This window comes from Scyliorhinus torazame, chromosome 13 (genome assembly GCF_047496885.1).
Source record: "Scyliorhinus torazame isolate Kashiwa2021f chromosome 13, sScyTor2.1, whole genome shotgun sequence".
Classification (NCBI taxonomy): Eukaryota; Metazoa; Chordata; class Chondrichthyes; order Carcharhiniformes; family Scyliorhinidae; genus Scyliorhinus; species Scyliorhinus torazame.
This window is the reverse complement of record NC_092719.1, coordinates 53,709,584-53,853,762: the sequence shown is the minus strand read 5'-3', so window position 1 is coordinate 53,853,762 and position 144,179 is coordinate 53,709,584. Positions and strand designations below refer to the sequence as shown.

Genomic DNA, 144,179 nt, shown 5'->3' with positions numbered 1-144,179 from the left:
ATCTTGGGGTGTTGCTGCGGTACATCTTGTTGATGGTACATATTGTTGTTAATGTGCATTGGTGGTGGAGGGAGTGAATGTTTAAGGTGGCAGATGAGATACCAATTAAGCAGGCTGTTTTGCACAGCTGCCTCATGGCGCCGAGCACCCGGGTTCGATCCCGGCTCCAGGTCACTGTCCGTGTGGAACTTGCACATTCTCCCAGAGTTTGCGCGAGTCTCACCCCCACAACCAAAAGATGTGCAGAGGAGGTGGATTGGCCACACTAAAATGCCCCTTTTTTGGGGAAAAAAATAATTGGGTACTCTAAATTTTAAAAAATACATTGTTACTCACTCACTGCAGAATTTCTAGTCTCCCAATTGTTATGGGCCAGGGTTTAGAGAACCCCAAAGTGTATCATGGAGTTCACCTGACCCACAACTTATACTAGATTGTGGTATGGGGAGCACACGGCCCACTCTACAGGTGTGGTACAGCAGAAATGGAGAAGTATTTTTTAAAGCAAAACAATGTTTATTCTATGAACTCAAGTTAACCTTTTTAAAACATACAGTGAACATCTTAGCAACCATTAATTCAACTACATCCCCCAAAGAGTACAGCACTAAGTAATCCTTTAAGCTTTCCTTTTAACATCCATACGACTTAAAACACCTTTTACCAGAAGCACATCAGGTTAAAGTCACTATTGGTATTAGTTTTAAATCACCAGGATCGATTTACAGTCTTTAGATTACAGAGAGAAATTCATACACCTTCTGGCTGTGACTGCAGCTATCCAGCTCTGAAAACGAAACTAAAACACACCCTGCAGCAAACAGCCTAAAATTAAAGTAAAAAGCTGACAGACAGCCCAGCTCCACCCACTCTTTGCGTCACTGCAGTAATAAACACCCATTTCTTAAAGGTACTCTCACAACAGATACTTCTATACACACCCATTTATAGACACCCATTTCTTAAAGGTACTCTCACATGACACAATACTGACCCTGTGGACTCTGCCACTTGGTCAGCTATTATTTAAAATTTTCATTCTGTACACCCACAAACCGCTCCACCCCAACACACAAGTATCATGTTGATTATCGCTTTGGATATCTTTGTTCTCCCGCAGTCTCCACACTGAGCAACTTCCCACCCTTAGTGATTTCAATCTCCATCTGAACTCATCATGCTTTCTCTCCACTGAGTTTGCTGCACGTCTATCATCTCTTAACCTGTCCCAACATGCAAACTTGCCATCCCATCTTCGTGGCCACCTCCTTGACCAAGCCTCTCACCTGGCTTTACTGTCAATAACAGAGAAGACCAACTCTGATCACTTCTTTATATTAGTCTCTACTCTCACCCCTTTTCTACCTCCCAACCCTATCCCCTTCTGTGTCCACCTTTGGGAAAAGCTCTCTCCCAATTTACTTAAAATTGCACTTTAAAATTCTAAGGCCGCCTAGCCTTTGGCCTTTCATTCACCAGGGCATTTCAGTTGCTACCAATCTACTCAACCGGAACCTCACCTCCACCTTTGATCGCCTAATCCCCATTAAAATCAGTATTGTCTGTAACTTGAGTTGTCCCTGTGTATGACCCTCACGTCAATTCTCTTAAGTCCAATGGATGCAGATTTGGATGTTTATGGCAGAGAACTCAACAAGTCTCTTCGGAAAATGTAAAATTTGACAAAATATGTGGCAAAACTACATTGCACAAATATATTTTCCTTTCATGCAGCTTATTTGGACAGTGTGCTATTGTTTCCATGACATTGAAACTATTCATAGATCCCAAAGTTCGCCATGTAAAAAGTTCAATGCAGCTATAATTTGACTGCCACCTGTAGAAATGTTGGACTGATCAAATCAGTGTCCAGATCTACAGTAAACAAGTCACAGGCCTCAGTATGTCTGCCTGCTGACTCAGCACTATTTAAATCACACGATCATTATGGATGAGGAAGATCATTTGATCCATATTAACGTTTCTAAAGTTCCCCCATTGCAGTATTCAGTTATTTTATAAATTATCCTCGGGAGTTTGCCTCCACTCTGCTTTTTTTTGGAAGAACAATTGGTTAATTAAAGGATTAAGTGCATTTTGCCAGTATGAACTTCTGTTCCCTTAGCGTAATCTCACAATTTGGTTTCAAATAATTTTCTGAATTTACCTTTGTCATACCATTTATTATTTTACCTGCGCAAGATTACCTCTCAGATCACCTTTCAACACTGAAAAGCCCAAGTACATCCAGTTTTATTTTTGTCAAATCTCCAGGCCTATGAGACTAACACACATTTTATGGTTCTCTGAATATCTGAATGGTTCTCTGGCATCTTGGTGTCCAGAATTGGGAATTGTACTGTACTCAAGTGCAGTATACCAGAACACATTGTGGTCTGTCTCCAGTGGTCAATTCTTATTGTGTCCAGATCCAAATAACGAAGAACAAAATTTCCCAAGGCTTTCCAGCCATGGAACCCTTTTGATCTCCCAAGAGTACTGAGAAACATTCTTATTGTGATGGAAGAGTTCAACCACAAAAATTGATTGTTTTTGTGCAATAGATACAAAATGCAAAAACAAAACTTATACAAGTCTTTGCAATTTCTTATATGTACATGTTTATTACAATTAAAAAGTTCTCATTAAAAAAAGTACTTGTGTCTTGCCTATGTCATTTTTAATTGGAGGAGTGAGGCTGCAAAGTTGGATTCTCATATTGGACATACACACATGCATTCACCTCTCTCTCTCCCTCACACATGGACACACTCTCACCCTGCCCTCACACACACACTCACTCACCTCTCTCTCCCTCACAAACACACACACACACTCAACCCTCTCACACATATTTTCACCACTCTCACACACTCAGCTCTCTCTCATTCCGAAGCCCACTCAAAGTTCTGCTTCGAGGCTTGCTCTAAGGTCTGCTCCAAGGTGCACTCCGATTTCTGTTCTAATCTCACTTGTGCTCTTAGGCCTGCTCTCCCCATCACTCCGCTGTCCATGCTCACCCTGATATGGAGATTTGAGTTTTGTGCAGTTCTCAGCTTGTCCAATGGAGAAGCCAGTCTCTACTTGGACCAGCAACTCTATGACATTTAAAATGTTTTAAAATATGTGCCTGGCCTGCTACATATCCCCTGAGAGCCTCCCGCAAAACCCAGTTTGGGAAACGCAAAAGTAGAAGATCAAATTCTGCCATTGCGAGCTGACATGGGAGAATGGAACTGTCATCAGAGAGTGAAAAGTAAAATGTTACCTTCAGTCTAAGTAGCTCATCAAAACCTCAAAGAACAGAGTGCAAGTGCAAATGCTCAAATGTTTTCCTAATAGTTTATGACGCGCCTAAAACAATTTCCGGTGGCGGCCATGGTGTGAGTGGTCGCACATTTGGCAGCTCCCGCTCGAGGCTGTTTTTTTGGATCTTTTCTCTGTTTGTAGGGTGGATGTTTTGTGGAACAAGGGTGGAGGGCTGACTGGAGAAAAGTTTGACTCCACTGGGGCTGGTAGATGGATCCCGTTGCTCTTTTGACACCGGAGACGCCAATAATGTTGCTCTTTTTAATGAGTGGAATACTATCCCACCAATCGGCACCAATAATGTTGCCAAATTAACTAGATATGGCAGTTATTAATGACAATATTGCTTTTCAGAGTCGCCAGGTATCAAATGATACCACCACAAGGCTTTACCGGATATCGATCAACGACCAAACAACCAGTTAGTCAGTTCAAGTTCAAAGATAGTTTATTTACACACAAGGATTACTTCGACATGCAACATAAAACGCTGCAAGTTAAACTACACCTAACAACTACAATAACCTATACTTAACATCAGGGCAACCGGCTCTTTGCAAATGAACAAGGCTTTGTTCGGATCTTGCGTGGCTGAGTAGAAGAAGTGGCTTCATTTCTGCTGGGCTCATCCGTTTGGTAGTGATCGTTGGTCTTGAAATTATCTTCTGGTCGTAATGCTACACTTGGTTTTAGGCGTAGGCCGGGGCCAAGAGAGACCGAACACATGGCTGTATCTCCTTTTATCCCTCTGGGATTTCACGCTCTTTGGGGCGACCCTTAGCTTTGGACCCAATAATTCGACAGGCTTCGATCACTGCCTAATATTTTGGCCAATAAAGGGGCGGGTGCCTTGATAGTTGGGCGTGTCCTGAGCGGTCATTGACCTTGGCTGTTTGGGCTTTCTTAGCAAAGGGAGTGGCGCCGGTTAATCTGCATCTGTATTGGTTACCTGAGTACAGTCCTTTTGTTCTAGGGACATGGGCCATTAGAATGCAGACGAGCTGGGGGTTTCGATCGCGTCTAGCTATCTGAGTTGCAAATACACACACAAGCTCTGAGTGTGTCTCAGTCCTGGATTGGCCATAATTCCCATGGTCCTTTGCAGGTGGCCATCTGAGATGGCTATATCCCGTCCTCTTGATCCTGAATGCGAAGCGTGGTGGATCACACTGTTGATCCCTCATCCGTCCTTGGTGTGCCGGTTACCCTTGGTCAAGGACAGGTTCTACACTACTCTGTCCTATGTTTGAGACATTTACCTAACATTCATTAATACATCATACATTCATAATCTCTAAGGGGTCACTATAAAACATTCAACTTTTACACATTTAACTTATTCGCACAAGGGAATATCTAACTATCACTATCTAAGCTACTCTCATGCTGCTGGCAAATATAAAAAGGAACTTATGTACAATACAAAAATTTTTAAACCAACGACAGCATCACATTTCTACTTAACTTATCAATGTGACAGGTGTACAATCTTTATTGTTATCAGCGATTACAGTGTGTGTTGAGTTGGGTGAGTTCCAAAGAAGGGGGCTCGGAGTGTATCGGGAAGCGGGAGGCTCTTTTTCGCCATTTGCGGAGTCTAAGTGTCTGGATGACACCGCAGATTATCGCTATCACCAGAAGGGCCTCTACTATGTAGGAAAGGGAATACCATTTAACAATGTTTTCGCACCAAGTGGGGGTATCAGTGCTTATCTCTATGTGTGGTGTGGTGTCCGGGGTAGGGGTATTATTCTGTGGTCATGTTCGGGGCTGGTGTGGTGTAGGGTACAAAAGCTTGTAATGCGCGCAGTTGTAGGAGTCCAGCGATGATCGCAATGGAGGTCATCAGTCCTGTCTTCAACTTGTCTTCTGTTCTTCGTTCTTCGTATAATCCTGGGGGTGCAAGCATAATATCTGTTTTTATCGTTGGTTAACGTCTCGTTTTGTTTGTCTTTCTCTCCTTAACTTCAATTACCCATTAGAATCGTCACCATGTGTGACTCCCTCATTTTTTTTTTAATACCATTTTGGAGAGACAAGAAATGCAAATTTGTAAAGCACAGAGACTCTCGCAGCTTGTGGTCGATGCTTGGAGTGGGCAGACAATTTCTTTGACCCGTCTTTCTTAAATCACAGCCATGGGAGGTTGAGGCTTATCTTAACTAACCGAATTTTAGGGCAGCCGGTTTTATAAAGTTTCTTCGTCCCAGGGTCCAGAGGTAGTTCGCGTATAGCAGCATATATACATAGAACATACATAGAAAATACAGCACAGAACAGGCCCTTCGGCCCACGATGTTGTGCCGAACCTTTGTCCTAGATTAATCATAGATTATCATTGAATTTACAGTGCAGAAGGAGGCCATTCGGCCCCCCGAGTCTGCACCAGCTCTTGGAAAGAGCACCCTACCCAAACTCAACACCTCCACCCAACACCAAGGGCAATTTGGACATTAAGGGCAATTTATCATTGGCCAATTCACCTAACCCGCACATCTTTGGACTGTGGGAGGAAACCGGAGCACCCGGAGGAAACCCACGCAGATACGGGGAGGACGTGCAGACTCCGCACAGACAATGACCCAAGCCGGAATCGAACCTGGGACCATGGATCTGTGAAGCAATTGTGCTATCCACAATGCTACCGTGCTGCCCTTAAGAACAAATAAATCTACACTATATCATTTTCCCGTAATCCATGTACCTATCCAACAGCTGCTTGAAGGTCCCTAATGTTTCCGACTCAACTACTTCCACAGGCAGTGCATTCCATGCCCCCACTACTCTCTGGGTAAAGAACCTACCTCTGATATCCCTCCTATATCTTCCACCTTTCACCTTAAATTTATGTCCCCTTGTAATGGTGTGTTCCACCTGGGGAAAAAGTCTCTGACTGTCTACTCTATCTATTCCCCTGATCATCTTATAAACCTCTATCAAGTCGCCCCTCATCCTTCTCCGCTCTAATGAGAAAACGCCTAGCACCCTCAACCTTTCCTCGTAAGACCTACTCTCCATTCCAGGCAACATCCTGGTAAATCTTCTTTGCACCTTTTCCAGAGCTTCCACATCCTTCCTAAAATGAGGCGACCAGAACTGTACACAGTACTCCAAATGTGGCCTTACCAAAGTTTTGTACAGCTGCATCATCACCTCACGGCTCTTAAATTCAATCCCTCTGTTAATGAACGCGAGCACACCATAGGCCTTCTTCACAGCTCTATCCACTTGAGTGGCAACTTTCAAAGATGTATGAACATAGACCCCAAGGTCTCTCTGCTCCTCCACAATGCCAAGAACTCTACCGTTAACCCTGTATTCCGCATTCATATTTGTCCTTCCAAAATGGACAACCTCACACTTTTCAGGGTTAAACTCCATCTGCCACTTCTCAGCCCAGCTCTGCATCCTATCTATGTCTCTTTGCAGCCGACAACAGCCCTCCTTACTATCCACAACTCCACCAATCTTTGTATCGTCTGCAAATTTACTGACCCACCCTTCAACTCCCTCATCCAAGTCATTAATGAAAATCACAAACAGCAGAGGACCCAGAACTGATCCCTGCGGTACACCACTGGTAACTGGGATCCAGGCTGAATATTTGCCATCCACCACCACTCTCTGACTTCTATCGGTTAGCCAGTTCGTTATCCAACTGGCCAAATTTCCCACTATCCCATGCCTCCTTACTTTGTGCAGAAGCCTACCATGGGGAACTTTATCAAATGCCTTACTAAAATCCATGTACACTACATCCACTGCTTTACCTTCATCCACATGCTTGGTCACCTCCTCAAAGAATTCAATAAGATTTGTAAGGCAAGACCTACCCCTCACAAATCCGTGCTGACTATCCCTAATCAAGCAGTGTCTTTCCAGATGCTCAGAAATCCTATCCTTCAGTACCCTTTCCATTACTTTGCCTACCACCGAAGTAAGACTAACTGGCCTGTAATTCCCAGGGTTATCCCTAGTTCCTTTTTTGAACAGGGGCACGACATTCGCCACTCTCCAATCCCCTGGTACCACCCCTGTTGACAGTGAGGACGAAAAGATAATTGCCAACGGCTCTGCAATTTCATCTCTTGCTTCCCATAGAATCCTTGGATATATCCCGTCAGGCCCGGGGGACTTGTCTATCCTCAAGTTTTTCAAAATGCCCAACACATCTTCCTTCCTAACAAGTATTTCCTCGAGCTTACCAATCTGTTTCACACTGTCCTCTCCAACAATATCGCCCCTCTCATTTGTAAATACAGAAGAAAAGTACTCATTCAAGACCTCTCCTATCTCTTCAGACTCAATACACAATCTCCCGCTGCTGTCCTTGATCGGACCTACCCTCGCTCTAGTCATTCTCATATTTCTCACATATGTGTAAAAGGCCTTGGGGTTTTCCTTGATCCTACCCGCCAAAGATTGTTCATGCCCTCTCTTAGCTCTCCTAATCCCTTTCTTCAGTTCCCTCCTGGCTATCTTGTATCCCTCCAATGCCCTGTCTGAACCTTGTTTCCTCAGCCTTACATAAGTCACCTTTTTCCTCTTAACAAGACATTCAACCTCTCTTGTCAACCATGGTTCCCTCACTCGACCATCTCTTCCCTGCCTGACAGGGACATACATATCAAGGACACGTAGCACCTGTTCCTTGAACAAGTTCCACATTTCACTTGTGTCCTTCCCTGCCAGCCTATGTTCCCAACTTATGCACTTCAATTCTTGTCTGACAACATCGTATTTACCCTTCCCCCAATTGTAAACCTTGCCCTGTTGCACGTACCTATCCCTCTCCATTACTAAAGTGAAAGTCACAGAATTGTGGTCACTATCTCCAAAATGCTCCCCCACTAACAAATCTATCACTTGCCCTGGTTCATTACCCAGTACTAAATCTAATATTGCCCCTCCTCTGGTTGGACAATCTACATACTGTGTTAGAAAAGCTTCCTGGACACACTGCACAAACACCACCCCATCCAAACTATTTGATCTAAAGAGTTTCCACTCAATATTTGGGAAGTTAAAGTCGCCCATGACTACTACCCTATGACTTCTGCACCTTTCCAAAATCTGTTTCCCAATCTGTTCCTCCACATCTCTGCTACTATTGGGGGGCCTATAGAAAACTCCTAACAAGGTGACTGCTCCTTTCCTATTTCTGACTTCAACCCATACTACCTCAATAGGGTGATACTCCTCGAACTGCCTTTCTGCAGCTGTTATACTATCTCTAATTAATAATGCCACCCCCCCACCTCTTTTACCACCCTCCTGTGGCAACCAAGTGTGTCAAACATGTAAATAGCAGGTGGGGAAGCGACCAAAGAGTCGGGGAAGGTAAAGAGTTGAGTGTACAGACTGTGGCAAAGGGCATTCTTTAAACCACAATAAGAGCAGAGAAAGGAAAACTAAAACCTGCCAAAGACAGTGAAAAGTGTAAAGAACCATTCCGGAGTACTCAAAGTAACTGGAACATGAGGTGCGTGTGGGCCGTGGTAGGGCAAGCATGGGTGGGATTCCCGGGTAGGGCGGTGATCAGTGCCGTTGCTCCACTACCCGAGCTTAACTGACCGGATGCATTTGGGGTCCTCAGGCAAGGCGGGGATCAGTGCCGTTACTCCACTACCTGGGTGACCGAAACGAGCGGAAAGAATTTGTAACACATGAGATCCAACAATTGTTCTTTTCACGCCCATTGGTCAGTAAATGGCGTCAGAAGAGTAGCTATGATTGTATCAAGAAATTGGGTGTCAGGCCGACATTAATTAAAACCATGTAGCAATAAGAAAGAAAGAAGGAAAGAAGGCGGGCAGGCTCCATCAGTAAATAGGACACTGTAAATCTAGGGGATATTGGGGGCCAAACATGTCCTGGTCATGGTTCCAGGGGCTGGAGTGACTGGGGCCGGGGAGGTTGTACCAGTGGTCAGCGATCATGGTCAATTCGGGGAGGCTGGCGCTATCGTCTGAATCAAGCTCAAGGTGGAAAGTCGTACTTGTGGGCGGAGACAAGGTCGGGTCTGTGGGCGTGGACATGCTGTCATGGCTGGGGGAGAGTTGGACTAGGTTGTCGATGGACGGGGTGGAATCATCTGCTATTGCCAGGGAGATGTGGCGGGAGTGGCTACATTGGGTTCCATAAACTTTGAGCTGGTTGATGTGGAACCAACCAGTTTTACCGTTGGGGTACGTTATCTTGTACACAGAGGGGCTCACTTTGTCTGAAATGGAGTAGGGTCCTGCAAATTTAGGGGAGAGGAATGAACTGGGATTGTACAGGGCAACCATTACTTGTTGACCAACTGTATACTCTACGAGGTGGACTGTTTTATCAAAGCAGGCCTTACTCTGCGTTTTCCTAGCGCCTAGTTGGACAGCTGCAGTGAGCTGTGCTGCTTTAATATTTTCCGTGACTTGTTGGACTGCTTTTTCATGGGTGAGGGCGGTGACTGTGGGCCTAATAAATATTCAGTTCCTTTCATGGGCCGTCCGGTCATGAGAGGGGGTGAAACCTGTTGAACTGGATACTGTTTTCCTAATAAACATAAGGGTGAATGGGAGGACTGTGTCCCATGTGGTGCTGCTGTTGCACCATTTTTCTAATGGTCGCTTTCAAGGTGTGATTCATTCGTTCAACAATGCCGCTGGATTGGGGGTGATGCGCTATGTGAAATTTTTGCTTGATTCCAAAAATCGTTAGGACATTTTGCATGACTCTGCCGGTGAAATGGGAACCTTTGTCTGACTCAATGCTGACCCCAGCGTGTAAATATCTGTTGGGTCAAAATCTTAGCTGCGGCTTTCGCTATGTTCGTCCGGGAGGGAAATGCTTCTACCCATTTTGCAACGGTGTTGATTACTACTAATACATATTTAAAACCATTTCTGCAGGGGGGAGGGGACCAATGTAGTTGAGCTGTAAATTTGTCCATGGGCCATTAACAGGTCGGGTGTGTCTCAATTGTCCTTTCTTGGTGTACCTTTCAGGATTGTTCTGTGCACAGATTAAACAATTCTCAACATAATGCATGACGTCTGCTTTTAAATTGGGCCACCAGCACAAAAGTCTTAAATGGGCAATGGTATTGTCTATCCCCTGATGTCCGTGTACGTCATGAAACTGGTAAATTATCTGGTTTCTGTCCTGGGTGGGGACCACATAAATTCCATTTTTCAAAACTATACCGTCCTGTATCGTCAGTGAGTCCTTGAATTTGTCGTAGGGGACTGGGAAGTTACCGTCTAAAACTTGCTTAAGAGTGTCGTCTGCCTTTTGGGCCTGGGTTAAATCTTCGATATTGGTCTGTGAAACCTGGACTGCGTGTATCGGTTCACTTTCGTGGGGTTGCCAAAAGTGTCCGTGGCGTGACCCTGACTTGGCTAAGGCGACTGCCTTTACGTTACCGGGTGTGGAGGAACGATGATGGCTTCTCACTTTGATTATGCCATATGTGCGGTCTTTTGCTGTCTTAAGGATATGCTTCAACAATGGGGCTGAGGGTAGGGGTTTACCATCAGCGGATACGAATCCTCGAGATTCCCACAGGGGCAGGAATTCTGTCAAACTATTTCAGACATATAAACTGTCCGAATGTATGTCCGCTGGGGTCGGAAAGGAATCTGGGTGCTGCACTACATGAAATGAAAAATGAAATGAAATGAAAATCGCTTATTGTCACAAGTAGGCTTCAAATGAAGTTACTGTGAAAAGCCCCTAGTCGCCACATTCCGGCGCCTGTTCGGGGAGGCTGGTACAGGAATTGAACCCGAGCTACTGGCATGCCTTGGTCTGCTTTCAAAGCCAGCGATTTAGTCCTGTGCTAAACATAGCTGCTAATTCGGCTGCTTGTGATCCTAGGTGGCCGGGCAACTTTCAAGATATTTCCTCTAATGCGCGTCCCTGTGCGTCTTCCACATAAATTCCACAACCAGTTATTCTCTATCCATTCTCAATGGTGGAGGAACCATCTACATAAATTTTTAAAGCCTTGTCCGTGGTCTGGGCATTCTGTGTTCTGATGCCTGCTCGTGTGTGTAGTGACTTCGGAATAAAGGGTCCTGTGTGGTGTTTGGCTGCAATGATCTGGCACTCATGTGGGGTTCCTGCATACTGAAGGTTGTCTGCTAAAAATATGTGGGTCTTTGTGCATTTAACTGTAATGTCCCTTCCTTGTAACAACAGTGTTCAGCGAGCTGCTCTAATCTGGCTGACTGAACCGTCCTTTAACCTACCATCTAACAATTGCTGCGTTGGGGTGTGCTCAGTTAAAATCGTTACTGGGTTAAGGCCTGTGATATATGCAAAATACTGCACTGCCCAAAAGACTGCGAGCAAGTGCTGTTTGCAGGCTGAAAATCCTTGCTCTATGGGATCCAAAATGCGTGAGGCATAGGCTACGGGTCCTAATCGGTCATGTCTTTCTGTAGGAGTGCTGCTGATAGGGTTTGGTCGATGTTTGCTACTTCTATGGTGTAGGGAAAGTGTGGGTCTGGAACTTGCAAAGCGGGGGCTGTGCCTCGGGCACGTTTTAATTCATCGATGGCGTCCGTGTGCTGAGGAAGCCATTCCCATGGGGCGTTCTTTTTTAGGAGCTCTGAGAGTGGGGCTGCTTTTGTGGCAAAACCACCTATGCGGTTCCTCCAATATCCAACTAATCCTAAGAATGACCGGAGTGCAGTGACATTGTGGGGCAGGGGCAATTTAGCTATTGACTCAATTTGTTTGTGTTCAATCTCTCTCTTCCCATGGGTGATAATGGTGCCTAAATAAAGGACCTTTTCTTTTAGGATCTGGGCTTTTTTCGGGTTAACCTTGCATCCAATTGATTGTAAGAGACCTAACAATTCTGAAAAAAGCTTAACATGCTCTTCCTTTGTGTCCGTCTGTAGGAGTAAGTCGTCCACATACTGAATAAAGCATTCGGGGCGGGAAAATTTGGAAAGTCCGTTGGCCAGTTGTTGGTGAAAAATGGAGGGGGAGTTGTGGAAACCTTGCGGGAGGCATGTCCACGTATACTGCTGCCCTTGAAATGTGAACGCGAACTTGTATTGACAGGCCTTATCTAGCGGAATGGACCAGAAGCCATTGCTAATGTCCAGCACTGTAAAGTACTTTGCGTGTACTCCCTGCTTGAGCATGGTTTCAGGACTCGTGCTAATGGGGTGACCTTGTTGAGCTCTCGGTAGTCAATGGTTAAATCTCCATGAACCGTCGGGTTTCTTTACGGGCCAAATTGAGGCATTGTTTGTTGAGGCTACGGGCCGAATTATTCCTTGATCTAGTAAGCTATTGATTACTTTTGAGATCTCACCCTCGGCTTGCTGTGGGAAACCGTATTGCTTCTGGGGCTTGGGATCGGGACCTGAAATTGTGACCATGCCTGGGATCTTCCCACAATCGTGTTTGTGTTTGGGCGAAGGCTGCTTTATGTTTTCTGAGGACCTCTCTAATTGTCTGGTCTGTACTAATTGTTTGCGGATCAAACCAATAGCCTCCTACTGAGCAAATCCTATGTTCGTAGTCCCCTACTGTGAGTGTGGCGGGGGCTCTCACTGTTTTGGCCATTTTCCATACACACCTATTCACGGGGTCAAAGGAAAGGTTGTTGGCGCTCATAAAGTCGATTCCTAGAATGTGCTCGGTTGTTTAGGTAAGTCGACTAAAACAACGGGTGTCTGGTGCTTATGGTTCCTATCTGAATATTTACGGAGGCTGTAATGTACCCTGCTGTACATGTCCTATAAATCCACTAAGGGTGATGGTGTCTGTGGTGGGCCATTTGTCGCGCTGAAATATTGTGGAGGAGTGGTGCGGGACCCTCCTGTGTCCCAAAGGAACTCGACTGGATGTCCCCGGACTGTGCCTGTGACTACTGGTCTGCCTGATTTGTCCCAGAGTGTGTCGCAGACCCAAGTTGGGGAGTCAGAACATTGTCAATCTGTGGTGTTAATTACTGCATTATCTGTTTGGACACTAATGCTATGTGTGGGCCTAACATTGTTCCTAGGTGGGGCGTTCGATTGCTGGTGCCGTTGCTAGTTTGGGGGGTTTTGTCTGCATTCGCGGGCGTAATGTCCCATGTGTCCACAATTATAGCAACCTCGTGGTGCCTGTGCTCTGGAGTGTTGTCCTTCAGGTCTGCCCTCATTTACCCATGCTGGGTCCTGATTAGTCCTGACTGGGTGCATATTCGCCTCTGCCTTTTCCTGACCTGCCTTCCTATGTTGGGATTGTTCCCAAGCTCTGGAGAGTCGCTTTAAAACCCAAACTTCATTATGTGTGGCGTCTGCGGGTCGTAATTTACACAAGCCTTTTGACCTGCTTCTGTGGCGTGGGAGACTAAAGTGCGGGCCCATTTAGCTGTGTTGTCTTAATTTAAGTGTGCACTATTCAAATCCCCAAATACTGCTTTAAAATGGATCCAAAGGCTACCTGCAAATGCAGTCGGATGCTCTCCCTTCTTTTGCCTACAACGGTTCAAACCTTCTACGGGGTCTCCTTGTTATACCGGATCGCATCTAAAATGGCCGTTTTCATTTCTTGTAGGCTTCCTCCTCCTACATTCTGGGGTTCTGGTAAAGCTGAGCTAAAGGATGGGTCAAGGCTCATGACTATAAGCTTAACTTCCTTTGGTTCGTCTAGATTGGATTGGATTGGATTGGATTTGTTTATTGTCACGTGTACCGAGATACAGTGAAAAGATTTTTCTGCGAGCAGCTCAACAGATCATTAAATACATGAAAAGGAAATAAAAGAAAATACATAATAGGGCAACACAACATATACAATGTAATTACATAAGCACTGGCATCGGATGAAGCATACAGGGTGTAGTGTTAATAAGGTCAGTCCATAAGAGGGTCATTTAGGAGTCTGGTGACAGTGGGGAAGAAGCTGTTTTTGAGCCTGTTCGTGCGTGTTCTCAGACTTCGGTATCTCCTGCCTGATGGAAGAAGTTGGAAGAGTGAGTAAGCCGGGTGGGAGGGATCTTTGATTATGCTGCCCGCTTTCCCCAGGCAGCGGGAGGTGTAGATGGAGTCAATGGATGGGAGGCAGGTTCGTGTGATGGACTGGGCGGTGTTCACGACTCTCTGAAGTTTCTTGCGGTCCTGGGCCGAGCAGTTGCCATACCAGGCTGTGATGCAGCCCGATAGGATGCTTTCTATGGTGCATCTGTAAACGTTGGTAAGGGTTAATGTGGACATGCCGAATTTCCTTAGTTTCCTGAGGAAGTATAGGCGCTGTTGTGCTTTCTTGGTGGTAGCGTTGATGTGGGTGGACCAGGACAGATTTCTGGAGATGAGCACCCCTAGGAATTTGAAACTGCTAACCATCTCCACTTCGTTGGTGCTGACAGGGGTATGTACAGTACTTTGTTTCCTGAAGTCAATGACCAGCTCTTTAGTTTTGCTGGCATTGAGGGAGAGATTGTTGTTGCTACACCACTCCACTAGGTTTTCTATCTCCCACCTGTATTCTGATTCGTCGTTATTCGAGATCTGGCCCACTATGGTCGTATCGTCAGCAAACTTGGAGATGGAGTTGGAACCAAATTTTGCCATGCAGTCGGGTGTGAACAGGGAGTAGAGTAGGGGGTTAAGTACACAGCCTTGCGGGGCCCCGGTGTTGAGGACTATTGTGGAGGACGTGTTGTTGTTCATTCTTACTGATTGTGGTCTGTTGGTCAGAAAATCGAGGATCCAGTTGCAGAATGGGGAGCCAAGTCCTAGGTTTTGGAGTTTTGATATGAGCTTGGCTGGGATTATGGTGTTGAAGGCAGAGCTGTAGTCAATAAATAGGAGTCTGATGTCGGAGTCCTTGTTTTCGAGATGCTCTAGGGATGAGTGTAGGGCCAGGGAAATGGCGTCTGATGTGGACCATACATAACCATTTGCTGTCGTACTCTCTCAAAGAAATTATGTAGGTCTGCAGTGGGTTCGAATGGTTCAATTTTGGCACAGGCATCTCTCAATTGGGTGATGGTTAGTGGGGTGGTGTAAACGAAATCAGGCTCATCCCGATCCGATGACTTGCGCTGTGTGGTGACTGGATTCATGGGGGTTTGTGCTGCCTGTGCAGTCGGTGGTGCGGGTGCTTTCCTTTCGGGGCCTGGGGGGCTCTATTGTGATTTCCGGTATCCTCCACATATCTATGGGCGGTTTCATTTAGTTCTTGCCAATTGGGGCCATTCTCCTCATCTAAACCTTGTCCAAAGGTATCTCTGAATCCGTTTTGCACTGACAGCAGTGACTGCAACTTCTCTATTTGTTGTCTACATTTTGCGTGATCTACTGTGCTCTGGCTTTGTTCTGTAGTGGAACTATGGAGCGCTTGTAAAGCTGCCTTTAAATCTGTGCATTGTCTTGTTAACTGTGCTACCTGCTGTTCTGTCTCTTCTCGTACCAAAATTACACGCTGTGTATCTTGGTAGGCTTTATCGTACTGGGTCTGAAAGCTGCTAAGGTGAACTAAACAAGATTGGTGTGCCCGTTTGGCATCAGTCATCTCTTTATCTTTAGCTGCCAACTGTTCCTGGAGTTGCTCATTAATCTTTTCACATTCACGATAGTTTCTCTAATTTTTCTCCTCTTTCTCAGCTAGCTGTCTGCGGAGCGTCCTCATGACCTCCTCTGTGCCTCGCAACTGTGCCAAACAGGACACTAATGCCATCGGCTTACAAACTTTCGCTGCATTCTTCTTATGTACCTCGGTTAGGTTGGCCCACCAGATTTGAACAAAACTCGGACCAAAGGTGCCATCCTTTCCCCTTCAAATACTTCCTCAATTCCTCTTCCCATATGGGGCATTGCTCTGCTCTGTTGGTCGCTGCGACCTCGGGTTCCTGCGGGTTCATTAGGTGTTCCATCGCTTTTGTGGCCATTGCTACTATTATCTCGTTTTTCCTACCTCTAAGTTCTCTTTTGCTCTGCTTCTAACTTCTCTTTTCCTACCGTCAACTTGGGACAGGGGGAATAAGGCGGTGATTCGAACAGCGGGTATGGCCTAAACTTTTTTCCCGTTCAGAATACTCCCGATGGTTTAACGAGTTTACCTTGTATCCCTGTTAGTACACATGCAGGTTAATACACACTTCCGAATCTTGGTGATTTGACCGATACAGGCCTTACACTTGTGGTTTCTTTCACTTTTCCTCAATTGGATTTCTAATGCAAAGTTTTGTGGGTTCTCTCAGAGTGACAAAATCACTTCTAGGTCGAGTCCTGACAGATGTCGCCAATAATGTTGATCTTTTGGCACCGGAGATGCCAATAATGTTGCTCTTTTTAATGAGTGGAATACTATCCCACCAATCGGCACCAATAATGTTGCCAAATTAACTAGATATGGCAGTTATTAATGACAATATTGCTTTTCAGAATCGCCTGGTGTCAAATGATACCACCACAAGGCTTTACCGGATATCGATCAAAGACCAAACAACCAGTTAGTCAGTTCAAGTTCAAAGATAGTTTATTTACACACAAGGATTACTTTGACATGCAACATAAAACACTACAAGTTAAACTACACCTAACAACTACAATAACCTATACTTAACTTCAGGGCAACCGGCTCTTTGCACATGAACAAGGCCTTTGGTTGGATCTTGCGTGGCTGGGTAGAAGAAGTGGCTTCGTTTCTGCTGGGCTCATCCGTCTGGTAGCGATCGTTGGTCTTGAACTTGTCTTCCGGTTGTAATGCTACACTTGGTTTTAGGCGTAGGCCGGGGCCAAGAGAGACCGAACACATGGCTGTGTCTCTTTTCATCCCTCTGGGATTTCACGCTCTTTGGGGCGGTCCTTAGCTTTGGACCCAATAATTCGACAGGCTTCGATCACTGCCTTCGATTTTGGCCAATAAAGTGGCGGGTGCCTTGGCTGTTTGGGCTTTCTTAGCAAAGGGAGTGGCGCCGGTTAGTCTGCATCTGTATTGGTAACCTGAGTACAGTCCTTTTGTTCTGGGGAAATGGGCCGTTAGAATGCAAACGAGCGGGGGTTTCGATCGCGTCTAGCTATCTGGGTTGCAAATACACACACAAGCTCTGAGTGTGTCTGAGTCCTGGGTTGGCCATAATTCCCATGGTCCTTTGCAGGTGGCCATATGAGATGGCTACAATCCACAGACTAGAAGTGGGGCGAGAAGAAGGGAGCAGTTGGAGCAAGAGAATCTTCATGTGCCACAGGTCAAGATGGCGGAGGGTAAAGGGTCTGCATTGCCTGCTCAATGGTCGACGAAGCAACTGCTTCGGATTTTGCTGGTCCAGGCGAGGGGCACATGTTCCTGGTCATTGCAGATGCACACTCAAAGTGGCCTGAGGTGGTTGTAATTAAGTCGACCATGGCAGACTATTGAGATATTCAATGAAATCTTTGCAGATCGTGAGCAACAATGAGCCATAGTTTACAGCCCAATCGTTCGAAGACTACTTGAAGATGTGTGGAGTTCAAAGTATTTAGTGAGCACCTTACCACCCATCTACAAAGGGTTTGTCCAGTCTTTGAAACACAAGCTGAAGGCCTCAAAAGACCAAGGTTCACTTCAGCGTTGTGTGAACATGAGACTTCCGGTTGCGGCTATGCCTAGTTAGATCGCACGTTCGGCAGCTCCCGCCAGGAACGGACTTTTTGGCTCACTAGAGGGGCCCCAATGGCAATTGTTCAACGGCTTCCAGTGTGGGAAGGTGACAGCAAGGTCCCCTCGACATTATATGGATTGGACCAGGAGTGGAGCGGTGAAAAAAGTGATCTTGGAGCAGTGAAAAGTGAGAGGGAGAAAAAACAAGATGGCGGCGGGTGGAGACCAAGCAGCATGGGCACAGTGGTCGCAGGAGCTGCAGGGGTTTCTTAAACGCTGCTTTGAGGAGCTGAAAACCGAAATGCTGGCCCCAATGAAGGCGGCGATTGAGAAGCTAGTGGAGACCCAGAAGGCCCAAGGGGTGGCGATCCAGGAGGTGCGGCAAAAAGCCTCGGAGAACGAGGACGAGATCTTGGGCTTGGCAGTGAAGGTGGAGGCGCACGAGGCGCTGCACAAGAGGTGGGCGGAAAGATTTGAGGACCTGGAGAATAGGTCGAGGAGGAAGAATCTTCGGATTCTGGGTCTCCCCGAAGGAGTGGAGGGGCCCGATGCTGAGGCATATGTGAGCACAATGCTCAATTCGCTGATGGACGCGGGAGCCTTCCCAAGGCAACTGGAGCTAGATGGGGCTCACCGGGTCCTAGCAAGGAGACCCAAGGCCAACGAGCCGCCAAGGGCTGTAGTGGTGAGGTTTCACCGCTTTATGGACAGTGAGTGTGTCCTGAGATGGGCCAAGAAAGAGCGGAGCAGCAGGTGGGAGAACACGGAGATCCGAATCTACCAGGACTGGAGTGCAGAGGTGGCTAAGAAGAGAGCTGATTTCAATCAGGCTAAGGCGGTGCTCCATCGAAAGGGGGTGAAGTTCGGTATGCTGCAGCCAGCGCGATTGTGGGTCACGTTCCAGGATCGGCACCACTATTTCGAAACGCCTGATGAGGCATGGAGCTTTATACGTACTGAAAAGTTGGACTCAAATTGAGGGTTTGTTGTGGGGGGATGTTTACTGTGTATATGGTGTTTATTACGTTTAGGGAATGTTCCTCTGGTTTGGGTGCTGGATGGGGATGGGTGAAGGGATTTGATGGGGAGACTGTGGGAGAGCGTGGGCGTCGGTGAGGGAGGGGCAGACCCCCCGAAGGAAGAGGGGGAGTGGAGGCCCGGGGATGGGGAATTGGGGTAAGGCCGCAGAAGGAGCTGCGCCAGAGGGGGCGGGGCCGGCTCAGGAAAGCGCGGGCTTTTTCCCGCGCTAGCGAAGGACGGGGTGGGGGCCGGGGGGGGATGGGCGGTGCTGGAGAGGAGTGCACACTGACTGCCAGGGAGGGGGAGGGGGGATTCTCACACTGGAGGGGGTCGATGGAATGGCGGGACAGGCTGGGGTCAGCAGGAGTCAGCTGACTTACGGGAGTGTTATGGGGGGGAGCAAAAGAGCTAGATATGGATCTAGCGGGGGAAGTGGGGGGGGGGTATAGGGTTGCTGCTGCATTGGCCAAAGGGGAGCTGGAAGTAGGAGAGGTGGTCGGGGCGGGGGTCCGCCGTCTGGAGGACTGGAGGGCGCGGGAGGTGCGGGCACGTGGCTGGCCTAGAAAAGGAGATGGCCTAGTCAGCGGGGAGGGGGGGGGGGGGGTGAGCAGCCCCCCAATCCGGCTGATAACTTGGAATGTGAGGGGCCTGAATGGGCCGGTCAAGAGGGCCCGGGTGTTTGTGCACTTAAAGGGACTGAAGGCAGACCTGGTTATGCTCCAGGAGACTGGAGACAGGTGGCAGATCACGTTAGGCTGAGAAAGGGATGGGTAGGACAGGTATTCCATTCAGGGCTGGATACGAAGAACAGAGGGGTTGCAATACTGGTGGGGAAGCGGGTGTCGTTTGAGGCAATGAATATTGTAGTGGATAATGGAGGTCGATATATGATGGTGAGCGGTAGGTTGCAGGCGGTGCGGGTGGTACTGGTAAACGTATATGCCCCGAACTGGGATGATGCCGGATTTATGAAACGCATGCTGGGTCGGATTCCGGACCTGGAGGTAGGAAGCTTGATAATGGGGGGGGGGGATTTCAACACGGTGCTGGACCCAGCACTGGATCGCTCTAGGTCCAGGACGGGTAAGAGGCCGGCTGCGGCCAAGGTGCTTAGGGGGTTTATGGATCAGATGGGGGGAGTGGATCCATGGAGGTTTGTCAGGCCCCAGGCCAGGGAATTTTCATTCTTTTCCCACGTCCATAGAGCCTACTCCCAGATAGATTTTTTAATTTTGAGTAGGGCGCATATCACAAAAGTGGAGGGAACGGAGTGTTCGGCCACAGCCATCTCAGACCACGGCCCCCACTGGGTGGAGCTGGAGTTAGGAGAGGAGAGGGACCAGCGCCCGCTGTGGCGTCTAGATGTGGGATTATTGGCGGATGAGGAGGTGTGCGGGCGGGTGCGACGGTGCATTGAAAGATATTTGGAGGCCAATGACAACAGGGAGGTGCAGGTGGGGGTAGTCTGGGAGGCACTGAAGGCGGTGGTCAGGGGAGAGTTAATCTCCATCAGGGCCCATAGGAAGAAGAGAGAGAGCAGGGAGAGGGAGAGGTTGGTGGGGGAGATCTTAAGGGTGGACAGGAGATATGTAGAGGCCCCCGAGGAGGGACTACTCAGGGAGCGGCGGAACCTCCAGACGGAGTTCGACCTGTTGACCACAGGAAAAGCAGAGGCACAGTGGAGGAAAGCGCAAGGGGCGACGTATGAGTATGGGGAGAAGGCGAGTCGGATGCTGGCACACCAACTTCGTAAGAGGGAAGCAGCGAGGGGGATAGGTGGAGTTAAGGACAGCGGGGGGAATGCGGTACGGAGTGCGGTGAGAATAAACAAGGTATTTAGGGACTTCTATGGGGATCTGTACAGATCTGAGCCCCCAGCGGGGGAAGTGGGGATGCGACGATTTTTGGATCAGCTGAGGATCCCGAGGGTGGAGGAGTAGGAGGTGGCTGGTTTAGGGGCGCCAATTGGGCTGGAGGAACTGGTTAAAGGATTGGGGAGCATGCAGGCGGGGAAGGCCCCGGGCCAGATGGGTTCCCAGTCGAGTTTTACAGGAAATACGTGGACCTGCTAGGCCCGTTGTTAGTGAGGACTTTCAGTAAGGCAAGGGAGGGGGGACCATTGCCCCCGACAATGTCCGGGGCGCTGATCTCTCTGATCCTGAAGTGGGACAAGGACCCACTGCAGTGTGGGTCGTGTAGACCGATCTCGTTCCTCAATGTGGATGCTAAGTTGCTGGCAAAAGTGCTGGCTACGAGAATTGAGGACTGTGTCCCGGGGGTGATTCATGAGGACCAGACGGGATTTGTAAAGGGCAGGCAGCTAAACACTAATGTGCGGAGGCTCCTCAATGTGATTATGATGCCCTCGGTGGAGGGAGAAGCGGAGGTAGTGGCAGCTATGGACGCGGAGAAGGCCTTCGACCGGGTGGAGTGGGAGTATCTTTGGGAAGTGCTGCGGAGGTTTGGGTTCGGGGAGGGGTTCATCAGCGGGGTCAGATTGTTAGAGAGACCCGGTGGCGAGTGTGGCTACGAATCGGCGGAGGTCGGAGTACTTTCGGCTGTACCGAGGGACGAGGCAGGGATGCCCCCTGTCCCCCTTGCTGTTTGCATTGGCAATTGAGCCTCTGGCCATGGCACTAAGGGAGTCCAGGAAATGGAGGGGACTGGTCCGAGGGGAAGAGGAACATTGGGTGTCGCTGTATGCGGACGACCTGATGCTGTATGTGGCAGATCCAGTGGAGGGGATGGCGGAGGTCATGCAAATCCTAAGGGAGTTTGGGGACTTCTCGGGGTATAAGCTCAATGTAGGGAAAAGTGAGCTCTTTGTGGTGCATCCAGGGGACCAGGGAAAGGGGATAGACGACCTGCTGTTGAAGAGGGCGGAAAGGAGCTTTCGGTACTTAGGGATCCAGGTGGCAGGGAGTTGGGGGGCCCTGCACAAACTCAATTTGACGCGGTTGGTGGAGCAGATGGAGGAGGATTTCAAAAGATGGGATGTGCTGCCACTCTCGTAAGCGGGCAGGGTGCAGTCGGTTAAAATGATGGTCCTCCCGAGGTTTCTCTTTGTCTTCCAGTGCCTTCCCATTATGATTCCCAAGGCCTTTTTCAAACGGGTAGGTAGGAGTATCATGAGTTTTGTGTGGGCAAATAAGACCCCGAGGGTAAAGAGGGTGTTTCTGGAGCGTAGTAGGGACAGGGGAGGGCTGGCTCTGCCGAATTTGTGCGTCTATTATTGGGCTGCCAATGTGGTGATGATCCGTAAGTGGGTAATGGAGGGAGAGGGGGCGGCGTGGAAGAGGTTGGAGATGGCGTCCTGTGTGGGCTCACGCCTGAAGGCGCTGGCGACGGCACCGCTGCCGCTCTCGCCGACAAGGTACACCACGAATCCGGTGGCGGCGGCGACGTTGAAGATCTGGGGGCAGTGGAGACGACACAGGGGCGAGGGGGGAGCCTCGGTTTGGTCCCCGATTCGGGAGAACCATCGGTTCGTCCCGGGAAGGATGGATGGGGGATTTCGGAGCTGGCATCGGGCAGGGATTAGAAGAATGGGGGACCTGTTTATAGATGGGACGTTTGCGAGCCTAGGGGCGCTGGAGAAGAAGTTTGGCTTACCACCGGGAAATGCTTTCACGTATATGTAAGTGAGGGCGTTTGTGAGGCGGCAGGTGAGGGAATTCCCGCTGCTCCCGGCACAGGGGACTCAGGACCGGGTGATTTTGGGTGTATGGGTTGGAGAAGGCAGGGTTTCGGCGATCTACCAGGAGCTGAAAGACGAGGAGGCCTCGGTAGAGGAGTTAAAGGGCAAGTGGGAGGAGGAGCTTGGGGAGGAGATAGATGAGGGTCTGTGGGCTGATGCCCTGAGTAGGGTTAATTCTTCCTCCTTTTGCGCCAGGCTCAGCCTAATACAATTCAAGGTTATTCACAGAGCGCATATGACAGGGGCGAGGTTGAGTAGGTTCTTTGGGGTGGAGGATAGATGTGGGAGGTGCTCGGGAAGCCCGGCGAATCACATCCACCTGTTCTGGTCGTGCCCGGCACTGGATGGGTTTTGGAGGGGTTTCGCGAGGACTATGTCCAAGGTGGTGAAAGTCCAGGTCAAGCCGAGTTGGGGGTTGGCACTATTTGGGGTAACGGACGAGCCGGGAGTGCAGGAGGCAAAAGAGGCCGGTATCCTGGCCTTTGCGTCCCTGGTAGCCCGGCGGAGGATCTTGCTATTATGGAAGGACGCGAAACCCCCCAGTGTGGAAGCCTGGATAAATGACATGGCAGGGTTCATTAAGCTGGAGAGGATAAAGTTTGCCTTACGAGGGTCTGTGCAGGGGTTCTTCAGGCGGTGGCAACCATTCCTAGACTATCTCGCGGAGGGTTAGGAGGAGGTCAGCAGCAGCAGCAACCCAAGGGTGGGGGGGGGGGGGGAGGGGGGGTCTCTTTCGGGGGGGGGGGGAATTCGGGTGGGTGGGTGGGGGGGGGCTTCCCTACGGGTACCTTTGAATGTCATATGGGGGGGTTACTGTATATGGGGAAACACAATGTAAAAGTTTTGTATAATTTTTGACTGTTGGGTTTGTGTTTCTTTCTTTTTGTTATTTGGGGGGGGGGGGAGTTTGTTAAGAATTTTGTTGGAAAATTTGAATAAACATTTTTTTAAAAAAAAGCGTTGTGTGAACATGTTTTTTGCAACATGCCAAAATACGACACATGCAATATTCTTATTGCAATACACAAAGCTCACCAGCTTTGCTATTGATGAAATGGAAGTTGAGGACTACCTTTGATTTACTCTTGCCAGAGGAGACATCTGACACAGTAGAGTGAAACCAACAATCACAGATCTTGAGAAAGTAACTCAAAAAAGTGTTAGTTTTAACAGGAGAACCAGTGTTAGAACGCAGGTCCAGGACTACGTGCTGAGGGACGCACTCAAGCTTGGGGCAGATGCCGCCAAGGCGCAATGGGGAAAGACCACTGTGTAAGGTCTTTCCAGCAAATGTACACCGAGGGGCGGGTAACAGTGTAAACCCCCCTCGGTCTGGGCCACCAACACTCCAATTTATAAAACAAACATGACAATGTAAATATTTAAGAAGGAATTGTAATGTAAAGAGTGATATGTGTATAATATTATCAAAATTGAATCGAATGGAAGAAAGTCAAGGCAATGTGTAACTCTGATGGAAATGCACAGTCAAGACAATTCGAAATGCTCTGTAATGCTTATGATAAATTTTATGAATAAAGTATATTTTTTGAATTTAAAAAAAAGTGTTAGCACGCAGCTACACCACGAATGAGAAGTGAATCCCTGTGATGGTTTTGGCTCAGACTGGTCCAATATCCTACATGGTTGAAACAACAGACAAACTAATGTGGAGATGCCATATGGATCAATTATTGCCAATACGTGTTTGTGAACCAGTGCCAGAACCAACTCAAGAGTAACTGTAACTGCCCTTTCGATCTGACTGTGTAACTTCTCATTCATCTACAGTTAGAACATAGAACATACAGTGCAGAAGGAGGCCATTCGGCCCATCGAGTCTGCACCGACCCACTTAAGCCCTCACTTCCACCTTATCCCCATAACCCAATAATCCCTCCTAACCTTTTTGGACATTAAGGGCAATTTAGCATGGCCAATCCACCTAACCTGCACGTCTTTGGACTGTGGGAGGAAACCGGAGCACCCGGAGGAAACCCACGCAGACACGGGGAGAACGTGCAGACTCCACACAGACAGTGACCCAGCGAGGAATTGAACCTGGGACCCTGGCGCTGTGAAGCCACAATGCTATCCACTGTGCTACCGTGCTGCCCTTGAAGAGATTGCATCGGAAGTACATATGTGGGTTATTGCAGTTGTGACATGCGTAACATCATCGGCTACTTCGCAGGTTCTGGGGAGTCTGGTGCTCAACCTTGAACAGTGAAGACGTATTTAATAAACCTCTGATAATCTTGCATCAAACCCATGTGCTTCTGCAATCATATTTCATTTGTACTGTTAGTCTAAAGATACAACCATCACCATCTTCTAACTCAGGGATGGGCAATAAATTCTGGTTTCAGTGTTGTTTATATTGCATGAACAAATTAAACTAATGCCAGATTGATCCTTGATTACCAGAATAGGCAAACGGGATACCGGCTTGGGGTAGGTCAACCAGTAAGACAATTAACTTGAGGCTAATATACTCTCTTCAATTAAAAGAGGCAGACCACTTTTGGAGAACAAATTCATTCAAGATTTTCCTTCTTGATTGCAAAAAAAAAAAAGAATTAGCCTGCAAAATTTAGACTGGGCATCAGAAACAGTCTTTGGGGAGACTTCCGGGTGCGGCGGTGACCAGCTAAGTCGCACGTTTCGGCAGCTCCCGGTGGAACGGACTTTTGGGCTCTTAATAAGAGCCCCAACGGCAATTTTAACGGCTAAAAGCACTGTGCGGTAAACCAGAAGGGAATCCCCCCTGGATACGGATGGAAAAAGGAGAGGAAAGTGGCCGGATTGCGGTGGATCCTTTAGAGCAGCGGCAAGGAAGGCAAGCAAAAACCAAGATGGCGTCGGAAGGTGGCAGTTTAATATGGGGCCCTGAACAACACGAGTTTTTGAAACGCTGCGAGGAAGAGCTTAAAAAGGAGATGAAGGAGCTGTTGGCCCCGATATTATAGGCGATCGAAGGGCTAAAGGATGAGCAAAAGACCCAGGAGCGGGAGCTTCGGGTCGTGAAGGCAAAGGCTGCCGAGAACGAGGACGATATACAGGGCCTGGTGGTGAAGACGGAGATGCACGAGGCACACCATAAACGATGTGTGGAAAGATTGGAGGTGCTGGAGAATAACGCGAGGAGGAATAATTTAAGGATTCTTGGTCTTCCTGAAGGTGCAGAAGGAGCAGACGTCGGGGCATATGTGAGCACGATGCTGCACTCGTTAATGGGAGCGGAGGCCCCGGCGGGTCCGCTGGAGGTGGAGGGAGCATACCGAGTGATGGCGCGAGGACCGAGAGCAGGAGAAATTCCTAGAGCCATAGTGGTGAGATTCCTCCGTTTTAAGGACAAAGAGATGGTCCTTAGATGGGCAAAGAAAACTCGGAGCAGTAGGTGGGAGAACGCGGTGATCCGCGTATATCAAGACTGGAGTGCGGAGGTGGCGAGAAGGAGGGAGAGCTTTAATCGGGCCAAGGCGGTGCTTCACAAAAAGAAGATAAAATTTGGAATGCTACAACCGGCAAGACTGTGGGTCACATATCAAGGGAGGCACCACTACTTTGAGACGGCGGATGAGGCGTGGACTTTTATTGTGGAAGAAAAACTGGAATAAGCGGGTTACTAAAAAAGAACGTTTGAAACAAAGTGGTGGGGCGAGTATGGGGGGGGCGAAGAGGGGGGAAAAAGGGGGGGAAAGATGAGTTTTATGTTATTAATCCTGCAATGCGGTAACTTTTCTCTCTTCCACAGGTGGTGGTGGAGGGAGGAAGGGAGGTGGAGGAGATGGGGCGTTGGCCATGGGGGGCGGGGCCAAAAGGGAAACGCGGGTTTTGTTCCCGCGCTATGATAATCATGGCGGGAATAGGGAAGCAGGAAGGAGGGGGCGTCGCGCGGTGCGAGCCGAGGTCACGGGGGGAAGCCGAGATCGGCCAGGGTTTGCTGACTTCTGGGAGCAACATGGGGGGTGTAACTACACTAGTGGGGGATTTGGCGGGGGGGGTGGGAGGGGGGAGTTACTGGGTTGCTGCTGCTGGGGAGAGGGGGGAGCCAGAATGGGGTGGGGTGGGTGGGGGGGCGCCGCCTGGGGGGGACACAGCTGCGTGGGAACCGGGTGAGGAGCTGGAAAAAGGGGATGGCTAATCGACAAGGGGGGGGGGGGGAAAGCCCCCCAACCCGGTTGATCACGTGGAATGTGAGAGGGCTGAACGGGCCGATAAAGAGGGCACGAGTACTCGCACACCTTAAGAAACTTAAGGCAGACGTGGTTATGTTACAAGAGACGCACTTAAAACTTATAGACCAGGTTAGACTACGCAAAGGATGGGTGGGGCAGGTGTTTCATTCGGGGCTAGATGCGAAAAACAGGGGGGTGGCTATACTAGTGGGGAAGCGGGTTATGTTTGAGGCAAAGACCATAGTGGCGGATAGCGGGGGCAGATACGTGATGGTGAGTGGCAAATTAGAGGGGGAGGCGGTGGTCTTGGTAAACATATATGCCCCGAACTGGGATGATGCCAATTTTATGAGGCGCATGCTAGGACGCATCCCGGACCGAGAGGTGGGAAAGTTGGTAATGGGAGATTTTAATACGGTGCTGGAGCCAGGGCTGGACAGGTCGAGATCCAGGACTGGAAGGAGGCCGGCTGCAGCCAAGGTGCTTAAAGATTTTATGGAGCAGATGGGAGGAGTAGACCCGTGGAGATTTAGCAGACCTAGGAGTAAGGAGTTTTCGTTTTTCTCCTATGTCCACAAAGTTATTTGCGAATAGACTTTTTTGTCTTGGGAAGGGCGTTGATCCCGAAGGTGAGGGGGACGGAGTATACGGCTATAGCCATTTCGGATCACGCTCCACATTGGGTAGACTTGGAGATAGGGGAGAAAACAGAAGGGCGTCCGCCCTGGAGAATGGACATGGGACTAATGGCAGATGAAGGGGTGTGTCTAAGGGTGAGGGGGTGCATTGAAAAATACTTGGAACTCAATGATAACGTGGAGGTCCAGGTGGGAGTGGTCTGGGAGGCGCTGCAATGCGGGTCCTATAGACCTATTTCCCTCCTAAATGTAGACGCTAAGATTCTGGCCAAGGTAATGGCAATGAGGATCGAGGATTGTGTCCCGGGGGTAGTCCATGAGGCCCAAACTGGGTTTGTGAAGGGGAGACAGCTGAATACGAATATACGGAGGCTGCTAGGGGTAATGATGATGCCCCCACCAGAGGGGGAAGCGGAGATAGTGGTGGCGATGGATGCAGAGAAAGCATTTGATAGAGTGGAGTGGGATTATTTGTGGGAGGTGTTGAGGAGATTTGGCTTTGGAGATGAGTATATTAGATGGGTACAGCTGCTGTATAGGGCCCCGATGGCGAGCGTGGTCACGAATGGACGGGGGTCTGCGTATTTTCGGCTCCATAGAGGGACGAGGCAGGGATGTCCTCTGTCCCCATTATTGTTTGCACTGGCGATTGAGCCCCTGGCAATAGCATTGAGGGGTTCCAGGAAGTGGAGGGGAGTACTCAGGGAGGAGAGGAACACCGGGTATCTCTTTACGCGGACGATTTATTGGTGTATGTGGCGGACCCGGCGGAGGGGATGCCAGAGATAATGCGGATACTTGGGGAGTTTGGAGAATTTTCAGGATATAAGCTGAACATGGGGAAAAGTGAGCTGTTTGTGGTGCATCCAGGGGAGCAGAGCAGAGAAATAGAGGACTTACCGCTGAGGAAGGTAACAAGGGACTTTCGCTACTTGGGGATCCAGATAGCCAAGAATTGGGGTACATTGCATAGGCTAAACTTAACGCGGTTGGTGGAACAGATGGAGGAGGACTTCAAGAGATGGGACATGGTATCCCTGTCACTGGCAGGGAGGATACAAGCGGTTAAAATGGTGGTCCTCCCGAGATTCCTCTTTGTGTTTCAGTGCCTCCCGGTGGTGATCACGAAGGCTTTTTTCAAAAGGATTGAGAAGAGTATCATGAGTTTCGTGTGGGCCGGGAAGACCCCGAGAGTGAGGAAGGGATTTTTGCAGCGTAGTAGGGATAGGGGGGGGCTGGCGCTACCGAGCCTGAGTGAGTACTACTGGGCCGCCAACATCTAAATGGTATGCAAGTGGATGGGAGAAGAGGAAGGAGCGGCGTGGAAGAGATTGGAGAAGGCGTCCTGTAGGGGGACTTGCCTACAAGCCATGGTGACGGCGCCGTTGCCGTTCTCACCGAAGAAGTACAGCACAAGCCCGGTGGTGGTGGCTATTCTGAAACTTTTGGGGGCAATGGAGACGGCATAGGGGAAAGACGGGAGCCTCGGTGTGGTCCCCGATAAGAAATAATCATAGGTTTGCTCCGGGGAGAATGGATGGGGGATTTGGAACATGGCAAAGAGCAGGAGTAACACAATTGAGAGATCTGTTTGTAGATGGGACGTTTGCAAGTCTGGGAGCGCTGGCCGAAAAATATGGGTTGCCCCAAGGGAATGCATTCCGGTATATGCAACTGAGGGCTTTTGCGAGGCAACAGGTGAGGAAATTCCCGCAGCTCCCGACGCAGGACAGAGTGATCTCAAAGAAATGGGTGGGGGACGGTAAGGTATCAGACATATATAGGGAAATGAGGGACGAGGGGGAGATTATGGTAGACGAGCTGAAAGGGAAATGGGAAGAGGAGCTGGGGGAGGAGATTGAGGAGGGGCTGTGGGCTGATGCCCTAAGTAGGGTAAACTCATCGTACTCGTGTGCCAGGCTAAGCCTGATACAATTTAAGGTGTTACACAGGGCGCATATGACTGGAGCACGGCTCAGTAAATTTTTTGGAGTAGAGGATAGGTGTGCGAGATGCTCGAGAAGCCCAGCGAATCACACCCACATGTTCTGGTCATGTCCGGCACTACAGGGGTTTTGGGTGGGGGTGACAAAGGTGCTTTCGAAGGTGGTGGGGGTCCAGGTCGAACCAAGCTGGGGGTTGGCTATATTCGGGGTTGCAGAAGAGCCGGGAGTGCAGGAGGCGAAAGAGGCTGATGTTTTGGCCTTTGCGTCCCTAGTAGCCCGGCGCAGGATACTGTTGATGTGGAAGGAAGCCAAGCCCCCGGGTGTGGAGACCTGGATAAATGACATGGCAGGGTTTATAAAGCTGGAACGGATTAAGTTCGTCCTAAGGGGATCGGCTCAAGGGTTCACCAGGCGGTGGCAACCGTTCATCGAATACCTCACAAAGAGAGAAGGAATGGAAAAGAAGAAGACAGCAGCAGCAACCCGGAGAGGGAGGGGGGGGGGGGGGGGGGGGGGGGGGTGGGATGGGGGAAGGAACCAGAGGGATTCTCAGGGATGTTAATATATAAGTATAATATGTATAGGTTGTTGTTATAGATAATTGTATATTGGACGGTTAAAACATTCTTGGAGAATATTTATTTGGGACAAGGCAGTTGCCATTTAGTTTTGTTTATATATTATTTATTTCTTGTTTATAAAACTGGCCATTGTTATTTATATTGTGATATTACTGTGTAAAGGATACACACTGTACTGTGATGGTTGGCCAAAATTTTTCAATAAAATATTTTAAAAAAAGAAAGTCTTTGGAAACTTGTGGGCTTTATCCATAAGAAATGAACTGATTCTTCTTGTTCATCATCATTAGCAAGCATAATGCATCAAATAGATTTGTTAACTATGGCATTATTCAAACCTGCCTACTAACGATCTATTTTTACCCATCCATGTATTGAGGTGAAAGACAAAAGAAAGATCTCATAATAGAAGAGTTCAATGATAAATAAGGTTCAAACCAAAGAATGTTGTTGAACCAGTTTAGGATATAGCAACTGCACCAGTGGAATTCCTACCCACCCTCTTCTTGAAAAAGTAAGATTCTGTTGTCTTCCTCAACTTTACAAAGATATAGCATTACGAGCTCCTTATTCTTCTCACTGGTCTTGCTGAAGGAAAAGTTGGAGTAGATGAGCAACCCTGGGCACCTGGATTGACCCTGGAACAACTGAACTCAGTAAACCGAACATCAGTTTTAGGTACAAAACTCTACATTTTTATAACTCGGTTCCCTCCCCTCTGCTTCCATTGTACGAAGTCTTACAACACCAGGTTAAAGTCACCTGAGGCAGGAGCAGCGCTCCGAAAGCTATTGACATCGAAACAAACCTGTTGGACTTTAACCTGGTGTTGTAAGACTTCGTACTGTGCTCACCCCAGTCCAACGCCGGCATCTCCACATCTCTGCTTCCATGGTTGACTAAAGAGCATCATTAAACATCAAAACTGAAATTTGAGTACAGTGTATGTGTACATATATATATCGTATATATATGGAGGGCACACATCTATGCATAGCTGTACAGGTCTCTGTTGCACTATTGATTTGCAGTGAGGTAGGTTATGAGTGGAAACAACCTGTGTGCTGCAAATCAGTAAACTCCGTATGTTTCTGCTAAATCTTATTCTATTCATTATTTAATTTCAGAGCAAATAAATACTCTGAAATTTATATGGACCAGATAGATGCTGCATTACATTACGGTGACTCCACAGATAGTCAAGGTACAGTCATGTTATTTATATGGTTTGACAAAGCGGGGGGGGGGGGGGGGTATTGTTACTTCACCTGCCATGCAACTGAAATAGAAGTGACACTAATCTTTTAATATCTAAATATTGTGCTGAAAATTAATTTAATGTAAATAAGAAATTGATAGACAATTTTAGAATTATTTTATTGATTTCCTGTTAAAAAAAAGCACATTAGAGATAGTGCACACATATAGAAATGTACTCTTCAATTGTTTTGATACGTTACTTGCACAGTAATGCTTAATGCTGTAAACTAAGACATTGAGAATATTTGATCCTGTAAATTAAGAATGTTTTAATGTTTTGTACTGGAAGGTAAATTGTTAAGACAATAAATACAGTATGTGTCTCCAACTGTAAAACAAAAACATGATTTTTTTTAAACTTTAGTTTTCCAAACTTCTTCTTTCTACTACCAGTAATGCTAATTCTTGGTTAAATAACTCCCAATATGTCACCATAGCCATTTGAGTTTAAACAGTAAATTGGATATGCAAGTTGAGCGATCCTGGTTTCGCCTGATAACCACACTTTTTGGTAAAGGTTACTGAATTGCGATCAGGATTGGGAAATTGCTGTTTAACGTTCTTCTCTTCCCTAGCCTATTGTCACTGCATGGGGCAACTTGTTTCCACCCAATTGCTGCCCCTGCAAGCTGAAATCATTAAATGCAGCTTGTGACAAGGATTCACGTTTGGAGCTTCTCAATTGAGCTAATGCTACATGTGAAATAGTGAAAGGCTGATTGAGGCAAGCAACTATGCTTAGTCTGCTTAATTTTAATCAGAATATTGAGATATGCTTTGTTTTATTATTAATGCAGTGCATAATCATTCTAGTGGCCTACTCGTGCATTTTACTGTACGTTTATTTTTCCATGGGTTGGCAGAGAGGTTTGTTTGGGAGCATGTGGGAGGGCCTCAAATATTCTTTCTGCCCAGGATGCCCAAGAATTCTTTATCTGGCTCTAAAAGCACTCTTGCCTACTAGCTGATCGGGGAGCTTGTTTTATTTTAACTTCTGATTATTCATGGTAATTAGTATTGCACCCAACCAGGGTCAAAACAGCTACACCTTCAAGATGCAAACACACAAATTATTAGCATATTGTAAGATTTATAGCATGGAATTTAAAACATACAATCATACAGCAACAGTGCATATTTATAGCACACTTCATTTATGCAGAGGTTCACAGAGTGCTTTACAATAAGTCATGAGAGGTGGCACAGTGGTTAGCACTGCTGCCTCACAGCGCTAGGGACCCGGGTTCGATTCCAACGTCGGGGGACTGTCTGTGTGGAGTTTGTACATTCTTCCCGTGTTTGCGTGGGTTTCCTCCGTGTGCTCCGGTTTCCTCTCTCAGTCCAAAGGTGTGCAGGTTAGGTAGATTGGCTATGCAAAATTGCCCCTTAGGGTGGGGTTGTAGGAATAGGGCGGGGAATTGGACCTACGTGGGGTGGTCTTTCGAAGGGTCGATGCAGACTCGATGGGCCAAATGGCCTCCTTCTGCACTGTAGTGATTCTATGATTTACTTTAGAAATTAGAAGGAAATAGCAAGAAAACTTGGATAGGGGCTGGTTTAGCACACTGGGCTAAATCGCTGGCTTCTAAAGCAGACCAAGGCAGGCCAGCAGCACGGTTCAATTCCCGTACCAGCCTCCCCGAACAGGCGCCGGAATGTGGTGACTAGGGGCTTTTCACAGTAACTTCATTGAAGCCTACTTGTGACAATAAGCGGTTTTCATTTCATTTCATATCTGGAGCACCAAGAAAACTGAAGCCCTACTAGAGGACTGGAGATTAGTGACTATTAACTTGATGTTCAGGAAAAAAAGGAGATATATAACTGCTTGATTTATATGACATGACTATAATGCCATAAGGAATAGTCTGCTTGGATTTAGAAGGATAGTTAATTCCTCACAACTTGAGTCCTGGCACAGACACAATGGCTAAATGGCATCCTTCTGTGCCAATCATGTTTCTATGACAGTTATCCAGTAAGCATAATTTACTTGAGATTTCAGGCTACATGGATAACAATTACATATTACAAACGTTACGGTTCCTAAATTAATTGGTTAAATTGGAACTTCCTCTGGTAATAGAAAATGGAGAAAGCTCTGACTGACTGGCATGTGGACTTGCTCAAGAGTTTGGTTATGACAACTGCATCAGTGTTGAGCAGAGTACTTCTAATTGTATAACCTTCATCAGTGACGGCCAGCTATGTAACTAGGTGACAAACATAAAGGAAGTAAGCAGCAACAAAATGATCTTGTACTTCAGAATTTGACAGAGTCTAATCTTCACTTATTAAGGGCTTGATTGGGGATCATTAATAAGGATGGTGCTTATTGTGAAATTCTGCAGTTTTCATTCCTAGTCTTCCCGTGAATTACCCAATTTAGTAATTTTTACCCAGTTTTATGCAAAACACTGGACATGATAAGATGAGAGAAAACAAGGTTATTTGTGAAAAGGAAAAGATTAAATGACACCATACAGGATGTAGTGGCAGGCAAAACTTATTAAAAACACATCAAATAAAGACATTTTACCATAATTGTGAACTGCATAATTCTCCTACTGTTAAAACAAAAAATCTTTGGCATTCCAACAGTTTGAAATATATGTTTTTAGGAGTCTTGTGATCTGGCTTTGGATTAGGATCCTCTGCACTGCCCATGAAATGCACAGGGCATATTTTGGACATGTGCAAGCATGCATCATGGTGTAATCTCACAAGCATACATACAGACATTGGTATGTCCGCTACGACCCTCACCAACTTCTACAGATGCACCATAGAAAACATTCTTTCTGGCTGTATCACAGCTTGGTATGGAGCCTGCTCTGCCCAAGACTGCAGGAAACTACAAAAGGTCATGAATGTAGCCCAGTCCATCACACAATCTGGCCTCCCATCTATTGATTCTATCTATAATTCCCGCTGCCTCAGAAAGGCAGCCAGCATAATTAAGGACCCCATGCACCCCGGACATACTCTCTTCCACCTTCTTCCGTCAGGAAAAAGATACCAAAGTTTGAGGTCACGTACCAACCGACTCAAGAACAGCTTCTTGCCTACTGTCATCAGACTTTTGAATGGACCTACCTCGTATTAAGTTGATCTTTTCTCTACACCTTGCTGTAACTGTAACATTATATTCTGCAGTCTCACCTTCCTTCCCTATGTACGGTTTGCATTGTTTGTACAGCATGCAAGAAACAATATTTTTCACTGCATACTAATACATGTGACAATAATAAATCAAATCAAAGACAAAACCAGTTTCACATGATGATTCAAGAGCCAGCGACCTTGTGAAATGCAAATTTTGGGCACGTATGAGTGTGCATCATGGTGTAATCTCACAAGCATACATTTTTTAAAAAAATATATTTTATTGAAGATTTTCAAACAAAGATTTTCCGTTTTTACAACTTAATAAAGGAATATACATTAAACGTTATTTAAATAATATATTAAACTAACAACAGGTGGGAAAAGAAATAAACAAAAAGCAAATATCAACAACTAACTAAGAAAACCAAGAACACGGAATAATCCTCCCCCCCCCCCCCCCCCCACCGGGTTGCTGCTGCTGTCTTTTCTGTTTTTCCATTATCGTTCCGCGAGATAGTCAAGGAACGGTTGCCACCGCCTGGTGAACCCCTGAGCCGATTCCTCTTAACGCATATTTTATTTGTTCCAGTCTTATGAACCCTGCCATGTCGTTTATCCAGGCCTCCACGCCCGGGGGCTTCGCTTCTTTCCACATAAGTAGAATCCTTCGCCGGGCTACTAGGGACGCAAAGGCCAAAACGTCGGCCTCTTTCGCCTCCTGCACTCCTGGTTCTTCCGCAACCCCAAATATAGCCAACCCCCAGCTTGGTTTGACCCGGACCCCCACCACCTTTGAGATCACTCTTGTCACACCCTCCCAGAACTCATGCAGTGCCAGACATGACCAGAACATGTGAGTGTGGTTCGCCGAGCTTCCCGATCACCTCCCACACCGGTCCTCCACCCCAAAAAACCTGCTCAGTCTTGCTCCCGTCATATGCGCTCTATGTAGAACCTTAAATTGAATCAGGCCAAGCCTTGCACACGAGGACGAGGAATTTACCCTACTTAGGGCATCTGCCCACAGCCCCTCCTCAATCTCTTCCCCCAGCTCCTCTTCCCATTTTCCCTTCAGCTCCTCTACCATCGCCTCCCCCTCGTCTCTCATCTCCCTGTATATTTCGGACACTTTACCTTCTCCAACCCATGCCCCCGAAACCACTCTATCCTGGACCCCTTGTGTCGGGAGCCGCGGAAATTCCCTCACCTGTTGCCTCGTAAATGCCCTCACTTGCATGTATCGGAACCATTCCCTGGTGGCAACTTATATTTTTCTTCCAATTCTCCCAAACTCGCAAACGTCCCGTCCACAAACAGGTCCTTCAGCTTCCTAATTCCTGCTCGCTGCCAACATTGAAATCCCCCATCTATCCTCCCCGGGACGAACCTGTGGTTATTCCTTATCGGGGACCACACCGAGGCACTCGTCACTCCCCTATGTCGTCTCCACTGCCCCCAGATCTTCAAGGTCGCCACCGCCACTGGGTTTGTGGTGTACCTTTTCAGGGAGAATGGTAGCGGCGCCGTCGCCAGCGCTTTTAGGCTCGTTCCCTTACAGGACGCCATCTCCAACCTTTTCCACGCCGCACCTTCTTCTTCCCTCATCCACTTACAGACCATCGACACATTGGCGGCCCAATAGTAGTCACTCAGACTCGGCAGTGCCAATCCCCCTCTGTCCCTACTGCGCTGCAGGAACCCCCTCTTTAACCTCGGGGTCTTTCCCGCCCACACAAAGCTCATAATGCTCCTGTCTATTTTTTTGAAGAAGGCCTTTGTAATCAGGATGGGGAGGCACAGAAACACGAAAAGAAACCTCGGGAGGACCACAATTTTAACCGCCTGTACTCTGCCCGCCAATGACAGGGGCACCATATCCCACCTCTTAAAGTCCTCCTCCATCTGCTCTACCAATCGCGTCAGGTTAAGTTTATGTAGGGTTCCCCAGTTCCTGGCCACCTGCATCCCCAGGTATCCAAAATTCCTTGCTACTCTCCTCAGCGGCAGAGCATCTATCCCCCTGCCCTGTTCCCCGGGGTGCATCACAAAAAGTTCGCTCTTTCCCATATTTAATTTGTATCCCGAGAACTCTCCAAACTCCCTGAGTATCTGCATTACCTCTGGCATCCCCTCTACCGGGTCCGCCACATATAGCAGCAAATCGTCTGCATATAGTGATACTCGATGTTCCTCTCTCCCTCTAAGCACCCCCCTCCACTTCTTAGAGTCCCTCAGCGCTATGGCCAATGGTTCAATTGCCAACGCGAACAGTAACGGGGACAGGGGGCACCCTTGTATTGTACCCGTGTAGTCAAAAGTATCCCGATCTTTGCCTGTTTGTAACGACGCTTGCCACCGGGGCCGCGTACAAGAGTCTAACCCATCTAATGAACACCTCCCCGAACCCAAATCTCTTCAGCACCTCCCACAAATAGACCCACCTCACCCTATCGAATGCCTTCTCTGCATCCATCGCCACCACTATCTCTGCCTCCCCCTCCGCTGGGGGCATCATCATCACCCCCAGCAACCTTCGTACATTGGCATTCAATTGTCTCCCCTTAACAAACCCTGCCTGGTCGTCATGTACCACCCCTGGGACACAATCCTCTATCCTTGTCGCCATCACTTTGGCCAGCAGTTTGGCGTCTACGTTTAGGAGGGAGATGGGCCTGTATGACCCGCACTGCAGCGGGTCTTTGTCTCGTTTCAGAATTAGCGATATTGTCGCCTCCGACATTGTCGGGGGTAATGTCCCCCTTTCCTTAGCCTCATTAAAGGTTCTCGCCAAAAGCGGGGCCAACAGGTCCATATACTTCCTATAAAATTCCACCGGGAACCCATCTGGTCCCGGGGCCTTCCCCGCTTTCATGTTCCCAATTCCTTTGATCACCTCATCCACTCAATCTGCGCCCCCAGACCTGCCACCTCCTGCCCCTCCACCCTCGGGAACTCTAGCTGGTCCAAAAAGTGTATCATTCCCTCTTTCCCCTCCGGGGGTTGGGACTTGTACAGCCTCTCATAGAATGTCTTGAACACCTCGTTCACTTTCCCTACTCTTTGCTCCATCTTTCCCGTTTCGTCCCTAACTCCTCCAATCTCTCTCGCCGCCCCCCTCTTCCGAAGTTGTTGGGCCAGCAGCCGGCTCGCCTTTTCCCCATATTCATATTGCATCCCCTGTGCCTTCCTCCACTGTGTCTCTGCCTTTCCCGTGGTCAGCAGGTCAAACTCTGTCTGTAATCTTCGTCTTTCCCTGTATAGCCCTTCGTCTGGGGCCTCCGCATACTTCCTATCCACCCTCAAAATTTCCCCTACTAATCTCTCTCTTTCTTTACCCTCTTGTTTCCCCTTGTGGGCCCTGATGGAAATCAGCTCTCCTCTAACCACTGCCTTCAGCGCTTCCCATACTACTCCCACTTGGACCTCCCCATCGTCATTGACCTCCAGGTATCTTTCGATACCCTCACCCTTCCGCATACCCCCTCGTCCCCCAGTAGTCCCATGTCTAATCGCCAGAGTGGGCGCTGCTCCCTTTCCTCTCCCAGTTCCAGATCCACCCAATGCGGGGTGTGACACGGCTATAGCCGAGTACTCCGTTCCTGCCACTCTCGGGATCAGTGCCCTTCCCAAAACAAAACAGTCTATATACCTTGTGGACGTGGGAGAAAAAGGAAAACTCTTTACCCATCGGTCTGGCAAATCTCCACGGATCTACTCCCCCCATTTGCTCCATGAATCCCTTAAGCACCTTGGCCGCTGCCGGCCTTCCCCCGGTCCTGGATCTGGACCGGTCCAGCCCTGGGTCAAGCACTGTGTTAAAGTCCCCCCCCCATTAACAAGTTTCCCACCTCCAGGTCCGGGATACGTCCCAGCATTCGCTTCATGAATCCCACGTCATCCCAGTTCGGGGCATATACGTTCACCAGCACAACTGCCTCACCCTGCAATCTGCCACTCACCATCACATACCTGCCCCCACTATCCACCACTATGGTCTTAGCCTCGAACGATACACGTTTCCCCACCAGTACTGCCACCCCTCTGTTTTTCGTGTCCAACGCTGAGTGGAATACCTGTCCCACCCATCCTTTCCTTAGTCTAACCTGATCCGCCAACTTCAGGTGCGTCTCCTGGAGCATAACTACATCCGCCTTCAGTCTCTTTAAGTGCGCAAACACCCTTGCCCTCTTAATCGGCCCATTTAAACCTCTCACATTCCACGTGATCAGCCAGGTTGGGGGGCCATTTACCCCCCACCCCACCCTCGTCGACTAGCCATCCCCTTTTTTAAACGATCTCCTTACCCAGGTCTCACGCACCCGTCTGTCCCCCAGAAGGCGCCCTCCCGTCCCGACCACCTCGTCTCGTATCAGCTCCCCCTTACTCTCAGCAGCAGCAACCCAGTTAGTCCCCCCCCCTCCCCCCTCCCCCTAGATCCCCCTCTAGCTTGATTATTCCCCCCATATTGCTTCCAGACGTCAGCTAACTCTGGCTGACCTTGGCTTCCCCCGTTCATCCTTTGACCTCCCTGCGTGTGAGGGCCTTCCTGCGCCCTTTTTTCCCGCCATAGTTTCCATCGCACGGGAAAATACCCGCACCTTCCTCTCGGCCCCGCCCCTAATGGCGCAGTTCCCTCATTCCCCTTCCCTGTCCCCTTTTCCACAGGTGCCCACATTTCTTCACGTCCCCCACATCGGGGGGAGAAAAAAAAATTCCCCGTCCAACATTATTACACATTAGCCCTCCCCTCTCCCCACTTTATATTTCTGTGCCACCACCTCGCTACCCCTCTCCGGGCATCAATTTCTCAAGTCTAGTCCAATTTCTCTTCCTGAATGAATGTCCATGCCTCCTCCGCCGTCTCGAAGTAGTGGTGTTTGCCCTGATGTGTGACCCACAATCTCGCCGGCTGCAGCATCCCAAACTTGACTTTCTTCCTATGGAGCACCGCCTTGGCCCGGTTGAAACTCGCCCTCCTTCTCGCCACCTCCGCACTGCAGTCTTGATACACGCGCATCACCGCGTTCTCCGACTTGCTACTCCGTGTCTTCTTAGCCCAGTTCAGGACCGTCTCCCTGTCCCTATAGCGATGGAACTTCACCACTATTGCTCTTGGTGTTTCCCCTGCCTTTGGTCTTCTCACGAGGACCCGGTATACTCCCTCCACTTCCAGAGGGCCCGTTGGGGCCTCAGCTCCCATTAGAGTATGGAGTATCGTACTCACATACGCCCCAGCATCCGCTCCCTCTGTTCCTTGGGGGAGACCTAAAATCCGTAGGTTCTTCCACCTCGAGCTGTTCTCCAGGGCTTCCAGCCTATCTATGCACCTCTAGTGTAGTGCCTCGTGCGTCTCCGTTTTTACCACCAGGCCCTGTATCTCGTCTTCGTTCTCGGCTGCCTTTGCCTTCACTCCACAGAGTTCCATCGCCTGGACCTTTTGTGTTTCCTTTAGTCCCTCGATTGCCAGTAACATCGGCGCCAGCACCTCTTTCTTGAGCTCCTCCACACATCGTCGGAGGAACTCCTGCTGCTCCGGGCCCCATACCACCTGGGCTCCCTCGGCCACCATCTTGCTTCTCCCTTCTCTTCTCTGCCGCTGCTCCAAAGGATCCTCCGCAATCCGGCCACTACTGTCGCTCCTTTCCATCCACCTCACTTGAGGTGACAAAGGACTCCTTGTCACACTGGGTTTGGCCGCAAAAAATTTCCGTTGGGGCTCCCGATAAGAGCCCAAAAGTCCGTTGAAACGGGAGGTGCCGAAACGCGCGGCTTAGCTGGTCATCGCCGCAACCGGAAGTCCCTCACAAGCATACATACAGACAAAACCAGTTTTGCATCGATTCAAGAGCCAGCGGCCTTACAATTGTGATGACATGGTTCACAATTACTTCATGGTGCCACATTTCTCTCCATATGTCATCTGCAGAGAGACAGCTTCTCCATTAGAAGGAAACCTGGTCATAATACAAATTGTTGCGGCAGCACGGTAGCATTGTGGATAGCACAATTGCTTCACAGCTCCAGGGTCCCAGGTTCGATTCCGGCTTGGGTCACTGTCTGTGCGGAGTCTGCACATCCTCCCCGTGTGTGCGTGGGTTTCCTCCGGGTGCTCCGGTTTCATCCCACAGTCCAAAGATGTGCGGGTTAGGTGGATTGGTCATGATAAATTGCCCTTAGTGTCCAAAATTGCCCTTAGTGTAGGGTGGGGTTACTGGGTTATGGGGATAGGGTGGAGGTGCTGAACTTGGGTAGGGTGCTCTTTCCAAGAGCCGGTGCAGACTCGATGGGCTGAATGGCCTCCTTCGGCACTGTAAATTCTATGATAATCTATGAAGCAAGGAGAATCACTTGATTAGTGCTCCTCACACACCTCATCAACAAGGTAAAAAGGTTTTAAAATCTACATGTAATGGTTTGATCGCTTAAAAAACAAATCCTATTATAAGGGAAGTAACAGAAATTTTCAAATCACAGTGACAACAGCTGAGAAGACCCGTTTTGAACTGTCCCTACTATATTTATATATGCTGTATGCGGATAATTGTGTTTTTCAAAATTATCGTCAAATTTCTTAATTCTAGGAATAAAAAGTGAGTGGTGGCAAAGTGTTTGATTCAAACTGAACCTACACAGATTACAAAGAACGCAAATGGAATATAAACTAATTTTGTTATTCACTCAGTGAAAGAATTTCCTTCCTTGTAACCTTGTGATCTTTTATTTATAGAGGCTTTTCATCGTGCTTCTAAAACGTAACCCCTAGTTAGTGGAGAGAAATGTAGCCCTCTCCAGATTGAAATTCAGTGCAATCTCTTCAGGAATGTAAAATAAATAACTTTGATCTCTTTTTTGAGCAAATTATGATGTTGAAAATTGTTCTTTTTGAGTGGAATTTATTTTGGGGGAGATGGAAAAACACAAGAACAAAATATCATCAAGGGTTTGCAGTTGGAGCAGTTGTTCTTTTTTAATAATCTTTATTATTGTCACAAGTAGGTTTACATTAACACTGCAATGAAGTTACTGTGAAAATTCCCGAGTCGCCACACCATTGTGCCTGTTTGGGTACACGGAGGGAGAATTCAGAATGTCCAATTCACCCAATTCTTGTATAGAAGAATGGAAGTTAATTAACCATTGGTCGATTGGTAGGATCTTCCTGGAATTTTGGGCTGTGGGGAGGTTCACAGGCCACTAAGGCAGCACATCAAGAAGGCCATGCTCTGCAAGCAAGGACAGTGAATTCTAGTAACAGCAAAGACCTGAAGATACTACCCGAACAGCCAAGGCTGATTCAGTGAAGACACTTCCTCAAATATCTAAATCAAATTGGGCAAAGATATTTTCACATGTCAACTAGTGCAGATTCTACCTACAATACCAACAATCTTAAATTTGGAACAATGAACTCAAGATGTTTTGAAAGCAGTTTAAGGGGCTTGTTTAGCACACTGGGCTAAATAGCTGGCTTTTAAAGCAGACCAAGGCAGGCCAGCAGCACGGTTCAATTTCTGTACCAGCCTCCCCGAACAGGTGCCGGAATGTGGCGACTAGGGGCTTTTCACAGTAACTTCATTGAAGCCTATTTGTGACAATAAGTGATTTTCATTTCATTCACTATCACCATCTCCAACGTTCCATTATCACCTATAATTTAAAATGACTACTAAAAGTAAAATCTGATATAGCAGCAGAAAATCCTGGGATTAACTCAGCAGGTCTGGCAGCATCTGTGGAGAGAGAAACTAAGTTAACGTTTCAAGTCTGTATCACCCTTCTGCAGAACTGGATGGCATTGCTGCTTCACAGCTCCAGGGACCCGGATTCAATTACAGCCTTGCGTGACTGTGTAAAGGACTTTGCACATTCTTCCTGTGTCTGCGTGGGTTTCCTTCGGGTGCTCGGGTTTCCTCCCACAGTCCAATGATGTGCAGGTTAGGTGGATTGGCTATGCTACGTTGCCCCTTAGTGCCCAAAAGGTTAGGTGGGATTATGGGGATAGGATAGGGGTGTGGGCCTAGGTAGACCCTCTTTCAGAGGGTTGGTGCAGATTTGATGGACCGAATGGCCTCCTTTCGCACTGTAGTGATTGAAACTCATAATAAACTCTGTACAAGGGTCATGTGGACTCAAAATGCTAACCGTTTCTCTCTTCACAGATGCTGCCAGACCTGCTGAGTTTATCCAGCACCCCAAGGTGTTTTTAAAAAAGTATCTATACCAACCGTCAACGTTATATCTATAACCCTGTTATATTTTCGTAATTGAAGAATTTTACCAGTGCCTCTCCTTTCCCATATGTCCACAATTGCCTGTGTAATCTTCTCAAACTCCAAGTACTAGGCGTGTCACCCGTGAGGATGTTTAAACCTTTCGGGGGTGGTAAAAACTGAAGATGGTAGATCTGATGAAAGGTCATCGACCTGAAACGTTGACCACGTTTCCCCTCACTGCAGGTGCTACCTGACCTGCCGAGTATTTCCGGCTTTTTTTTTGTTGTGGCTTTTATTTGAGCTTTTCTGGCATCTATGGTTGGTTGTGGTTTAAGAATGTCTTTCTCTTTTGGGGGGAGGGGTTGTGGTTCAATAGTTTCTTTTTGAGGTGGCGGGGGGGGGAGCTCCGGATTTAAGAAAGCAACACAAGGTTCCTCATTCTAAAACAAGTTAAAATGCAATTTGACTTCAGCCAGCGGTTGGGAGTAACTATCTGCTGACCGCCAACCTTTTCGTTTATTTGCGAGCGAGTTTCGGTCCTGAGACACTCTCTCCCGTTCCGGAGCAGGCTGCCCTGTGTGTGTGTGTGCACAACATAAACAAAACGCAGAATATATAAACAGCGGAAAACTCGACCCTCTCAATGAAAGCTCGCAACACCACGGGAAGGTTCAAGACCGCACCGGTAAAGTTGTTCAGTTTTGTAATCTCGCAAACGAATGTCGATTTTCAACACCGACCGATAAAACACATTGGGATATATACCGCGAGTTTCCAAGTACGATGTCAAAAGAGTTGAGACGATTTCTCTTCATGTACGCGGTGGGCTTTCAACCGGAATGTTTTATTTGATTGACATTCTCGCATATCGTTTGCTCGGATGTTGAGGTTTTAAAAAAAAAATCATTAACTACATTTTTTTTTAAACCCGTATAACCTCGGGAGTGAATTGGGTCGATGATCAGGAAAAAAAAACTTTGCAAACGTAGAGAGAGAAAAATCTATTCAGAATTTTTTAAAAAGTAAGTGCCCTGGAGGGGAAACTTTAACTATTTAAAAAGGGGCTGATCTTTCGCTGGGGGGTGGGGGTCACCGGGTGAGGGGAGGACATCCACGTGTCCATTTTTTGGGAAGGTTAGATAGTGTTTTTTTTTTAAAAGCCTAAATCTTATACTTTTTTTTTCTAAAACGTATTTATGGGTTTCACACACCAGGAGCAGCAGTTTCTACAGAGGGACGCGTGGACAATCCTGCAGAGTGTCAAGACAGTTAATTGTGGACGAGTTGGTTCTGTTTGATTATCTAGGAGCGGAATTGTGAAAAGTCCTCACAAACCTCCCACTCTTACGCGCTCTCTCGGGTTATTGCACATTTTCAGATCGGGCATTTTTTTTTCTCCGCGTGTTATTTTATCCGGAAGAGCCGCTTTTATTTAAAAAAAACTGCTGGAGAGAAGTTAGCCCTTGCGTTTACAATCGCCGCCTCTTCTCCCTCTCCGGTGAACATAGACGATGCCCGAAGTGAATGTAGTCTGGCGGGACATTTCTTGGTTTTTTTTTTGGGGGGGGCGGGGGCTTTACAATTGAGCAAGTCGGGGTATATCTTTGAGTGAAAGGAGAAGAACAAGAATCCGAATTGGGGAAAAAAATCCCCCGAGGTATTGCCGTGGAGTGAGAAGTGTTGAGTGGTATCTCCTTGGGACGGACGGCCGCGCTCATGGTTTGTTTTAACCAGACCGGGGTCACATTCTCTTTCAGTGTCCAGCCACCTGTTCGCCGAACAGGACAACCTTGGGGTGACCGAAATGCCGACGGCGGAAAATGTCACCCACAACTACTTTGTGGCCCGTTCGGTTTACTCGGAAAACAGCTTCCTCGAGGAAAACGAGAAAAAGGAGAAAGTGCCCAAAACCATTCGTGACCGACTGGCCAAGAGGTGCAGGTGAGTGAAGGTTTCCCGGCTCTCCAGACATACATACATACATACATACATACCCAGTAAGTGGCCTCCTTTGCAAATCTCTCTCTCTCTCTCTCTGAACCGCTTGTTATTGTGATGTGTTTAAAACATAGCGGTTTCCTGCTTCCTTTCAATTCAGCAACAGTGCTGGCACGTCATCAATATTTGTTAGCCATGAGGCGAAACCGTTCAAAAATATGTATCGATGTCAATTTTAAAAATATCCCTTTTAAGGGACCATTTCTTTGAGAGGCCACGCTTCCAACTGTCCAACATTACAAATGACATAAAACTCTTAAGGAAACAGGCTTTGAGATAGATACAAAGTACTAATTTTGAATCTCCGCCATCTCCTTTGCCTCCACAGGGTCTCCTTTTAATTTTCTTAATTGATCCCACCTGTCCTTTGACTGCTGCCTCATTATTTATGTTTATAAAATGACTTTATTAATCTATTTTCATACACTCTCCTTGATTCTTTTGTTTCCTTTCAGCCCCTCTCTACTTTCAGTATTCCACTTGCTTCATTACTGTATTGTGAGCCTGACATGTATTTCAGCCTCTTTTATTTCCTGTTTCATTTTTAATCTATATACCCAGTCATCATCTTTTGGTTTCCCTCCTTTCTCCCTCTTGGAAATGTGCTTAACTTGTATCTGAACCAACTCCTCTTTGCCGCTTATTGTTCATCTGCTGGCTCGACCTGGGGAAAATCCTCTTTCCACTCAAGTGAAATTAGCACTCCTTCAGTTGAGTGTTTTTACGTTTGAATGCAGCTTGTAATCTTCCAAAACGACTTCAAACCTGTGACCAGTTTCCCAAATGCTTTCCGTTGGAGCCTGCTCTACTTGCCCCAGTTCAATACCTGGAACTATATTCTGCACTGCTTCCTTCCTCCATTGGGCTGAAACACAGTGATGAAGGAAGTTCTTTTTTTTTTACACGCATTTCAGGAATTCCTCCCCCTCTGGTTTGCTAACAGATTCACCAAGAAATGTAACATCATCTTGAACATTGGCTAACTGATAATGGTGATATGGTAGTGAGTGCACTCCAAAACAGATTCATGGTGTTGCACATAATTCAGGAGAGAATCTTGAAGATCTTGATTAGAAAATACAAGGGGCATCTGTCCCAACTCTTGATTATCATTTAGTACTTGTAGGTCCTGATAGATGCCAGCTTCCAGCTGAGACTATGTTGATAATAGACAAAGATCGCTTTGGTCCCCCTTTCCTTGTTATAAGGACAACAAAATCACCATGTAGCCTAACCTGGTGACAAAAAATACTTAGTTCATGTGAAAAAACTCTACCAGATTGAGATAGATGTGTGGTGAAGCAGTTGGCAAAGCTCTAGCCTGCACTGATTTGTCACTGAATCTCTCATAAAGTCCCTACAGTACAGAAGGAGGCTATTCATCGAGTCTGCATTGACTTTCTGCAAGAGCCTAGGTCTACTGCCTCACCCGCCTGTGGGGTGTGGGGCCCAAAATTGCTCACAGTATTCTAAATGGGGCCTAACTAATGCTTTATAAAGCTTCAGAAGTACATCCCTGCTTTTATATTCCAAGCCTCTTGAGATGAATGACAACATTGCATTTGCTTTCTTAATTACGGACTCAACCTGCAAGTTTACCTTTAGAGAATCCTGGACTAGGACTCCCAAGTCCCTTTGCACTTCAGCATTATGAATTTTGTCACCGTTTAGAAAATAGTCCATGCCTCTATTCTTTCTTCCTGAGACTGTGGGCTCTTGTTCAAGACCCCCTTGCTCAGAGAAACATCCTTCCAGCACCCATCCTGTCCAGTTTCTTAAGAATGATGCATGCTTCAATTAGATCACCCATTCGAACGCCTCATACGAAAATCCACTCCATCCAAGGAATCCGCCTAGTGAACTTTCATTTGTGCTCCCTCCAAGGCAAGAATATTTTTCCTTGAGTAAGGCAAAAACTGTGCATAACACTTCAGATATGGTTTCACTAAGACTAATTGGAGTAAGAGTTATTTACTCTTGTATTTCAATTTCTTTGTAATGAAGAAGAATATACAGGAAGGGCATCTGTATGTTAACAGGGCACCCACATTCCTCTGAATACCAACATTAGCAGCCTCATCTTTTTAAAAACCATACTGTTTTCCTATTTCTTTTCTGCATAGTCTGTCCATATCCCTTCGAGGCCTCTATGTATCCTCCTCACAGTTTACTTTTCCACTGAACTTTGAGTAATCAGCTTACTTAGATACATTACACTCAATCCCTTCATCTAAGCCATTGATATAGATTCTAAATAGCTAAGATCCAAGTATTGATCCTTGCATTACTGCACTAGTTAAAACCTGTCCACTCAAAATTTACATTTTATTCCTACTGTTTTCTGTCTATTAACCACTCCTCAATCCAATATTACCCCAGTCCCGTCAGCCAAAATTTGATGTTCAAATCGCTTTTGTGACACCTTATCAAATTTTTGAAAATCCAATTTCACTATTTAAAAAAAAAAATCATTTATTGGTTGTGGGTGCTGCTGTTTAGGCCAGCTATTATTGCCCACCCCTAGTAGCCCTTCAGAAGGTGTTGCTGAGTTGCCTTCTTGAACCGCTCAGTCCCTGAGGTGTAGGTACATCCACAGTGCTGTTAGGAAGGGAGTTCCAGGATTTTGACCCAGTGAAGTGAAGGAATGGCAATGCATTTCCAAGTCTGGGTAGTAAGTGACTTGGAGAGGAACCTCCAGATGGTGGGGTTCCCAGGGTTTGGAAGGTGCTGCTTAAGGAACCGTGACTAATTCTTGCAGTGCACCTTGTAGAGGGTAAACACTGTTCATCTGTGGTGGAGAGATTAAATGTTTGTGGAAGGGGTAGCAATCAAGTGGAATGCTGACCTGGATGATGTTGAGCTTCTTGAATGTTGCACCCATCCAGGCAATTCCATTACACTCCTGACTTGTTCCTTGCAAATGGTAGACGGGCTCTGGGAGGGTCAGGGGGTGAGTTACTCACCGTAGGATTCCTAGCCTTTGACATGCTCTGGTAGCCACAGTATTAATATGGCTAGTCCAGTTCAATTTCAGATCAACGGTAACCCAGGATTGTTGGGGATTCAGCGATGGTAATGCCATTGAATTTCAAGGGGGATGGTTAGATCCTCTCTCGTCGGAGATGGTCATGCTTGGCACTTGAGTGGCGTGAATGTAACTTGCCACTTGCCAGCCAAAGCCTGGATATGGTCCAGGTCTTGCTGCATTTGGACATGGGCTGCTTCATTATGTGTGGAGTTGCGAAACATCATGAACATTGTGCAGTCATCTGCGAACATCCCCACTTCTGATGGAAGGGAGGTCATTGATGAAGCAGCTGAAGGTGGTTGGCCGTACGACAGTCCCCTGTGGACCTCCTGCAGTGATGTCCTGGAGTCGAGCTGATTAACCTCCAACCACCGTAACCATCTTCCTTTGTGCCAGGTGTGTCTCCAACTAGCGGATTGACCCCAGTTTTGCAAGGGCTCCTTGATGCGTCAAATGCTGCCTTGATGTCAAGGGCAGTCACTCACCCCTGGCAATTAGCTTGTGTTTGAACGAAGGGTGGGTGTAATGAGGTCAGGAGCTGAGTGACCCTGGCGGAAAAAACTGAACATCCGTGAGCAGGTTATTGCTGAGTAAGTGCCACTTGATAGCACTGTTGACTCCTTCCATCACATTGCTGATGATGGGGAGTAGACTGATAGGGTGGTAACTGGCTGGGTTGAATTTGTCCTGTTTCTTGTGTACACCTTGGCAAATTTCCACATTGCCGGGTAGATGCCAGTGTTGAAGCTGTATTGGAACAGCTTTGCTGGGGTGCACTAATCTTCAGTTCTATTGCGGGGATATTGGCAGGGCCCATGGCCTTTGCAGTATCCAGTGCCTCCAGGTGTTTCTTGATATCGTGTCGAGTAAATCGTATTAGCTGAAGACTGACATCTGTGATGCTGGGGACCTCCGGGGGGGTACTGAGATAGATCATTCACTCAGCACTTCTGATGAAGATTGTTGCAAATGCTTTAGCCATATCTTTTGCACTGATATGCTAGGTTCCTCCATCACTGACGATGGGGATATGTGTGGAGCCACCTCCAGAGTGTGTTTAATTGTCCACCACCATTCATGGCTGGATTTTGCAGAACTGCATAGCTTAGCCTCTCTATTACTTGTTGCTTATGGTGTTTGGCACACAAGTAGTCCTGTGTTGGAGCTTCACCAGGATGGCACCTCATTTTTCGGTATGCCTGTTGTTGCTCCTGGCATGCTCTACTGCATTCTTCGTTGAACCAGGGTTGATCCCTGGCTTGGTGGTAATGGTAGAGTGGGGGATATGCCAGGCCATGAGGCTGCAGATTGTGGTTGAGTACAATTCTGCTGCTGCTGATGGCCCACAGCCCAATGCTGAGTTGTAGATCTGTTCTGTCCCATTTTGACCACTGGTAGTGCCATACAACATGATGCATGGTATCCTGAATGTGAAGATGGGCCCTTGTCTCCAAAAGGACTGTGCGTTGACCATTTCAACTGATACTGTCATGGACAGATGCATCTACAGCTGCAGGCACATTGGTGAGGAAGAGGTCAAGTATGTTTCTCCTCTAGTTGCCTCCCCACCTGCTGCAGACCCAGTATAGCAGCTATGTAATTTAGGATCCGACCAACTCGGTTTGTGGTGATACTACCGAGCCACTCTTGGTGTTGGACATTGAAGTCCCCCACCCAGAGTATATTCTGTGCCCTTGCCACCCTCAGTGCTTCCTCCAAGTGGTGTTCAACATAGAGTACTAATTCATCAGCTGATGGGGGATGGTACATGATAATCAGCAGGAAGTTCCTTGCCCATATTTAAACTTGAAGTTCTGAGTCCTCATAGGGTCCAGAGTCTATGTTGAGGACTCCCTCCCGACTGTATACCACTGTGCTGGCATCTCTGCTGGGTCTGTCTTGCTGGTGAGACAGGACATACCCAGGAATGGTGGTAGTGGTGCCTGGGACATTGTCTGTGTGGTAAGATTCTGTGAGTGTGACTATGTCAGGCTGTTGCTTCACTAGTCTGTAAGACAGCTCTCTCAACTTTGGCACAAACCCCAGATGTTAGTAAGGAGGACTTTCCAAGGTCAACAGGGCTGGGTTTGCCGTTGTCATTATCGGTGCCTCTGTCGATGCCGGGTGGTCCAAATCACATTATGCTTTTCTCAGTGCCCTATAGCTACATTCCTAATAACAGATTTTCCCTAATATTGATGTCAGACTGACATTAGATCTATAATCCCGTTTACACTCTCCATCCTTTCTTGAATGGCAGGGTTATATTTTCTACCTTGCAATCTGCAGTTATCATTCTGAATTCTGAAAGATCAAAAACATTGCATCCACTGTCTCCACTACTAGCTCTTTTGTAAAATCCAAGGATTTAGGCTATCAGGACCAGGCGATTCGTCAGATTTTAGCCCCATTGATTTCTCCAGCAATTTTTCTTTATTAATATTAATTTCCTTAAGTTCCTCATTCTTGCTAGTACCTTGGTTCCCCAATATTCCCAGAATTTCCTTTTGTACTGAAGATATAATGTATTTGTTTAATATTTCTCTGCCATTTCCTTTATTCTGTGTTTTAATTCCTCTGCATATAAGACCTATAGAAGCTTTTATAAACTAATTTGATATCTTTTGCTACTTTTATTCTCATTGTGTTTAATAATTTCTTGATCATTGTTTGCTGAATTTTAAAACTCCGAATCCTCAGACTTACTACTTTTTTTAGGAGCATTATAGGCGTCTAATGCTAGTACACGCCTCTTGTTAACCATGGTTGGACTGCTGATCCCATGGGGCTTTGATTCTGTAAGGGAATGTTTTTTCTGTGTGAATTCTGGATTAATTCCTTAAATGTTTACCATTGTTTTGTTATGCCATCCTGAGCTATTGCGCTGTCAATTCCAGCCTCATTTGTTTGCACATTCTCCCGTACACAAGATGTGCAGGTTAGGTGGATTGGCCACGCTAAATTGCCCCTTAATTGGGAAAAAAATAATTGGGTACTCATAAATTTTTTATTTTTTAAACTTTGATTTGTTGTAATAATAAACTCCAATTAAATAATCTTGTGTTCTGGGTTTTAAATTTTTCAATAAACACAAGCAGAATATGGACCGTATAAACTAAGCTTTGTTGTCATGCCGGACGTATACATCATACGGCTCAAGGGATAATACAATGCTAAGGCTTCCTTTTCAATGGTGGAATACTTCCTTTAGCACAGACTTAGTTTATTTGGAAAAATATCCTACCGGCCTCTCAATTCCTGCATCGTCGTCTTGTAGTAACACTGCCCCCACCCCCAGGTCATTCTCATCCATGGCCATTTTAAAAGGTCTGGAAAAATCCTGGATGATGAGCACTGGTTCAGCTGCCAACATGGCCCTCCATCTCCCAAACTCTACTTGCCTTTTTGTGGACCACACCGTTTTTGCTTGTTCCGCAACATATCCAATATGCACTGGATTTCCTCCTCTAATTGAGTCAATCTGCATGGGTTTAGTTGAGACAGATGTGACTTTATTCGTTCAGAGTTTCCTATGTCCACATCATGACCCTAGTGTGTCCATTCAAATCTGCCCATATTTTCTCAGTATCTTTATTACACTTTTCCGTTGTCCTAAATAAGCAAATCTGGCCTTTAATTGCCCTCAGGCGACCTGACAAGCTCCTGTGAGTCTTTCCAGAAACATGAATATGTAATCCAACACTGAGGATTTGTCCTGTTGTTTTAGAAACTTCTCTTTCATCAATTTTAATGGACCCTATATTTCATGGCCATAAAATAATTCAAATGGACTAAACTCAGTAGATTAGTTCGGAGAATCTCTGCTGGCAAATAGTAAGAAATCCAATCGCTTGTCCCAGTTTCATGGATAGTCATGGCATTTGGCCCGAATCAAGTTTTCTGAGTCTGGTGATAGCTCTCCAAAGCTCTCTGAGTTTGTGGATGATAGGTAGTTTATTTTGAGTGTTTGATACCCAAATGTAAAGGTTAAAAGTCCGTTTCAGATGGATGCCTTCCAGCACTTCTTTCTTCAGTCTAGGCCTTCAGGTGGAGGTTTTTGCTTCCAGTCTGTAATGGAATTTTACTGTAAATTTATCCAGGACTCAAGCACCTCCTCAGCAGGTTCAGAATAGAGCAGCTCGGCAGCATTTCTGGAGAAAGGGAGACATCAGGCAGCAGCTCCGAGCTTCTCCAGGATCCAATTATCCCTTCCTGGGTTCTCTGAAAACCATCCCACACGGTTAGGACCCAATCACCACTGCCTGTCGCCGGGCAGAATACGGCCGTTGTCCAATTCATTGGCCACCAGCCAACCAATCAAACTGAATTCCTCTGATCTCTCGGGTGCCAGAAAGTCCAGCTGTTCAAAAGCTAAATCTCCAATAGCACAATGTACATTTGAGCTCCTCAAATCCTCTGCTCGACTTAAAGGTCCATTACTTAGGGCGGCATGGTGGCACAGTGGTTAGCACTGTTGCCTCACAGCACCAGGGACTCGGGTTCAATGCTAACCTTGGGTGACTGTGTGGAGTTTGCACGTTATCCCTGTGGCTGCGAGGGTTTCCCTTGTATGCTTCGGTTTCCTCCCACAGTCCAAAGATGTGTAGGTGGATTGGTCATTTAAATTGTCCCGTAGTGTCCAACGGTTAGGTGGGGTTATGGGTTACTGGGATAGCTTGGGGGCTTTGGCCTACTAGGGTGATTTTTCAGAGGGTCGGTGTAGACTCGATGGGCTGAATGGCCTCCTTGTGCACTGTAGAGTTTCTATAATTTTATGATTCATTAAATATCTATGGACCAAAATGATAACCACAAAGTAAAAGTAATGGGAAATAAGAGAATCAACAGGGCCTTGCACATCATATGTATATTCTCGTCTCGTTTTCCAACCTACCTTCTGAGTATTTCCAGCTTTTTCTGGTTTTGTTTTGAACTGTCCTATGTGTGTGTTAACTTAACTGTTGGAAGGAAAATATTATCTGTAAAAATAAATCTGTATAACAGGAAATTAATTTTGGAATTCCTATAAGAAATCAAGGACACTGCCACAGACACCTCCCTACATGCCATAATTACCGCCCCATTGCCCTTCTCCTTGAACCGTGGGCTGACTTCATCCCTCAGGATTTGGAAGCAGTTTCGGCAGCACTTCAATCTCCTCTCACTATCCTCACTTGACTCTTCATGCCTTTGAGCTTGGATCCATCGTTGAGGTCCTGGAGAACAGGAGGTCTGGTGCACTTTGGTCCTATTTGATTCCTAGATGGAAGCTTTGCCAAACTCTCAGGCAGGTACAATCTGTCTGGTCCAAACCTTTTCGTGGTTTCTCCCTGCTGGAAGAGGTACTGGCCTTGGTACAACAGGGGAGAGGGTCAATTTCAAATCTGTACAGCCTCCTTCTATCTTCGGATCCTGCCCCTTTGAATAGAATATGTGAGAAATGGGTGGAGGTGGAGGAGCTCAGCTCTGCTTACTGAGGAGGTTTGGAGAGACGCCCTCTACAGGGTGAATTCCACATCATCCTGTGCCAGACTGAGTTTGGTACAGTTCAAAGTGCCACGTAGAGCACATTGGACAAAGGCAAGGGTAAGTGGATTTTTTTTCAAGACGTGGAGAACAAGTGTGGCCGCTGTTCACTTACACCGGCTATCCACACACACGTGTTTTGGTCTTGTCCTAAGCTTGCTGGATTCTGGACTTCCTTTTTTTTTTTGGAAACAATATCCAAGGTTTTGCAGACAACCATAAGACCATGCCCGCTGGTTGCAATATTTGGGGTTTCAGATTCCCCGTCTTTCTAGTCGATAGTGAGGGTGGATGTTCTTGCCTTCACTTCCTTAATAGCCAGGAGGCATATATTGTTCAACTGGAGATCTCCCTCTCCACCCAAGGCATCGGCCTGGATGGAAGACTTGACATCAGTCTTGCATCAGGAGAAAGTCACGTATACCATCAGAGGCTCAGTGGGGAGGTTCTACCAGAGATGGCAGTCATTCATTTATTTCTTTGAGGACCTGGACACGTTAAGGGAGTAGGGGGGGTGGGTTAATATTTGGTTGTTGATGAATGTTATATTGTGTGTATATTTTTGGCTACATGTATATTGTTTATATTCGATAACTCAATGAAATATTTATTTGGAAAATAAAAAAATCAAGGACACTCTATTGGATCTAATCAACTTTTCAAAACCATTTAGAGGATCATTTTGAATATTAAACTATGAAACAATGTTATAATTATTCTCATTGGATGCAAGAGGAGTTTGGGGAGCAAAGTGCAAGTTTTCAGAATAATAAATATGCCAAGGAGCCAATTGTGTGGATAGGGGTGGCATTTTGTGAAAGAGTGGGTTTATAGAGCCAGCTAAAGAAGCCAAAATCTAAGCCTATTCTTGTGGAGTAGATTGCTTGCTGGTTCATTTGCAGCGTTCAAAATTGGGTCAGGTCAATCTCTGGTTTAACAATGCAAGAATATACATTTTGAGCAGGGCACACAAATGGAAAAAGCATCAGGTTTGCCTCAACCCAAACTGTTGTTGCCGTTTGACTTTTTTGGGAAAATTCAAAGGAACTGAAGAGTGATGTTTTATGACCCTCCCCTATGATGTTATGTCCTTGAGGCCTCTCCATTTTGTGTTATTTGTTATAATCTACACCCTTAGATTTTATTGTTTATTTTTGGTCTGACTTTTATTATGAAAGACACTGCATGATTTGACTACACATTGAGATTGCCCCATCTGACCCCTGGGAAATGCCTTTAGATATATGCAGGTGAGGGCTTTTGTGAGGCGACAGGTGAGGGAATTCCCGTTGCTCCCGGCACAAGAAGTTCAAGATAGGGTGATCTCGGGTGTATGGGTCGGGGAGGACAAGGTGTCGGAAATACACCAGGAGTTGAAAGAAGAGGGGGAAGCGCTGGTAGAAGAGTTGAAGGGTAAATGGGAGGAGGAGCTGGGGGAGGAGATCGAGGAAGGCCTGTGGGCTGATGCCCTAGGTAGGGTTAACTCCTCCTCCTCGTGTGCCAGGCTCAGCCTGATACAATTTAAGGTGGTCCACAGAGCGCACTTGACGGGGGCGAGGTTGAGTAGGTTCTTTGGGGTAGAGGACAGATGTGGAAGGTGCTCAGGGAGCCCGGCGAACCATGTCCATATGTTTTGGTCATGCCCGGCACTGGAGGGGTTCTGGAGAGGAGTGGCGGGCGCAATATCTCAGGTGGTGAAAGTCCGGGTCAAGCCAAGCTGGGGGCTAGCAATATTTGGAGTAGTGGACGAACTGGGAGTGCAGGAGGCGAAAGAGGCCGGCACTCTGGCCTTTGCGTCCCTAGTAGCCCGGCGAAGGATCTTGCTAATGTGGAAGGAGGCGAAGCCCCCCAGCCTGGAGGCCTGGATAAATGATATGGCTGGGTTCATAAAGTTGGAGAGGATTAACTTTGCCTTGAGAGGGTCTGCGCAGGGGTTCTACAGGCGATGGCAACCGTTCCTAGACTATCTCGCGGAGCGTTAGAGGAAGGTCGGTCAGCAGCAGCAGCAACCTTGGGGGGTGGAGGGGACGTCCTGGGAGGGGGGGGGGGGGGAAGGGGGGACTGCCTGGGAGGGTGGATGAGCAAGAGATGACATGAAGGGTTGGGGAAACTGGCACGTACGGGTGAGGGCCAGTGTACAAAGCTGTGTAAATATATCATTTTGCCATGTATATATCTTGCTCTGCGCGATTTCTCGTTTTTTTTTTTTGTTACGGGGGTGGTTATTGTTTGTAAGGGAGAAAAATTGTGTTAAAAAACTTTAATAAATATATTTTAAAAAAAAAAAGAGATTGCCCCATCTGAATTGAATTGAAACGATATTGATTTTGCTGCGTGTATCAAAACAAGTTATAAATTGTGATTTTGTTCCTCCTCAGTTGCTCAGCTAAAAGGGTTCTGGGTATAATTAAAGGCTTTTTTCCTGTATTGGATTGGTTGCCCAAGTACAGACTGAAGGAATGGTTGCCTGGAGACATTATTTCTGGACTGAGCACTGGCCTGGTAGCAACATTACAAGGTACGTTTCTTTGCAGAACACACATTTTCTATTTAACTTTATGCTTTTCTGATTTTAAAATCCAAAGGAAATAATAGCTCTCATGGTCTATGCAGTTGTAGCTTCTGCGATCACTGATTGTTCTTCATTTGACTGTAGAACTATGCTCCTCTTCACTATATAAGAATATCGATAATTTCAAATTTGTGAATAAGACCAAATTCCATGACCGTACTCTCTTTAATTGAACCTTGGCTATTGTTCCATTCAGCACGTGACGCAGTTAATTACGCTTAGTCGTGTAATAATGACCTTTACCCATAATTCAAAAATGTATTTATTTTTCTGTCCTGGGTCTATTATCTGCTACTGAAGAGCAGGATCAACATTTATACATTGCATCAATCATTACTAGTGCCATTACTAATCGTTTGCCAAGGACCACTTTTCAGCCAATAAACAAAGCTGCTGGTCTTCTGTGGTCTCCAAATCATTAGAATCATAGAATTTACAGTGCAGAAGGAGGCCATTCGGCCCATCGAGTCTGCACCGGCTCTTTGAAAGAGCACCCAACCCAAGCCCACATCTCCACCCTATCCCCATAACCCAGTAACCCCACCCAACACAAAGGGCAATTTTGAACACTTAAGAACAATTTAGCATGGCCAGTCCACCTAACCTGCACATCTTTGGACTGTGGGAGGAAACCGGAGCAGCCGGAGGAAACCCACGCGCACACTGGGAGAACGTGCAGACTCCGCACAGACAGTGAACCAAGCCGGGAATCGAACATGGGACCCTGGATCTGTGAAGCAATTGTGCTAACCACCATGCTGCCCTAATTAGTGTAAAGCCCATTCACACCAAGTGACTGGTGTGACTCCTTGGAGTACCTTTCTATACTTCTTACTTAAAATTCTGCAATGAAAGGTGACAGTTTTTTTAATAGACCTCTTTGGTGAATTTAAAACCCTACTGAGAACTTGTTGACATTTTGGTCTAAATCACAGACTCGAGTCTCCTAGTTAATAAAAGCATATGAATAAAATGAGATCAGATTTTGGGAACACATTTGTGTTTGAATGGTTTATATACTGCATTGTGATCAAAATAGCCTTTCTTCATTAACTGTCTGGTCTAATAAAGCCACACACCTTGAATGCAGTGCAGCTTCTGATAGCATCACAGGAGATGGAAAGAGGAACCCATGCTCTAAGCCCTGGTGCAGATAAGGAATTAGATGTTCTTCACCGTAGGCTGCTCCTGAACAATTGCCTGCTAGTTAGACTAGTTATAGAGCTGTATTTGTATAATCTGCAATTGGGTCTCGTGGGGGAATTAGAAGGAGAATGCTGTATGCAGTTGTAAAATATGGGAAGTTGATCTCTCTCTCCTTTATTTTCTCTCTTTTTCTCTTTCACTTTCTCTTCTCTCCTTTTTGTCTTTTTTCTCTTTCTCTCCTTTTTCTCTTTCTCCCTCTTTTTTCTCTCTTTTCTCTTTCCCTTTTTCTCTGCTTTTTCTATCTGTCTATATCTCTCTTTCTCTCCTTTTGCACTCACCCCACTTCCCCTCTCCCTTTCTTTCTCGCTCGCCCTCTTTTGCTCTCGCTCGCCCTCTTTTGCTCTCGCTCGCCCTCTTTTGCTCTCGCTCGCCCTCTTTTGCTCTCGCTCGCCCTCTTTTGCTCTCGCTCGCCCTCTTTTGCTCTCGCTCGCCCTCTTTTGCTCTCGCTCGCCCTCTTTTGCTCTCGCCCTCGCCCTCTTTTGCTCTCGCCCTCGCCCTCTTTTGCTCTCGCCCTCGCCCTCTTTTGCTCTCGCCCTCGCCCTCTTTTGCTCTCGCCCTCGCCCTCTTTTGCTCTCGCCCTCGCCCTCTTTTGCTCTCGCCCTCGCCCTCTTTTGCTCTCGCCCTCGCCCTCTTTTGCTCTGTCTCGCCCTCTTTTGCTCTCGCCCTCGCCCTCTTTTGCTCTCGCCCTCGCCCTCTTTTGCTCTCGCCCTCGCCCTCTTTTGCTCTCGCCCTCGCCCTCTTTTGCTCTCGCCCTCGCCCTCTTTTGCTCTCGCCCTCGCCCTCTTTTGCTCTCGCCCTCGCCCTCTTTTGCTCTCGCCCTCGCCCTCTTTTGCTCTCGCCCTCGCCCTCTTTTGCTCTCGCCCTCGCCCTCTTTTGCTCTCGCCCTCGCCCTCTTTTGCTCTCGCCCTCGCCCTCTTTTGCTCTCGCCCTCGCCCTCTTTTGCTCTCGCCCTCGCCCTCTTTTGCTCTCGCCCTCGCCCTCTTTTGCTCTCGCCCTCGCCCTCTTTTGCTCTCGCCCTCTTTTGCTCTCGCCCTCTTTTGCTCTCGCCCTCTTTTGCTCTCGCCCTCTTTTGCTCTCGCCCTCTTTTGCTCTCGCCCTCTTTTGCTCTCGCCCTCTTTTGCTCTCGCCCTCTTTTGCTCTCGCCCTCTTTTGCTCTCGCCCTCTTTTGCTCTCGCCCTCTTTTGCTCTCGCCCTCTTTTGCTCTCGCCCTCTTTTGCTCTCGCCCTCTTTTGCTCTCGCCCTCGCCCTCTTTTGCTCTCGCCCTCGCCCTCTTTTGCTCTCGCCCTCGCCCTCTTTTGCTCTCGCCCTCGCCCTCTTTTGCTCTCGCCCTCGCCCTCTTTTGCTCTCGCCCTCGCCCTCTTTTGCTCTCGCCCTCGCCCTCTTTTGCTCTCGCCCTCGCCCTCTTTTGCTCTCGCCCTCGCCCTCTTTTGCTCTCGCCCTCGCCCTCTTTTGCTCTCGCCCTCGCCCTCTTTTGCTCTCGCCCTCGCCCTCTTTTGCTCTCGCCCTCGCCCTCTTTTGCTCTCGCCCTCGCCCTCTTTTGCTCTCGCCCTCGCCCTCTTTTGCTCTCGCCCTCGCCCTCTTTTGCTCTCGCCCTCGCCCTCTTTTGCTCTCGCCCTCGCCCTCTTTTGCTCTCGCCCTCGCCCTCTTTTGCTCTCGCCCTCGCCCTCTTTTGCTCTCGCCCTCGCCCTCTTTTGCTCTCGCCCTCGCCCTCTTTTGCTCTCGCCCTCGCCCTCTTTTGCTCTCGCCCTCGCCCTCTTTTGCTCTCGCCCTCGCCCTCTTTTGCTCTCGCCCTCGCCCTCTTTTGCTCTCGCCCTCGCCCTCTTTTGCTCTCGCCCTCGCCCTCTTTTGCTCTCGCCCTCGCCCTCTTTTGCTCTCGCCCTCGCCCTCTTTTGCTCTCGCCCTCGCCCTCTTTTGCTCTCGCCCTCGCCCTCTTTTGCTCTCGCCCTCGCCCTCTTTTGCTCTCGCCCTCGCCCTCTTTTGCTCTCGCCCTCGCCCTCTTTTGCTCTCGCCCTCGCCCTCTTTTGCTCTCGCCCTCGCCCTCTTTTGCTCTCGCCCTCGCCCTCTTTTGCTCTCGCCCTCGCCCTCTTTTGCTCTCGCCCTCGCCCTCTTTTGCTCTCGCCCTCGCCCTCTTTTGCTCTCGCCCTCGCCCTCTTTTGCTCTCGCCCTCGCCCTCTTTTGCTCTCGCCCTCGCCCTCTTTTGCTCTCGCCCTCGCCCTCTTTTGCCCTCGCCCTCGCCCTCTTTTGCCCTCGCCCTCGCCCTCTTTTGCCCTCGCCCTCGCCCTCTTTTGCTCTCGCCCTCGCCCTCTTTTGCTCTCGCCCTCGCCCTCTTTTGCTCTCGCCCTCGCCCTCTTTTGCTCTCGCCCTCGCCCTCTTTTGCTCTCGCCCTCGCCCTCTTTTGCTCTCGCCCTCGCCCTCTTTTGCTCTCGCCCTCGCCCTCTTTTGCTCTCGCCCTCGCCCTCTTTTGCTCTCGCCCTCGCCCTCTCTCGCCCTCGCCCTCTTTTGCTCTCGCCCTCTTTTGCCCTCGCCCCTCTTTTGCCCTCGCCCCTCTTTTGCCCTCGCCCCTCTTTTGCCCTCGCCCCTCTTTTGCCCTCGCCCCTCTTTTGCCCTCGCCCCTCTTTTGCCCTCGCCCCTCTTTTGCCCTCGCCCCTCTTTTGCCCTCGCCCCTCTTTTGCCCTCGCCCCCCCTCTTGCCCTCGCCCCCCCTCTTGCCCTCGCCCCCCCTCTTGCCCTCGCCCCCCCTCTTGCCCTCGCCCCCCCTCTTGCCCTCGCCCCCCCTCTTGCCCTCGCCCCCCCTCTTGCCCTCGCCCCCCCTCTTGCCCTCGCCCCCCCTCTTGCCCTCGCCCCCCCTCTTGCCCTCGCCCCCCCTCTTGCCCTCGCCCCCCCTCTTGCCCTCGCCCCCCCTCTTGCCCTCGCCCCCCTCTTGCCCTCGCCCCCCCTCTTGCCCTCGCCCCCCCTCTTGCCCTCGCCCCCCCTCTTGCCCTCGCCCCCCCTCTTGCCCTCGCCCCCCCTCTTGCCCTCGCCCCCCCTCTTGCCCTCGCCCCCCCTCTTGCCCTCGCCCCCCCTCTTGCCCTCGCCCCCCCTCTTGCCCTCGCCCCCCCTCTTGCCCTCGCCCCCCCTCTTGCCCTCGCCCCCCCTCTTGCCCTCGCCCCCCCTCTTGCCCTCGCCCCCCCTCTTGCCCTCGCCCCCCCTCTTGCCCTCGCCCCCCCTCTTGCCCTCGCCCCCCCTCTTGCCCTCGCCCCCCCTCTTGCCCTCGCCCCCCCTCTTGCCCTCGCCCCCCCTCTTGCCCTCGCCCCCCCCTCTTGCCCTCGCCCCCCCTCTTGCCCTCGCCCCCCCTCTTGCCCTCGCCCCCCCTCTTGCCCTCGCCCCCCCTCTTGCCCTCGCCCCCCCTCTTGCCCTCGCCCCCCCTCTTGCCCTCGCCCCCCCTCTTGCCCTCGCCCCCCCTCTTGCCCTCGCCCCCCCTCTTGCCCTCGCCCCCCCTCTTGCCCTCGCCCCCCCTCTTGCCCTCGCCCCCCCTCTTGCCCTCGCCCCCCCTCTTGCCCTCGCCCCCCCTCTCGCCCTCGCCCCCCCTCTCGCCCTCGCCCCCCCTCTCGCCCTCGCCCCCCCTCTCGCCCTCGCCCCCCCTCTCGCCCTCGCCCCCCCTCTCGCCCTCGCCCCCCCTCTCGCCCTCGCCCCCCCTCTCGCCCTCGCCCCCCCTCTCGCCCTCGCCCCCCCCTCTCGCCCTCGCCCCCCCTCTCGCCCTCGCCCCCCCTCTCGCCCTCGCCCCCCCTCTCGCCCTCGCCCCCCCTCTCGCCCTCGCCCCCCCTCTCGCCCTCGCCCCCCCTCTCGCCCTCGCCCCCCCTCTCGCCCTCGCCCCCCCTCTCGCCCTCGCCCCCCCTCTCGCCCTCGCCCCCCCTCTCGCCCTCGCCCCCCCTCTCGCCCTCGCCCCCCCTCTCGCCCTCGCCCCCCCTCTCGCCCTCGCCCCCCCTCTCGCCCTCGCCCCCCCTCTCGCCCTCGCCCCCCCTCTCGCCCTCGCCCCCCCTCTCGCCCTCGCCCCCCCTCTCGCCCTCGCCCCCCCTCTCGCCCTCGCCCCCCCTCTCGCCCTCGCCCCCCCTCTCGCCCTCGCCCCCCCTCTCGCCCTCGCCCCCCCCTCTCGCCCTCGCCCCCCTCTCGCCCTCGCCCCCCTCTCGCCCTCGCCCCCCCTCTCGCCCTCGCCCCCCCTCTCGCCCTCGCCCCCCCTCTCGCCCTCGCCCCCCCTCTCGCCCTCGCCCCCCCTCTCCTCGCCCCCTCGCCTCGCCCCCCCTCTCGCCCTCGCCCCCCCTCTCGCCCTCGCCCCCCCTCTCGCCCTCGCCCCCCCTCTCGCCCTCGCCCCCCCTCTCGCCCTCGCCCCCCCTCTCGCCCTCGCCCCCCCTCTCGCCCTCGCCCCCCCTCTCGCCCTCGCCCCCCCTCTCGCCCTCGCCCCCCCTCTCGCCCTCGCCCCCCCTCTCGCCCTCGCCCCCCCTCTCGCCCTCGCCCCCCCTCTCGCCCTCGCCCCCCCTCTCGCCCTCGCCCCCCCTCTCGCCCTCGCCCCCCCTCTCGCCCTCGCCCCCCCCTCTCGCCCTCGGCCCCCCCTCTCGCCCTCGCCCCCCCTCTCGCCCTCGCCCCCCCTCTCGCCCTCGCCCCCCCTCTCGCCCTCGCCCCCCCTCTCGCCCTCGCCCCCCTCTCGCCCTCGCCCCCCTCTCGCCCTCGCCCCCCTCTCGCCCTCGCCCCCCCTCTCGCCCTCGCCCCCCCCTCTCGCCCTCGCCCCCCCTCTCGCCCTCGCCCCCCCTCTCGCCCTCGCCCCCCCTCTCGCCCTCGCCCCCCCCCTCTCGCCCTCGCCCCCCCTCTCGCCCTCGCCCCCCCCTCTCGCCCTCGCCCCCCCTCTCGCCTCCGCCCCCCCTCTCGCCCTCGCCCCCCCTCTCGCCCTCGCCCCCCCTCTCGCCCTCGCCCCCCCTCTCGCCCTCGCCCCCCCTCTCGCCCTCGCCCCCCCTCTCGCCCTCGCCCCCCCTCTCGCCCTCGCCCCCCCTCTCGCCCTCGCCCCCCCTCTCGCCCTCGCCCCCCCTCTCGCCCTCGCCCCCCCTCTCGCCCTCGCCCCCCCTCTCGCCCTCGCCCCCCCCTCTCGCCCTCGCCCCCCCTCTCGCCCTCGCCCCCCCTCTCGCCCTCGCCCCCCCCTCTCGCCCTCGCCCCCCCTCTCGCCCTCGCCCCCCCCTCTCGCCCTCGCCCCCCCTCTCGCCCTCGCCCCCCCTCTCGCCTCGCCCCCCTCTCGCCCTCGCCCCCCCTCTCGCCCTCGCCCCCCCTCTCGCCCTCGCCCCCCCTCTCGCCCTCGCCCCCCCTCTCGCCCTCGGCCCCCCCTCTCGCCCTCGCCCCCCCTCTCGCCCTCGCCCCCCCTCTCGCCCTCGCCCCCCCTCTCGCCCTCGCCCCCCCTCTCCGCCCCTCTCGCCCGCCCCCCTCTCGCCCTCGCCCCCCTCTCGCCCTCGCCCCCCCTCTCGCCTCGCCCCCCCTCTCGCCCTCGCCCCCCCTCTCGCCCTCGCCCCCCCTCTCGCCCTCGCCCCCCCTCTCGCCCTCGCCCCCCCTCTCGCCTCGCCCCCCCTCTCGCCCCTCGCCCCCCCTCTCGCCCTCGCCCCCCCTCTCGCCCTCGCCCCCCTCTCGCCCTCGCCCCCCCTCTCGCCCTCGCCCCCCCTCTCGCCCTCGCCCCCCCTCTCGCCTCGCCCCCCTCTCGCCCTCGCCCCCCCTCTCGCCCTCGCCCCCCCTCTCGCCCTCGCCCCCCCTCTCGCCCTCGCCCCCCCTCTCGCCCTCGCCCCCCCTCTCGCCCTCGCCCCCCTCTCGCCTCGCCCCCCCTCTCGCCCTCGCCCCCCCTCTCGCCCTCGCCCCCCCTCTCGCCCTCGCCCCCCCTCTCGCCCTCGCCCCCCCTCTCGCCCTCGCCCCCCCTCTCGCCCTCGCCCCCCCTCTCGCCCTCGCCCCCCCTCTCGCCCTCGCCCCCCCCTCTCGCCCTCGCCCCCCTCTCGCCCTCGCCCCCCCTCTCGCCCTCGCCCCCCCTCTCGCCCTCGCCCCCCCTCTCGCCCTCGCCCCCCCTCTCGCCCTCGCCCCCCCTCTCGCCCTCGCCCCCCCTCTCGCCCTCGCCCCCCCCTCTCGCCCTCGCCCCCCCTCTCGCCCTCGCCCCCCCTCTCGCCCTCGCCCCCCCCTCTCGCCCTCGCCCCCCCTCTCGCCCTCGCCCCCCCTCTCGCCCTCGCCCCCCCTCTCGCCCTCGCCCCCCCTCTCGCCCTCGCCCCCCCTCTCGCCCTCGCCCCCCCTCTCGCCCTCGCCCCCCCTCTCGCCCTCGCCCCCCCTCTCGCCCTCGCCCCCCCTCTCGCCCTCGCCCCCCCTCTCGCCCCGCCCCCCCTCTCGCCCTCGCCCCCCCTCTCGCCCCTCGCCCCCCCCTCTCGCCCTCGCCCCCCCTCTCGCCCTCGCCCCCCCTCTCGCCCTCGCCCCCCCTCTCGCCCTCGCCCCCCCCTCTCGCCCTCGCCCCCCCTCTCGCCCTCGCCCCCCCTCTCGCCCTCGCCCCCCCTCTCGCCCTCGCCCCCCCTCTCGCCCTCGCCCCCCCTCTCGCCCTCGCCCCCCCTCTCGCCCCTCGCCCCCCCTCTCGCCCTCGCCCCCCCTCTCGCCCTCGCCCCCCCCCCTCTCGCCCCTCGCCCCCCCTCTCGCCCTCGCCCCCCTCTCGCCCTCGCCCCCCCTCTCGCCCTCGCCCCCCCTCTCGCCCTCGCCCCCCCTCTCGCCCTCGCCCCCCCTCTCGCCCTCGCCCCCCCTCTCGCCCTCGCCCCCCCCTCTCGCCCTCGCCCCCCCTCTCGCCCTCGCCCCCCCTCTCGCCCTCGCCCCCCCTCTCGCCCTCGCCCCCCCTCTCGCCCTCGCCCCCCCTCTCGCCCTCGCCCCCCCTCTCGCCCTCGCCCCCCCTCTCGCCCTCGCCCCCCTCTCGCCCTCGCCCCCCCTCTCGCCCTCGCCCCCCCTCTCGCCCTCGCCCCCCCTCTCGCCCTCGCCCCCCCTCTCGCCCTCGCCCCCCCTCTCGCCCTCGCCCCCCCTCTCGCCCTCGCCCCCCCTCTCGCCCTCGCCCCCCCCTCTCGCCCTCGCCCCCCCTCTCGCCCTCGCCCCCCCTCTCGCCTCGCCCCCCCCTCTCGCCCTCGCCCCCCCTCTCGCCCTCGCCCCCCCTCTCGCCCTCGCCCCCCCTCTCGCCCTCGCCCCCCCTCTCGCCCCTCGCCCCCCCTCTCGCCCTCGCCCCCCCTCTCGCCCTCGCCCCCCCTCTCGCCCTCGCCCCCCCTCTCGCCCTCGCCCCCCCTCTCCCCTCGCCCCCCCTCTCGCCCTCGCCCCCCCTCTCGCCCTCGCCCCCCCTCTCGCCCTCGCCCCCCCCTCTCGCCCTCGCCCCCCCTCTCGCCCCTCGCCCCCCCTCTCGCCCTCGCCCCCCCTCTCGCCCTCGCCCCCCCTCTCGCCCTCGCCCCCCCTCTCGCCCTCCGCCCCCCCCTCTCGCCCTCGCCCCCCCTCTCGCCCTCGCCCCCCCCTCTCGCCCTCGCCCCCCCTCTCGCCCTCGCCCCCCTCTCGCCCTCGCCCCCCCTCTCGCCCTCGCCCCCCCTCTCGCCCTCGCCCCCCCCTCTCGCCCTCGCCCCCCCTCTCGCCCTCGCCCCCCCTCTCGCCCTCGCCCCCCCTCTCGCCCTCGCCCCCCCTCTCGCCCTCGCCCCCCCCTCTCGCCCTCGCCCCCCCTCTCGCCCTCGCCCCCCCTCTCGCCCTCGCCCCCCCTCTCGCCCTCGCCCCCCCTCTCCGCCCTCGCCCCCCCTCTCGCCCTCGCCCCCCCTCTCGCCCTCGCCCCCCCTCTCGCCCTCGCCCCCCCTCTCGCCCTCGCCCCCCTCTCGCCCTCGCCCCCCCTCTCGCCCTCGCCCCCCCCTCCTCGCCCTCGCCCCCCCTCTCGCCCTCGCCCCCCCTCTCGCCCTCGCCCCCCCCTCTCGCCCTCGCCCCCCCTCTCGCCCTCGCCCCCCCTCTCGCCCTCGCCCCCCCTCTCGCCCTCGCCCCCCTCTCGCCCTCGCCCCCCCTCTCGCCCTCGCCCCCCCCTCTCGCCCTCGCCCCCCCTCTCGCCCTCGCCCCCCCTCTCGCCCTCGCCCCCCCCTCTCGCCCTCGCCCCCCCCTCTCGCCCTCGCCCCCCCTCTCGCCCTCGCCCCCCCTCTCGCCCTCGCCCCCCCTCTCGCCCTCGCCCCCCCTCTCGCCCTCGCCCCCCCTCTCGCCCTCGCCCCCCCTCTCGCCCTCGCCCCCCCTCTCGCCCTCGCCCCCCCCTCTCGCCCTCGCCCCCCCTCTCGCCCTCGCCCCCCCTCTCGCCCTCGCCCCCCCTCTCGCCCTCGCCCCCCCTCTCGCCCTCGCCCCCCCTCTCGCCCTCGCCCCCCCTCTCGCCCTCGCCCCCCCTCTCGCCCTCGCCCCCCCTCTCGCCCTCGCCCCCCCTCTCGCCCTCGCCCCCCCCTCTCGCCCTCGCCCTCCCCCTCTCGCCCTCGCCCCCCCTCTCGCCCTCGCCCCCCCTCTCGCCCTCTGCCCCCCCTCTCGCCCTCGCCCCCCCTCTCGCCCTCGCCCCCCCTCTCGCCCTCGCCCCCCCTCTCGCCCTCGCCCCCCCTCTCGCCCTCGCCCCCCCTCTCGCCCTCGCCCCCCCTCTCGCCCTCGCCCCCCCTCTCGCCCTCGCCCCCCCTCTCGCCCTCGCCCCCCCTCTCTCGCCCCTCGGCCCCCCCTCTCGCCTCGCCCCCCCTCTCGCCCTCGCCCCCCCTCTCGCCCTCGCCCCCCCTCTCGCCCTCGCCCCCCCCTCTCGCCCTCGCCCCCCCTCTCGCCCTCGCCCCCCCTCTCGCCCTCGCCCCCCCTCTCGCCCTCGCCCCCCCTCTCGCCCTCGGCCCCCCCTCTCGCCCTCGCCCCCCTCTCGCCCTCGCCCCCCTCTCGCCCTCGCCCCCCCTCTCGCCCCTCGCCCCCCCTCTCGCCCTCGCCCCCCCCTCTCGCCCCTCGCCCCCCCCCTCTCGCCCTCGCCCCCCCTCTCGCCCTCGCCCCCCCTCTCGCCCTCGCCCCCCCCTCTCGCCCTCGCCCCCCCTCTCGCCCTCGCCCCCCCTCTCGCCCTCGCCCCCCCTCTCGCCCTCGCCCCCCCCTCTCGCCCTCGCCCCCCCTCTCGCCCTCGCCCCCCCTCTCGCCCTCGCCCCCCCTCTCGCCCTCGCCCCCCCCCTCTCGCCCTCGCCCCCCCTCTCGCCCTCCGCCCCCCCTCTCGCCCTCGCCCCCCCTCTCGCCCTCGCCCCCCCTCTCGCCCTCGCCCCCCCTCTCGCCCTCGCCCCCCCCTCTCGCCCTCGCCCCCCCCTCTCGCCCTCGCCCCCCCTCTCGCCCTCGCCCCCCCTCTCGCCCTCGCCCCCCCTCTCGCCCTCGCCCCCCTCTCGCCCTCGCCCCCCCTCTCGCCCTCGCCCCCCCTCTCGCCCTCGCCCCCCCTCTCGCCCTCGCCCCCCCTCTCGCCCTCGCCCCCCCCTCTCGCCCTCGCCCCCCCCTCTCGCCCTCGCCCCCCCCCTCTCGCCCTCGCCCCCCCCCTCTCGCCCTCGCCCCCCCCTCTCGCCCTCGCCCCCCCCTCTCGCCCTCGCCCCCCCCCTCTCGCCCTCGCCCCCCCCCTCTCGCCCTCGCCCCCCCCCTCTCGCCCTCGCCCCCCCTCTCGCCCCTCTGCCCCCCCCTCTCGCCCTCGCCCCCCCTCTCGCCCTCGCCCCCCCTCTCGCCCTCGCCCCCCCTCTCGCCCTCGCCCCCCCCCTCGCCCTCGCCCCCCCCTCTCGCCCCTCGCCCCCCCCCTCGCCCTCGCCCCCCCCCCCTCGCCCCCCCCCCTCGCCCCCCCTCCAAGCTCACTCAGCTCCTGACCTCATGACAGCCTTGGTTCAAACATGGACAAAATGCCAGAGGTGAGGTGCGAGTGACTGCCCTTGATATCTAGGCAGCATTTGACCGGTATGGCATCAAAGATTCTTAGCTCAACTGTAGTCAATGGGTAACAGGGAGAAAACTCTCTGCTGGTTGGAGTCATACCCAGCATAAAGGAAGGTGGTTGTGGTGATTGGAGGTCAATCATCTCAACTTCAGGACATCACTGCAGTAGTTCCTCAGGGTAGTGTCCTCGGCCCAATAATCTTCAGCTGCTTCATCAATGAGTTCCCTTCCATCATAAGGTCAGACGTTGGTCATGTTCAGCACCATTCGTGACTCCTCAGATAATGAAGTGCTCCATGTCCAAATGCAGCAAGACCTGGACAATACCCAGGCCTGGGCTGACAAATGGCAAGTTACATTCCCGCCACACGAGAGGATCTAACCCCTGCCCCATGACATTACCATTGCCAAATCCCCCACAATCAACATGCCGGGGGTTACCATTGATCAGAACTGAACTGGACTAGCCGCATTAATATTGTTACCAGCCAGGTCAAAGACAACAATCCTACGGCGAGTAACTCACCTCTTTAACCTTCCAAATCCTGTTCACCGTCTACACGGCACAAGTGATTGGTGTAATGGAATACTCTCCACTTGCCTGGATGAGTACAGCGCCGATGACACTCCAGAAGCTCGACACGATCCAGGACAAAGCAGCCCGCTTGATTGCTCCCCTTACACAAACACTCAAATCCTCAATCACCGACACACTGTGGCAGCCGTGTGTATCATCTACAAGATGCACTGCAGCAACTCATCAAGGTTCCTCAGACAGCACCTTACAAACCTACGACCACTACCATCCAGAAGGACAAGAGCAACAGATATCTGGTAACCCCACCACCTGAAAGTCTCTCACCACCCTGACATGTAAATCATATTGCGGCTCCTTCACTGTCGCTGGGGCAACTTCCTGGAATACCCTCCCTAACAGGACAATGAGTGTGCCTACCCTCAAGGACTGCAGTGGTTCAAAACCACCACTTTCTCATGGGCAATTAGAGATGGGCAATAAATGCTATTCTCACCGGTGATGCTCACATCCCATGAACTAATAAATAAAAAGCACCTGCCTGCCTTCCACCTATCAGACTTTCCCTTTTGTTCTTTCTTTTGCTCAAAGAAAGGTCAGCAACCCGAAACGGTAACTTAAATGTCTTTTTCCAAAGCTGCTGCAGGACCTGCTGAGTAATTCCAACATTTAAAAAAAATTAAAATAGTGACAAATGGAAAAACTAGACAGGAATGTCATATTATCTTTACTTTTGGTTATAAGATAAGAACTGAAAAATAAAAAATTGCTGCAGATGTTGAAATCTGAAACAAAAACAGAAAATACTGCACAATCTCTGCAGGTCTGTTTGCATCTGTGGAGAAAGAAGGGAGCTTGAGTCTGGGTGACTCTTCATCAAAACGTCAACTCAAAACGTTAGCTCCCTCCTTTCTCCACAGATGTGGTCAGAACTGAAAAATGGCGTCCGGTGGATTCATGTGATCTGGTAGCCTTGCAAAAACCCAACCAATCACCTGGGAAGGAAATAGTTTTTTGCGATGCTCCTCGGTCACATACTATCAATTTTTCACTGGTTGTACCAGCAACTAAAATTTATCAATTAAGGGAGAGACTAGTAAAAGAGATGCTAAACATTTGCTGTGAAATAGCCAAAAAGAAATAAACTAAATATTTTTAAAATATATTTGAAATACTCAATTAATTTTTTTCCAATTGAAGGGGCAATTTAGCGTGGTCAATCCACATAACCTACACATTTTTGGGTTGTGGGGGTGAAACTCATGCTGACAGAAGGAGAATGTGCAAACTCCACACTGACAGTGACCCAGGGTTGGGATTCAAACCCGGGTCCTCAGCGCCATAGGCAGCAGTGCTAAACACTGTGCCAAGTGTCGCCCCTGAAATAAACTAAATGAGTTGTATGCATTTGTCTAGATGTTTACTAGTCCAGGAGTCAGATAATCGTACAAGATATCATCACTCTCTTCCATAACAGACTTTCTTTTCACTAGTCCGTTCAAGAATGTCATGAAGCTGGAGTCGACCTCAAACAACATGTCAAAGAGATGAATTTTTGATCCTCTGTTGCTTGCTGTGAGATTTATAACAATATTCCATAGTTAAGATGGTGAAAGCTAGTATCATAAGTAAACATTTCATTTTTCTTTACTTTAGGTTTTGCATTTGCTCTGTTGGCTGAAGTCCCTGTTGGCTATGGTCTCTACTCAGCATTTTTCCCTATTCTGCCTTATTTCTTCTTGGGAACTTCAAAGCATTTGGCCGTAGGTAAGTACACTTCTGAATCTTTGAGCTCTTTTATTTTTATTCATACCTCAGTAGTATGGTTATGTTGAAAATAACATGTAATTGTTTTCCTACATTTTCTGAACTGGGAAATTATTTTTTTTATTAAATATTTTATTGAAAATTTTTGGTCAACCAACACAGTACATTGTGCATCCTTTACACAATATTATAACAACACAAATAACAATGACCTATTTTATAAACAAAAAATGAATAAATAATAAATAACAAAAATGAAAACTAGCCCTAATTGGCAACTGCCTTGTCACAAGTAACACTCTCCAAAAATATAATTTAACAGTCCAATATATAATTATCTGTAGCAACGACCTATACATACTATACAGTATATATTAACAACCCTGAGAGTCCTTCTGGTTCCTCCTCTTCCCCCTCCCCCCGATCCTGGGCTGCTGCTGCTGCTGCCTTTTTCCCATTCCGTCTATCTTTCTGCGAGGTATTCGACGAACGGTTGCCACCGCCTGGTGAACCCTTGAGCCGACCCCCTTAGGACGAACTTAATCCGCTCTAGCTTTATAAACCCCGCCATGTCATTTATCCAGGTCTCCACCCCCGGGGGCTTGGCTTCTTTCCACATTAGCAATATCCTGCGCCGGGCTACTAGGGACGCAAAGGCCAAAACATCGGCCTCCCTCGCCTCCTGCACTCCCGGCTCTTGTGCAACCCCAAATATAGCCAACCCCCAGCTTGGTTCGACCCGGACTCCTACTACTTTTGAAAGCACCTTTGTCACCCCCATCCAAAACCTCTGTAGTGCCGGGCATGACCAAAACATATGGGTATGATTCGCTGGGCTTCTCGAGCACCTCGCACACCTATCCTCCATCCCAAAAAATTTACTGAGCCGTGCTCCAGTCATATGTGCCCTGTGTAATACCTTAAACTGAATCAGGCTTAGCCTGGCACACGAGGACGACGAGTTTACCCTGCTTAGGGCATCTGCCCACAGCCCCTCCTCGATCTCCCCCAGCTCTTCTTCCCATTTCCCTTTTAGTTCATCTACCATAGTCTCCCCTTCGTCCCTCATTTCCCTATATATATCTGACACCTTACCATCCCCCACCCATGTCTTTGAGATCACTCTGTCCTGCACCTCTTGTGTCGGGAGCTGCGGGAATTCCCTCACCTGTTGCCTCGCAAAAGCCCTCAGTTGCATATACCTGAATGCATTCCCTTGGGGCAACCCATATTTCTCGGTCAGCGCTCCCAGACTCGCGAACTTCCCATCCACAAACAGATCTTTCAGTTGCGTTATTCCTGCTCTTTGCCACATTCCATATCCCCCATCCATTCCCCCCGGGACAAACCTATGGTTGTTTCTTATCGGGGACCCCCCCAAGGCTCCAGTCTTTCCCCTATGCCGTCTCCACTGTCCCCAAATCTTCAGTGTAGCCACCACCACCGGGCTTGTGGTGTAGTTCCTCGGTGAGAACGGCAATGGGGCTGTCACCATAGCCTGTAGGCTAGTCCCCCTACAGGACGCCCTCTCTAATCTCTTCCACGCCGCTCCCTCCTCCTCTCCCATCCACTTACTCACCATTGAAATATTAGCGGCCCAATAATACTCACTTAGGCTCGGTAGTGCCAGCCCCCCCCCCCCCCCCCCTATCCCTGCTACGCTGTAAGAATCCCTTCCTCACTCTCGGGGTCTTCCCGGCCCACACAAAACCCATGATGCTCTTTTCAATCCTTTTTTAAAAAAAAGCCTTCGTGATCACCACCGGGAGGCACTGAAATACAAAGAGGAATCTCGGGAGGACCACCATCTTAACCGCCTGCACCCTCCCTGCCATTGACAGGGATACCATATCCCATCTCTTGAAATCCTCCTCCATCTGTTCCACCAACCGCGTTAAATTTAACCTATGCAATGTGCCCCAATTCTTAGCTATCTGGATCCCCAGGTAACGAAAGTCCCTTGTTACCTTCCTCAACGGTAGGTCCTCTATTTCTCTACTCTGCTCCCCTGGATGCACCACAAACAACTCACTTTTCCCCATGTTCAATTTATACCCTGAAAAATCCCCAAACTCCCCAAGTATCCGCATTATTTCTGGCATCCCCTCCGCCGGGTCCGCCACGTATAGTAGCAAATCGTCCGCATACAAAGATACCCGGTGCTCTTCTCCTCCCCTAAGTACTCCCCTCCACTTCTTGGAACCCCTCAACGCTATCGCCAGGGGCTCAATCGCCAGTGCAAACAATAATGGGGACAGAGGGCATCCCTGCCTTGTCCCTCTATGGAGCCGAAATATGCAGATCCCCGTCCATTCGTGACCACGCTCGCCACTGGGGCCCTATACAACAGCTGCACCCATCTAACATACCCCTCTCCAAAACCAAATCTCCTCAACACCTCCCACAAATAATCCCACTCCACTCTATCAAATGCTTTCTCGGCATCCATCGCCACTACTATCTCCGTTTCTCCCTCTGGTGGGGCCATCATCATTACCCCTAACAACCTCCGTATATTCGTGTTCAGCTGTCTCCCCTTCACAAACCCAGTTTGGTCCTCGTGGACCACCCCCGGGACACATTCCTCTATTCTCATTGCCATTACCTTGGCCAGGACCTTGGCATCTACATTTAGGAGGGAAATAGGTCTATAGGACCCGCATTGAAGCGGGTCCTTTTCCTTCTTTAAGAGAAGCGATATCGTTGCTTCAGACATAGTCGGGGGCAGTTGTCCCCTTTCCTTTGCCTCATTAAAGGTCCTCGTCAGTACCGGGGCGAGCAAGTCCACATATTTTCTATAGAATTCGACTGGGAATCCATCCGGTCCCGGGGCCTTTCCCGCCTGCATGCTCCTAATTCCTTTCACCACTTCTTCTACCTCGATCTGTGCTCCCAGTCCCACCCTTTCCTGCTCTTCCACCTTGGGAAATTCCAGCCGATCCAAGAAGCCCATCATTCTCTCCCTCCCATCCGGGGGTTGAGCTTCATATAATTTTTTATAAAATGTCTTGAACACTCCATTCACTCTCTCTGCTCCCCGCTCCATCTCTCCTTCCTCATCCCTCACTCCCCCTATTTCCCTCGCTGCTCCCCTTTTCCTCAATTGGTGTGCCAGCAACCTGCTCGCCTTCTCCCCATATTCGTACTGTACACCCTGTGCCTTCCTCCATTGTGCCTCTGCAGTGCCTGTAGTCAGCAAGTCAAATTCTACATGTAGCCTTTGCCTTTCCCTGTACAGTCCCTCCTCCGGTGCTTCCGCATATTGTCTGTCCACCCTCAAAAGTTCTTGCAGCAACCGCTCCCGTTCCTTACTCTCCTGCTTCCCTTTATGTGCCCTTATTGATATCAGCTCCCCTCTAACCACCGCCTTCAACGCCTCCCAGACCACTCCCACCTGGACCTCCCCATTATCATTGAGTTCCAAGTACTTTTCAATGCACCCCCTCACCCTTAGACACACCCCCTCATCTGCCATTCGTCCCATGTCCATTCTCCAGGGTGGGCGCCCTCCTGTTTCCTCCCCTATCTCCAAGTCCACCCAGTGTGGAGCGTGATCCGAAATGGCTATAGCCGTATACTCTGTTCCCCTCACCTTCGGGATCAATGCCCTACCCAGCACAAAAAAGTCTATTCGCGAGTAGACTTTATGGACATAGGAGAAAAACGAGAACTCCTTACTCCTAGGTCTGCTAAATCTCCACGGGTCTACACCTCCCATCTGCTCCATAAAATCTTTAAGCACCTTGGCTGCTGCCGGCCTCCTTCCAGTCCTGGACTTCGACCTATCCAGCCCTGGTTCCAACACCGTATTAAAATCTCCCCCCATTATCAGCTTTCCCATCTCTAGGACGGAATGCGTCCTAGCATCCGCCTCATAAAATTGGCATCATCCCAGTTCGGGGCATATACGTTTACCAAAACCACCGTCTTCCCCTGTAGTTTGCCACTCACCATCACGTATCTGCCCCCGTTATCCGCCACTATAGTCTTTGCCTCGAACATTACCCGCTTCCCCACTAATATAGCCACCCCCCTGTTTTTCACATCTAGCCCCGAATGGAACACCTGCCCCACCCATCCTTTGCGTAGCCTAACCTGGTCTATCAGTTTCAGGTGCGTTTCCTGTAACATAACCACATCTGCCTTAAGTTTCTTAAGGTGTGCGAGTACCCGTGCCATCTTTATCGGCCCGTTCAGCCCTCTCACGTTCCACGTGATCAGCCGAGTTGGGGGGCTTCCTACCTCTTCCCCCCCCCCCCCCCCCTTGTCGATTAGCCATCACCTTTTTCCAGCTCCTCACCCAGTTCCCACGCAGCTGTATCTCCCCCAGGCGGTGCCCCCCCCCCCCGCCCATCCTCTCCTCCCATACCAGCTCCCCCCTCTCCCCAGCAGCAGCAACCCAGTAATTCCCCCCTCCCACCCCCCCCGCTAGATCCCCCGCTAGCGTAATTACTCCCCCCATGTTGCTCCCAGAAGTCAGCAAACTCTGGCTGACCTCGGCTTCCCCCCGTGACCTCGGCTCGCACCGTGCGACGCCCCCTCCTTCCTGCTTCTCTATTCCCGCCATGATTATCATAGCGCGGGAACCAAGCCCGCGCTTCTCCCTTGGCCCCGCCCCCAATGGCCAACGCCCCATCTCCTCCACCTCCCCTCCTCCACCCATCACCACCTGTGGGAGAGAGAAAAGTTACCACATCGCAGGATTAGTACATAAAACCCCTCTTTGCCCCCCACATTCGCCCCACCACTTTGTTCGAACGTTCTTTTTAATAACCCGCTCATTCCAGTTTTTCTTCCATGATAAAAGTCCACGCTTCATCCGTCGTCTCAAAGTAGTGGTGCCTCCCTCGATATGTGACCCACAGTCTTGCCGGTTGCAGCATTCCAAATTTGATCATCTTTTTATGAAGCACCGCCTTGGCCCGATTAAAGCTCTCCCTCCTTCTCGCCACCTCCGCACTCCAGTCTTGATAAACGCGGATCACCGCGTTCTCCCATTTACTGCTCCGAGTTTTCTTCGCCCATCTAAGGACCATTTCTCTATCCTTAAAACTGAGGAATCCCACCACTATGGCTCTGGGAATTTCTCCTGCTCTCGGTCCTCGCGCCATCACTCGGTATGCTCCCTCCACCTCCAACGGACCCGCCGGGGCCTCCGCTCCCATTAACGAGTGCAGCATCGTGCTCACATATGCCCCGACGTCCGCTCCCTCCACACCTTCAGGAAGACCAAGAATCCTCAGGTTGTTCCTCCTTGCGTTGTTTTCCAGTGCCTCCAACCTTTCCACACATCGTTTCTGATGTGCCTCCTGCGTCTCCGTCTTCACCACCAGGCCCTGTATATCGTCCTCATTCTCGGCTGCCTTTGCCTTCACGACCCGAAGCTCCCGCTCCTGGGTCTTTTGTTCCTCCTTTAGCCCTTCGATCGCCTGTAGTATCGGGGCCAACAGCTCTTTCTTCATTTCCTTTTTGATCTCTTCCACACAGCATTTCAAGAACTCTTGTTGTTCAGGGCCCCATGTTAAACTGCCACCTTCCGACGCCATCTTGGTTTTTGCTTGCCTTCCTTGCCGCTGTTCTAAAGGATCCACTGCAATCTGGCCACTCTCTCCTCCTTTTTCCATCCGTATCCAGGGGGGATTCCCTTCTGGTTTACTGCACAGTGTTTTTAGCCGTCAAAATTGCCGTTGGGGCTCCTATCAAGAGCCCAAAAGTCCGTTTCACAGGGAGCTGCCGAAACGTGCGACTCAGCTGGTCATCGCCGCACCCGGAAGCCGAACTGGGAAATTATTAATAGACGCTCTCAATAAGAATATTTGATGTAACCTGCTGCGTTTTGGGTGTAGCCGTTGCTTTCCGCTAAAGCAGAAATATATTTTGTAGGCAATACTACAACTGAGCATTTTTTTGGAATTGCAAAAGTATTTTGATTTTGTTTGATCACTTGGAACTTGGCAGGTCAGTTTTAGACTCGTATAGCATTAGTCCATCCCTAACACAAACCTACCTTTTAGAGTTCGATGAATCACTGAGTGTAAGTGGACTTGCAGAAATATTGTTAATGGAATCAACACATTTCACTTACAAATATAGAAACTGTAATTTGAAAATTGGGATAAGAATTGGATGACATTCCATTGTGAAGTCCTTAAACCTATGTATGAAGAATGACCATGTAGATAAGCCAAGGGATGGCACCTGGCATTTGTGAGATCGTATTCCAGCATTTTGCTGCTTAAGAGGAAAGTAGAGACAATTATATGGGGGGAAAGGACTGTCTTGTAAATTATGGGAACATTCCTATTTGAAAGTTCCCATTGTACTTTATCAGCCACCATGATGTGTGATGGTTGAGATCTGCTTCTGCCATTAATATATTTATTTGCTTGATTTTGCATAGGACCCTTTCCAATCACCAGTTTGATGATAGGGGCTACAATTCTACAACTGGCACCTGATGAACATTTCCTGATTTCAAGTAACATGACAAGTCTCAATGATTCAGTTGTGGACATAGTTGCCAGAGATGGCCAGAGAGTCATGATTGCATCCTCAGTCACTGTTCTTGCTGGCATTATTCAGGTAATAAACCTTTTTAATTGTGTTGCTTTTTCTGTTCATCAATCAAAATCATGAGGCGTCTGGACAGAGTGGATTGGGAGACAAGGTTCCTACTGGCAGAACCAGAGAATTTGAGATGATAGGCAAATGAGAAAAATTGTTTTACGCAGCATTTAGTTAGGAACTGGAATATGTTGCCCGAGATTATTACCTGAGCCACGTGCAAATTGGCATAGTGTACATAAAAGTAGAGAGATGAATATACGACTCAAAGACTGGTGTGGGAGAGGTGGGCTTTGATTTGTGAGATCAGTACTGGGGAAAGTAGGGCCTGCACCATTGGGATGACCTACATCTGAATTTTTCTGGGACCAGTGTTCTTACAAACCGCATAATTAGAGAAGTAGAGAGGGATTTAAACTAAGTGGGGTTTGGAGATTCTGTAGAGAGTATAAGTAGGCTTACAAAGCAAAAGGATATGATAGCATTACAAGGCAGCTATTTAGGTAATGATATCAAGAGTGTGATGGAAGGAAAGGGACAGAGTGTGCAAACATTTAACAAAATAAAGAAAAAATTATAAGGCAAAATGTAATGGTTCTTAATTTATTTATTTTGTGCCAAATGCTACATACAATTCACAGCATGAGTTAAGGTTAATGGGTATAATCTTACAGGGATATCAAAACTGGGAACTAAATATTTAGGGATATTGCCACTTTTCGGACAGGCAGGTAGAAATCTGTGGTGGGATGGCTTTATTAGTACAAGATGGAATAAGTACAATAGCAAGAAATTATCTTGGATCGGAAGATGTAGAATCCATATGGGAGGAGGTAAGCAATAAGAAGAGGAAGTAGTCCATAGGCTCCCAAACAGTAGCTATACTGTAGGACGGAGAATTACTAAGGCATGTAAAAAGGCAGTACTTTAATCATGGGTGACTTTAATCGTCATTTAGATTGCGAAAATCAAATTGGCGGAGGTAGACATGAGGAAGAATTCATAGTACATTTGGGACAGTTTCTAAAAACAATATGTTGCGGATCCAACCAGGGATCTGGCTATTTTGGATTTTGTAATGTGTAATGAAGCAGGTTTAATAAACAAATCTGTAAAATGTACCCTAGAAAGCAGTGACCATAACAAGGTAGAGTTTAGCAGTCGATTTTAGAGTGCGAAACATGGATCAGAAAGAACTTTGCTACACCTAAATAAGGATAATTATAAAGGAATGAGGGCAGAGTTGGCTGGAGTGGACTGGGACAGGGGTTTAGCAGAAAAGACCGCAATGGGGCGGCGCAGTGGTTAGCACTGCTGTCTCACAGCACTGGGGACCCAGGTTCGATCCCGGCCCTGGGTCACTATCCATGTGGAGTTTGCACATTCTCTCCGTGTCTGCATGGGTCCCGCCCCACATCCCAACAATGTGCAGGGTAGGTGAATTTGCCACGCTAAATTGCCCCTTTAAATTAGAATAAATAATAATGACTTGGCACCAGTGCATTCACTTTCCTTGTCCAAGTTTGTGGATGACACAAAAATAGGTGGGATGGCAAGTAATCAGGATAACAGCTACAGAAGGATAGACCATACAGTGCAGAAGGAGTCCATTCGGCCCATCGAGTCTGCACCGACCCACTTAAGCCCTCACTTCAACCCTATCCCCTTACTCCAATAACCCCTCCTCACCTTTTTTGGATACTAAGGGCAATTTAGCATGGCCAATCCACTTAACCTGCACGTCTTTGGACTGTGGGAGGAAACCGGACCACCCGGAGGAAACCCACGCAGACACTGGGAGAACGTGCAGACTCCGCACAGACGGTGACCCAGCAGGGAATCGAACCTGGGACCCTGGCGCTGTGAAGCCACAATGCTAACCACTATGCTACCGTGCTGCCCGGATATCGACCGGATGGGTGAGTGGGGGGAAAAACTTGACAGATGGAATATGATGTAGGAATATGTGAAATTTGGCACTTTGGTAGGAAGAATAATGGAGCTGAATATTATTTAAATGGAGAAAGACTGCAGAAAACTGCAGCACAGAGGGTTATGGGGATCCTCTTGCCTAAATCACAAAAAGCTGATATGCAAATTCAGCAGAAAATTGGGAAGCCATATGGAACAATGGCCTTTATTCAAAGTGAATGGTGTATAAAAGTTGAGACTTCTTGCTAAAACTGTACAATGCACTAGTTAGACCACTGAAATACTGTGAACAATTTTGGTTCCATTATCTAAGGAAAGATGGACTGGCATTGGAGGCAGTCCAAAGAAAGTTTACTAGGTTGATCCCGGATATGGAGGGATTTTCTTATGAGGAGAGGTTGAGTAGATTGGGGCTGTAGTCGTTGGAGTTTAGGAGAATATGAGATGACCTTATTGAGATGTATAGGATTACGCGGGAGCTTGACCGGGTGGATGCTTCCTCTTGTGGAAGAGACTAGGACTAGAGGTCATAATCACAGTAAAGGGTCATCCATTAAGACAGAGTTAAAGGGGAATTTATTCTTCCAGAGGATAATGAATCTGTAGGATTCTTTACCGCAGAGAGCTGCAGAGGCCTGGTTGTTACGTATGTTGTTGCTAACTTTTGCCTTGGTTTAATTGCTCTGTTTTATCACCTTTGCTCTTGAGTCGCCAGGTATCTTTATGATACTGCCACGTGGTTCCAGTCCGAGTAATGATCAATAATCCAATACACCGCTTAGTAAGAGTTAAATCAAAGCACATTTATTATACACAGTAATCACTACTCATGTATAAATTCTACGTCTAAGCTACTTCTACAGCTACCAGGCCAATACTCAACTTGGAACTGGCCCACAAGGTCAGGGAAACAAATGGCCTTTCGTTCGGGTTCTGAGCCTGCGGGATTCGGAGTTGGTACAGATTGATAGCTAGGAGCGCCTATCTCGTAGCGAGCGTTGAAGTAAGACTTACTGGATATCGGCGTCGGCTGAACCGGTCACTGTCAAGGGTTGGTTCGCGTTGCTGAGTGACCCGGTCAAGAAGAACGATTTGAACTTGGGGCTTAATTCTTATAGTCCCCAGGGGCTTCCCGCCTTTTGGGGCGGACCTTGTACCTGGTTCCAAGTGATTGGACTTTGTCCCAATCACTTGGTTTGATTTTCTCCAATGCTGGAGCGGTTCCCTGATCAATGGGCGGTCCTGAGGTGGTCGTTCACCTCCCTTTGTGTAGGCTTCTGCTGGCGCCAAAGAGTCTGGTTTTGCTTTATGTGTCTAAATGTTGCTCATTGTTCCCGGGGATTGCTCATTAATATGCAGATGGCTGGTGTTTTGTTATGCTGATGGTTGCTGGTATCGATCTTGTCTGGCCTTTCCAGAGGTAAATACACACTCGACCTGCAGCTGCTCGTTTGTGTCCTGTTGGCTGACTTTCCCATCAGCCTTTGCCGTTCGCCATTTCAAATTGGGAGTTAGCCATTTTAACTGGCTACATTCCCTCCTTGTGATCCTAACGCGAAGCGTGAAGGATCACTTAACTATGTTGCTTTCCATTCCCTGACCTGGGGGGGGACACTTCCTTCATGGCCTCTGCACTGACCATAGCTATGCAAAAAAATTTTAACTAACAATTCTAAGGGCGCGATGTCAAACAGGGACATGCATTACAAAACAATAAACTGGGAACCTCTAACTATTCTTAATACACTACACTCACTTAAACATTTCATCATCCTAACTTCCTCAACCATACAAACAAAATCATAGCATTTTATACATCAGTCTTCCTGGCTTGGCAGTCAAGCTCAGGATTGTACAATTTGCTCATGAACAGTTCTTTACATTTCTTTATTTACAATAAACGCAAGTGAATGCACTTTATTGTAGATCGCGGGGGTCGGGGGTCTGGTCGTATCCGAAAATAGGGTATCTGATCCTATATACCGTGGGTTCGAGCGCGGTAGGCTCTCCTTCTCCATTTCCGTAAACGCATAGTCTGCACTATGCACAGAGTATCGCTAATACCAGTAAGGTTTCTATATCATAGGACAGGGAGTACCAGGTTATAAACCTGAAACACCAAGATGATGTGGTGTCGCTGGTGACTGGGCTCTGGGTACTGCAGGGAAGTGAAACATTAACGGCTGGGGGGCTTGAAGTAATGGTGTTCGCGTTCACGCGCAACCAAAAGTCCATAAAGATGATGCTGATCTATGTGAAGGAAGTCCTCATGGCTCTTCTCTTTCCTTTCCTTCTCTTTTCTCCGGTCCTGGAGCTTCTGGAGTTCTGTGGAAACAAGCATAATGTCTGTAACTATCTTTGTTTAATATCTTGTACGATAGTGTGTCTGTCCTGTAGTGCCAATTATTCCCTTTATTAATTGGTCACTATGTGTGACTCCCTCATTTTTTTTCAAAAATCGAATTTTAGGACAAGATACTTCCCAATAATGAACCACTGCGAGCCGTCTTGCAGACTGTGCAATTTACCATCCACATGTTCAGGATGTAAATAGCATGTGGTTGGCAACCTAAAGGTTACCTAAACACAACAAAACTTTTTGAACTGAAAGTGCCAAAATGAGGTGCGTATGGGCCGCGACGGGTACGATTTGGATGGAGTCCCCGGGTAGGACGGCTACCAATGCTGTGTCTCTCCTACCCGAGCGTAGTTGACCAGAGTGGGGGTTCCCAGGCAGGGCGGGTCTCAAGCCGTTTCTCCACTGCCTGAGCAACCGACCAGAACGGGCGAGAAATTTAGTCATCGTGGTGGGGCTGCCGTAGTGGTTCTACCTTCGAACCAGAAGGGCAGTTACGAACGGGCGTCTGGTTCCTTAAGCAGTCTTTGCAGACAAGTCCTCAGAGGTTTCGGCCGAATAGGCGTGGGGCAGTGAGAAAAAAAAATATTCTCCTGTCGGACATACAACATTTAACAAACTTACAAACAATATAAAACATTCTGCAGGTTCCATCAGAAAGGACAACGCTTCTCCCAAGCGGTTCCTTTTAAAACATCATCTGGACACCTCAGTTCTTGGTTGCGAACAGAGTCGCAAAGGGGTTCTCGGTTTGGGAGTCAGACCCAAGGTCGTCCTCTTCTCCCGGGTGCTACACTCTTGAGTGTATCAGGGCTGAAAGGGCTGCTTGGTGTGAGGTGGGGTCGCTCTCGTCGTTGCGGACGAGTCGGAACGAATTATCTCGGTGCCAATAATTGGTGTCTAGCTGTGTGGGGACAAAATCGGGGTCGTCAGTGTGGTTCGGTGGTGGGGTTTGTTTAGGAAAGTGATCATGAAGGGATCACTCGGATCGTAGTCTGAATCGCTGGGTGTGGGTCCTGTTGCATGGGGATAGTAGGGAGGCGTGCTGTGGCTATCGTCCGAGTCACAGTCGCTGTCTCTGCTGCTGCAGTCTGGGCGTTCCGGGGCGGAGTGTATATTTCGGGGTGGAGTTGAGGTCGAGTCCATGGCTGGGCTGGACGTGGTGGGGGTTGGTAGGGTTACGTTTGCTGTGGGCGGGGTGTGGTGTGCTGCGTCGAGCATAACGTGGTGTGCGTGGTTCGACTGTGTTCCATATGCCTTCAGCTGGTTTATATGAAACCACGCAGTCTTGCCGTTGGGGTACTTTATTTTATACACGGAAGGGCTTACTTTATCCGCAATGGAGTACGGACCCGAGTATTTTGGTGACAGGAAAATGTGCTGGGGTTATATACAGAGAGCATAACTTGCTGTCCTATACTGTACTCAGTCGCATGCACTGTCTTGTCGAAACAAGCCTTGCTCTGTTTCTTTCTGGTGCCCAATTTTACTGCGGCTGCTAGCTGAGCCGTTTTAACAGTTTCAACTAATTGCTCTACTGCTTTCTCGTGTGTGAGGGCTGTCACTTTGGTTGGTCAAGTCTAAACCTAACACATATTCTGTGCCTTTCATGGGGCGTCCGGTCATGAGGGTGTGTGGGGTGTAACCTGTGGAAGTAGAAATTGTGTTATGCAAAAATATCAGCGCAAAAGGGAGGACTGAGTCCCCAGTGGTGGTGTTCTGCTGGACCATTTTTCTGAGGGTGGATTTTAGGGCCCGATTCATGCGCTCCACGATACCACTCGACTGTGGGTGGTATGCTATGTGGAATTTTTGGGTGATGCCAAATATCGTGAGGACATTCTGCATGACACGTCCCGTAAAATTGGAGCCTTGGTCGGATTCAATGCTGCGGGGGAGTCCCCATCTTGTAAAGATGTGGTGGGTCAAAACCTTGGCTGTGGTTTTTGCAGTGTTTGTGCGGGCTGGGAATGCTTCCACCCATTTTGTAAATGTGTCAATTACCACAAGTACATATTTATAGCCATTCCTGCAAGGGGGCAATGGTCCTATAAAATCAATCTGGAGGTTAGTCCAGGGGCCATTAACGGGTCGGGTGTGGCGGAGTTGAGCCTTTTTGGCATATCTGTCCGGATTATTCTGGGCGCAGATAAGACAATTCTCGATGTAATGGTTTACATCATCCTTTAAATTCGGCCACCAACAAAGCTGCTTGAGATGGGCTGTAGTGGGATCGATTCCCTGATGTCCATGACCGTCATGGAACAAGCAAATCAGTTGATTCCTGTCCTGTTCAGGAACCACATAAAGGGTGTCTTTTAACACCACACCGTCATGTGTGGTCAGTGCATTTCTAAACCTCTCATCGGGTGCTGGATAGTTTCCTTTTACAATCTCCCTGAGATTGCTGTCCTGCTTCTGGGCCTCCACTAGATCCTCGATCTTTGTCTGTGAGACCTGAACTGCACTCACTGGAGCGCTTTCGGGGGGTGTTCAAAGGTATCCATGGCTGGAACCTGCTTTGGCCAGTGCGTCGGCTCTCACATTTCCAGGGGGGGAGGAACGATGGTGACTGCGGACTTTGATTATCCCATAAGTCCTGTTCTGGGCTTTCTGTAAAATATGACGGAGCAATGGGGCTGAGGGGAGGGGTTTCCCGTCTGCGGAAACAAATCCTCTTGCTTTCCACAGGGGCAGGAATTCCGTGAGGCTGTTGCAGACATAGAGGCTGTCCGAGTATATGTCTGCTGGGCTGGGGAAGGAATCTGGGTGTTCCACTACATATGCAATGGCCGCGAGTTCTGCTGCCTGCGCGCCTAAGTGGCCTGGAAGATTTAACGATATTTCCTCAAGGGCGCATCCCTGCGCGTCCTCGACATAGATACCGCAACCTGTTATGCGTTTCCCATCCAAGACTGTGGAAGATCCATCCACATAGATCTTTATGGGCTCACACGTATGTGTGTGCTGGGGGCTCTGGGTTGAACTACCTATCTTTCTGGGGGTGTTTTAGCGATAAAGGGGCCTGTGTTGTGGTGTGGAGAGATAATTTCGTATTCATGGGGGGTTCCGGGGTACTGTATGTAGGTTGTCGGCTAAATAGGTGTGTGTCTTTGTCCTTTTAACAGTGATGTCCCGTCCCTGCAAGAGAAGGGTCCATCTAGCTGCTCGAATCTGACTAACTACTGTCCTTGAGTCGTCCGTCCAGTAAAAGTTGGGTGGGGGTGTGATCGGTGAGAATTGTGATGGGGTTCAGTCTGGTAATGTACGAAAAATACTGGACTGCCCAGAATACTGCGAGCAGGTGCCTCTCACAGGCTGAAAATCCCTGCTCCACAGCATCTTACCAGTCTGGAGGCGTAAGCTACGGGCCTTAACTGATCATGCCGTTCCTGAAGGAGCACGGCCGAAAGGGTGCGGTCTGTGGTCGCTACCTCTACGGCATAAGAGGAAAGCGGGTCTGGAACTTGCAGTGCGGGGGCTGCTATGAGTCCCTGTTTTAAAGAGTCCACCGCATCCGTATGCTGCGGAAGCCATTCCCAGGGGGCTCCTCTCTTTAGGAGGTCTGAGAGGGGTGCTGCCTTGCTGGCAAAACCGTCAATGTGGTTTCGGCAGTAGCCAACCAGTCCTAAAAACGACCGGACGGCTGAAACGTTCTGGGGAAGGGGCAATTTAGCAATCGAGTCAATCCTTTTATGCTCTATCTCGCATTTACCATGTGTGATAATTGTTCCCAAATATATCACTTTTTCTTCCAAAATCTCGGCCTTGTTGGGGTTGACTTTACAACCGATTGAGTGTAATAGTTCCAGGAGTTCGGACAGAAGCTCTATGTGCTCTTCCTTGGTGTCTGTCTGCAGTAGTAGGTCGTCTACATACTGAACCAGACATTCGGGGCGAGAGAATTTGGCTAAACCATTTGCCAGCTGTCAGTGGAAAATGGAGGGGGAGTTGTGGACTCCTTGTGGCAGGCATGTCCACGTGTACTGTTGTGCTTTAAAGGTGAAGGCAAATTTGTACTGGCCCGCCTTTGCCAATGGAATGGACCAGAATCCATTACTGACATCCAAAACCGTAAAGAATCGGGAATGGAGTCCCTGTTTGAGCATGGTCTCGGGACTTGTTGCTACTGTGGGGGCTGCTGCTGGGGTGACTTTGTTGAGTTCCCGGTAATCGATGGTCAGTCGCCATGATCCATCGGGCTTTCTCACTGGCCAAATCGGGGCATTATTAGTGGAGGATACTGATCGAAGTACGCCCTGCTCTAATAAGCTTTCTATTACCTTTGAGATTTCTCCCTCTGCCTCTTGGGGAAATCCATACTGTTTTGGGGGTCTAGGGTCAGGTCCTGTTATTTGTACGGAGCCAGTCATCCGTCCACAGTCGTGCTTGTGGGTCGCGAATGCAGCCCTGTTCTTTTGCAGAACTGCCCTAACCTGCTTGTCTGTACTAAGCGTGGTCGGGTTGAACCAAAATTTGCCTCCTGCGCTAATTGTGTTCGCGTACTCTCCTATGTTGAGCGTTGCGGGGGCTCTTGCGGATTTTGCCATCTTCCAGACACACTGGTTGACTGGATCGAATGAAAGGTGGTGGGAATTCATTACATCGATTCCCAGAATGTGTTCTGCTGTGTGGGGCAGGTCAACTAAAACCACTGGGTGCTTGGTGGTGATGGTGCCGATTTGAATGGGTACAGGGGCTGTGATGTGTCCCCTGCTGTGAGTGGCCTGTAAAGCCGCTGAGGGTGATCGTGGCTGTAGTGGGCCACGTGTCTTGAAACAGGGTGGAGGAATTTATTGTGGCGCGGGACCCTCCTGTGTCCCAGAGAAATTCGATGGGCTGTCCCTGAATTTTTTGCTGTAACTACCGGTCGTCCGGACCTATCCCAAAGGGTGTCGCTGACCCAACTGGGGGATCCCGTACACCGTCAGTCCGTTCCGGTCAAGTCCGTCTGATCTGAACGGGCGTTAACGCTATGAATGGGCTCTGTCTTTTTCTTACTCAGAGTGCCCGTCTGCTGGGCTCTCTGTGGCTTTTTAGGGGCATTGCACTCTCTTGCGAAGTGTCCCAACTGTCCGCAGTTGTAACACTCCTGTGATTTGGGTGGGGGGCTGTTCTTTCCCTCATTCACCCATGCGGGGTTCTGGTGTGTTTTTACTGCCTGCATATCTGCGCCGGCCTGCTTTTCCTCAGTATTTTTAACTGCGGGTTTACTTTGAACAGATTGCTCCCAAGCGCGGGACAATCTTTTCACTACCCACTTCTCGTTATGGGCCTCCTCTGAGGGATCATAACTCATGCAGGCTCTCTGTCCTGTTTCTGTGGCATGGGAGATAAGGGTGCGGGTCCATTTGGCCATGTTGTCTGGGGCCAAATGGGCGCGGTCTAAGTCTCCGAAGACTGCTGCAAAGTGAATCCACAGGCATCCTGCAAACGCTGTGGGGTGCTCTGATTTATTTTGCCTACATTTGTTGAGGCCATCTACGGGGTCACCCCGGTTATACCCGATCGCATCCAGGATTGCGATATGCATTTCTGCAAGGGTGCCTCCTCCTACATTCTGTGGGTCGGGAAGGGCTGCTGCTACTGACGGGTCTAAACTTAAAACCGTGAGCTGTACATGCTCTCGCTCATCCAGGCTGTACATGGTCGCCTGGTGTTTAACTGTGGCAAAGAAATGGTGGGGGTCTGAGGTGGGGAGGAACGGTGTGATTTTATCGCACGCGTCCCGTAATTAGGTCACTTAAGGGGGTGGAGTATGATGTGGCTGTGCGGTGGGTGGTTACAGGGTTCATTGGAGCTTGAACTATCTGCTGTGTGGGGGGTTGGGGCGCTTTTCTCTTTTGTGGCTTTCCCTGCACACATGTTCCCTGAACATATCTCTGCGCTGTTTCGTTCAATTCTTCCCAATCAGGGCTGTCTTCCTGATCTAATTTTTCTCTAAACGTTTCCTGGGAACCTTTCTGAACAGAAAGCAGCAATTGCAGCTCTGCAATCTGCTTCCGGCACTTTGCGTGGTCTAATGTGCTTTGTCTTTGTTCTGTAGTGGCAGCATGGAGTGTTCTTAATGCTGCCTTGAGGTCACTACACTGTTTTTGTAATGCCTCTACCTGTTTTTCTGTTTCTCCTCGTACCAGGACTGCACGTTGCGTGTCCTGATGGGCCTTTTCGTATTGAGACTGGTGAGCCCTTTTGGCGTCATCCACCTCTCCGTCGTTTGCTGCCAATTTCCTTCTCAAGTCTAAATTCTCCTTTTCTACCTCGCTTACATCGACCTTACTCATCCGATGTATGCCCTCTACTTCTTTCCGGAGCGTCCTAACGACCTCCTCTGTGCCTCGCAATTGTGCCAAGCAGGACACTATTGCCATCGGCTTGCGAGCTTTTCCTAAGCTCTTTTTGTGGATCTCGCTCAGGTTCTCCCACCAAGTGGGAGGATTCTCCACTCCCGCGCCGAAGTGGCCTCGCCGTCGAGGTTCACGACGACGCAAAACGGCCAAGATCCTGACCGATTCAGGCCCTGACAATGGGCTAGGATCGGGGCCGCGTCATCTACACGCGCCAGGCCTTGTCGCCCGCGTAAAGGCGGCGCCGCATAGATGACGCGGCCGGCGCCGCATAACTGCCGTCATCCGCGCATGCGCGGGTTGGCCGGTGCCAACCCCGCATGCGTGGTTGCCGTCCTCTATGTCCACCCCGCAAGAAGATGGCGGACGGATCTTGCGGGGCCGCGGAAGGAAGGAGGTCCTCCTTCAGAGAGGACGGCTCGACGATTGGTGGGCACCAATCGCGGGCCACCCCACATTTGAGGTACCCCCCGGTGCAGGATCCCCCCCTCGCCCCCCCGGCGTTCGCGCACTGTTCCCGACGGCAGCGACCAGGTGTGGACGGCGCCGTGGGGGAACCCGCCATTTTGGCCTGGCCGCTCGGCCCATCCGGGCCTGAAAATAGCGGGGTGCCGGAGAATCACCATTTTGGGTGTCTTCGGCGATTCTCCGGCCTGCGGCCCGCGGAACTCGACCGGGCCGTTCCCGCCGCTTGGGAGAATTGCGGGAGGGGGTCGGACCGGCGGCCCAGGAAATTTTGGCAGCCCAGGCGATTCTCCCAACCGGCGCGGGAGTGGAGAATCTCGCCCAGTATGTCCTATACTCCCGGGACCTGATTCCTCGTTATCACAGAATTCATTCCAAAGGGGCCATCCTTTCCCTTTGAGATATTTCCTGATCTCTTCCTCCCAAATGGGACATTGTCCCACTCTACTGCTGCTGGTCGCAGCGACCGCAAATTCCTCTGGGTTCATTAGGCGCTGCATTGCCATCTTTCCTATCCGAATGCTTCTTTTAAATTTGGAACAGGGGAGCTAAGGCAGTGCTGTATATACGGGTACGGCTTTCGCTACTTTCCGATATACAAACTTCCGACATCTTGGACGCAACAAAATTCTATCAGTTTTACCTTATCGCCCTGTTAGTTACGCATGCATCCACACACTTCCGAATTATGAGTATTGATCAGAACTGCTTGAACACTTGTGGTTTTCTGTTTCCAATTGGATTTCTAATTCAAATTCTGGGTTCTCCCGGAGTGGTTTTCCACTTCTAGATCGGGTCCCATCAGGATGTCGCCAAATAATGTTGCTAACTTTTGCCTTGGTTTAATTGCTCTGTTTTATCATTTTTGCTTTGCTCTTGAGTCGCCAGTTATCTTTATGATACCGCCACGTGGTTCAAGTCCGAGTACTGATCAATCATCCAATACACCGATTAGTAAGATTTAAATCAAAGCACATTTATTATACACAGTAATCACTACTCATGTATAAATTCTACGTCTAAGCTACTTCTACAGCTAACAGGCCAATATTTAACTTGGAACTGGCCCACCAGGTCAGGGAAACAAATGGCCTTTCGTTCGGGTTCTGAGCCTGCGGGATTCGAAGTTGGTACAGATTGGTAGCTAGGAGCGCCTATCTCGTAGCGAGCATTGGAGTAAGACTTACTGGATATCGGCAGCGGCTGAACCGGTCACTGTCAAGGGTTGGTTCGCGTTGCTGAGTGACACGGTCAAGAAGAACGATTTGAACTTGGGGCTTAATTCTTATAGTCCCCAGGGGCTTCCCGCCTTTTGGGGCGGACCTTGTACCTGGTTCCAAGTGATTGGACCTTGTCCCAATCACTTGGTTTGATTTTCTCCAATGCTGGAGCGGTTCCCTGATCGATGGGCGGTCCTGAGGTGGTCGTTCACCTCCTTTTTGTGTAGGCTTCTGCTGGCGCCAAAGAGTCTGGTTTTGCTTTATGTGTCTAAATGTTGCTCATTGTTCCCGGGGATTGGTCATTAATATGCAGGTGGCTGGTGTTTTGTTATGTTGCTGGTTGCTGGAATCGATCTTGTCTGGCCATTCCAGAGGTAAATACACACTCAACCTGCAGCTGCTCGTTTGTGTCGTGTTGGCTGACTTTTCCATCAGCCTTTGCCGTTCGCCATTTTAAATCGGGAGTTAGCCATTTTAACTGGCTACAATGTTCAAGGCTGAGATAGAAAGATTTTTAATCAATAAGGGATTGAGGGTTATGGGGATAAGGCAGGAAAGTGGAGTTATGGGTTATATCAGATCGGCCATGACCTCATTGAATGGCGAAGCAGACTCGATGGACTGGGTGGCTTACTTCTCTTTTGGTCTAATGGACATGATAGGCCGAATGGCCTGCTTCTGTGCTGTAACAATATACAGTTTCAATAACATTTGTAACCGCTGTTTCCTTCAAATTTTAGCTTGCGCTTGGGGTTCTGCAAGTTGGTTTCATTGTTCGATACCTCTCCGTCCCGTTAGTGGGAGGATTTACGACAGCTGCTGCATTTCATGTTTTTGTGTCTCAATTGAAAATATGTTTAAGCGTCCCGACACAGAGTTACATTGGCATCCTCTCTGTCATATATGTGAGTATGATCTTGTGCTTGTTAAAGAATAAAGTCTTGTCTTATATGAAGCAGTTTTGAATATTAAGACTACAATATCAATTTCAGTTGTGACTAAGTTTACTTATAACATGCATAGGAATTGGAAAATAAAGCTTTTTTTATTTTTTATTGACCCAATTGAAACCGTACCCTTTCTTTAGATCGCTTCAATTAAAAAGAAATTTAAGGTAATTCAATCTAATCAGCAGGGCAGCAGGGTGATGCAGTGGTTAGTACTGCTGCCTTACAGCGCGAAAACCCGGGTTCGATCCTGGCCCCAGGACATTGTCCATGTGGAGTTTGTACATTCTCCCCGTGTCTGCGTGGGTCTCATCCCCACAACCCAAAAATGTGCATGGTCGGTGGATTGGCCACGCTAAATTGTCCTTTAATTGGAAAAAAAATTGGGCACTTTAAATTTCGAAAATATTTAAATTTTAATAAAACCTGCTTAACTCTTAACTATAGGTTTTGCCCTTCCAGGGATAGAAACATTAAATGAAACTCTGCTGTTCAAAAATGTGCCATGGATCTTGCATGGCCAGCTGAACAGGAAATTAGAATGCAAATGTAATATCTTAAAGACAACACTTTCAAAAACACAGCACACCCATTAATACTGCATTAAGTATGTATTTGAGTCTTTGGTGTGGTTAGAATCCAAAGCAAGCTGTGCAGGAAGAATGCTACTTGTTGAATCAGCTGGCTTAGTTATGAGAACTTAATCAATAAACCTTTCTCTAACCCAGGTGGAAGAGTCAAACTGCTGAGATGCAACATTGTTATAACATCTGCTTTTTAATTTATTTTGTAGACTCTTATTGACATATTCCGTAATATTCGACAAACCAATATTGCAGACTTTGTTGCTGGCTTGATTACCTTTGTGGTGTGTGTAATTGTCAAAGAAATCAACAATCGTTACAAAGATAAGATTAAAGTACCTATTCCTATCGAAGTGATTGTGGTAAGTTATCTGTGGTAGTAGTTTTAAGTCAACCCCATAGGAAAGGGTGGAGCATCGGTGCATTTTTTTTCTCTGTCATTTTGCTCTTGCTTTTCTAACGGTGCTGTTATTTGGTTTCATTGCAATAGACGGCTCTCTGGCACCTTTCCAATGTGCCTGTTGTTCACAGAAGAGCCAACATTGAATATTTAACTATGAAAGGGTTAATTGGATTACTTCATGCTATTGTCACATGATGTCCACTCTGGGGCAGTTAGATCACAGTTAAGAACCTGAACCATGTCTGATTTTTATTTCCTCCAACCCTGGGGACTGTCATGTCTACTCTGTACCCCACCTGCTGCTCTGTCAAATCAATTAAGATCTTATGGCCCAATTTGGCTTGTGAAATGTTTGGCTTAGTACCACACAATGTCAGGGGAGGAAGTGTCTGTTTTCTAAACCATTTGTTACAAGATTGGAAGAAAGAACAGAAACTGAATTCAGACAGGTGTGGTGTTAAGACCCACCCTGTTAATTTATCAGATGGATTCCACCGCACGGACAAATAGATAAACCACCTGCTCGTTCATAAACTTTGTGTTTAGTCTTTTTTCTGTTTGGTTGAAACATTTTTTTCTTCAATGGTTGTGCAAGGTTCAATCGAGGCATTCAAAAGGACATTAGATGATTACTTGAATAGAAATAATGTGCAGGGATATGGGGAAAAGTCAGGGGCGTGACAGTAAGCCATGTGAAGTAAGTGAGTTCGGTGAACTGGACATTATGAATTCTCCCTAAGTGTACCCGAACAGGCGACGTAGTGTTGCTACTAGGGAATTTTCACAGCTTCATTGCAGTGTTAATGTAAACCTACTTGTGACAATAATAAAGATTATTATTATAAGCCATGATGCCTGTTTGGAGTGCCAGTGCAGACATGATGGGCCAAATGGATTCTTTCTGCACTGTCGGGATGCTATGAAAATTAAGAAATAGTTTGGATTTATATAGAACCTTTTACAACCTCAAAATTTCCCAAAATTCTTTACAGGTGATGTGGTCTAGTCACTGTTATAAAGTAATAAATACAGCAGTCCATTTTGAATAGCAAACAGTAATGAGATAATGGCCAGATAATTTGGGTTTTATTTAAGTGATGTTGGTTGATGCTTTCATCATGGTTACCTTCACTAAAGGCATTATTGCTTGGCGCGCACACAATTCAAAAACAGTAAGGTACTACATTTGCCTTGAAGTGTTGTCACCATAGTTGGGGCTACCACCAGCAGCCAGTGAATAAGTTGTTCAGGCTCTGAAACTTCCCACTGAGATGCTGAAATAGCGCATTTGACTTTAGTCTGATGGTATCAAGGAAGGACATGCTGCTGTACTTATTATTGCCTACAGCTTCTTCAACTACATAGCAGGATTCCTCGTGGTAATGAGTAAAAGAGGTGGCTCAAAACATTCAGTTGTCTTGACTGCCGATTTATCAAATGCAAGCATATTCTCATGGAAAAGTACGCAGTAAAGCATAAACATTTCTTTAAAAAAATATTGTCCACATTTCCTTTCACATTTTGCCAGATTCCTACCACAGCTCCTGAATCAGTCCAAAGTTCCAGGATTGATGCCATAAGTGAGAAAGCAGGTGGCCACCTTCAATGTGTCTACAGTGGTGGAGGCAATCCCTAGCCTCATGCTAACGGTGACCACATAAATTGTGATTGGTCAGCACTGGTGGAAACATTTTTTTCCCCCCTTTTTTAATTCTTTCATGGGGTGTTTGCATCACTGACAAGGTTGGCATTGGTTGCCCATCACTAATTACCCTTGAACCGAATGGCTTTCTGGGCCAATTCAGAGGACACGGGTGGGGTTCTCTGACCCTCCGCCGGGTGGGAGAATCGCCGGGGGTCGGTGTGAATCCCGCCTCCCCAAAAATTGCCCCAGCGTGAGTCGCGCCGCCCACCTTGGAGAATGGCGGGGTCCGGCGCGACTTATTGGGTCCCAGGGCGGACCAAATTCTCCGTCCCACGATGGGCCGAAGTCCTGCCCGTTCCTTGCCCACCCCGCCGGCGTAAATCAGAGTAGGTCCCTTACCGGCGGGCTCCGGGGTTCTTCGGGGATCTGGCCCCGGGTGGTGCCCCCACGGTGGCCTCTCCCACGGTCGGGCCCACCGATCCGCAGGCGGGCCTGTGCCGTGGGGGCATTCTATTGTTCCGCACCGGAGGCAGTGGTCTTCTGCCATTCCCGTTGCGGAGGCGAATCCCTCTGCGCATGCGTGGGGATGACGCTGGTGCTCCCGCGCATGCGCCAACTCGCGGAGGCCCTTCGGCGCCGGTTGGCATGGCGCCAAGCCCCTTTCCCGCCGGCCGGCAGGACGCCAACCACTCCGGGGCGGGCCTAGCCCCTGAAGGTGCGGAGGATTTAGCACCGTTGGGGCAGCCCGACGCTGGAGTGGTTCACGCCTCTCCGTCCCGCCGGGACACCCGGCCCCGCCGGGTAGGGGAGAATCCCGCATCGTATTGCTGCAGGTGGGGAGTCACGTGCAGACCAGACTGGGTAAGGAACCTGATGGATTTTTACAACAATCAGTGATAGTTGTCATAGTCACTATTACTTGGTTTCTATTCCAGAATTTATTAATTTAGCCTCCGATAGTGTACCCAGAGCATTAGCCTGGGCCTCTAGATTACTCATCCAATTACATAGCCACTGCGGCACCATCTCCCCATAAATCTTGGTATAACCTGTGTGATCAGGGTTTTTTTTTTAAATAGTGCACATCTTTATCAAGAACTACCAGAAAGGGCCAAGGCCCAGTTTTTTGTTTTTTTTGGTAAATCATCAAACAGTGGTTAACATTGGGTATGGTTTTTAAGTCTGGACATGTAGGAGAATGAAAAGACTTGAGGGTGATTTGATGCCAGAATTCACGATCCTGCTGCTGGGACCATATATTGGTGCTGAGCCTATGCAAGCGTATGGTGGGACCTCCGAGACAATGTTACCACTTGCGAGCCTGCAACTGGGATTGCCACCCAGTTAAAGATGGAGGGTTGCCGCTCCAAGCTGCTAGCCTAATTAGCAGGCCAGCAACTTTGCAGTCTCAGTGCTACTGATAAAGGTGCATCTCCCTATTGAGGGGCCATCACAGTTGCATGAAAAATGTCTTAAAGTTCTGCGGCCAGGAAGTCAGGTCTTGGCTTTTAGATAGTGGGGCCATGGGGGCAGCTGTTGCCACTGGTGGGTCTTCGATGGAGCATCCAGAGGGAAGCCCCCACCCCCACTGCTGAGAGTACTTCTGGGAGGCTGTCTTTGAATAGCTGGAGTACTCAACCATGCAATGGGGCTGGGGAAGCTTGGATGGTGGTAAAATCCCAGCAGTGTCATAAAGTAACCATCTACAGACCAATTAATCATTTTAGTTGGCTGCCCATCCAGGCTGGTGGATAACGAAGCTGCTGCTGTTCCCACCTTTGATGATATCCCATGGCAGTAGGATTGTGTCTGCCTCTCCAGCTGACGCCTTCCACTGTCACTTTTATCCCCTTGCCTATCCCCTGATAAAATATAGCCCTAGGAGTTCCACAGATTTGAGATTCTGATATCAAATGCCTTAGTTAGAATAGGATTGGTGAAGATGCCAAGAGAGGTAACAATAGATAAATGTGATTGATACTTAAATGCAAATGCTTGCTTGTTCCAGACTATAATTGCGACAGGGATTTCCTACGGTGCTAATTTGGAACAGAAGTATAATGCTGGAATTATTAAAAACGTCCCAACAGGGTAAGAAGATACATTGAAAAGACTGCTGCATCAGTTTTGAAAATCACAATTCTTATCTTAAAATTTTAATTATATTCTTTGTATTCTTCTTGGTTACCGACATTAACATTTTTGTCAGATTGAGTTCAGAAATCCTTGAATAATTTGTTTCTGCACTTGCCCACAGATTTTTACCACCAGTGGCACCAGATGTGAGCCTGTTTTCCCAACTGGGAGCCTCGGCATTTTCCATTGCAATAGTGGGATATGCAGTGGCTGTTTCAGTTGCTAAAGTATTTGGCACCAAACACGACTATCCCATTGATGGAAATCAGGTAAGAGAAGGCTTAAATATCACGTCCATTATTATTTGGCATCTTAATTATATTAGGGAGGTATTGTAACACAGTGGGTAGCATCCCTACCTGTGAGCCAGAAGCTCCAGGTTTGAGTCCCATTCCAGAACTTGATGGCCACTGAAGGTGCATTCATAACATGGCCAAACCGGTTGATTATCAACCTGTAAATTCTTCCAATATGGTGATTAGAGTGGGAGCAGGCAAGCTATAGCTTCCAGTGTCAGGGTGGTGACCTGTTCGAGGAAAACTCTAGCCGTGGGAACACGCGTAAACATGTGCTTTGTCTGCATAGGAAAAGCTATAAATTTAAGTTGTATTAGAAGGTAAAATGGCTACAACTTGCATAGCTGTTCCATAAACATTCAACTTTACTTGATGCCAAAATTAGTTGACACTATTTTATCATTCAAAGCTTTTCCTTTTAACAAATGTCCTGCATGATGGGAAGAAAATTTAGAAATCAAACGGTTTGTAACAGCAGTTTGTGAGCTGACCAGTCCTATTAAAATGATACAGCACTCCTGCTAGATTATGAGATTGTATTGGGTGAAACTTAACATTGGCAGGGTTGTAAAATAGGTCACCTGTTATATGTCTTTACCTGATGTTCTTCTTCTGTCTATTACAGGTGGTGCATTACGGGTGGTGGATCTACCTGTTTAGCATCCCCATGTTTCACCCATTCAAAGTTCTGCCCATAATATTTTCATCTTGGAAAAATAAGAATGTGGGCTTGAGTGACAAATGTAAATTTAATTGGAAAATGAGGACTGTTGGTTACAGAAGGGAATTTTGCAGTATCTGTTGAAATAACCTGAGCAAGGAACCACTGAAAGCCCCACAGATATATTAGTCCCTAGATTTAAATTTAGAATTATTGTCACGTGTACTGAGGTATTGTGAAAAGTATTGTTCTACGCACTGAATCAACTAAGAAATAAGAATTCATTATCATTGTCTCCCTACAATATCTGATTTTTAAAAAATAATAATTTTAGGTTGTTCAAATTAACATGAAAAACCTTGGGCGGGATCTCCCCTACCCAGCGGGGTGGGCGGTCCCAGCGGCAAAGAGTGGCGTGAACCACTCTGGCGTCGGGCCGCCCGGAAGGTGCAGAATCCTCCGCACCTTCAGGGGCTAAGCCAGCGCAGAAGGGGCTTGGCGCCGCGCCAGCCGGCACCGAAGGGCCTCCGCCGGCCAGCGCGAGTTGGCACATGCGCGGGAGTGCCAGCATTATCCCGGCGCATGCGCTGGGGCGTTCATCTCCGCATCGGCCATGGCGGAGGTCCACAGCAGCCGGTGCGGAGGGCAAGAGTGCCCTCACGGCACAGGCCCGCCCGCGGATCGGTGGGCCCCGATCGCGGGCCAGGCCACAGTGGGGGCACCCCCCCGGGGCCAGATCCCCCTCGAGGACCCCGGAGGCAGCCTGTAGAGCCAGGTCCCGCCGGTAAGTACCAGGTCTAATTTATGCCGGCAGGACCGGCCTAAAACGGGCGACCGCTCGGCCCATCGCGGGCCGGTGGCCGCTGACCAGCACAGCACGATTCCCGCCCCCGCCAAAACCCCGGCGCCGGGGAATTTGGCAGCCGGCGGGGGCAGGAATCACCCCCCCCCCCCCCCCGGCGATTCTCCGGCCCGGTGGGGGGGGGGGGGGGGGGGGGGGGGTCGGAGACTCCTGACCTTGGATCCAATTTTACGATGAGGCAGGGCACGGAGCATACCATGGAGCAGGAGCAGTTCTCAGTTAGTGCTGTGTCTGTTGCCCCACTGCGACATTCAATTTGCCTGACTTGCAGTACCTGGGTGTCTCCTGGCAGTGCAAGAGGAGTGGAAACAGGACTGTATGCATGAGAAGCTTGTATCCACCCTGCTAGCTACCAGCATACACACCTTGTTGCTGGTGCCGGAGAGTTGTTATCTGAAGGCTGGGAGTAGTGGGATATAAGTTACACTGTCTCTGTCACCTTTGGGCTGTTCCTGGACATCTGCAGACTCTCTGGTCCCTTGAGTATCTTGGCACAGACTACACGAGAAGCACCTTTGGGTACATCTCCATTTGGAAACCTATTTTTAACTGAATATAATAACTGAACCGTCATCTATTGTGTGCAATGACAAAGCGCATTGTTCGGAGGAGAAAAACCTGCCTGACCACATTCAAAATGTCCCAAAGTTGTATCAAAGTAGCAAGAAGTGTGATTGTTGGTGTTACTACAACAGCAAGGGAACTATCATTTGCATGTGTATTTATATAATTATGGAATTTTCCAGGAATTCATTGCTCTAGGAATTTCCAACATATTTTGCGGCTGTTTCTCGAGCTTTTTGGCAGGCACTGCTTTGTCCCGGACAGCGGTACAGGAAAGCACAGGTGGCAAAACTCAGGTAATAAATAAGCAAGGAGTATGTGTGTTTCTACTTTGTCAGTGAATCTCATGGCCACATTGCTCTTACCACAACTGAGTGACCTATTTGACAAGTTTAGAGGGCGTTCATGTGGGATGGAGTGAATAAAGAGCTATAGCATAGCAAGCAAAAGTAGTGGGTTTGGTGTGTGTATAGACTTGCAAAACTGATTTGGTAATATACTTCCTAATAGACCCCAATGGATTAAAAGGACCGTGGTAGCATGGGTATGGAATTAGCTAAGAGAAAGCAGGAAGTAGTGATGAACGGTTGTTTTGTTTTGGACTGGAAGGAAATATATCATGGTGACCCACACCCCCCAGAGGTTGCTATTGGGACCACTGCTCTTTTTGATAAATATTAATAACTCTGGTATACAGGGCATTATTTAACAGTTTGCAGGCAGTGCAGAAGTAACAGTGAATAGGATAGTGGCAATTGCCAGGAGGACACAGGCAGATTGGTGAAATGGATAGGCGCATGTCTGTGTTAAGTGATTCATTTTGGTCAGAAGAATGAGGAGAGGCCATAAAAAATAAAGTGTGCAACATTAAAGGAGATGCAAGAACAAAGAGATCTAGAGGCTTACCTACAAAAATATTTGCAGGACAAGTTGGGATGGTTGTAATGAATGCAAACTGGATCCCTGGTTTTCTAAACCGTGGCAATAGAGTGCAAAAGCCAGGAAGTTATGCTGAGCTTTATAAAACACTGATCTGGACGATTGTTCCAATTTTCAACACCGCAGGATATTATGGCCTTTGAGAGGGTGCAAAAAAGATTTACAAGAATGTACCAGAGATGTAGAACTTAATTCGCATGGAAAGACTAGAGAAGCTAGGCTTGTTCTCTATTGGAGGAGAGAAGAGGAGAATTAACAGAGGTGTTCAAAAACATGGAGGATTTTGATTGAGTAAGTAAGGAGCAATTGTTTCCAGAAGGGGTTGATAACCAGAGGCCAAATTGATTGGCAGAAGAACCCAGGGGAAAGAAGAGGAGAATTTGTTTCTGCAGTTCATTGTGATTTGAAATGCAGTGGCTGAAAGGTAGTGGAAACAGATTAAATTTTTTAAAATAAATTTAGAGTACCCAATTCATTTTTTCCAAATTAAGGGGCAATTTAGCGCGGCCAATCCATCTACCCTGCACATCTTTGGATTGTGAGGGCGAAACCCACGCAAACACTGGGGAATGTGCAAACTCCACACGGATATTGACCCAGGGCTGGGATCAAATGTGGGACCTCGGCACCGTGAGGCAGCAGTCCTAGCCACTGCGCCATCGTGCTGCCTGAAACAGATTAAATAATAACTTTTGAAACAAAATTGGATAAATAATTGAAGGGGAAATCGTTGGGATTATGGGGAAAGGGTCAGGGTATGATACTAATTGGATAACATTGTCAAAGAACCATAATGGGTGGGATGGTCTCCTGTGCAGTATTTGATTCGGTGAAAGGACTTGGAAAAAGTATTATGCTGGTCAAGATGAACCAAATGTTTGTGATTGGACATATTGAACATATTCTTATCTGTATTTTCACAAGTCTTTTCTGTATATGTTTTTATATGTTGCAACCAAAATTTTACCTGCAAACGTTGATAACTAACTCTACAACAACTTGCACGTACATTTTTATTGCAGATTGCTGGGCTTTTGAGTGCAGTGGTTGTGATGATTGCTATCCTGGTAGTTGCACAACTACTTGAACCTCTGCAGAAGGTAACCTTTTATTATTTCAAGGCATACATTGTCCAGAACAATGGGTTCATGCTAACATCTCCAAAATCACTGGACAATTGCTGCCTACTTCAGAAATTTGTTATCCATTGAGATGTGATCAAGAGACATAGGATCAGATGGCAATATGCAGGGAGAAAATGGCTAAAAGCATTTTGCAATCAGCAATTCACCTAAACTTCTAATTCATTCCTGCATGTATGCTCCTACCATGATGAGCATAATATGGTTGCCTGTCAACATACCCTTAAACTAAACGTGCTCTTCTCAAACTACACTTGGGATTACAATGAAAGAAAGTACAAGCAATTTATTTCCATACATGTGTTCTGTCTATGTGCCATTACTGTGTGTTTCCCAGTAGTTCGTATTAGTGACTGGTGTATCCTTTAAGTATCTTAGTGGAAGGAGTAAATGAGGTGATGACCTTGTGTCTAGCCCTATCCAACATGGCTAACTGCTCCAGCCCTCTAGCTAGCACATCCAGAGGCTTTTGAGCAGATTGGCCTGGTGTGGCACTGTGGTTACTTTAGTAAAGGCAACAGTCAGTTCAGTAAAAGTAAAGTACTGGCTTATTCACAACATAAATATTTATATATACACAAAAGGACTCAGTTAGGTTTCACCGGTCCTACCTGGAGACTTTGTCTAGCCAGGCCGATCTTGTATACAATAGTCCCCGCCCTGTAGTTAACGGAGGAGTGCATACTAACCGAGCCACATGGAGGCGATCAACAAACCTGTCCCATGTGCTTTGTGCCGGGATATTACAGTTACTCTATACTTTCTTTCCTCTGTGTCACCTCTCACCACGTTCTGGGCAGCATGCAGTTCTTCACGATGAGCAAGGAGCTACATGGAAATAAAATAATGGTCATCGCTGAGGACTGTGAAGCTGGTCATCCGGTTTCTTTATCTGCACTGTCAAATACAGAATGGAAAGCCCTGTACATTGGAGCCTCAGCTATGAACAATCACGATCACAGCTTAGGACCTCTGTCCTATGATATACCCCATAAAGGCCTGCAAAATCACCATCTCTTCCACAGTGAACTATAGCGTTCTAAATCCTTAATGGAATTCTGCGGGTCTTATGATATTGTTATGGGCCAGGGTTTGGAGAACCCCAAAGTGTATCATGGAGTTCACCTGACCCACTACTTTTACTAGATTGTGTTATGGGGAGCACACGGCCCACTCTACAAGTATGGGACAGCAGAGATCGAAAAGTATTTTTCTAAGCAAAACAAGTTTATTCTGTGAACTCAAGTTAACCTTTTTAAAACATACAGTGAACATCTTAGCAACCATCAATTCAAATACAACCCCCAAAGAATACAACACTAAGTAATCCTTATACTTTCCTTTTCACATCCATAAGACATTAAAAAAACATTTAACAGAGGTACATCAGGTTTAAATTCACTACTGAGAACAGTTATCACTCTGAATTCACCAAATGATCAAGAGATGAATGATCAAGAGATAGTCTTTACGTGGCAGAGAGAATAACATGGGGGCAGCACGGTAGCGTAAGTGGATAGCACTGTGGCTTCACAGCGCCAGGATCCCAGGTTCGATTCCCCACTGGGTCACTGTCTGTGCTGAATCTGCACGTTCTCCCCTTGTCTGCGTGGGTTTCCTCCGGGTGCTCCGGTTTCCTTCCACAGTCCAAAGACATGTAGGTTAGGTGGATTGGCCATGATAAATTGTCCTTAGTGACCAAAAATGTTAGCAGGGTTATTGAGTTACGGGGATAGGGTGGAAGTGAGGGCTTAAGTGGGTCGGTGCAGACTCGATGGGCCAAATGTTTCCGTTTTTACAACTCAACAAGGGATTATACATTAACTGGTAAATAACATTATTTAAATACTATAGTGAACTAACAACAACAACTTAAAAAAAAAAAAAAAAAAGAAGAAAAAACAAATTGCAAAAACACATTAGTGCTCCCCTCCCCCCTGGGTTGCTGCTGCTGTCATTTCTATCTTTTCATTATCGTTCCGCGAGATAGTCAAGGAACGGTTGCCACCGCCTGGAGAACCCCTGAGCCGATCTTCTCAACGCAAATTTTATTCGTTCCAACCTTATGAACCCTGCCATGTCGTTTATCCAGGCCTCCACGCCTGGGAGTTTCGCTTCCTTCCACACGAGTAGAATCCTATGCCGGGCTACTAGGGACGCAAAGGCCAAAATATCGGCCTCTTTCGTCTCCTGCACTCCCGGCTCTTCCGCAACCCCAAATATAGCTAACCCCCAGCCTGGCTTGACGCGGATCTTCACCACCTTTGAAATTACCCTTGCCACGCCCCCCCAGAACTCATGCAGTGCCGGACACGACCAGAACATGTGTGTGTGGTTTGCCGAGCTTCCCGAGCACCTCCCACACCTGTCCTCCATCCCGAAAAACCTGCTCAGTCTTGCTCCCGTCATATGTGCTCTATGTAGAACCTTAACCTTAAATTGTATCAGGCTAAGCCTTGCACACGAGGACTAGGAATTTACCCTACTTAGGGCATCAGCCCATAGCCCCTCCTCAATCTCTTCCCCCAGCTCTTCTTCCCATTTTCCCCTCAGCTCCTCTATCATCGCCTCCCCCTCGTCCCTCATCTCCCGGTATATTTCGGACACTTTGCCCTCTCCGACCCATGCCCCAGAAATCACTCTATTTTGGATCCCCTGCGTCGGGAGCTGTGGAAATTCCCTCACCTGTTGCCTCGTAAATGCCCTCACTTGCATATACCGGAAGGCGTTCCCCGGGGGCAACTTATATTTTTCTTCTAGCGCTCCCAGACTTGCAAACATCCCGTCTATAAACAGGTCCCTCAGCTTCCTAATTCCTGCTCGTTGCCAACACTGGAACCCCCCATCCATCTTCCCTGGGACAAACCTGTGGTTATTCCCTATCGGGGACCACACCGAGGCACCCGTCACTCCCCTGTGTCGCCTCCACTGCCCCCAAATCCTCAAGATTGCCACCACCACTGGGTTTGTGGTGTACCTTTGTGGGGAGAATGGCAGCGGCGCCGCCACCAGCGCTTTTAAGCTCGTTCCCTTACAGGACGCCATCTCCAGCTTCTTCCACGCTGCTCCCTCTTCCTCCCTCATCCACTTACAGACCATCGACACATTGGCGGCCCAGTAGTAGTCGCTCAAACTCGGCAGCGCCAGTCCCCCTCTGTCCCTACTACGCTGCAGGAACCCCCTCTTTATTCTCGGGGTCTTTCCTGCCCACACAAAGCTCGTAATGCTCCTGTCTATTTTTTTTAAAAAGGCCTTTGTGATCAGAATGGGGAGGCACTGGAACACAAAATGAAACCTCGGGAGGACCACCATTTTAACTGCCTGCACTCTGCCCGCCAGTAATAGCGGCACCATATCCCACCTCTTAAAGTCCTCCTCCATCTGCTCCACCAGTCGCGTCAGGTTAAGTCTATGCAGGGTTCCCCAGTTCCTGGCCACCTAGATCCCCAGGTATCGGAAGTTCCTTTCCACTCTCCTCAGCGGCAGAACGTCTATCCCCTTCCCTGTTCCCCAGGGTGCATTACAAAAAGCTCGCTCTTCCCCATATTTAGTTTATATCCCGAGAACTCTCCAAACTCCCTAAGTATCTGCATTACTTCTGGCATCCCCTCTACCGGGTCCGTAACGTATAGCAGTAGATCATCTGCGTAGAGCGACACTCGGTGCTCCTCTCCCCCTCTAAGCACCCCCCTCCACTTCTTAGAATCCCTCCGCGCTATGGCCAGTGGTTCAATTGCCAACGCGAACAGTAACGGGGACAGGGGACACCCTTGTCTTGTACCCCTATGTAGCCGAAAATACCCCGATCTTTGCCGGTTTGTGACTACGCTTGCCACCGGGGCCCCATATAAGAGTCTGACCCATCTAATAAACCCCTCACCGAACCCAAACCTCTTCAGCACCTCCCACAGATAGTCCCACTCCACCCTATCAAATGCCTTCTCTGCATCCATCGCCGCCACTATCTCTGCCTCCCCCTCCGGTGGGGGCGTCATCATCACCCCCAGCAACCTTCGTATATTAACATTCAGTTGTCTCCCCTTTACAAACCCTGTCTGGTCGTCATGCACCACCCCTGCGACGCAATCCTCTATCCTTGTCGCCATCACTTTTGCCAGCAGTTTGGCATCTACATTTAGGAGTGAGATAGGCCTGTATGACCCGCATTGCAGCGGGTCTTTATCTCGTTTCAGGATTAGCGATATCGTCGCCTCCGACATTGTCGGGGGTAGCATCCCCCTTTCCTTAGCCTCATTGAAGGTTCTCGCCAAGAGCGGGGCCAACAGATCCATATACTTCCTGTAGAATTCCCCCGGAAACCCATCTGGTCCCGGGGCCTTCCCTGCCTGCATGTTCCCCAGTCCTTTAATCACCTCATCCACCTCGATTGGCGCCCCCAGACCTGCCACCTCCTGCCCCTTCACCTTCGGGAACCTTAGCTGGTCCAGAAAGTGTAACATTCCTCCTTTGCCCCCGGGGGTTGGGACTTCTATAGCCTCTCATAAAAGGTCTTGAACACCTCGTTCACTTTCCCTGCTCTCTGCTCCATATTTCCCGTTTCGTCCCTAACTCCCCCGATCGATCTCGTCGCCATCCTCTTCCGCAGTTGGTGGGCCAACTGCCAGCTCGCCTTTTCCCCATACTCATATTGCATCCCCTGTGCCTTCCTCCACTGTGCCTCTGCCTTTCCCGTGGTCAGCAGGTCAAACTACGTCTGTAGTCTTCGTCTTTCTCTGTATAGCCCTTCGTCCGGGGCCTCCGCATATTTTTTATCCACACTCAAAATTCCCCCACTAATCTCTCTTTCTTTGCCCTCTTGTTTCCCCTTGTGGGCTCTGATGGAGATCAGCTCTCCTCTAACCACCGCCTTCAGCGCTTCCCATACTACCCCCACCTGAACCTCCCCATCGTCGTTGACCTCCAGGTATCGCTCAATACACCCCCTCACCCTTCCGCAGACTCCTCGTCCGCCAGTAGTCCCATATCTAGTCGCCAGAGTGGGCGCTGCTCCCTTTCCTCTCCTAGTTCCAAATCCACCCAATGCGGGGTGTGGTCTGAAACGGCTATGGCCGAGTACTCTTTCCTGCCACTTTCGGGATCAGTGCCCTTCCCAAAACGAAAAAGTCTATCCGGGAGTATACCTTGTGGACGTGGGAGAAGAAAGAGAATTCTTTAGCCATCGGCCTGGCGAATCTCCACGGATCCACTCCCCCCCCCCCCCATTTGTTCCATAAATCCCTTAAGCACCTTGGCCGCTGCCGGCTTTCTCCCGGTCCTGGATCTGGACCGGTCTAGCCCTGGATCCAGCACTGTGTTAAAATCCCCCCCCATTACCAAGCTTCCCACCTCCAGGTCCGGGATACGTCCCAGCATTCTCTTCATGAATCCCACGTCATCCCAGTTCGGGGCATATACATTCACCAGCACAACCGCCTCTCCCTGCAGTCTGCCACTCGCCTCACATATCTGCCCCCACTGTCCACCACTATATTCTTAGCCTCGAATGATACACGTTTCCCCACCAATATTGCCACCCCTCTGTATTTCGCGTCCAACCCTGAGTGGAATACCTGTCCCACCCATCCTTTTCTTAATCTAACCTGATCCGCCACCTTCAGGTGCGTCTCCTGGAGCATGACTACGTCCGCCTTCAGTCTCTTTAAGTGCGCAAACACCCGTGCCCTCTTAATCGGCCCATTTAAGCCTCTCACATTCCACGTGATCAGCCGGATTGGGGGGCCATTCACCCCCTCGCCGACTAGCCATCCCCTTTTTTAGGCCATCTCCCCATCCAGGTCCCGCGCACCTGTCCGTCCCCCAGGCAGCGCCTTCACGCCCCGGTCACCTCATCTCTTACCTGCTCCCCCTTGCCCTCAGCAGCAGCAACCCAGTTAACCCCCCCCCCCGCTAGATTCCCCCCCTCTAGCTTGGTTACTCCCCCCATATTGCTTCCGGAAGTCCGCTAACTCTGGCTGACCTCGGCTTCCCCCGTTCACTCTTTGACCTCCCTGCGTGTGGGGCTCCCTTCCTGCGCCCGTTTTCCCGCTGTAATTTCCATAGCGCGGGAAAATACCCGCGCTTTCCTCTCGGCCCCGCCCCCTATGGCGCAGTTCCCTCATTCCCCTTCCCTGTCCCTTTTTCCACCGGCGCCCACATTTCTTCGTGTCCCCCCCCCCATCGGAGGGAGAGAAATTCCCCGTCCAACATTGCTGTACAATAGCCCTCCCCTTTCCCCACTTTACATTCCTGTATCACCATCTCGCTGCTTCTCTCCAAACATCAAACTCTCAAATCTAGTCCAGTTTCTCTTCTTGGATGAATATCCATGCCTCATCCGCCATCTCGAAGTAGTGGTGCTTGCCCTGATGCGTGATCCACAATCGAGCCGGCTGCAGCATCCCAAATTTTATTTTCTTCCTATGGAGCACCGCCTTGGCCCGGTTAAAGCTCGCCCTCCTTCTCGCCACCTCCGCACTCCAGTCCTGATACACCCGTATCACTGCATTCTCCCATTTGCTACTCCGTGCCTTCTTGGCCCAGCTCAGGACCATCTCTCTGTCCATGTAGCGATGGAACTTCACCACTATTGATCTTGGTGTTTCACCTGCCTTTGGTCTGCTCACGAGGACCCGGTACGCTCCCTCCACTTCCAGGGGGCCCGTTGGGGCCTCAGCTCCCATTAGCGTGTGGAGCATCGTGCTCACATAAGCCCCAGCATCAGCTCCCTCTGCTCCTTCGGGGAGACCTAGAATCCGTAGGTTTTTCCTCCTCGGTGTTCTGCAGGGCTTCCAGCCTTTCTATGCACCTCTTGTGTAGTGCCTCGTGTGTCTCCGTTTTTACCACCAGGCCCTGTATCTCATCTTCATTCTTGGCTGCCTTTGCCTTCACTCCACGGAGCTCCATCGCCTGGACCTTTTGTGTTTCCTTCAGTAGCATCGGCGCCAGCACCTCTTTCTTAAGCTCCTCCACACATCGTCGGAGAAACTCTTGCTGGTCCGGGCCCCATACCATCTGGGCTCCATCCGCCGCCATCTTGCTTCTCCCTTCTCTTCTCTGCCGCTGCGCCAAAGGATCCTTCGCAATCTGACCACTACCACCGCTCCTTTCCATACACACCCAGGGGGACTCCTTCCTTCGTCACCCCACACTGGGTTAGGTCGAAAAAAAATTCCGTTGGGGCTCCCGATAAGAGCCCAAAAGTCCGTTAGAACGGGAGCTGCCGAAACGTGCGGCTTAGCAGTGCATCACCGCAACCGGAAGTCCTGTCTGCATTGTATGTTCTATGTACCTATTACACCTTCTTTGGCTGGCTGCAGCTCCAACACTAAAACAAAACCAAAAAACACAGACACACCCAAGCTTTCTCAAAGTGTAACTAAAAAGCAGAGCCAGAGCTCAGCTCCACCAACACTCTGACATCACTGCAGTAACTTGAGCAGACAAACACTTCTTAAAGTGACATTCTCATGAAAATATATTATGCAGAACATTCTCAAAAGGCTGCACAAAATGCTTCTGCTCTTTAATGGATTTGCATAAAGTTCCCATTAGGATTCAAATCCTGACTCTTGCAGCTGTTGTTGGAGGCAGGCAGCAAGCGGGGCAGGGTTCCATTCAGTTTTGTTTCTGCTCTCTGCTGTCACCTCCCCTTGCTGCTCCTCTTATACTGTATCCTTCAAACAGATGATACCTCCTGAAGTCTTCATCCAAATCTCCGGGGTGAACTGGTAACCGTTGTGGGTCATGGGTGCTGATGGGATGTGCCAACTTCACAATTGTCTCCTCCTTCTGCAAAGAGAATCTCTATAAAAGAGAAACAGAACTCCTACCTCCCTGAGAATCAGAAGTGCCCCTTGCAGGGCTAAATGCACCTGGGACTTAGTCAGCTTCTATTCTTGAACACATTTTTGCAGAATCTGCTGAAGTCACTTGCATTGTACAGGCTTTGCAAACCCAGCACCAGTTTACTCAGGATCACTGAAATTGGCATTTGTATTTGTAATTGGATAGCTGAGAATTAATGAACCAAACACAATTAACCGTCAATATAAAAATCTGATTTGAATGAGATTTCATGTATGGCTCTACTCCAGTTTCACCGTGCTATGCTGGAAAGCCATGGCTAAAATTCAGGACAGCGACCATAATTCAGTTTGATGGCTTTGTCTTTTGAAACGCACTAGCATAATATTAAATGTGTTTTCTCAACTAATTTCTCAGGCTGTATTGGGAGCGATTGTCATTGCCAATTTGAAAGGAATGTTCTGGCAAACCTTTGATGTTCCAACGTTGTGGAAGCAAAACAAAATTGATTGCGTAAGTATTTAATGAATGTACTGTTCTTGTAAAATATACTATTCATTAGAAAATGTGCAACCTTCATGTTAAATTTAAAAATGTGATACTATTCTGTTACGTAGGATATATTTTGCTTATTATTTAATTGGAACCGACATTTGGTACTCATTGTTGTGATGTCATGAATAAGAAATATTACACACGCCTCGATTTGTGACATTCCTGCAATTATTTCAGGAGATCACAGGAAAAAGAGTTGCACATGATATTTTCCACAGCCAGGTAGCATCCAAGCAGCAAAAGCTGAATTTGCAGCCATACCTAGAATTATGAAAAAAAGGCTCAACAGAATATACTTTTTTGTTAACCAAGTATTGTGTTGCAGCGTGCATTTTGTGCGTTATATCTGTTGCGTATGTGTTACTGCCGTGGTAAAAATGTCTACAAGATTTATGGCATCCTATTAGCAAATGAAGAGTCTTTTAAAAGCCAAGGCTGTCATTCATTAAAATAATGTACGCTAACTCATCATCTTGTTTTGCTGTAGATGATCTGGGTAGTGACATGGATTGCATCCATCCTTTTGGGACTCGATTTGGGGCTTTTAGCTGGTGTGTGCTTTGAACTTCTCACTGTTGTGCTTCGAGCCCAGTTGTAAGTATTTCAATAGAACTTATTATAATGATTCACTATTTCTTTTATCACTTACCACGTGGGCTATTCATCCATTTAATTCAATGTTAATTTCCTAGCCCTGCTTCAGCTGCTTTAGGGAATGTACCAAACACTGACATTTACAAGAACTTAAAGAAATACAAAAATGTAAGAACATTTAAATCCGTTTTTAATACGACATTTAAAAATAAATTTCCTACTTGCAACAATGAAAAAATAATTATCTGAATTTTCCACAGCTTGTTGAGCCATCAGGAGTGAGGATCTTCAAATTTTCCTCCCCCCTCTTTTTTGGGAGTGTTGATTATTTTAAAGAGAAAGTCAATGCCGCAGTGAGTAAATTCGCAATTCTGTAGCTCACAATCGTTTGGAATATTCATTTTGTTTTTATTTGTGTTGATTATTATTCTGTGAATGGACTTGTTTCAGGTTGGATTCAATCCAGTTCGAGTGTTTACTAAGCGAGCTAAAGCATTGAAGAAGATTCAGGCACTTATAAAGAAGGGTCAATTAAAAGCAACAACGGTAAAGTCATATACTTTGATTGCTATAGTTACACAAGTTATAAAGTGTGCCCTGTTATAAAGCAAGGGTCTGATGTAATTCTAGACACAGCTTTCTATCTCTCTTTATTCTTCTCCGCTTTTCTGCTGCTTTTGGCCAGTCCATCCTTCTCTATTGTCTCTCTGCTGTGACATATTATTTCCATCTGATTTTTCTCATTGCTGCAATAATGTAGGCATTATGCTGCCAAGAGTAGCTTCTTTTGCAATCACCTTCTCCCATATATATGCGAAGGTCACTCATCTCTGAATCCCAACACCATTTGCTACTCTCTCTGCATACGTCAAAAGTTTCATCCTGCTCAATATTATTGAAAACTTAGTTGTTTCTGTTCTTAAATCAAATCACCTGTAAGTATGGAATCTTGATGTACTGCTTAAGGCAAGTTCAAATGCATGTATCTTCTGTTCCATTTCTTCCACCTGCACAGAATCACTTACTCCTGGAGAAACCAGTGCCACTCACTCACTCCTCACCTTCTCCATTTTATCTTTGTCCATCACCTCACCACCTTGAGCACATACCAGTCTGAATCCTCTTAAGTGTTAACTCATTTACAATGTTGCAACCTATTTTCTTCACTGCACAAAGTTTTGCATTGTCTGTGTCCACTGGCTTCCCGTTGATTTAAATTTTTTAGTATTGCTTGCAAATCAAATCTCTCCATAGACTCAGACTGCCCTATCCCTCTGGTTACCCCCTGCTTTATGTGGCACATGTACCCTCCACAAACACTCGGCTTCACCATGTGTTCGGTTTCCTCTCTCCCACCGTAGGTGAACACTAATTTTTTTAAATTTTATTTCATTCATGCAATGTGGGCATTCCATTTGTTGCCTATCCCTAATTGCCCTAGAGAGCAGTTGGGGGTCAATCACATTGCTGTGGTTCTAGAATCACATGTAAGCCAGACCATGTCACTTTGAAGGACATTAGTGAGCCAGATGTGTTTTCACGACAATCCATGAAAATTTAAAAAATAAATAAAGGTTAGAGTACCCAATTCTTTTTTTTTTTTTTCCCCAATTAAGGGGCAAAATAGCGTGGCCAATCCACCTGCATATCTTTTTTTGGGTTGTGGGGGTGAGACCCAGGCAGACACTGAGAAAATGTGTAAACACCACATGGACAATCCATGATCATTTTGTCGTTAGCTGAGATTGGTTTTCAATTCCAGATTTTAGTAATTGAATTTAAGTTCCACCAACTGCCATGGTGAAATTTGAATACATGGCACCAGCGCAGTTGCTTGGGCCTTTGGATTACTAGTCGTGACATTACCACTACGACACTGTCTTTCCTTGATTCAGTCACTAGAATTCTGCCCTCCTTCTTTTAACAATCTCCTTTAAAACACTTCTCCAACTGTGCCTTTGATTCACCATCTCTTCTTGAGCTATCTATATTGACAACAAGGTGCATGCAATAATTGCCAATGCAAGCATAGCCTTTGGCAGACTTCGAACATTAGTCGGGAGTGAAGTGAAATAGGTTTGCCTCCAAAACAAAGTCCATAGAGCAATAATCCTACCTACTCTGTTCTACCCATGCAAGACTGCGTACCAGCACCATGCCAAGAAATTTAATCATTTTCACTTCAGCTGCCGTTGCAATCTTTGAAGACCAAATATCAGATACTGAGGTGCTCACGTAAGCTGACGTGCCAAACAACTACACCACATTGAGACTGTCACAACTGGGTTGGGCTGGTCATGTAGCTGGAACATCTGGCATTCGCTTACCAAAGTAAATCTTGAATGGGGAGTTTGAATCTGGGATGTGCTCTCGTGGCATTCAATGTAAACGTTACAAGAATACTGAAGGCTTCACTTGGGAGTTTTGATATCTACTTCAAGTGCTGGGAGGAGCTTTTCCAGGATCACTGCACCTGGCTCAACTAAATAAAAAACAGTGCAGCCTTCTTCGAAAGCAACCACGTATTAAAATGATAGAGAAAATGCAAGCAGGGGAATCCTGAGCCAGCAACCCATCCAAAATTCAGTTATATGTGGTATCCTGTCCTATTTGCAGCAGAGCCTTCTGGTTAAAGATCAGCATTAACAGTCACCTACATACCCACTGGAACCTTACCAAACATATGGTCACCTTCGCCACAAAAGGACAAACGGGATCTTCCAAATTCCCAGCCTTGTTGCCATCCACTTTTTTTTTGCTCTTAGTCTTGAGCAACTTTTTAGATGCTCTCTTAACAAGTTAGGAATACAAGTTATTGAAGAATAAAAATGTACCCTTTTTGTTTATATTTGTAATACAAAATGTTGCTCAACTTATTTATTTCAACGAGAACATGCTCAAACAAACATGACTGCAGTTTAAAAAAGACAATTGTTCCATGTTTTTATTTACTTGATGAATTTCACCATGATCTAAGTCATCCATATGAATTTTATAATTTGGTTATCTATCTTTAGGATGGCATTTTAACTGATGGAAGTGTCTCAAATGAGGCATTTGAAGATGATGAGGAAGCTCAAGAAGAACAAGAACACGATGTTCCAACAAAAGAAGTGGAAATTCAAGTTGACTGGAATTCTGATCTCCCCATCAAAGTCCGGGTTCCCAAAGTTACTATCCACAGCCTTATTTTAGATTTTAGTGCAGTGTCATTCATGGATCTGGTCGGAGTCAGGATACTTAAAATGGTGAGTAAATGTTTGTTGGAACTAGTGTTGATACAGAAATGAAAACGTGAAATGTTGTGTAGGTCAGTCAGCATTCTGAAAAGGAAAGCCCAATGTTTAGGATGGGATCCATCATCTTACGAAGCGTGCACGCTCAAATGCTAATTTGAATTTTCTTTTAAATAATCACTTGGTATTGCTGGAAAAAAGAGACATGCTATCAAAGCTTTTTGGGCGAGATTCTCCACTCCCGCGCCGGTTGGGAGAATCGCCAGGGCCGCCAAAATTTCCCGGGACGCCGGTCTGACGCCCTCCTGCGATTCTCCCAAGCGGCGGGAACGGCCCGGTCGAGTTCCGCAGGCCGGAGAATCGCCGGAGACACCCAAAATGGCGATTCTCCGGCACCCCCGCTATTCTCAGGCCCGGATGGGCCGAGCGGCCAGGCCAAAACGGCGGGTTCCCCCCGGCGCCGTCCACACCTGTTCGCTGCCGTCGGGAACAGCGTGCGAACGCTGGGGGGGGGAGGCCTGCGGGGGGGGGGGGGGGGATCCTGCACCGGGGGGGGGGGGGGGGGATCCTGCACCGGGGGGGGGGGGGGGGGCGGGGGGGGGGATCCTGCACCGGGGGGGGGGGGGTACCTCCTGAAGGAGGTCCTCCTTCCTTCCACGGCCCCGCAAGATCCGTCCGCCATCTTCTTGCGGGGCAGACTTAGAGAGGACGGCAACCACGCATGCGCGGTTTGGCGCAGGCGCGTGTAGATGACGTGACCCCGATCCTAGCCCATTGTCAGGGCCTGAATCGATCGGGGCCGTTTCGCGCCGTCGTGAACCACGGCGCAGCCACTTCGGCGCGTGAGTGGAGAATCCTGCCCCATGTCTTTCAATCATCAGGATAGCTCAAATGAAGGGAACAATAATATATACTGCATGAGGAGAGTGCTTATTGGTTGGCAAGTGGACTCTGGTAGAGGCATTGCCATGGAGCGTGCAGCATAAATTGTTGCCACTTTATTGTTAGTAATTTTTTGTAAGCTATTCTTTTTAAAATGTTTTTTTCCAATTAAGGGGCAATTTAGCGGGGGAATTTAGCATGGCCTATCAACCTACCCTACCCTGGTGTTTGGGGGTGAGACCCATGCAGACACTGGGAGAATGTACAAACTCCACATAGACAGTGACCCAGGGCCAGGATCGAACCCAGGTCCTCGGTGCTGTGAGGCAGCAGTGCTAACCACCGTGCCGCCCTTCTTGTGAGCTATCTTGATTTTTGTGAGATCATCCTGATGAATGTAAGATGAAAAGCTTTGACAGCAAATCTTTTTTTTCAGCAATTATTTTCTCTTTTAGTTTAAATTCCCAATGTTTACTCTTTTAACCATATTGTTCGGGTATGTTTTAGAAATAGCCTTCCAGGTTAAATAGTCAAGTAAGTAAAATCGCCATAGTCCCAGATGATCATAGGCTGCTTTCTCCTTTGAAGGGGAGAGCTGACTGGTGGTGATTTAACCTGAGGATCACCACACCTCAGGGAGGGGCAAGGTTGAGAAGGTGGGGGCCTTCACAAATATCCTCAGCCGGATTGGGAATTGAACCCGCTGTTGGTCTCGCTCTGCATCACAAACCAGCTACCCAACCAACTGAGCAAAACCAGCCTTTCCAGTTCCGTTAAATTTCGATGAACAGCTCCCCAAATTTTCTGGCCCCTGCCATGACCTGGCCATAAAATTCCGCCAATTGGGTTCGCTCTGCTATATTGTTGGCCACAAGAGCTCTAGTAAAATTCCCTTATCCTTTCTCAATATTCTTTAATGGCCTTCTTTCCCAGGTGTGTATTCATCTCTACATATAATCATTAATGAATCCAATAGGGGATTCAGGAAAAAGAGTGGTCAGCTTGTGGAACTTGCCACCACATGGAATAGATGAGTGGAAACTAGAAATGCGTTTAATGAGAAACTAGAAAAGCACATGAGGGAGAAAGGAGTAGACTGATGTGTTACCTCGATGGGAGGAGGGGGCCTTGTGAATGATAAACCATAACCAAGATTGTTTTGGGCTGACTGAGTTCATTCTGCTGAAAATTCACGAATGTCATACCTTTCTATTTCCTGGATTTGCTTTTAGTGGATTTAATTTTAAATTATAGGATTGTTCTGGATTTGATTGAGGAAAGAATCATCCCATAGCTACCATTTTAATTTCCCTCATTATTTAAATACCTGCATCACATTGCCCCTTAATATTCTCATTTGCCTAGATTATACACCAAAATGCTCACTTCCTTCAATCTCAAGTATAGCTTCAGAAATATTCATTGCTGTACTCCTCCCCCCCACCCCCCCCCCAACCTTCCAAGGCCTGTAAACCCTCCCTGAGCCTAATAATCCAAATGAGGTGTGCCTAGTGTTGTGTGTAGTTAGATTCTGTAACTCTTGTGATGAAGCTCTTTTAAAAAAAATAAATTTAGAGTACCCAATTAATTTTTTCCAATTAATCATAGATTATCATAGAATTTACAGTGCAGAAGGAGGCCATTCGGCCCATCGAGTCTGCACCGGCTCTTGGAAAGAGCACCCTACCCAAGGACAACACTTACACCCTATCCCCATAACCCAGTAACCCCACCCAACACGAAGGGCAATTTTGGACATTAAGGGCAATTTATCATGGCCAATCCACCTAACCTGCACATCTTTCGACTGTGGGAGGAAACCGGAGCACCCGGAGGAAACCCACGCAGACACTGGGAGAACGTGCAGACTCCGCACAGACAGTGACCCAAGCCGGAATCGAACCTGGGACCCTGGAGCTGTGAAGCAATTTAGCATGGCGAAACCCACGCAAACACTGGGAGAAGGTGCAAACTCAACTCGGACAGTGACCCAGAGCTGGGATCGAACCTCCGACCTCGGCGCTGTGAGGCAGAAATGCTAACCACTGTGCCACCTTGCTGCTCCTTGATGAAGCTCTTCTATTGCCTTGCATACTTGGTGTTGTCCTCATTTGTATTAAATTCTCATCTTCTACACTTGCATCCAAAGTGTAATCTCTCACTCTGTTTAAAGATAGCAAATGCAACTTAATACCCACTTGCTTAATCTGTCTGTCCTTTTTGCAATTTTCTGTTCTGTTTTTCACAATTCAGTATCCCTTCTAAACTGGGGTTAAGTGTAAATTCTTGGAGTTATTCCTCAGCAGGTATAAATGTAGGTTACCATTAACTGCCTTTGTACACTGGTATAAAAGGAGCAAGCTATAAACTCGGCTGTTTCATACAATTATGTTCCTCTGGTCACTCCATGATTTCTATATGGTGTGCAGATTTTCCTCTGCTAACATGTCGCTGATTGCTATTTATTGCAGGTTATCCGGCAGTTTGATCGAATAGGTGTTAAGGTGTATTTGACGGCCTATGACGGTAATTGGTTTTCATGCCTCTGTTTTAAAAATATTTAGTGAAAATAATGAAGAATTACATTTAAAACTATTTGATGGCATTAAGCTTGATGTGCAAAAACAACTTCAATAAACGGCTAGCTCCTTTTTCAGAGAATTAGGCTACTTTATTCTTTCCAAAATGGTAGGCACTTGTAATGCCTAATAAAAAGGGTAAACTGAGTGTACCAATCTGAAGCTGTGCTGGATCCAACTGATTGCAATCAGAGCAGAGTGAAAGCTAACGGTGATCTCGGCACAGTAAGTCCTTACCTAAAGTTGTGGTTGCATCCTCAAAATCATAACTTAAAGTGAAATAACTTCAAGCAAATCAGAATCAATATTAAAACCGGAGTTGGGTAGCTTTAGACATTTAGCACCTGGAAAACCCAATGTACAAATTGAAATACTGCACTGTACACGTGAAGTACAATGCTCCTAGCTGAAATAAATTGCAAAATAAAACTAATCACTAAATGGAGAAGAGATGGTGTTTAAATTCAATTAGATCACGCCTACCAACTCTCTTTTTGGGCAGTCCCTCTCATTCAATTTTGACTCACTTTAACTCTGGTGCTGATGGGTCCAGTGGGTGATTGCAGACTTTGCCAAACCTGGGGCACGTGTTTCTTGGAGAGCTAGTTAAATAAGTTGTTTGGCAGTTTGCACACACTCGCTGCCACCTTGACTTCAACTCTGCACGTTCCTGACAGTTTGATGCCTTCCTGAATGAACTTTCTCCTATTTTTTGGTCAGTCCGGATGTTTGACCTCTTCCTTTTTTAAAAAAAAAAAATATTTTTATTCAAATTTTTTACATATTTTCAACGACCCTTACAGAAATAAGAAAAAACAAAGAACACTTAAATAAACATCTTATAGCTATGTCACGTATTCTCCCACGATACAAGCCCCCCACTAAACGATAATAAACACAGTAGTTATTTATTTACCCCCGGTTGCTGCTGCTGCTGACCACCTCCTAACGCTCCGCTAGAAAGTCTAGGAACGGTTGCCACTGCCTGAAGAACCCTTGCACTGTTTGGGTGAGGTGCCAGATGGTAATCACCAGCCATGAAAGGGTGGCTTGCTAAGAGAATCAACCCCATCAGGAGCAGCAGGGAGAATTTATTTTAAAATAGATGGCAAGGTCAGCATTTATAGCCCCCAAGAAGATGGGGTAAGTCGGCATCTTGAACCACTGCAGACCATGTGGCATGGGTGCACCCTCCGTGCTAATAGGGAGAGAATTATCCAGTGACACTGAAGTAACAGAAATATAATTCCAAGTCAATTTGGTGATTGATTTGGAAGGTACCTTGCAAATTGTGGTATTCCCATGTCACTGCTACTCTTCGAGGTGTTAGAGATGCAGGATTGGAGGATGCTGTCGAAGGTGCCATAGTGGGTTCCTACCAGAAAAATATCATAAGTATATTTAAAGGGTAAACCTAGTATGTTAAGATTTGTAATCCCACATATATCTGCATGTGGGATTTTGCCCATGGCACCTTTTAAGAGGGCTTAATCACTAATGGTGCTTAACTTATTCCACATTTGAATTGGAGGGATGGAATATCATTGATGTCTGCTGTGTTACAACCTTCTTCCTATCTGGAGAGCAATTGCACTATATCCTGGAACACAAAATATATCATTCTGCAGTTGGATGTATAAATGTGTTCACTGCTGTCCATTACTCAGATCAGTTAGGGCTGATTAGCCATTGCGGAGTCTCTGGTCATCTGGAGACTAGATTATGTCAAGAGGGATTGCCTTGCCTTGCCCTGCCACTGAAATCAGAACACCAACCCTCATCACAATGCTAAGGTCTGTGTTTTTCTACTTGGAGCAGAAGTCTTAATTTCAAATAAAACCCACCAATTCAACATGAGCAATGCCTCAGGAGGTCTCCTGATGCATACCTGTCAGCTTCACTGTTCAATATATGTGTTTGAGATAGAAAACAATCCTTTTATTTAAAAAAAAAAGTATTTAATTTATCTGGAGCCTGGTATTTACAGTCATGCTACAGTCTGATCTCAGCAGTCACAGTTACCTAAATTTGCTTAATGGGTCAGGTAGGTGTATAATGCTGTGCTCCAGATTGGTGATCCATGCCAGAGATGATTTGCTGATAGTTCTTTATTTTAATACTCGCAATTCATCACAGATCTTCCTGGCACATATATCACCAATCTGTAGGCTACCTTTATAAGATTCAATTCTTGATTAGATTTTATTTCCCAAATTATACAGAAAGGAAAGGATGCTAATATACCAAATATTACCGGTATGTTTACTGTCATGACATACTCTACAAAAAGAAAACCTGACAAATACCAGGTAATTGTGCTTAAAATCATGAGACTGTGAGTGAATTTAATAATTTTATCATTCTAATTTCAGACCACATTGTGAAGAAAATGGAGAGCTGTGGCTTTTTTGATGACAATGTTAAAAGGGACATCTTGTACCTCACAGTTCATGATGCTGTTGTTTATATACATACTCAGGCTATGTATAAAGATATACAAGATCCTATTTTCGAGAAGGTAGGAGAAAATTGCAATCCATTCACTAATGGATCTCTGGTTCTATTGATAGAAATATTGTAGCAAATCGAGAGAATGTGTTGTAGATCACAAACTCTTTATTTGCAAAACATAGCACTTGCCAATCATAAGGAATAGGAGCAGGCCATTTGGCCCATCGATCCTGCTCCCCTACCCAACAAGACCATGACCAATCTGATTGTGGCCTCAGCTGAGGGCCTATAAACTACTCCAACCAGTGACTGCCTCCCTTCGCTATTTACCTCCACCCAAACTGATTCTACATTTTGACCGTCCAAACCAAAATCATTTATCACTACTGCTATGATCTCATCATTTATTAACAGAGCCACCTCACTCATTTTCATTTCATAGAACCCCTACAGTGCATCGAATCTGCAAAGAGTGCCCCACCACCAGATCTCTGTAACCCCATTTAACCTTTTGGACACTTCAGAGACAATTTAGCAAGGCCAATCCACCTAACCTGCACATCTTTGGACTGTGGGAGGAAACTGGAGGAAACCCATGCAGAGACTAGGAGAACAAAGAAAAATACAGCACAGGAACAGGCCCTTTGGCCCTCCCAAGCTTGTGTCGAGCATGCTGCCCGTCTAAAATAAAATCTTCTGCACTTCCGGGGTCCGTAACCCTCTATTCCCATCCTATTCATGTATTTGTCAAGATGCCCCTTAAACGTCACAATCGTCCCTGCTTCCACCACCTCCTCCGGCAGCGAGTTCCAGGCACCCACTACCCTCTGTGTAAAAAAAAAAAAAAAAAAAAAAAACTTGCCTCATACATCTCCTCTAAATCTTGCCCCTCGCACCTTATCCTATGCCCCCTAGTAATTGACCCCTCTACCCTGGGAAAAGCCTCTGACTATCCACTCTGTCTATGCTCCTCATAATTTTGTAGACCTCTATCAGGTCGCCCCTCAACCTCTGTCGTTCCAGTGAGAACAAACCGAGTTTATTCAAACTCTCCTCATAGCTAATGCCCTCCATACCAGGCAACATCCTGGTAAATCTCTTCTGCATCCTCTCTAAAGCCTCCACATCCTTCTGGTAGTGTGGCAACTAGAATTGAACACTATAGTGTGGCCTAACTAAGGTTCTATACAGCTGCAACATGGCTGGCCAATTTTTATACTCAGTACCCCAGCCAATGAAGGCAAGCATGCCGCATGCCTTGTTGACTACCTTCTCCACCTGTGTTGCCCCTTTCAGAACGTGCAAATTCCCCACACACAGTCACCCAAGGTTGGGATTGAGCCCGGATCCCTGGCGCTTTGAGGCAGCAGTGCTAACTACTGTGCCACCATGCCACCCAAAAGCATTCGTCCGGGATTTGAACCCAAGTCCTCTCATATGCTCATTGATTGAAATACCCTAAGCGAGGGTGGCAAGGTGGTGCAGTGGTTAGCACTACTGCCTCATGCCGCTGAGGACCCAGGTTCGATCCCGGCCCCGGGTCACTGTCCGTGTAGAGTTTGCACATCCTGTGTCTGCATGGGCCTCGCACCACAACCCAAAAAGATGTGCAGGGTAGGTGAATTGGGCACGCTAAATTGCCCCTTAACTGGAAAAAAATATTGTTTAGTCTAAATTTATTTTAAAAAGGAAATACCCTAAGCTAGAATCATACCCCAAGGCCAACAAACCCACACTGCCTTTCTGTCCTTATGAGATATCAAGTAACCTTCAATACTTAGATCCTGGCCATCGTCACTTTGCAGTCATGGCTATCGTGTCATATTCATTTATTTCTATTTGTTAGCAATTCATCCACCTTGTTACAAAATCTTGATCAGATACTTCTTGACGATCTCTCCATTTTCCCCAGCCTCTCCTGTAATGTGATCACAGTCAATGCTGACTATTTTACCTCACGGGGGGGTTGCATTAACATTCCCTTAATGTTCAGTGCACATACTGGGATGCATATTAGACTGGAATCCCCTCTTGTGTTTTCTCATGATCCTTTTTTCTGTTGCCTATTTTGGACTAAATCCTGTTGGGACGGGAGCACTGTCAAGGAAGGAAAGAATGAAGCACCGCAGATAATATCCATTAGAACTGAGAAAGTATGGCATCATCGGGGAACCCGTAGCTGGGGGTGTGCTGCCGGCGGGAAAAGAGAACCCCAATGGCTTTAAACTGAGGGGTAATAGATATAGATAGAGGTCAGAGGTAGGTTCTTTACGCAAAGAGCAGTGAGGCCGTGGAATGCCCTACCTGCAACAGTAGTGAACTCGCCAACATTGAGGGCATTTAAAAGTTTATTGGATAAACATACGGGTGATAATGGCATAGTGTAGGTTAGATGGCTTTTGTTTCGGTGCAACATCGTGGGCCGAAGGGCCTGTACTGCGCTGTATCGTTCTATGTTCTATGTTGTCACATAAATGCTCCACAGGCCTTGAGGATGACCGATAGTCTCGTAATAGGAATATCGATACAGATGTATATCTGAGTGCTACCATTAATTGTCAAATATATGACATTGTTAGTTGCTGCAACATAAATTATCCTCATGCGTACAACTGATGATATAAATACACTTGCTTTGTATATATTAAATATATTGTGCAGTATTAAAATGAGTCATCATTTCAGATGTAATAAACCACCTTTGTTGTGTCATAGATATCTATATATACTACCCTTTGTTATTCCATGACACTAGAATTTTCTAAATTTTCCTTTTTAGATATCACTCATGCAAGAATCAAAAGAACCAATTCCATTGAACGAGCTGGAAGATGATGTGGAAGAATTAGAAGATCAGAATCAGGTAAATGCTTGGTTTTCAAATATCAAGTTTATGGTAACCTGAAATGGAACTCTGTCACCTTGCAACTCATTTCCCAGGGGCACAACCTCCTTGGATGGTATGGTTCGCCCTTTCTGATCCCTGACTTTCCATGCAAGGTTTCAAAGTAAATCCATTTACTGCGAAACTGCAAAAGCAGTAGCTTATGAGCTGCCAGTCATACAGGGCGGGATTCTCCGACACCCCGCCGGGTCGAAGAATCGCCGGGGGGCGATGTGAATCCTGCCCCCGACTGCTGCCGAATTCTCCGGCACCGGAGATTCGGCGGGGACGGGAATCACGCCACGTCGATCGGTGGCCCGCCAACCCCCCCCGGCGATTCTCCGACCCGCGATGGGCCGAAGTCCTGCTCGTTCTATGCAGATCCCGCCAGCGTAAATTGGACTAGGTCCCTTACCGGCGGGACCTGGCAGCGCGGGCGGGCTCCGGGGTCCTGGGGGGAGCGCGGGGCGATCTGGCCCCGGTGGGTGCCTCCACGGTGGCCTGGCCCGCGATCGGGGCTCACCGATCTGCGAGCGGGCCCAGCCGTGGGGGCACTCTATTCCTACGCGCCGGCCATGTAAGCCTCAGCCATGGCCGACGCGTAGGTGAACCCCCCCCCCCCCCCCCGCGCAAGAGAGCAATATGAGAGGCAATGGGGAAATTGAGAAAGACCAATTTAAAGAGGGTGGGGAAAGGTGAATGGGAAATGAGTGGAGAGAAATGGATGGATTCTGAGAGGAAGAAAGTCATAGAGGTCTACAACACAGAAAAGGCTCTTTGGCCCAGCGCTCCTGTGCCAGGATTACAAAAACCACCCAGAAGGAAGGAAAAGTGTGATAATAAGTACAATTTTAAAAAAAAAAACAGTTGGGGAAAAACCATGCCAAATATTCTACTTGTTGTGCAAAGTTTTGCCATCTGTTTCATGGTATTTTGATCTTGATTCTAGTTACATCGAGATTATTTGTGAGAATAGCAACTACACTATGTTTAATACTGCCAGGGTAAATAGTGGTCATTTTTTAAATATGTTGCTGCCAGATAGTGCATATTGGAAATTAAGCCATGCGTGAAACATGATTTTCTGACCATTTAATCAGAAGTTTCTATACTATATATGACTGAATTTCCAGTACTTTCTCTTGGTTGGCAATGCTGCCTGCTGGAGTACAAAGTCAGAGGTTGTGTCTAATATATTTTTCCTTCTCTTCAACAACATGGAAAGGTTGATGTGACCTGATATACAAATCCAGCCCATTTAAGCAAAGCAATTAAATCCGATAAACAAGAACCCAATATTACAATAGCCAATTGGCTATCACCCAGGGCTATACCCACTCATGGGTGGTTGAAAGCTGCAGGGTTAACTCGATTCATGGGTGGTTGAAAGCTGTAGCATTATCTCTGTTGACACTTGGCTGAAGTAAAAGAAACAAACTATGGCTCATTTATTATCAGTTCTTTTTAAAAAAAAATTTTTTATTCTCCTCCATTTTCACATTTTCTCCCACATTTACATCCATCAACAATAAACAATAATCAGCAAGATATGTCAGCCCCATAATAACAACAACGATCCCATCTACCCACCAACCCCCAAACCTCAACCCGCATATTTACATAAACAAATGACAAAAAGAAATCAGGGATTACCCGTAGTCACCCTTAATCTTTCACAGCTCCCACCCCCCACCCCAGGTCTCCAGCTCCTCCCGTCCACTGCCTCTTGTAAAACTCCTCCCCCTACCCTCGGTTCCTTCCCCCCCCAACATTCCACCCCGGCTAGACCACTCGGACCCTGTTCTGCCAGGCTCCGATGGCCGCAGCCCCTCCCCCCACCTCACTCCCGTTCACTGGCCGGCACACACCGGCCAGCGTGGAGGCCCCCGCCCGGGTCCCTTTCCCACTTGCCTGGCCCCAGGAAAGCCCAAAGATCCCCTTTTAGCGCACAAACCCCGCCTATCCACCTACACCTCAAAGAACTCTCATTTTGAGTGAAAGTCCCGTCCCTTCCCTTGTCCAAACATATACCACCTTGGCTCCTTTAATCTCCACACCCGCGCGCAGTGATACAAAAAAGAAGAAAATACAGTCATGAGGTTACATCGGCACATGGCCATTCCTCAATTTGTCAGTTCTGCCACAGTCCTTCTGCTTTCGCAAACTCCTCCGCTGCTTCCGCCGTTCCAAAATAAAAGTCCCTCAGCTTGTAAGTCACCCTCCGCTTCACTGGATATACAATGCCGCACCGCACCTTGCTAATGTACAGTGCCCTCTTCACCCGGTTGAAGGCAGCCCGCCTCCTTGCCAGCTCCACCGTAAAGTCCTGGTATACACTTATACCAGCTCCAGCCCACTGCACCACCCGCTTCTGCTTGGCCCAGCTCAGGACCTTCTCCTTCACCCTGTACCTACGGAAGCACAGAGTCACTGTCCTTGGCGACTCACTCGCCTTTGGTACAGGCCTCCACGACCGATGAGCCCGATCAAGTTCATATCGGGAGGTGTCCTCCCCCTCCCCCAGTAGTTTTGCCAGCATCGCGGCAAAATACTCAGTCGGCTTCGGTCCTTCAACTCCTTCGGGCAGCCCCACAATCCTCAAGTTCTGTCGCCTGGATCTATTTTCCAGATCTTCCATTTTTCCTCGCAGATCCTTGTTGGTATCCATCACCTTCCACATCTCTTTCCCCATCGAGGCAAGTTGATCACCGTGCTGCAATAACGTCTTCTTCTCTTCCTTCAGTGCCTCCCCTTGCTCTCGCACCTCCGCCGCTGCGCTCGCCACCTCCATCCTCACCGGGGAAACCGCCTCCTCCACCAGCACACTCAAAACCTCCCTCATCTCCTTCCTCACTGTCTCCATGCATTTCGCAATCTGCGCCAACTGCTTTTCAAATTCCGCAGCCATCACCTTGGTTATTTCTTCAGCCGTAAGCAGTGCGGCCTTCCCTGGTGCTCCAGCCTCCATTTTTCCTGGTGACCCCGCGGTGACCTTTCCACTCCCTGACGGACCTCCAGCTGTTTTTTTTTCGGCCGTTTTTTTGCTCACCCTCAACATTTTTCTTTGGGGTTTTTTTCCCTCCTGTGTCTTCTCAGTGCCTCCTCCGTGCCTTCTCCCTGTTTCTGCCACCTCCGTGGACCCTGGGACCGGGCTTAAAGCCCCGAAATTGCCGTTCCCGAGCGTGGGCTCTCCGTTGTGCGGCCGCCTCCCGCCCGCCGTCATCGGAAGTCCCTTATTATCAGTTCTTAACCCAGATAGGTGTGCGGAAAGCCCAGCAAATCATGTCCACATGTTTTGGGCATGCCCGAAGTTTAGAGGGTTTGGGCAGGCTTTCGCTAGGGTGATGTCCATGGTACTCCAAACACGGGTGGTGCCGAGTCCAGAGGTGGTGATCTTTGGAGTGTCGGAAGAGCCCAGAGTCCAGGGGGCAAAAGAGGCCGATATTTTGGCCTTTGCCTCCCTGGTAGCCCGAAGATGGATCTTATTAATGTGGAGGGGTTCGAAGCCCCCGAGTGCAGTGGCCTGGGTTAGTGACATGGTTGCGTTTCTCAGTCTCGAGAAAATAAAGTTTGCCTTAAGGGGGTCAATGTTGGGGTTCTCCCGGAAGTGGCAGCCGTTCGTCGACTTTCTCGGGGAAAATTAAAATGTCAGCAGAAGCAGAATGCCAAAGGGTGGGGGAGGGTTGTTTTAGGGTTGGGGTGTGTGAAGATTGTGATGGGGGTGGAAATGTTTATTGTACCATGTTTATTGTTATTATTATTAAAATTGCAAATACCCCAATAAAAATATATTTTTTAAAAAGTTCTTAACCCAGATGACTGTCCACTGCATTCCCAGTCAGGATAACCCCTCTTTAGGTGTTTTTTTCCCCCACCCCTGTTTCAAAAATCTAGTAGTGGTGGGAATCGAGTACAGAAGAACCCATTACTGTTGCCAGACATCTTGCTCAGGGTTTTGAAGTTCCCCAGTAGCTACGTTTATAAGAGCAATATGTAACAGCCACAAGGAGGTCCCTAATTAGATTCTTAATCTGTGATTGAGGTATCTGCTCTCAGCCAAGGTAACAGTGGGCCTCAGCACCCTGAGCTAAGGAGAGGAAAATCATTCTAGATCCCTGTTCTTCGTTGTTGTTGTTGTCATGGTTCTGATAAGTGTGTGTGTATTTTGGTATTGGGTGAAGAGTCATAGTTTTCAGTAGTCACAAGTGGTACTTTGACTTCCTCGGAGTGATTTATTGTGAATGTTGATTCATACAGCAAGACACGCATGACTTGTGTTCTCTGCCTATAATGCAATTTGACGTTCCTTGCCCCGTTCCATGACCTGCTGCTGGGTTTTAGCTGCTTGTTATTGATTGGCCTTCCTCTTGCTGGCCTGGAGCAGTTATTCCAATTGGATAGCTGACCATGACAACAGCTCTCGTCTCCAGACAATGGTGCTGGAGTTTCCATGGTGTTGAAGTGGAGTGCTTTTACTCCCTTTCGCATATTATTTTAACAGATAACCAATAAGCAGCAAGGAAATAGAGCACATACAATGATCCATGCAGGTTTTGTCTTACCATCTTAAAAATGAAAGTAGACATGCTTATGCAGTGCGAATATGGCTTGAAATCTCTTTCTCCCCCCCCCCCCCCCCCCCCCCCCCCCCCTAATGTGTCTATTACTCATTTTTTATTTACTAATGAAAAACACTGCCAATTAGCTAACATGGTTCTGAGTGATTTAATTAATGGTCAGGACTGTTGCAGGAGAGTAGTTTGCAGCTATCAACATCCTAAACCATTGCTGTTCTGAATGTTCCACTTCGTCGAGCTTTAATGTTTGCCTAAACCAAGGGCTGGTTTAGCACAGTGGGCTAAACAGCTGGCTTGTAATGCAGAACAATGCCAGCAGCGCGGGTTCAATTCCCGTACTGGCTTTCCCGAACAGCCGCTGGAATGTGGCAACTAGGGGCTTTTCACAGTAACTTCCTTGAAGCCTACTTGTGACAATAAGCGATTATTATTATTTTATTAGCTATTGCAGTTCAATTTACTGCTCTGAAGAAAGACTTGTAATGCTTAATTTCAAATATTTCTTCACAGGGCCACCTTGGATTCAGCTACTAAAGCGCACCTGTCTGGATGTCCCTGAACAATGCAAATTCCCTGGCCATACATGCATGATTATTCAGCATACTGTTGTTACATACTGCAGCTTTAGTGCTGCTTTCCCTACCATACAGCTGTTGTGTTATTATACAGTTAGAGCATGAATGCTCTTTGGTAGCATATATAATTCTCAGAATCTATTTTTATGTATAAAATGTATGGTGATCTTGCCTTATTATTCCTACAATGGTGACTGCAAATTTTTATCTGGGATTTAAAATGATTCATTGTTTAATCATATAATGGGCACCATGTTTTATCGATACTAGGTACATGATGATATTGACAAGCAAGGCGTAGTGCTGCGCCATTGGGAAGCCTAAAATAACCTGCAGTCTTACCCATCACTTAGACCTGAATCATGCAGGCCATTCACATTGCCAGTGTTTGCTTCCATTGTTTATCGTCTTCCCATAGCATAATAACTGCAATTAAATTTTACATTCTCAATCTAATTTTTTTTTGTGATGGTCTAACACTTTTCCATGTTTCCTACAATATCATGGGGGCTAAGTACCTGTAGTAGTAGGAAACCCTTTTAGGCCACACGAACAAGCTGTCAAAATGAACCTTTTATCATGGCACTGAACCAACATTGACTCTACGTGTGACATTAAGCCAACTAAATCCCATCAGGTTCTGAGCATTTATCATCCAAAATCTTTGTATCCCTGTTATCAGTTTACTATATGTACACTGAGGGTGAAATTTCCCCACTCCCAACCATATGGATTTGGAGGTAGCAATGGAAGCAAAATTTGAGAATATTGCATTGCAGCGGCTCGCCAACACAGCCCTGTCTCCGAACAATTGTGCTGAATGTAGAGTGTAACCAGCTGCTACGGGTAGTTAATGGGCTCAATTATTTGCCCAATTTGGGGCAAATTGGTGGCACAACTGGGATCTTCCTGACAGTAGATGGGCCTCCGGCTGAACCTGAAGTCTGATCAGTAACTGGAGGTGGGCCTCCCAGCAGCAGGATAGCAAAGTCTCCTCTGACCCCACCTATCCCTGTGGGGCTGCCAGTTAGAAATTACTGCAGGTCCTTGGGTCTCTTGAGTTTCCTGGTCTGATTGCTGTTTTTAATTGAGCGAGGCTTCAGGATGGGGCTTCTTAATTGGCTAGCTGCTGGAAGATCACCATGGATGTCCTGCCACATCCAGGTTCCTGGTGGTTGGGGGACACATTTATCCTTGTAAAATCCAACCTTAAGTGCCTGGTTTTATAAGAAGAATTCCAAAATCCAAATGCTTTCCTGCACAGCATAGTCATTGAATTGTTCACAATTCAGATATTGTCTATCATAACTGAATTCCGAGCACACAAAACATACATGTGGAACATTGCTGGGTACTAGAAAACAAAATTATGGAATTATTGGATCGTAACCATATCTATGATATTTTCTGATTCTTGTTAGAATTTTCAAGAAATGCGTAGTAACCCTTGCAGGGTTAATGTGATTCTTTATGTTAAGTGATATTTGTAGTTCTTCTCGGTCTTTCTTAATTAATATTTTAATCATTCTGCAGGGAAAATGTGATAAAGACCTCATGGAAATATTTTTGGAAATAAAATTGTTAGTTTGGGAATTTACTTTCTTTGTTAATATAAACTGGTATTCATGACTTTTGAGGGCAGAGGTGACGGTTAGATTTCTTTGTCAATGTGAAGCATAAATGTTATAATGAGTTAAAATGGAATTGTACTGTATTTGATTTTTGTTTACCCACTAGGAATGTCAGGTGACTGGAACTTTCAGAAGCGCCATAATCGGACCAACCACTTATTCTTGTGAGAAGTTTTGTAAACTAGTTCTAGAGCATAGCATAAGCATCTAATTGGTTACCATCTTTTCAAGAAGATATTGTAAAAAGGATAAAAAGTATGTTCCTGCTGGTATAAAAGAGTAATGTTCCAAGACAACTATCAAGAACTGTATTTTCATGTGTGCAATTTGGGACTTGGGAGGAGACAGCAATATAATTCAAATTAAATATTACAACCAAAATGCATCTGTAACTAGTGTTGTCCAGTTTACACTTGATTTACTGTTCATGAGCTCCTAAACATTAAACACTGAGAAGATAAGAATGAAACTTTTCAATCTCAGCACAAAAGGCTCCAGTCCAGTCAATCTCCAGTCTTATCAACAGGTATGGTTGATGCATGTAAAACAGTCTGTTTCAAACCTGTGTAACCCATTGTCAGGATGTGATTTATAACATTGTACACAATTCAGAGCAAACTGACGTCCAAAAGACATTGGAGAGACTTCAAAGAACATCATTTAGGTTTATTCTAGGACCTAAAGTCATAATGTCGAACGAGAAATTCAGAGAGCTGAACTTATTTTCATTTGAGATAAGAAAATTGAGAGGACATATAACTTGACATCTTGAAATTAATGTAGCTAGAAGCATGGCTATATTTGCAAAATTGAAAGATAGGAATACAATATTAATAAAAACTAGAGATTGGAGCTTTTCTTAATTGCATAGTAGATAGGCTGACTAAACTCTAGTAAAACCAGTTTGTGCTCTGTTTATTAAGTTCTTTAAGATAATCATGTATACTGTGGAAAGCACTAGTTCATATGCTGATAAGGCCACACCTGGGTCACCTTTTGGAAGAGTTGCTAGTGTGGGTTTTAAGACTGGATTAATATTACACAGATTTGCTTGATTTTTTGAACATGGTTAACCGAAGGTTTAAGACATGGCAGGAGATCTCAGACCCGTGTCATGCTCCTCGTGTGCGATGTGGGAGCTCAGGGACACGTCCACTGTCCCTGGCTCCTTCACGTGCAAGAAGTGTGTCCAGTTGCAGCTCCTGTTAGACCGCTTGACGGCTCTGGAGCTGCGGATGGACTCACTTTGGAGCAGCTGCGATGCTGAGGACGTCGTGGATAGCACGTTTAGCGAGTTGGTCACACCGCAGGTGAAAGGTTCTGAGGGAGATAGAAAATGGGTGACCAAAAGACAGAGCAAGAGTAGGAAGGCAGTGCAGGTGTCGTCTGCGGTCATCTCCCTGCAAAACAGATATACCGCTGTGGATACTGTTGAGGGAGATGGCTCACCAGGGGAAGGCAGCAGCAGCCAGGTTCATGGCACCGTGGCTGGCTCTGCTGCGCAGCTGGGCAGGAAGAAGAATGGCAGGGCTATAGTGATAGGGGACTCAATTGTAAGGGGAACAGACAGGCGGTTCTGTGAACGCAATCGAGACTCCAGGATGGTATGTTGCCTCCCTGGTGCAAGGGTCAAGGATGTCCTGGAGCGGCTGCAGGACATTCTGGGGGGGGGGGGGGGTGAACAGCCAGCTGTCGTGGTGCACATAGGCACCAACGATATAGGTTAAAAAACGGGACGAGATCCTACAAGCTGAATTTAGGGACCTAGGAGTTAAACTAAAAAGTAGGACCTCAAAGGTAGTAATCTCAGGATTGCTCCCAGTGCCACGAGCTAGTCCAGAGTAGGAATGTCAGGATAGAGAGGATGAATGCGTGGCTCGAGAGATGGTGCAAGAGGTAGGGATTCAAATTCCTGGGACATTGGAACCGATTCTGGGGGAGGTGGGGCCAGTACAAACCGGACGGTCTGCACCTGGCAGGACTGGAACCGATGTCCATGGGGGGGGGGTGTTTGCTAGAGCTGTTGGGGACAGTTTAAACTAATGTGGCAGGGGGATGGGAACCGATGCAGGAAATTGGAAGGTAGTAAAACAGGGACAGAAATAAAAGGCAGTAAGGGGGAAAGTGTAAGGCAGAGAAGCCATAGTCAAAAATCAAAAAGGGCGACAGTACAAGGTACAGTGACTGAGGGGAGCTCAGTGAATAGGACCAGGAATACTAAAAGAAATAAAACGGGACGTGAAAACATTAATGGTAAGCAACGCGGCAGGTTGTTACATGGAAGATATGGGTTCAACGACAAGGAAAATGAGGAGAAAGGTTAAGAGGAAATATAACTTAGGAGAGGTTACTGATCGAGGTGTTAAGATTCAGAACAGAGGTTAAAAAAGCCAACATAAGTGTACTTTACCTGAATGCTCGTAGTATTCGGAATAAGGTAAATGAGTTGATGGCGCAAATCATAGTGAATGACTATGATTCAGTGGCCATTACTGAAACATGGTTAAAGGATGGTCACGATTGGGAGTTAAATATCCGAGGGTATCAAACTTTTCGGAAGGACAGAGTGGATGGTAAGGGAGGTGGTGTAGCTCTGTTATTTAAGGATGACATCCGGGCAACAGTAAGGGGTGACATCGGTGCTATGGAGGATAAGGTTGAATCCATTTGGGTGGAAATCAGGAATAGTAAGGCGAAAAAGTCACTGATAGGAGTAATCTATAGGCCACCAAATAGTAACATTATGGTGGGGCAGGCAATAAACAAAGAAATAACAGATGCATGTAGAAATGGTACAGCAGTTATCATGGGGGATTTTAATCTACATGTTGATTGGTTTAACCAGGTCGGTCAAGGCAGCCTTGAGGAGGAGTTTATAGAATGTATCCGCGATAGTTTCCTAGAACAGTATGTAATGGAACCTACGAGGGAACAAGCGGTCCTAGGTCTGGTCCTGTGTAATGAGACACGATTGATTCTGGATCTCATAGTTAGGGATCCTCTCTGAAGGAGCGATCACAATATGGTGGAATTTAAAATACAGATGGAGGGTGAGAAGGTAAAATCAAGCACTAGTGTTTTGTGCTTAAACAAAGGAGATTACAATGGGATGAGAGAAGAACTAGCCAAGGTAGACTGGGAGCAAAGACTTTATAGTGAAACAGTTGAGGAACAGTGGAGAACCTTCCAAGTGATTTTTCACAGTGCTCTGCAAAGGTTTATACCAACAAAAAGGAAGGACGGTAAAAAGAGGGAAAATCAACCATGGATATCTAAGGAAATAAGGGAGAGTATCAAATTGAAGGAAAAAACATACAAAGTAGCAAAGATCAGTGGGAGACTAGAGGACTGGGAAATCTTTAGGGGGCAACAGAAAGCAACTAAAAAAGCTATAAAGAAGAGTAAGATAGATTATGAGAGTAAACTTGCTCAGAATATAAAAACCAATAGTAAACGTTTCTACAAATACATAAAACAAAAAAGAGTGGCTAAGTGTAAATATTGGTCCTTTAGAGGATGAGAAGGGAGATTTAATAATGGGAGATGAGGAAATGGCTGAGGAACTGAACAGGTCTTTTGGGTCGGTCTTCACAGTGGAAGACACCAATAACATGCCAGTGACTGATGGAAATGAGGCTATGACAGGTGAGGACCTTGAGAGTATTGTTATCACCAAGGAGGTAGTGATGGGCAAGCTAATGGGGCTAAAGGTAGACTAGTCTCCTGGACCTGATGGAATGCATCCCAGAGTGCTAAAATAGATGGCTAGGGAAATTGCAAATGCACTAGTGATAATTTACCAAAATTCACTAGACTCTGGGGTGGTCCCGGCGGATTGGAAATTAGCAAACGTGACACCACTGTTTAAAAAAGGAGGTTGGCAGAAAGTGGGTAATTATAGGCCAGTGAGCTTAACTTCGGTAGTAGGGAAGATGCTGGAATCTATCATCAAGGAAGAAACAGCGAGGCATCTGGATGGGAATTGTCCCATTGGGCAGACGCAGCATGGGTTCTTAAAGGGCAGGTCGTGCCTAACTAATTTAGTTGAATTTTTTGAGGACATTAACAGTGCGGTAGATAACGGGGAGCCAATGGATGTGGTATATCTGGATTTCCAGAAAGCCTTTGACAAGGTGCCACACAAAAGGTTGTTGCATAAGATAAAGATGCATGGCATTAAGGGGAAAGTAGTAGCATGGATAGAGGATTGGTTAATTAATAGAAAGCAAAGAGGTGGGGATTAATGGGTATTTCTCTGGTTGGCAATCAGTAGCTAGTGGTGTCCCTCAGGGATCAGTGTTGGGCCCACAACTGTTCACAATTTACATAGATGATTTGGAGTTGGGGACCAAGGGCAATGTGTCCAAGTTTGCAGACGACACTAAGATAAGTGGTAAAGCAAAAAGTGCAGAGGATACTGGAAGTCTGCAGAGGGATTTGGATAGGCTAAGTGAATGGGCTAGGGTCTGGCAGATGGAATACAATGTTGACAAATGTGAGGTTATCCATTTTGGTAGGAATAACAGCAAAAGGGATTATTATTTAAATGATAAAATATTAAAACATGCTACTGTGCAGAGAGACCTGGGTGTGCTAGTGCATGAGTCGCAAAACGTTGGTTTACAGGTGCAACAGGTGATTAAGAAGGCAAATGGAATTTTGTCCTTCATTGCTAGAGGGATGGAGTTTAAGACTAGGGAGGTTATGTTGCAATTGTATAAGGTGTTAGTGAGGCCACACCTGGAGTATTGTGTTCAGTTTTGGTCTCCTTACTTGAGAAAGGACGTACTGGCACAGGAGGGTGTGCAGAGGAGATTCACTAGGTTAATCCCAGAGCTGAAGGGGTTGGATTACGAGGAGAGGTTGAGTAGACTGGGACTGTACTCGTTGGAATTTAGAAGGATGAGGGGGGATCTTATAGAAACATATAAAATTATGAAGGGAATAGATAGGATAGATGCGGGCAGGTTGTTTCCACTGGCGGGTGAAAGCAGAACTAGGGGGCATAGCATCAGAATAAGGGGAAGTAGATTTAGGACTGAGTTTAGGAGGAACTTCTTCACCCAAAAGGTTGTGAATCTATGGAATTCCTTGCCCAGTGAAGCAATAGAGGCTCCTTCATTAAATGTTTTAAAGATAAAGATAGATAGTTTTTTGAAGAATAAAGGGATTAAGGGTTATGGTGTTCAGGTCAGAAAGTGGAGCTGAGTCCACAAAAGATCAGCCATGATCTCATTGAATGGTGGAGCAGGCTCGAGGGGCCAGGTGGCCTACTCCTGCTCCTAGTTCTTATGTTCTTATGGTGATTTTAACAGCTGAAGATCAGTTCCCACTTTGTGTTGAGAACTTGGGAAGTGGTTAACTGAAATAAAGAGAGAAGCTGGATAAATTCATTTCTTCCAGCTTAATCTTTGATTTTTAGTTCTGTTACAAGCGGATTTGTGTAACTAAACAATTCCATTTGCTGTCAAATATCCTTTTCTTTTAAAATGTTCTTATTAAAGAATAATGAGAATTTCTGAATCAGGATGTGAAACTAATATTTTAGTTTACATGCAAAATGATTTAAATTAAGATAAATACTGAATGTTGGTAATATTTCAATTTTACTTATTTTGAACATTCCAACAATCTGTGGTTAATGAGTGGTACTATATATTAATTATTTCAGGATCAAAATTAGATATGCTGATTCTGAGATGTTTCAGCATGAGGATCAAGCAATTATAAATAATTCACATTCCGTAGAGTGCAAAGGTTGATATTTCCTTGAAATGTTGTTGACTACTACTCAACGTGCTCATTATACATCTGTCCACATTTTAGTGCAAGGTGTTAAAATAGTGGACAGGGGAATGTCCTTGTATGTTCAGCAATGGTTTGTAATATCACCAGTTCAAATTTCTAATGTTATGATCAGGCATTTGGCTGTAAGGGTTTTTTTTCAAAAAAAGGATGCCAATTCAGTGAGTATAATTGTTTACATGCTGTGACTGTAAAAGACAAACACAAACCAGTTTCCTTGTACATTTTTTAAAGAAAAAATAGTATTTATTGTACTTAACCTAGTCTAAAAATCTTCCAACTTTATATACGCACAAACCAAAAGTGCGAGGATATATTTAGATTAATCAGTGAAAGGTATATGGGTCTTAGGCTGATGACTGGGATAGTTTCAGACGGCTCAGTAGTCCCTCCTGAATCTGGTGCTTAGACGATATAAATATGTTAACGGATGGTGCATCTCTGTTCTAATGGAATCAACGAATGCTGGGCTAATTCTGAAATTGCTGTCTGGGGGGGGGGGGGGGGGGGGATTGATGGTCATCAGCAGGCACGTTGTGCAGGGGTAGAATTTGGCCTTCCGGAGTCCTGCTTCTCTGGCAACTCTTTGGCTTTTGTGCCCTGTGGAAAATCCAGTTTTTTTTTTTTTTTTTTTTAAAACCAAAAAAACGGGTAGCTGACTTGTCACATAATCCAGTCTCTTTCTCTCCAGTCAACCAATTACTCAAATATGGTCATGACTTGTGAATTCCGGGTGCATGGTAACTTGATTATGGCTGAGTGAATTCCTTTTTCAGCCAGTGTTCGTTAATCACTAGCCTGGTGAACAGACCAGGTGATTATCTGGATGTTTTGAGAATGGGGATCTCTCCAGGTAATTGTCTCTGCTGGGGTTTCCTAGACACATTGATTCCAATGGTTTTGAAATGTACAAGGTACATTCATGCAATAGTTCAGCCATTTGCTATTTTAAGTCATTGGAACACAATTTTTATTTTACAGCTCAAAACAGTGATTTTTAGCCATAAATCACCAACTTCATTTTTGATAAAAGGTATGCCTTTATAGCAATAGACATCTGGAATCAAGGACCACATCTACATAATATTTTATTGTTCTTCCACCCTCATTTAGATTTTCCTGAGTTTGACTTGCTCAAATTTGGATGCCTTTTATAGCCATATGGTACAAGATATCAGACTTGCTTACTGCCCATTTCATTTAGCTACTGTGAGTGCCTTAGAATTCCAAAATGATAGCTATTGTACACATGCCTATTGCACCGGATGTCATGTTTGGTAAGCTTGCATGTGATATGAGCAGCCGCTGAAGTGCAGTGCAGAGAGAACTTGACATCTGTTGATTTGTCACCAAATGTGTTATTTTGGAGCTCAACACTCCAGCTGCTGTATACTCATAGAATTTACAGTGCAGAAGGAGGCCATTCAGCCCATCGAGTCTGCACCGTCCCTTGGAAAAAGCACCCAACTTAAGCCCGCGCCTTCACCCTATCTCCATAACCCAGTAACCCCATCCAACCTTTTTGGACGAGGGCAATTTAGCATGACCAATACACCTATCCTGCACATCTTTGGACTGTTAGAGGAAACCGGAGCACCTGGAGGAAATCCATGCAGACATGGGGAGAACGTGCAAACTCCGCACAGACAGTGACCCAAGCCGGGAATCTAACCTGGGACCCTGGAGCTGTGAAGCAACTGTGCTGCCCAAGCTCTTAGCCTCAAGCTTGGCTTCAGCAGCAGAAGCAATTCCCACTGGCGCTAAACAGGAGTATAATCAATTACGCTCATGTTAGTTATTTGACATCTTCTGTCTGTTGCTACAGTTCAATTAGGGTTGGGAGCTTAAAACTGCTACAGAAGGCACCACTACAAAAGCAAAATACTGCACATGCTGGAAACCTGAAATAAAAAAATGGTGAGCTGTCATAGTGTAAAAAGAGTTAAATGTTTCTGCTAAATTACCTTTCGTGGGTTGGTCTGAAAGCACCAAATGTCGATGGTCTGATACGCAGATGCTGAAGGACATTTTTCCCACTTCAAAACTGCACAAACTCCCAGACATGGGTATATTAGCAGGCATGTGCTCTTAAAATAGAGCATGACTGGGTGAAAGAGCAGAGGCAGTAGTGAGCTGTACACGCTGCTAACACAAGGAAGAGGGAGAGAAGGGCCCAGCAGGAGGCCATATTCAGCCGTGCTGTTCCAGGAACAACTCGCCTTTATGAACTCCATGAGAAACCGTTTGCTTCAATTCATCCTTATTGAAACCTGCCACAGCTGCAACCACAGAGCAGGGCAAGGAATATACTGGCAGCAGCTGTGAAGGTGACTATGCCAAATTGCTAATGTCATCTCACCATTTGCCATCTGTTGTGTGAGGGATAGCGCCATCACTCTCTCATCTGATAGGGTGAGTCGCTGAGGAGGATAAGAGGGAGAAGCAAGGGAGAAGACGGCCTCAACAGACACTTTGTGCTGGGGCTGACCATGAAGACCTCATCCTATAGTAATACCAGTGATCCTATCTGAATTCTCCATTTACCAATAGTCCAACAATAGCTTGGGTGGGATTCTCAGTCTGCTGATCCTAGAATCGGGAAACGTAATTGGGCAGTGAATCTGTTCTGATGTCGAAATCGTGGCAGGTGCCTGCCGAATCGCAATTCGCCGGTGCCTTGACCGCAGTGTCAATGCATTCCACTCTGCATGTACAGTAAACACCATTTGCATATCATTATAACACAATGGCCTCCTGCTGGGCCCTTCTCTCCCTCTTCCTTGTGTTAGCAGCCCTGACCCAGTATTCTCTCGGTCCCCCGTGATTCTCCACCTCCACTGGAGGGAATTCCTAAGGGTGAGGTTCACTTGTGCTTTAAAAATTGAGAAACGTGCTGGGGCTGATGAGGGAGAGGAAGTAAGACATAGAGAGGTGCGACTGTGGGTTGTCGGTCCTAACAGTGGCCGGGCTGGCTGGCGTGTTGGCAGGGGTGCCCTGCCAGGGCTAGGAGGTTGATGGGCATGAGGCCGGGGTGACTCCCTACTGGACTGGGGGGGTTCCAGGCACGGACCGCCATTGCCGTGGCCTGCAAGACAGCCATCCTGCTGTGCACCCCACTGACCACCCACCTTGAACTAGGTTCTGCAGAGTGACACTGGCCATATGGGTGGCCCCACCCCTGCATCCCACCCTCTGCCATACCACCCCCCCCAACTGCCGATGGGGCATCACTCATCCCGTCAAGGCAATGCCCACGGTAGCTGCTACAGGGGAGCGTACTGCTGGCAAGAGCAGCGTCAGCTGCCAGTACCCCTGCAGCAGGGACGGGCGCCAGGGCCAGAGGCCTGAATGGTGCTGGACCCGACGGGTGTGGGGATGGGGGAACATATGGGGGCAGAGTCTGCAGTGCCAACCGGGGCCTCCATGTAGCCCTTTGGGCCTCGTTGGACATGGGCAATTGTTTGGGGGTTGGTAGGAGGGTATAGTGTGAAAGGCGTGTCCAAATATTTTCACACACTTGTTGACCAAACCATGATGCAGCATCAAATGTAGGGCAACCAAATGTCCAGTTTTGGAGTTTGGTCAGTTTGATTACTGTCTGGTACAGGATGGTTTTATGTTTGTGATCTTACCCCTTTGTACACTCACTTCAGTGAAGAACCTACAGTGAGTGGCCTGTGCTTGTTCCTTGCACTGTCTGCAACAGCCTCAGAAGTGACCGGGACACAGAAAACAGTTTGGTTTTCATATTCCCCAACCCCCACTCCCACATTGTCTCTCAAACCATAACGAATCTCCATACGTCATAACGTTACCCTGTGTGTGATAAGGTGGGTGAATTTAAGGCATGGATCGGTACTTGGGACTACGATGTGGTGGCCATCACGGAAACTTGGATAGAAGAGGGGCGGAAATGGTTGTTGGAAGTCCCTGTTATAGATGTTTCAATAAGATTAGGGAGGGTGGTAAAAGAGGTGGGGGGGTGGCATTGTTAATTAGAGGTCGTATAACAGCTGCAGAAAGGCAGTTCGAGGAGTATCTGCCTACTGAGGTAGTATGGGTTGAAGTCAGAAATAGGAAAGGAACAGTCACCTTGTTAGGAGTTTTCTATAGGCCCCCCAATAGTAGCAGAGATGTGGAGGAACAGATTGGGAAACAGATTTTGGAAAGGTGCAGAAGTCACAGGGTAGTAGTCATGGGTGACTTTAACTTCCCAAACATTGAGTGGAAACTCTTTAGATCAAATAGTTTGGATGGGGTGGTGTTTGTGCAGTGTGTCCAGGAAGCTTTTCTAACACAGTATGTAGATTGTCCGACCAGAGGGGAGGCAATATTGGATTTGGTACTTGGTAATGAACCAGGGCAAATGATAGATTTGTTAGTGGGGGAGCATTTTGGAGATAGTGACCACAATTCTATGACTTTCACTTTAGTAATGGAGAGGGACAGGTGCGTGCAACAGGGCAAGGTTTACAACTGGGGGAAGGGTAAATATGATGTTGTCAGACAAGAATTGAAGTGCATAAGTTGGGAACATAGGCTGTCAGGGAAGGACAGAAGTGAAATGGGGAACTTGTTCAAGGAACAGGTACTACGTGTCCTTGATATGTATGTCCCTGTCAGGCAGGGAAGAGATGGTCGAGTGAGGGAACCATGGTTGACATGAGAGGTTGAATGTCTTGTTAAGAGGAAAAAGGAGACTTATCTAAGGCTGAGGAAACAAGGTTCAGACAGGGCGCTGGAGGGATACAAGATAGCCAGGAGGGAACCGAAGAAAGGGATTAGGAGAGCTAAGAGAGGGCATGAACAATCTTTAGCGGGTAGGATCAAGGAAAACCCCAAGGCCTTTTACACATATGTGAGAAATATGAGAATGGAATGACTAGAGCGAAGGTAGGTCTGATCAAGGACAGTAGCAGGAGATTGTGTATTGAGTCTGAAGAGATAGGAGAGGTCTTGAACGAGTACTTTTCTTCTGTATGTACAAATGAGAGGGGCCATATTGTTGGAGAGGACAGTGTGAAACAGACTGGTAAGCTCGAGGAAATACTTGTTAGGAAGGAAGATGTGTTGGGCATTTTGAAAAATTTGAGATAGACAAATCCCCCGGGCCTGACGGGATATATCCAAGGATTCTATGGGAAGCAAGAGATGAAATTGCAGAGCCGTTGGCAATGATCTTTTCGTCCTCACTGTCAACAGGGGTGGTACCAGGGGATTGGAGAGTGGCGAATGTCATGCCCCTGTTCAAAAAAGGGCCTAGGGATAACCCTGGGAATTACAGGCCAGTTAGTCTTACTTCTGTGGTAAGCAAAGTAATGGAAAGGGTACTGAAGGATAGGATTTCTGAGCATCTGGAAAGACACTGCTTGATTAGGAATAGTCAGCACGGATTTGTGAGGGGTAGGTCTTGCCTTACAAGTCTTATTGAATTCTTTGAGGAAGTGACCAAGCATGTGGGTGAAGGTAAAGCAGTGGATGTAGTGTACATGGATTTTGGTAAGGCATTTGATAAGGCTCCCCATGGTAGGCTTATGCAGAAAGTAAGGAGGCATGGGATAATGGGAAATTTGGCCAGTTGGATAACGAACTAACCGATAGAAGTCAGAGAGTGGTGGTGGATGGCAAATATTCAGCCTGGATCCCAGTTACCAGTGGCATACCGCAGGGATCAGTTCTGGGTCCTCTGCTGTTTGTGATTTTCATTAATCACTTGGATGAGGGAGTTGAAGGGTGGGTCAGTAAATTTGCAGACGATACGAAGATTGGTGGAGTTGTGGATAGTGAGGAGGGCTGTTGTCGGCTGCAAAGAGACATAGATAGGATGCAGAGCTGGGCTGAGAAGTGGCAGATGGAGTTTAACCCTGAAAAGTGTGAGGTTGTCCATTTTGGAAGGACAAATATGAATGCGGAATACAGGGTTAACGGTAGAGTTCTTGGCAATGTGGAGGAGCAGAGAGATCTTGGGGTCTATGTTCATACATCTTTGAAAGTTGCCACTCAAGTGGATAGAGCTGTGAAGAAGGCCGATGGTGTGCTAGCGTTCATTAACAGAGGGATTGAATTTAAGAGCCGTGAGATGATGATGCAGCAGTACAAACCTTTGGTAAGGCCACATTTGGAGTACTGTGTACAGTTCAGGTCACCTCATTTTAGGTATGATGTGGAAGCTTTGGAAAAGGTGGAAAGGAGATTTACCAGGATGTTGCCTGGAATGGAGAGTAGGTCTTACGAGGAAAGGTTGAGGGTGCTAGGTCTTTTCTCATTAGAATGGAGAAGGATGAGGGGCGACTTGATAGAGGTTTATAAGATGATCAGGGGAATAGATAGAATAGACAGTCAGAGACTTTTTCCCTGGGTGGAACAAACCATTACAAGGGGACATAAATTTAAGGTGAATGGTGGAAGATATAGGGGGATGTCAGAGATAGGGGGCGAGATTCTCCAACCCCCCGCCGGGTCGGAGAATCACCGGGGGCTGGCATAAATCCCGCCCCCGCCGGTTGCCGAATTCTCCACCAGCGGATATTCGGCGGGGGCGGGAATCGCGCCGCGCCGGTTGGCGGGCCCCCCCCTGCGATTCTCCGGCCCGGATGGGCCGAAGTCCCGCCGCTAAAATGCCTGTCCCGCCGGCGTAGATTAAACCACTTACCTTACCGGCGGGACAAGGTGGCGCGGGCGGGCTCCGGGGTCCTGAGAGGGGGGCGGGGCGATCTGGCCCCGGGGGTGCCCCCACGGTGGCCTGGCCCGCGATCGGGGCTCACCAATCTGCGGGCGGGCCTGTGCCGTGGGGGCACTCTTTCCCTTCCGCCTTCGCCACGGTCTCCACCATGGCGGAGGCGGCAGAGACTCCATCCACTGCGCATGAGCGGGAATGCCGTCAGCGGCCGCTGACGCTCCCGCGCATGCGCCGTCCGGAGATGTCATTTCCGCGCCAGCTGGCGGGGCACCAAAGGCCTTTTCTGCCAGCTGGCGGGGCGGAAATTCGTCCGGCGCGGGTCTAGCTCCTTAAGGTTGGGGCTTGGCCTCCAAAGATGCGGAGCCTTCCGCACCTTTGGGGCGGCGCGATGCCCGACTGATTTGCGCCGTTGTGGGCGCCAGTCGGCGGACATCGCGCCGTTTCCGGAGAATTTCGCCCAGGTTCTTTACCCAGAGAGTAGTGGGGTCATGGAATGCGCTGCCTGTGGAAGTAGTTGAGTCGGAAACATTAGGGACCTTCAAGCAACTATTGGGTAGGTACATGGATTACGGTAGAATGATATAATGTAGATTAATTTGTTCTTAAGGGCAGCACGGTAGCATTGTGGATAGCACAATTGCTTCACAGCTCCAGGGTCCCAGGTTCGATTCCAGTTTGGGTCACTGTCTGTGTGGAGTCTGCACGTTCTCCCCATGTGTGCGTGGGTTTCCTCCGGGTGCTCTGGTTTCCTCCCACAGTCCAAAGATGTGCAGGTTAGGTGGATTGGCCATGATAAATTGCCCTTAGTGTCCAAAATTGCTCTTAGTGTTGGGCGGAGGTGTTGACCTTGGGTAGGGTGCTCTTTCCAAGAGCCGGTGCAGACTCAATGGGCCGAATGGCCTCATTCTGCACTGTAAATTCTATGATAATCTATGGTTAATCTAGGAATAAGGTTCGGCACAACATCGTGGGCCGAAGGGCCTGTTCTGTGCTGTATTTTTCTGTGTTCCATGTTCTACATCACAACAGTGTCTGCCATTAGTCATCTCTGGTACTGGCCACCCAAGTCAATCAGCAGAATTCCAATGTCTGCCACTGTCTATTCCCCAACTCTGCCTTCCTCAGTGAGCACTGGATTTTTCCCCTCAAATTTGACTTCCAAATTCCTGATCTTTTCTGGGCATTAAGAATATGTTTTTTGCACTAACCTACACTGAACCAGGCCATATGACATCTCTGCTCTGGACATTCACTGTCTGCCTGGTGAAGCATTCAGTCAGATCTGAAACTGGGAACACAGCATGCCCGCTGCTGACCGATGCAAGTTGGATTCTACCCTAAGTGTTTGAAAATTTCACGTGCAAATGGGCAAAGAATGTATTGTGCAAACTCCACATGGATGTCTCATGTGTTGAGTAATCTAACTTGTCGTTCTAAAAGGAACAACTCACGGCTACGCTGGAAACAGCTTGGTACTTTATTGGAGGAAGCAGATTTGGACGATTAATTGCAATATAATTAAAAAAATTTTTTTTAGAGTACCCAATTCATTTTTTCCAATTAAGGGACAATTTAGCGTGGCCAATCCACCTACCCTGCACATCTTTGGGTTGTGGGGGTGAAACCCACGCAAGCACAGGGAGAATGTGCAAACTCCACACGGACAGTGACCCAGAGCCGGGATCGAACCTGGGACCTCGGCGCCGTGAGGCAATAATGCAAACCACTGTGCCACCGTGCTGCCCTAATTGCAATATAATTGATTGGACAGGGGATATGGGACCACCCTAAACGTTCTTGATGCTCAGAGCTCCAATAATTCTTCATTCACTTCACTGTACAATAAGCTAACTTTTTGTAATAAAAGTTAAATATTATAGTTTGTTACCTTTTCAACCATTATGCAATAGCTTAGGCTATGAAGTTGAGGTGATGTGACCAGTATTGAAGGGGTTGTGTGTGTCCCCCCCCGCCCCCCCGTCCCCGTCCCCGTGTCTCGGTGTTACCAAGAAGAGTACTTCACAAAATACTTAGTAATATTATTGGCCACTTATATCTGAATAATATCTCTATCTCGTTCAAAAATGATACTACAATATTTTAGCACCATTCTCCAGATCACCACATTGCAGTTCAAGATATCACTATTGTGCCATGAGCTTCCTGCTCCTGGTGAGCAAATCAAATGACTCAAATGAAAGGCCGACAATTAATTCTGCATGAGACTCTTTTATTGCCATGCGTGTATGAACTGTACGGCTGTTTTAAAATTATCCTTTAGTTGTTGGCCTGTGTCGCACATTGGCCAGTGGCTTGTTATGCTGGCAGATTTACCACTGCAAGAGTAAAAGAACATTCTCGGTGGTGACTTCATGACGTTGCATCAAAGCACAAGTCGCTTCCTGTAATCTCTGTAATGGCTTCTGCACACGTCTGCTGGTTAAAATATCACAAGCTGCCTTGCAAATGTCCTTCTCTCTCACAATAATAAGAATCTTTATTAGTGTCACAAGTCGGCTTATATTAACACTGCAATGAAGTTACTGTGAAAAGCTACTGGTCACCACACTCCGGCACCAGTTGGGGTACGCAGAGGAGAATTCAGAATGTCCAATTCGCCTAACAGCACATCTTTCGGGACTTGTGGGAGGAAACCGGAGCATCCGGAGGAAACCCACGCAGACACGGTGAGAACGTGCAGACTCCACACAGATGGTGACCCAAGCTGGGAATCGAATCTGGGACCCTGGCGCTGTGAAGCAACAGTGCTAACCACTGTGCTACCGTGCCACCAATGCCAATCATCAGCTGCATATTACAAAATAAATGCACGACAGTGACTTGTTTGACATGTTTCGACATGCTAGCTGCAATGTTAAAGCATCAATGAAGTTTCAGGGTGGAACTGATTGTGTTCAAAATAACATTAGAAAATCATACAGTTCAGACCATATATGTGCACATGCCAAGGTACTTAGTATGGAGAGATCCTTTTGGTCACCTATTTTCTTTCCACATGCAAAGCCCATCTGGCTTTAGCTTACACTAGGTATATCTTTTTGTCAAACTAGAGCTAAATGTCATTCATTTGTTGTTTCAATGGACCGTGCAACACTAGATAGGATCTTACAGGTATGAAAGATTGGGACAGTACGGTAGCACAAGTGGATAGCACTGTAGCTTCACAGCGCCAGGGTCCCAGGTTCGATTTCCCGCTGGGTCACTGTCTGTGCGGTGTCTGCATGTTCTCCCTGTGTCTGCGTGGGTTTCCTCTCACAGTCCAAAAACATGCAGGTTAGGTGGATTGGCCATGATAAATTGCCCTTAGTGACCAAAAAGGTTAGGAGGGGTTATTGGGTTATGGGGATAGGGGGGAAGTGAGGGCTTAAGTGGGTCGGTGCAGACTTGATGGGCCGAATGGCCTCCTTCTGCACTGTATGTTCTATGAAACATGACGTTTTTAATTGGAAGGTGAATCCAGGATAGTGTCTATTGCTTCAATAGCCCTCGTCATATAACAGAACCAATGACTCACATATTGTTTTTGGCAATTTAATGATACCAATAAAAAGCTGTTTGAAGGCAGACCACATGACGGTCAGTCATAACAACTAATGTTGCATTCGTGGCTTCAAGTTCTTTACACAGCTGGTTAATTGGAATATTGAGGCCAACTATATTAAATTACATCAGTTAGTGATTTCTGGAGGTAACATGGGTAGCTGAAATGATGACAGGTGGAATTGGGAGCTCTTGAGCTTACATTGGTAACGGAAAATGAAACAGGAGAGAGTTAGGAGTAGTCTGAAGTGGAGTTGGTAACATCAAATCCATAGTTAACTTCATTACTGTCAACAGAGCTTAGTGACTGGCTGTCCTTTTAAACTTTCTGACAGGTAGTAACTTCTTCCTAAAATGGGGTTTGGGAATGGGATGGGAAGGGTCTCTGTTACTACATAACGTTAAGTAAAGTCTCAGGCAAGCGACCACTTACAATCGATGACTGTAGAAAAGGTTTGATTTATTCATCTTGCAATTTACACCTCCTACTCCCCGAAGGGTCTCCTACACACGGCCCACACCCGGGCTGGGGGTATTTATGTCCCAGCAGCCTTAGGAAAGGGAGGGCAACCCTGCCCCCCTCATCTGGGTAAATCGTACTCCGGTGAGGCCACAGAGACTCTGAGGATACAGATCCAGGGCCTCCTGTAGGGTTATAAAACTTTATAAATAGGGTCGAGATAAGAAATGCAAAACTAAGTGATAGAGGGTGAAATAGAGCACCTAACTGAGATTGTTGAACCTACCACTTCCCAACGCGGTAACACAGGAGTAGATTTGCCATATGAAGGTCCTTTATTGGCATAGGTATTTGAATCACATGGCCATTTTCACTGAATTCAAGGGAAATGCAAATCTTTTAAAAAAATTTAGAGTACACAATTCATTTTTTCTAATTAAGGGGCAATTTAGTGTGGCCAATCCACCTAGCCTGCACATCTTTGGGTTGAGGGTGTGAAACCCACGCAAACAATCCTGACTTGCACCTTTAAATGGTGAAATATATTTCGGGTGTCAGGAGGTGAGTTACCTTCTGCAGGACACTCAGCTAGATTTGCTCTTGTAGCCATAGTATTTCTATGGCTGGTCCAGTTAAGTTTCTGGTCAATAGATACCTCCAGGATGTTGATGGTGGGAAATCCAGAAACAGAAATTCCATTTAATATCTTTTTAAAAAACATTTTTTTTAAATTTCCAATTAAGGGGCAATTTAGCGTGGTCAATCCACCTACCCTGCACATATTTGGGTTGTGGGTGCGACCCACGCAAACACGGGGAGAATGTGCAAACTCCACACGGACAGTGACCCGAGGCCAGGATCGAACCTGGGTCCTCGGCGCGGTGAGGCAGCATTGCTAACCACTGCACCACTATGCCGTCCCAATGCTATTGACTATCAAGGAGTGATTAAATGGTTGAACTAAGAAATTCAGAAACTGAGGGCAGAAATTTGAGCCCACGGTAGCCATCAGTGAGAACAGAGCCAGGGGCGTAAAATCCCGTGAGAATTGGAAAACAGGATTCTCGCTGGCGAGATCGTGTTTTCAGATTTTCCAAACCCTTCTCAGGTGACGTTATGATGTTCTTGTCCAACAAGGTAGGGAACCTCATTTAAATGTTAAAAGTATTATTAGAAGTCCTCCCACTGGAACTTCCCCCTTCAATTAATTTTCATTGGTAGCGAACTAGGAGAGGTGGTGGCGTAGTGGTATTGTCATTGGACCAATAATTCAGAGATCCAGTGGACTGCTCTGGGGTCCCAGGTTCAAATCCCACCACTGCAGATGGTGAAATTTGAACCCAATAAAAATATGGTGATGTCGATTGTTGTAAAAACCCATCTGGTTCACTAATGTCCTTCCTTTAGGGAAGGAAATCTGCCATCCTTACCTGATCTGGCCTATATGTGACTCTTGACCCATACAAATGACTCTTAACTATCCCCTCAAGGGCAATTAGGGATGGGGGCCTGCGACGCCCACGTCCCATGAACACATTGTTTAAAACCGGGATGTCAAGCCGGCGCGATTTACAATGGCTGTATAAAAACGTGAACCCACCAAGCTCATTTCTGAAGGGAATAACAGAGGTATGTCAATTGGAGAGGGACCACCGGAGATGACATGAGGGACTCAAATAAGTACAATTCCTACCGTTGTGAGGTGGGGTGGTGTTGCGGGGGTTTCTCACGTGCCCTAGTGGGCCATCACTGC

General features: G+C 48.7%; 1 protein-coding gene across 7 annotated transcripts; it reads left to right on the top strand.

Annotated features, from left to right (window-relative positions):
* Window positions 1-30,454: 30,454 nt before the first annotated feature.
* LOC140388023 (pendrin-like) lies at window positions 30,455-126,313 on the top strand. Of its 7 annotated transcripts, none has more exons than XM_072471511.1 (22): window positions 30,455-30,627; window positions 31,077-31,153; window positions 44,288-44,471; window positions 55,461-55,600; window positions 68,981-69,091; window positions 75,492-75,673; window positions 88,716-88,880; window positions 89,716-89,868; window positions 93,563-93,645; window positions 93,812-93,959; window positions 96,256-96,369; window positions 98,035-98,112; window positions 106,375-106,470; window positions 107,000-107,106; window positions 107,205-107,274; window positions 107,367-107,459; window positions 107,557-107,652; window positions 110,124-110,354; window positions 113,696-113,750; window positions 116,176-116,321; window positions 119,034-119,117; window positions 124,226-126,313. In XM_072471511.1, the coding sequence occupies exons 2-22, from the start codon at window positions 31,102-31,104 to the stop codon at window positions 124,247-124,249; spliced, it is 2,412 nt and encodes an 803-aa protein (XP_072327612.1). In that variant the 5' UTR covers window positions 30,455-30,627; window positions 31,077-31,101; the 3' UTR covers window positions 124,250-126,313. The 7 variants fall into 7 exon arrangements, with proteins under 7 accessions (XP_072327612.1, XP_072327613.1, XP_072327617.1 ...); XM_072471512.1 differs by lacking the exon at window positions 30,455-30,627 and adding an exon at window positions 30,823-30,984; XM_072471516.1 differs by lacking the exons at window positions 30,455-30,627; window positions 31,077-31,153 and adding an exon at window positions 42,955-43,215.
* Window positions 126,314-144,179: the final 17,866 nt, after the last annotated feature.

Bases quoted from the DNA above. Each gene is read 5' to 3' on its own strand.
- LOC140388023 (XM_072471511.1), top strand. From the start codon at position 31,102: ATGGACCAGATAGATGCTGCATTACATTACGGTGACTCCACAGATAGT. The intron at 107,107-107,204 runs GTAAGTATTTCA...TTAATTTCCTAG, and splicing joins GTTGTGCTTCGAGCCCAGTT to CCCTGCTTCAGCTGCTTTAG. The intron at 119,118-124,225 runs GTAAATGCTTGG...ATTTCTTCACAG, and splicing joins AATTAGAAGATCAGAATCAG to GGCCACCTTGGATTCAGCTA.